The sequence below is a fragment of the Triturus cristatus genome, chromosome 12 (genome assembly GCF_964204655.1).
Source record: "Triturus cristatus chromosome 12, aTriCri1.1, whole genome shotgun sequence".
Lineage (NCBI taxonomy): Eukaryota > Metazoa > Chordata > Amphibia > Caudata > Salamandridae > Triturus > Triturus cristatus.
This window is the reverse complement of record NC_140595.1, coordinates 771851932-771974443: the sequence shown is the minus strand read 5'-3', so window position 1 is coordinate 771974443 and position 122512 is coordinate 771851932. Positions and strand designations below refer to the sequence as shown.

At 47.8% G+C, this 122512-nt stretch overlaps 1 protein-coding gene across 1 annotated transcript; it reads left to right on the top strand.

Annotated features, from left to right (window-relative positions):
• The first annotated feature begins 16314 nt into the window (after positions 1-16314).
• Positions 16315-110460, top strand: TMEM88 (transmembrane protein 88). Its single transcript, XM_085639158.1, has 2 exons — positions 16315-17030; positions 109932-110460. The coding sequence occupies exons 1-2, from the start codon at positions 16737-16739 to the stop codon at positions 110196-110198; spliced, it is 561 nt and encodes a 186-aa protein (XP_085495284.1). The 5' UTR covers positions 16315-16736; the 3' UTR covers positions 110199-110460.
• The last annotated feature ends 12052 nt before the right edge of the window (positions 110461-122512 follow it).

Genomic DNA, 122512 nt, shown 5'->3' with positions numbered 1-122512 from the left:
TGATCGTGCCAAGTCTAACTTGTCTGAGTCACTTTAGCTGCTCCTGTTGCTGAGGTTGCTGGTATATTCCAGCTGACGTGAAGTCTTGGGTTGTGTAACTGGTTATTGTGCTAATCATTGGAGCATGCTCTGCTCTCACATGAAGAAGGTCCTCAGACTCCAATCAACATTTTCAAGATTGTCTCTATGGACATTTTCTTGACATTGGTACGGCTTTTGGTTGATTGATCTTCAAGATTGTGATGAGATGTTCTCGGAGTCTGGTGTGTCTTCAGGTGGTTTCCTGTGAGTTGACTGTGGCGCAACTGGTAATATTGCGGTTTCAACAGATTCTTGTTGAGTCTTTCGGTGGCTTTCTAGCTCTCACCTATCAGCTGTCTGCAGAAACTTTTCGACTTGATTGTGCGTCTTGGAGCTAAGGACTATCACTCAGATCTCACAGACTCACCTTCTCCCCCGTCCCAGTTTAACTACTGATGTTGACATTGGTGATGAGTTTCTTGTTTTGTTTCTCCAGGTAATTTGGATGCCATCTTCATTCCTCCATTGTGAGATGGACTGGTACCTCTTGTTTCTCTCCACTTTATGTTGTTTTTCTCTGGTGCATTTGTGTTCAGATTTTGAAGTTGTGGTTGCACTGGCAGATCTAGCACAGCTTGTGTCATCCCTCGACCTCTCCTCCTGGGTCCACTATTGTCTGTGCTGCTTTCATGGAATGTATCACCACTGAACGTCCCCTCAGGGATGCCTGTGAGGCTAAACTCCCCGGCGCTCCCACCACAACAGCTGCTCTGGTGTCCGAGTCTGAGTCCGGCTCCCAATGTAGAGAACTAGGAGGGTCCGGATCATTGTCCTCGGACTTCTGACATACGGAAAGTAAGTAGGGTGACCAACCATCCTTAAATTTCACGGACTGTCCGTTATTTCCTTGTCTAGTCCATTGTTCATTATAATTCTTTTTACGGACGCCTTTTGTCCGTAATTCTGGGGTTTGCAGGAATCTGCGATGACCCCTTTGAGCAGCCTCAGGGGTTTCACAGCAGTCACTGTTGGGGGCCAGCTCACATTTCTTTCAAGTGAAGAGGCTTCCACAGTTCCCCCCAGTCATGACAATTAGCCCCATTGTCATCCTGTCTGTGTCGATTCTCTCATACAGAATGACAATGGGCCATGCTGCAGTTACAGCATGTGGTGTCGGTGCCTGCATCAGCCTAGGGCACCACAGCAGGAATACCGTACCTTTGGGAGACACACAGACCATAAACTTTAAAAAGGAGTGCATACAAAATAACTAGCCTGTATTTCAAATTAATAAAAAAAATAATTTGAAAAAGTACACTTTTAACCAACTTTGCAGTTTAGGGGAAAGGAACTATTTTGGGGCAAATATGAACAGTGGCTGGGACTTTGTGCCGCTCACTCTGAAGCGATACCAAAGGGGGGATGAACGGAGCGTTTGAGCAAATCAAACACTCACCCCCAGTCAACTGATCAGGGTTTAATCCATCATCATTCTTTAGCTCACTCCACCAACCCAGTTCAGACAGGCCATATGCAAATCAGTCTGGCCCTGTGCCTCATGGGAACAGTCCAGCCCGAACTGCCCAGCCATGTCTTCCCTGGACCGGAAACAAGCATCCTGGGACCGGTTTCGGGTTCATAACCCTCATCAGCCAGGCTAGCTTGAATCCAGTGGCAAAGTTAGCAAGGGACCCACGTCTGGGCATACCCTGCCAACTTAGGGCTCACACTGAAGGGCGCAGTGGTAAAGTGAACTATATAGCCCCTTGCTGTATGCCCTGGTGGGCTGAAGCAAAGTGTACATTTAACAATTTAACAGGCCAATGAATGAATAATTAATGCTGGCTCACCAAGGCTTGTTTATGCATTTATGTTAGGTATGCTCTTTTTGTTGGCAAAAATAGTATGTTGGCATTTTGCTTCAATTTCAAAAGAAATGTTCTGCATGTTAAAGACAGTGCCTCCTTCTGACTTACAATAATGCCTCAACACGTTTACAGTTTCTAGTCTGTAGCACACTTCTGTGCATCAAAGAGAATCTTCAGTTTACAGCTCACAGAAATGAAACAGCCCAATCAGTATGCTATTTCCCATATACTGGTAAAATAAGGAGGGCTGATCTATGGCAAGCCACAAGCCAGGGCATGATATAGTAACGTCAACTCCTATCTAACAGTTCTGGTCCACCATAATACCATAACACTCAGCAGTGTGCAGCTAATTATAGCTCATGCAGGCTGGTCAATAACTCCTGTTTCCTGCTTAATGCTCCTACCCTCACACAAGACCTGTCTGCTTGGGGTCATATCCATCACTCAGTACTGTACCAGCCCCTAAATTTCCTAAACCAGTCCTCACCAGCAGAACAGACATGGGATACGTGAAGCGATCTGATACATAAAGCTGGCCACTCGGAGGACTGCACTCTAGTCCAGCACTGCAGGTCCCAATTAGCTCCATTCTATGTGTGATGCTTTACATCTCACAGTGGCACTTAGATATGAGATGCTAGTAACAAAGTCCATCCGAGCAGATCTTCCCGACCCCTTCTCTTACCAAACATTCCTGCTCCGGACCATGAACTATAATCAAAATATCAGACTAGATAACGAGTGCAGTAACCATATAAATAGATTATGATCATAGGAAATACCCCAAAAAGACCTGCACAGTTACTCAAAGTTGCGCGCATACCGAAAAATGTGAAGTGCATGAACTTCTCACCCTAATATAAACCTTTTTTTGACTTGTTCTTATGCTGTTTGCCTATTTACTTACTTATATACTGTCACGTGACTTCCTCTGATGTGCCTGTAAAATGTAGCTTTTGTCCCAAATTTTTGTCCTGAATTTTGACCTTCTGTCCTGTATTTTTCTCTTGAATTTTGACCTTCTGTCCTGAATTTTTGCCTGAATTTTGACCCTTTGTCCTGAATTTTTACACTCACCGTGCTGAATTTGCACCCATGCCAGGTGGTCACCCGAGGAGTAAGCTGCCGAAACAATCTGCCTGCACCTTGACTGACACCACACAGACGCTCAGTTAAGTGGCCGGTGCATCAGGGACTGATGACCACGGCCATATTGGCAGTGAATCCTGAGCCTTTGGTAAAGCAGTGCCTAGCTGACCAGTAGTCTGGAGACTTTCACTTCTCACCCGGTGTTTCCAGCTGATGGACTCCCATAGCAAGGAGACTACTGCCTCTCGGCTCCCAGGTCCACCACCCATGCTCCACCAGGCCCAGCAGTCCGGCAGTCTGGAGACCACTGCACCCGACACGGTGACCTCAATTCGGGTCAAAGGATGAGTCGTGCCCAGTGAACTGGCAGTCCGGAGACTGCTGCTGCTGTCAACAGACCACATCCCGGGTCTAATGGTGAGTCTGCTGACCCCTCCTGACTTAGGCATCCCCACAGATAACCTCTCCTACTCAGCCCCCCAACCTCAACCACTATTCAATGCAGTGGTGCAAGCAACGCTCAGGGAACTCCTGGGCACCAACTGCTACCCCACATGCAGCCGGGAACCCCTGCTGCTGCCAACGTAGGTATCCTGGTGCAAGAGGGGACCACGATATCACTCCCACGTTGAGCTTGCCTGAGCTCTATGGCGCCTCGTGTGACTTGATGCCCCCCAGCTACGACACCTTCCCATGTTTCAGGATAGTGCCGATATAGGCAACCCTCCCCACGCATGATGAACATCGCATGCACTGCAATAAATAATCACACAAAATCAGGTTTGTTGGAAAAACAGTTTGCTGCAGGTTTATTTCATGCAAGAAGTATGCCAACGTGGTGGGTGGGACAGAGTGGGAGGCCAGTGGGCAGGGGCAGGTATAAATGCGTCCCCCCAACCCCTGGGGCTGGACTCAGGGGGACTCTTTTTTCGGCGAGTAGCAGGCTACGCCGGAACCCATAAAGGATTAGTGGTGAATTAGTATAGTGAAATATGAATGTAATTTGAGTGGAGGATAGATTAGTCAGTTATTTGGATTCAGAAGGATACTGGAGGGATAGAAGAGGGGAAAAGGTTTGCATTTATATAGCGCATGTTACGACTGATGGTGTGTTGGAGCACTTTCTTGGCGAGTAGCACGCTATTCAGGAACCCATAAGGATTAGTGGTGAATTAGTATATTTGGATTGAGAAGGATAGCGGAGGGATAGAAGAGGGAAAAAGGTTTGCCTTTGTATTGCCTTTGTATAGCACTTGTTACCCCCGATGGGGTGTTGAAGCACTTTTTTGGCAAGTAGCACGCTACTCCGGAACCCATTAAAGGATTAGTGGTGAATTAGGAGTGAAATATGAAAGTAATTTGAGTGGTGGATATGTTAGTCAGTTATTTGGATTGAGAAGGGTAGCAGAGGGATAGAAGAGGGATAAAGATTTGCATATATATAGCGCTTGTTACCCCTGATGGAGTGTTGAAGCGCTTTTTCGGCGAATAGCATGCTACTCCGGAACCCATAAAAGATTAGTGGTGAATTAGTATAGATAAATACATGAAAGTAATTTGAGTGGTGGATATTAGTCATTTATTTGCATTGAGAAGGATAGCTGAGGGATAGAAGAGGGAAAAATGGTTTGCATTTATATAGTGCTTGCTACCCCTGGTGAGGTGTTGAAGCGCTTTTTTCATCGAGTAGCACGCTACTCTGGAACCCATAAAGGATTAGTGGTGAATTTTATAGTGAATTATAAAATATGAGAAGTGGACATGTTAGTCTGTTATTTTGATTGAAAGGGGTAGTGGAGGGATAGAAGAGTGAAGGATTTAGACTTTTTGGGGGGGAGGTCATAGCAGTAGTGGGATGAGTAAAAAGAGATGTGGCGGGGAAGAGTCAGAGGGAAGAGTTTAGAAAGGCTTGTTTTGGGGGATCAGTACAATAAAAGAGGTTTCAGATGGTGCAAGGAGGGGTAGGGTAGGAGAGAGTCTAGAAAGGGTTATTTTGGGGACCATAGTAGTGGTATGGGGTTTGAGATGAATGAGAGAGTGGCTGTAAAAGATATATTGAGAGAGGTATAGGGTGAGCAAACGGGTAGTGCATTGGATATGCTGAATTAAATGAAAGTAATAAATATATAGATCCATAAGTGCATGGAAAGTTTATAGATGCATAAAGGAAGTACGTATATGTAGATTAAAGATATTGATAGAGGTATAGGGTGAGAAATAGGGTAGTGCATTCAATATGCCTTTTTTTGGGAGGAAAGTAATAAAAATATAGATCCAAGTACATGAGTCACTCACCTCCCACCCTCCTAGTGGACAAACCAATGACCACTCACGCCCTTGTAGGCAAACCACTAACCACTGACCTCTCGCCCTCCCAACAATGTCCTGGTAGAGCAGCACAGAGCATTCAGACACACTCTTTGCAACATGTGCTGAGCATTTCACAGTATCGACATTGACAATAAGTAAATGACACAACTCTTTGGTGTTCCAGACTCCAATTTATAAAAATAGGCTATATACATGATTTTTTTCCGATAGTAATTTGGTTACCAACACAAGCTTTGTATCTTGAAAAACGTTCGGTAACTACTGGTTGCTAAGAAGTTGGAATCTGGTTGGGCTACTTCTTGCATTACTGAGGCCTGCTTGCCCTCCCACACCCTTTACTGTTCCCACAGTGGCCTGCACAACCTGAGGGTCCCGTTTATTCACTCTGACCTATCTAGCAGTGTCACAAACCCCAATAAAGTAGGGCGCCAATGTCAGCCGAAAGGGCATAGGGCATAGAACCCCAAATGGGGTCCAGTACCTTCTATTGCGAGTCGTGTATGGGTCGTTCAGAACAGGAAGGCCATCCTCAATGGAAGAGGATGCCTCACACACATAATAGTGTCATGCTTCATCATCGTCATCCTCTCCCCAGCCCGGTGAGATGGTACTACCAAGGCGGACTCAACCTCCGCGAAGACTTGGCAGTAGTAACGAGTTCTTAAAACTACTGGACAATAACGGGATCCAGATGAATTTTTTAAAAAACTCGGTTTCCTCAGTTATCACTTTAATTTGTGAGGACCCGAGGAATATTAAAACCAACCTAATGACAGGTATCACAGAGTACAATGACTCATGCCTCCCCTATATTTGACAACACGTTTCTGCCCTCAAAAACTTAGCCTAAAAGGGCGGGGGGAATATATGATGTTACAACGCATGCAATTACAACGCATGCTTTTACAACGCAGTCTTTACATCGCAGCTACCATTACATTGCATGATTTTACAACGCATGTCATTACAACGCATTTTTAAAAAATACCATTACAGCGCATTCCATTACAACGCATACCATTACAATGCATACCATTACAACACATAATAATTTTAGGGCAACAGTAGGGTAAGTGTTGGATAGTGAAAGACTCAGCCCTCTTCTGGAAGATAATTAATCACCCATATTTTAAAGATAACAATGCAGTAAGGATTGATACCGTAGTACCACCAGAAGATTGGGTGTTACATTTTAAGAGCATTTTTAACCCAGAAGATATAAATAGTATAGATTGGAAGAAAGAAAAATGTATAAAGGTAAATCAAGTTAAAACATCACCAATCACCCCAGAGGAAATAAAACTTGCACTCCAAAAAAGTGTAAGTGGGAAAGCTGCAGGCTCAGACGGGGTGCCGATAGATGTTTTTAAGTATGATTTGGATTTTTGGACACCAATATTAGTGACAGTTTTTAATGGTGCTTTGGGAGGAGTATTACCAGTCACATGGGCCGAAAGCATTATTGTACCCATTTTTTAAAAAGGGGACAGGGAAAAGGCAAACTACTACCGCCCAATATCCCTTCTTGATTCCTCTTCCAAGATTATGGGACGAATTATGCTGGAAAGGCTTGAAGCCTGGGCCAGCGAAAAAAACATATTAATAGAGGTACAGTATGGTTTCAGAAGGGGTATTGGGATGGTGGAGCAATGTTTAAATCCAGAGTTGTTAATTGGGAAGTATACATTAGCTAAGGAGGGTACGCTTCATTTATGTTTCGTAGACCTCACCAGTGCCTTCGATTTAGTTAATCATCAAAAACTATGGCAAACTTTAAGAGGGCTTTGTGCTCCCATAGAAATAATTCTATTTTTATCGCAAATTCACGCTTATTTAATTTCAAGGGTACGGTATGGAAAATTAGGGGAATGCACGCCTGATTTTGCGGTAAAGCGAGGTATCAGACAGGAATGCGTATTGGCTCCCCTTTTATTCTCTTTGTACATAAATAATGTGGATTCGTTTTTACAAAAATTGGTCGTAGATGCCCCAAAAGTTGGAATACGCACCACCCCTGTTTTTTTCAACGCAGATGATGCTGTCCTAATGTCCAGCAGTGCAAACGGCCTGCAATGCCTACTGGACAATTTTGCCCAATATATGACTGATATAGATCTACAGCTGAATTTTAAAAAAACATTTGTAATGTCATGTGGAGGCAAGAGACAAAAGTGTAGACAGCATCATGTGGGTGGGGTTTTTATAAACAGAGTACGGACATTCTCATATTTGGGGTTGCTATTTTGCAACAACGGCACATGGAATTCACACATTGAATTATGCAAAATGATTTTTTTTTAAACGCCTGAGGGAATTTTTAGATTTGCGGCAAAACTAGGGAACAAACCGTTACGAGAAATTTTAATCTTGTATAGGAGTGAGTGTGTCCCAGCAGTTAACTATGGAGCCGCAACATGGGGGAGAGCAAATATGACAATCCTACAAACTAATGAAAATAAGTTCTTAGAAAGATTATTGGCAGTTCCTAGTGCAACTGCAAATATTATTGTACATAAAGAACTGTTCGCCCCATATTTAAGCGATACCATCACTATAGATGCCCGTTGGCATGGTTTATGGACAAAGGAAGAAACACCATTTTCTAAGGACTTAATTACAGATTGCCTAGCTTAAGACCATGGTATGAGTTGTTCTATCTTCACCCAATCTGTCTCTTTAGGAGGGATTTTCGATTTCAGAAAAGTAATTACTTGGTGATACTTCTTCATCACCTCTTCTGATGGTGCTCCTGTTTTCGAGTCTCTAGCATACTCCTCAGTTGGCCAATCAACTGTGAACTTACACTCTGTCCATAAGTCAGCAGGTACCACAATATCAAACAGACCATCCAGATCCTTCAACAGAAACTTCAAAACTTTCACAAATCTTTCAACCTGTTTGTACCATTTAACGGGTTTCTCTTTTAACCTAGGGAAATTGTTTGTAAATGACAAAATATCCTGTCTGCTCCACGTAATATGAACATATCCACCACCAGGAACCTCTCTCATGGGACACAATCTCTCTGCCTTTTCTGATTCTTTTAGTAAGAATGCCGATGATGCTTCCTTTGCTTGTGCTTCCTCTTCCTTCCTTATCCACCTAGTCCTCCACTTGTCAATGTCTCCCCACTTCTGCAAAATGTTCATTAACTCTTTTATCTGTAGTCTTTTACCAGACACATTCATATTCTCCAAATCCTTGTCAGTAAACTCCACTCGATATGGTTTCTGTAATAATTTTGATCTCCCTATATCCATTCCAATCTCTGAAGCAACCTCTGTCAATCTCTCATGAAACAATCTTGCATTTCTGGTTAGGCTCCTACATATAAACAACAACTCCTCATCATTGTAAAGGTTCAACCTTTCTATTCCCACATTTCCAGCTATCATCTCTTCCAACTCCACTTTCAATCTGTAAATATCTAAGATCTTTGGTGTTTTTGAGCTTCGTTTTTCTATTCCCTGTGCCCATCTTTCCAAATCTTCTGGAGTGACCGCTGATGAACTCCTAGTTGCTAAAGGTACCATAGACCCTCTTTCTTTCAAATTTCCGGAGTGATTCTTTTTGGAGTTTCAATTATAGGTTCCCTTATGGGAAGGTCCATTAATGAAATGACTGATTTGCACTGGCCTGATCATCAGATATTACTACCTCTTTTCTGGGATTACTCAAGGGAATTGTTACAGCTTGAGGTTTTGGGCTACTCGTTTTCTCTCCATATAATGGGATAACAGGACCTATAATCACTGGTACTGTCAAAGCTTCAGTATTTAAATTCAATTGACTTATTTTCTGTACTACTTCCTCCCTAGTTCTATTCAAGGCTTCTCTTTCTTTATCTTGAAGCTCCATATTAACTGATGTATCATGTACAATTTGAGGAATTAAGGGTGTTCCCATTACCGGTGCACTTGGGGTAACTCTACTGCAGTGGTTCCCAAACTTTTTCCACCTGCGGCTCCCTTGACCTACTGGTCGTTGACCGCGGCTCCCCAATATGTTACTTTTTTTGGCGGATGGGGGAATGTAAGCCCGGCCTCTGGAGTACTTCCATTTTATTCCCTGAAAATAATTGGCATGAAGCTGATGAAGGTATTATAATCATAGATGTAACAAAATAAAAGTATAACAGTTGTTTAATAAAAATTTTGGTTAAGTCAGAAAGAGTACTCTCCAGCACTGTGGTTTGCATGTAGAATATATATATTTTTTAATTGTTTTTAAAAATTTCGCACTAGCGTTGGGTGCTCTCCTACAAATCATTTTAGTTGTTAAGGAGCCACTTTTGATATATACGAATGCTGCTCCACTAATCCTATTAGCCATTCGTCCACAATAGTAAAGTTTTGGTGTTCTACATATATTTATCATTTCGCTCATATAACTTCTTGTGTTGATGTCAAGTATGTTAATTAGTTCTCACTTTCAATGTGTCTTACAATTTGAAAACTCTGCACATTTTGCAATACCAAATCAAAAGTTGCAGACTGGATCTATAAACCCGCCCAAGGGTTAAACTAGACAGAGTGACAAGGAGCGGTGGGTTTCTTTAGTGAAAGAACGAAGGCTACAATTATGCAGTTTACATAAGCAGCAGCTCTTGAGATTGCGAATATACACAGGAAATGCACAAGACTGCTGTTAAAGTAAAACCTAAACTACAGACTTTAGAGGTTGGGGAGAAATATGATTGATTTCTAAGTTTTTTGGAGAACAATCAAAAAGCATACACTTTTACCAACTTCCGGGTTTCAAGAATGGAGGTGTAGATTGCTGGAGAATGACAAGTGGAAGTACAGAGGCATCTGTACAATGCTTAAGTCCCAATCTTTGTATGAGTTGGTGATGGTAAAACAAATCATACAAGCAACATTAAAAAATATAATGAAGCAAGACAGCTATCCCATAACAGCGCTATCAGCTACTGTTGGCTTTAGTAGTTTTAAACTCACCTGTGAGCCTGTGGTGGCTGCAAGCTTGAAGGCAGTCTTTTCGACCAGGTCAGCAGCAGGTAGAGGCTGATCAGGAATTACATCAGAACCCAAGCAAGACAGCTTACAAGCTAAAACTAGAGACTTAACAGGGTCTGCACCCTGATTAGCCTCACCTTAAGTACAGCTTGAGAGGCAGGTACCACTGCCACACCCTCCTTGAATCTCCACTGGAGTGCCTTTTACCAAATCTATTTCATTCTATGTATGAGCCAGGTAGTTGGGAATTGTGTTACTGAGCGATCTTCATACAGAAGAAAAAGTGGGACTGGTAAGAAGACCCATTAGATATGACCTGGGCTGCTCGTTGCAGGTCACACTTTCTTTAAATAAAAGTTTGGGTTACTATATGAAGGAATAATTAGAAATTTGCGTGTCCTTAAAGTGCAGAAATGTCAGGAACTCTGACAAAGCAAAGGGCAAATATTTCTAGTTGCTGCAATTTTTGAAGATTTCCAGGAAGCACTTGGAGGCCAAGTTTCAAGTGAACTCCTGCTGAGGATATTGTCAAGCTTGAATCACTTTTAACCACAGACCAGGATGCAATCCAGCCTTGTAAATTAATTCTCAAATGCACACGTAGCTTTCTTTTAGCTAATGATCTCATGAGTCATTCATGATGAGGAGACGACTAAGAATAAGATATTTCCTCATCAATTTCATACGTTCGTAACTTCAATAAACTCACCTAATTGCTCAGTTACTTGTTATATGATTTAAACTGCCTTCCCTTTGTGCAAATGTTTATATTTCCTCATCGCTCATAGTTTGTGTAAACTGGGTCAATATATGACATAAAAGAGCACTTAATGTGCTATTTTACATGTCACACTGCAATCTAGTGGTACAAGAGGGAGTTTCATCTACCTTTAACAAAACATATTTTAGATAGCGAGCTTACAAAATGCAAGTAATTGCACAACCTGGGATATTGACGTATTGTGTCGCGGCGCCCCTGGCTATTTTTGGGGGCGCACCAGGGCGCCGCGGCGCACAGATTGGGAACCACCGCTCTACTGCGTCCTTCCTGATACGGTGGAGGACTTTTAGTTAGAATTTCCACTAACAATTCGTCATCTGATTCACCATATCCATTCATGTGTTTTGTTTTCTCCTTACACTTGCTTCTGTTACTCAGCCATTAACACTGGGTATAAACCTTCTGATACCATAGCTCTTCTCCATTGCTTCATCTGACCTTCGCGTGACTCATGCAAATATCTGGGAAAAAATCCTCTATACCTCTTACCGCCTCTGCATTTCTCTCGTTCACATGACTCAGTCTCCCATTCTTCCAGAGCCTCATACTGAGTTAACCTAGGTCTTGGTTCCAAATCATTCATTCTAGTTCTCAAATTCGGAAGAATTCTCCCATTAAACGTACCATGTTCTGGTAAAGCAAGAACTCCATCACCTTTTGTATATTCCATCCAATTCTCCAACCATACACAAGTATGATATCCTCTTTCCATCAGCATAAAGGAAGCAGGTGTTTTTGGTGGCGGAATAGGAATTCCCTTTCTAGTCAACACAGGCTTATCTTTCTTAAAGAAATTCTTAATTTTCTTTATTAACAACATTTTTCTCTTTTCTCCATACATTCTAGATGAACGATATATGAAAGAATATTCCGCAAACCCTTGAACTCTGCTATCGGTGCGACTCACACCAGCAGTCAAATCAGAATCCAACATACAATTTCTTCTTAACCAATGCTAACAAAGCTTCTATCTAATAACCAATTAAAGCTCAGGCTTGCGCTGTTTGTTTAAGCAATACTAGCGCTGCCTTTTGTGACGTCAGTATTGCTCCTCACTACTGACCCCTCCTTTGCAATCTGCTTCTGTCTCACGCCCACTGTTTCAACCAATCCTAGCACGGCTCTCTGTGACGTCAGCACAACTCCAGCGACTGACCCTTGCTTTATACGGTAATACGAAAACGTATTTCTTTTCCTTTTCTTAAAATAAAATCTGTTAGTAACAGCATAAAAACATTCACTACTCTGCCTCTTCCACTAAACAAAGGATAGACTTTAGACTTATTCTGGAGTCTCAGAATTGCTCCTCTTCTGCTGCGAGAAAAACCCCTGTTTACTATTCATTCAAGCTCGGGAGAACCTGTTACTCCTTTAGTGTTACCCCTACGGGGAAATAAGCCCAAAGTTTCACCAGCGAACCCTCTGCTACCACTCACACTCTGCTTTTATACAAAGTAGTCCCTAGTTTACCACTGCCCGCCCTACGTAGCTTCTCAGTATTATTCCAACAGACGAGTAACCTCACCCCAGTGTGGCTTCTGTCACCACCCGCTATTTATTTTCCCGGGATTTCCAGACAACATAAAACAAGACGCTAACTCTTTTGTTAGACAAAAATCAATAATCAATATTTATCACCAAACTAGTCAATAATAACAATAACTCTCCTACCAGAAAAACTGATCCAGTGGCGTACCAATAACAGATACTCCACTACCATATACTCACCTGGGCCCATATACACAAACAATTGAGTAAACCGCTGGAGTCAAAGTTTATATATATTTTCTATAATTTCCACAATAATCAGGATTAGATATTTGGTACCTCTGTTCATCTCAAACTAACCCTTCAACTGATCAAATAGTTCTTTCCTCTGGTCGATGGACCATTAGTTGAACTAGTTGATGGTGATAATGTACATAACTCTAACTTTTCTATATTTAAAGTAAAATAATCACAGACTCAGGAAAGTTTAAAATCTTTATCTAAATTAAATGCATGTGAACCACTTCAAAAATACAGTACAGTCACCATCATTCATAGGAGAGAAATTTCAATTGATTAAACATCAAACACGTACTTCGGACTCATACAATGATCAATGCTCAGTAAGGGAGAGGACAGAGAGAAAAGAACATCTGCAAATAACGTGAAATTATAGTTACCAAGAATGGTGTGAAGACCAACCCCCTGGCCAAAGAGCTGGTAATGGTCCTCGGGAAAGGTCAGGAGACAAAGACTTCAGAACAGGATTCAGGACAGGATAGTTGGCCTCTCTAGAATACCGACGCTTGCGCCGCACCACTTTCTGACACTCTCTTCCTTCTCGAGATTCTTCCGCGATCTTCTTATCTAACCCAATAAAATTAGGATTGAAGGTTCTGCATTTGATTCTTCATCAGCATCTCACAGCATCTCTCCCAGCATCAGCATCCCCCGTTCCAAGCTCACAGCATCTGGACTAACCAACTAACTAAAGCTATCTCCATTATACCTTTCGTTCTTCATATTCCACCCACTAAAGTTTTAATATCGTAAAAATAGGAGATCTAATTGGTCAGGCAAGGGAGAAAGATTATCACACCATGCTTACATGTCATCTAAATCAGTTTGACCATTGTTCACAAACCCATCACCTAATTTTTATTCAAAATTTTAGTTCACACATGCATTCACGTTTTATTTGCAACATTTTTATTAACAGCCTGAATGTGAGTCCACATCGTTGAACTTTTCACCATCCGTTCCCAGGGATAATACTTTGCGACCTTGGCTCCCGTTCAACATCCAAGTCATCATTCCGGGTAAATTTTCAGTCGATATGCGCAGTCGTCACGTGACTCAGCTTCATTCAGTTATACATGAGAGGCCCAAATGCGTACTAGTGATAAAGTCAGAAAGACAAATATTAGTTTCACAAACAAAATGGTTTCGCTGTATACCACCCATCTCTACTCCATTCCCCTTTATTTATTAATACGTTCCCTGCATTAGCATTAGTAAAATAGCTCGTTTTTGTTTCAGCTAAGCAGATGCCATGCACGCGAGTCTTCAAGACTCCATTTTAGTGTCTTCTGCTCATGCGCAGGAATTTTCCTCCAAGCAATAGTTTGTCATGCTGCGTAGATACAGTTGACGCATGCGCAGTAAAGATTTCCCGTTTAAAGCGGTTTTAGTCCTTAGTTCATGTTATCCACGTTAGTAAACACACAAGCAAGCTTCACTAACCTGCGTATTCATGTTGTGCGCATTAGTTTTACACAAAATAATTTTAATAACATGTTAGTGAGTTAAAGGAGCGAATTGCTTTCGAGCAAGTCTCTTTTCTACGAGTCCTTGCTCCATCAGAAGCGCTGGTTCCGAAATCGTGCAATCCTGCATACCGTGACTACATGGCTATAAAATCAGACTAAACAGATACACTTTTAATAGAAGTCCAGGGAACGAATTTTAAATTACAAGCTGGAATGAAAATGATTAAATTACAAGCTGGAATGAAAATGAACAATTACTTATTTTTATTAAATTCCTTTATTCATTTTAGTATTATATTACTTTTACAAAAATGTATTGGTGTGCTTTGATGCAATGGTTTACGTAACTATGCAAAATAAATCAACGTAGCTAGTGCAGCAGGTGCAGTGGCACCGGGACCTTGGGGTGTGATAGTACCACAGCACCCAAATAATAGCTGTTGTTTACTACTGAACCCAGGGACGAAGAGCCCAATTTCTTTGCTTGTCTTAAGGCCGACGGCGCCTTTGCTACACCTCTGACGTTCACCCAGATCTCACATTCAACATGCTCTTTAGAGGCTCCAATTAACATTATCCTGCCTCGTGCTCGGGTTCCCGCCCCCCTGGTTCTCTAAAAGCGTGACTAGGGGTCCCACAAATTTATGAAAAAAGGAGTTTGCCCAAGATTACAACCTACGCCGCAGGCAGTGAGTGAAGGAATTGGGCTCAAGTTCGGGCCAGCTTTTCCTAAATACTGCAGTCTCCCCCCCACCCCACCCCCCCCCCCCCCCCCCTTGATTTTAAGATGCGCTCTTGTTTTATGGAGGAGAAATAACATCCAGAGGGCGGGGCTAGTGGCCCCACATTTTAACTCATATTTAATCATCTTAACTGGAATTCTTCTGCGACTCCCTCTCCGCCCATAGATCCTGCCTTATTGGAATGCTTGCAGCGCTCTCCCTGGTTACTGCCTGTAATGTACCTATTTATATTGCTGTGCTCTTATAGTGCCTCGAAGTGGACGAAATGTGTCCTCTTGGCGCTCAATAATAATTATACCCAAAAAAGCGATACGTACAATCGTACGTCTGTTTGTTGAAAATGACTCTATTTTCTGAATGCCACCATTGCGTTTGTCATTTTGCGCTTCACGGGACCTTAAAGCACCACGAAGCAGCCAGGCAGCATTTAGGCGCTGTGTAAATACTTCAGTGAGTAATTGGCCGCCACTTGGTGCCCCCTGGGGAACCTCTCAGATTCCCCAGGGAGAGTAGAGTGCAAGCATGCCTGGACGGGGAGGGGGGGGGATAGAGGGGGTGGAGGGGGCAGGGCAGGGGGAGAGAGGTGGACCGCAGAGGGTAGGTGGGTGGGCACAAAAACACAAGCCGGCCTGAAATCCTCCCAGAGCTGTCCCTGGTTCTAGGGAAGAGAGGAGCTTTATTTGGGAAAGAAAACATCTGCCATTTGGAGGAAAACCAGAGAGCTTGTTTGCTGATAGCTCGCGGGAAGGCGAAGCGGACGGCGGCAGCAGAGGGACAGAAAACTCCCTGTGGCTCGGAGCCTCCGGTCTAGCGGGTCCGCGCGCCCAGGGGTGCACGAGGAGTGACATCTCCAGGTCCCCTTCGCAGAAGCTAAGACCTCTTGAAAAGAGGGACGAGATCCGCAGCACTAAGAGATCCAAGCAAGCAAGGCTCCTCTCACACAGGTGTGACATCTCCAAGCCCCTTCACGCCAGGAGTGATATCGCTAGTACTAACAGATCGAAGTGCCAAGACCACCTTGATAGCAGGAGCGACATCTTCTGGGCTAACAGATCCAAGCGTTCAGGCCAGCTTTGCTTCGGGAGGGGGAACACCTTCCAAAATTGAACTTCAAGCACCCAAGGCTCTCTTCGCCCAGGGAACATCTTCTATACTTTTGACACAAGCATCCGACATCTTTGCGACAATCTCCACACCAGGAGTATCCAAGCACACATGGTCTTCTTGACTCAAGAAGCAACATCTGGTCACCCAAGGCTCCCCTCACCTCAAGAGCGACATTCACTAGACTTTAGATCCAAGCATCCAACAGCTGCTTGACAACAGGTGTGACATCCTCAGACAGGCGTGATCCAACCACCCACCGTCTTCTGAACACCAAGATCTGCATCCCCTGGGCCTTATAGATCTGACGACCAATACGCACCTCACATCTGGCGTGAGGTCTTCCAGACCTGGGAGGTCTGACCAACTAACGCCATCGTCACATCTACTGAACCTGGAAGACCGGCGTGCGCAACCTCCCATTTACCATCCAAACACCCAGCACTGTCCTGCCATCAGAAGTGACAGCCTGTGAGCTGGGCACGCAACGTGCCATCTGCGTCCCGACCACCTACAGCCACCACCCGGCCCCACACCAGGGTGTCTGACAATTGTGGGTGGGAATGTCTAACACGATGGAGCACGAGAGCGGGGCTGATACCGGCTCAGCACACCGCGAGTCTGTGCTGCTTGAGGACGGAGCCATGGCCCTCTCTCCGGTGCCACCGCCGTACTGCGCCGAGCCCGTAGTGCTCGAGCTGCGGGAGTCTCTGGACTGCTGGGCCTGCGCGGTGCTCATCACGGCCCAGAACCTGCTCATTGGTGCCATCAATGTCGTCCTGGTGGGACTGGTCTTCGGGGTCATCCTGATGCCGGCGGCGGCCATGTTGTTCTTCGGCTTCCTGTGCCACAGCAAGGTATGTACTTCCGGTATTGCTGACCCCTCTCCCCTATACAGGCCAACACACCTGATTCAGGTGGACGTGGGAGACTTCTGAAAATGGCTTTTTTTTAGCTGCCTTCCGCCTAAAATCACCTCTGCTACAATGTACATGAATGGAAATAATGCATTGCCCCGATTTTATTTGCAAAACACCCCATTTTCCTGTTGTAAAATGTTGGCATGTATGCTTCCCTCCCGCCAAAAGTGGGGTCAAACTAGGCCTCTAGCACGTGGCAGGCGCTCGAGAGAGCAGCCCGGCCATTCATGAATCAAGATTTGGCTGGGTCAGACGGTAGTCAGGAGGACAGGTGCTGACTGTGCACATCGATGCAAACACACACACACACACACACAGCCTTGGCTTACCCAGACGTAGTACTGTGGTCTCTTGTGGTGTCAGTGGATTGCGTCAGGCTGCACCTTCACAGCTTCAGATTACAGTACCACCCTGACACACCACCATACTACTAATGTATATTCTGCATGGGTGCCCTTTCAATTTCAAATACCTCTGCAAACAGTGGCATGCATGCATACCATTAGCTGCAAGTTCATGCCAACATCACCAGAACATGTGAAATACTCTCACACAGGTCTACAACCACACAGTCTGCTACAAACACACACAGGTGTACAACCACACACAGGTCTGCTACAACCACATACAGGTCTACAACCACACACAGGTCTCTACAACCACACACAGGTCTACAGCCACACACAGGTCTACAGCCACACACAGTTCTGCTACAACCACGCACAAGTCTCTACAACCACACACAGGTCTACAACCACACACAGTTCTGCTACAACCACACACAAGTCTATACAACCACACACAGGTCTACAACCACACAGAGTTCTACAACCACACACAGTTCTGCTACAACCACACACAAGTCTCTACAACCACACACAGGTCTCTACAACCACACACAGGTCTGCTACAACCACACACAGGTCTACAACCACACACAGTTCTGTTCCAACCACACACGTCTGTACAACCAGACACAGGTCTACAACCACATACAGTTCTACAATCACACACAGGTCTACAACCACATACAGGTCTACAACCACACACAGTTCTGCTGCAACCACTCACAAGTCTCTACAACCACACACAGGTCTGCTACAACCACACACAGGTCTGCTACAACCACACACAGGTCTACAACCACACACAGTTCTGCTACAACCACACATGTCTCTACAACCACACACAGGTCTACAACCACATACAGGTCTACAACCACACACGTCTCTACAACCACATACAGGCCTACAACCACACACAGGTCTACAATCACACACAGGTCTACAACCACATACAGGTCTACAACCACACACAGGTCTACAACCACATACAGGTCTACAACCACACACGTCTGCAACAACCACACACATGTCTGCTACAACCACACGAAGGTCTGCTACAACCACACACACGGATCAGCTACAACCACACTCAGGTCTGCTACAACCACACATAGGTCTACAATCACACACATGTCTGCAACAACCACACACATGTCTGCTACAACCACACATAGGTCTACAACACACAACGGTCTCCTACAACCACACACAGGTCTGCTACAACCACACACAGGTCTGATACGACCACACACAGGTCTCTACAACCACACACAGGTCTCTACAACCACACACATCTCTACAACCACACAAAGGTCTCTACAACCGCAAACCGGTCTGCTACAACCACACACAGGCTTACACCCACACACAGGTCTACAACCACACACAGGTGTGCTACAACCACACATAGGTCTACTACAACCACACACAGGTCTGCTACAACCACACACAGGTCTGCTACAACCACACACAGTTCTGCTACACCCACACACAGGCCTACAACCACACACAGGTCTACAACCACACACAGGTGTGCTACAACCGCACACAGGTCTGCTACAACCACACACAGTTCTGCTACACCCACACACAGGCCTACAACCACACACAGGTCTACAACCACACACAGGTGTGCTACAACCGCACACAGGTCTGCTACAACCACACACAGTTCTGCTACAACCACATACAGGTCTGCTTCGACCACACATAGGTCTACAACACACTACGGTCTACTACAACCACACACAGGTCGCTACAACCACACACAGGTCTACAACACACAACGGTCTACTACAACCACACACAGGTCTGCAGCTGCTACAACCACACACAGGTCTGCTACGACCACACACCACTCAACCAAACGTACAGGGCAGCCTGCACCCAGAGAGTGCTCCGATGTCACACTAGAATCAGTTCCGTGCCTTCCGAATATCGGGTAAAACATACCTCCTGCACACATCCATTTTTTTTTCTTTTTGCAGATTTATATAGCGCGAACTCGACCCGAAGGTATTGGAGCGCTTTACATGAGCACCAGTTACGTTACAGAAGAACACATTTTTTTAAATGATTGTTGTGAGCAATACTCATTGTTACATAAACACCAGTAGTTGTGTATTAATCTATAGCTGAGTGTGACTAAAACTTGCGCTGGCGCGGATACGTGTGTAGCCGTAGATTCTGGTCAATGAACCAATACGCAGCTGTACTTCACATCAGTGCTTATCTCAGCATCAATGGTTGCGATGAAAGTAACAATTTCCACGCATAATACTTTTGCACTCACAGGTTTTTTTGTATAAATCGGTGCTTGCACAGACATAGATAGACACTTGTGAATAAATGAATGCGTGTGTGCAGAGTACATCCTTATTTCTGTATGCACTGGTACTCGTGCACCAACACTCTGCATAGACATAACATGCATGCATAGCTACTTCTGTTCAGATCGATGCGTGTGAGTGCATCGGTACTTCGGCAGTGCAGACCAGTACTAGAGTAAGCACTGACGTGTGTGTATGCATTCATACTTGCAGACACATCAACATCTTGCGTGCAGAGAATCAATACTCACCTATGTACTACCTGAGCTGAAATCAATACTTCTAAGGAATCCGTTCCGGTGCTACGTTCAGTGCTTGGCCACAGATCAATGTCTGCTTCAATTACTGTCCAACGCCTGCCATGCGGCGCGTGCAGTGGGAATATCGAAGGGCGGGTATTCATTGTCATGAAGTATCGACTTGGTAGTGAGAAGTGCCGGTACTCTCCCATTAAAGGTATTAGAGCCTTACTGAGAAGTGCAGGCACTCTCCCTTTAAAAGTATTACACACCCGCTGAGAAGTGCCACTACTCAACCGTTAAAAGTATTACAGCCTTATTGGGAAGTGCAGGCAGTCTCCTTGTAAAAGTATTACACCCTCGCTGAGAATTGCCACTACTCACCCGTTAAAAGTATTACACCCTCGCTGAGAATTGCCACTACTCACCCGTTAAAAGTATTACATCCTCGCTGAGAATTGCCTCTACTCACCCGTTAAAAGTATTACACTCTTACTGAGAACTGCCACTACTATCCCTTTCAAATTAAATACGTGCAGGAGCTCAGTACCTCTCTAATTAAAGCACTGCTGCTATGTAAGCCAGAGGGTATGTTCGCTACTGAGAAGTGCCACTACTCTCCTGTTAAAAGTATTACAACCTTACTGAGAAGTGCTGTGCTACGCAAACAAACGAAGGACGGAATGCTGAATAAATCATACATTCAGTCCCAGGTGAGAGATCTTGGTTAAATCAATCGTTCTTTTGCTCACCACGCCACCCCAGTTCAGACATGGCCATATGCAAATCAGTCTTGACTCTGTGCCTCATGGGAACAGTCCAGCCCAAACTGCCAAGCCATGTCTTCACTGGACCGGAATCAAGCATCCTGGGACCGGTTTCTGGCTATCAGCCGTCATCAGCCAGGATAGCTTGACTCCAGTGGCGTAGTGAGCACGGGTCCCACGTCTGGGAATACCCATCCCACTTAGGGCGAAAAGCGTTACAACAAACAAATGATGGACGGAATGCTGACAATGCAGACATTCTCCCCCAGTCAAGAGATCTGGGTTAAATCCATCGTTCTTTTGCCCACTACACCACCCCAGTTCAGACATGGCCATATGCAAATCAGTCTTGACCCTGTGTCTCATGGGAACAGTCCAGCCCGAACTGCCAAGCCAGGTCTTCCCTGGACTGGAAACAAGCATCCTGGGGCTGGCTTCTGGGTATTACCCTTCATCAGCCAGGCTAGCATGAATCCACGTCTGGGCATACCCATCCCACTTAGGGTGAAAAGTGTAACTGCAACAAATAATGGATGGCATGCTGAATAAATCATACATTCACCACCGGCACTCTCCCATAAACGTATTACACCCCCGCTGAGAAGTGCCACTACTTTCCCGTTAAAAGTATTACAGCCTTACTGAGAAGTGCTGGCACTCTCCCATTAAAAGTATTACACACCCGCTGAGAAGTGCCACTACTCAACCGTTAAAAGTATTACAGCCTTATTGGGAAGTGCAGGCAGTCTCCTTGTAAAAGTATTACACCCTCGCTGAGAATTGCCACTACTCACCCGTTAAAAGTATTACACCCTCGCTGAGAATTGCCACTACTCACCCGTTAAAAGTATTACATCCTCGCTGAGAATTGCCTCTACTCACCCGTTAAAAGTATTACACTCTTACTGAGAACTGCCACTACTATCCCTTTCAAATTAAATACGTGCAGGAGCTCAGTACCTCTCTAATTAAAGCACTGCTGCTATGTAAGCCAGAGGGTATGTTCGCTACTGAGAAGTGCCACTACTCTCCTGTTAAAAGTATTACAACCTTACTGAGAAGTGCTGTGCTACGCGAAGGACGGAATGCTGAATAAATCATACATTCAGTCCCAGGTGAGAGATCTTGGTTAAATCAATCGTTCTTTTGCTCACCACGCCACCCCAGTTCAGACATGGCCATATGCAAATCAGTCTTGACTCTGTGCCTCATGGGAACAGTCCAGCCCAAACTGCCAAGCCATGTCTTCACTGGACCGGAATCAAGCATCCTGGGACCGGTTTCTGGCTATCAGCCGTCATCAGCCAGGATAGCTTGACTCCAGTGGCGTAGTGAGCACGGGTCCCACGTCTGGGAATACCCATCCCACTTAGGGCGAAAAGCGTTACAACAAACAAATGATGGACGGAATGCTGACAATGCAGACATTCTCCCCCAGTCAAGAGATCTGGGTTAAATCCATCGTTCTTTTGCCCACTACACCACCCCAGTTCAGACATGGCCATATGCAAATCAGTCTTGACCCTGTGTCTCATGGGAACAGTCCAGCCCGAACTGCCAAGCCAGGTCTTCCCTGGACTGGAAACAAGCATCCTGGGGCTGGCTTCTGGGTATTACCCTTCATCAGCCAGGCTAGCATGAATCCACGTCTGGGCATACCCATCCCACTTAGGGTGAAAAGTGTAACTGCAACAAATAATGGATGGCATGCTGAATAAATCATACATTCACCACCGGCACTCTCCCATAAACGTATTACACCCCCGCTGAGAAGTGCCACTACTTTCCCGTTAAAAGTATTACAGCCTTACTGAGAAGTGCTGGCACTCTCCCATTAAAAGTATTACACCCCCGCTGAATAGTGCCACTACTTTCCCGTTAAAAGTATTACAGCCATAGTGAGAAGTGCTGGCACTCTCCCATTAAATGTATTACACCCCTGCGGAGAAGTGCCACTGCTCTTCTGTTAAAATTATTACTGCCCTGCTGAGAAGTGCGGATACTCTCCCTTTCAAAGTATTACATCCCCGCTGAAAAGTGCCACTACTCTCCCATTAAAAATATTACAGCCTTACTGAGAAGTGCTGGCACTCTCCCATTAAAAGTATTACACTCCCGCTGAGAAGTGCCACTACTCTTCCGTTAAAATTATTACTGCCCTGCTGAGAAGTGCGGATACTCTCCCTTTCAAAGTATTACATCCCCGCTGAAAGGTGCCATTACTCTCCTATTAAAAATATTACAGCCTTACTGAGAAGTGCTGCAACTCTCCAATTAAACGTATTACACCCCCACTTAGAAGTGCTGCTACTTTCCCATTAAACGTATTACACCCCCGCTGAGAAGTGCTAGTACTCTCCCATTAAACGTATTCAACCCCCGCTAATAAGTGCTAGTACTCTCCCATTAAACGAATTACACCCCCGCTGAGAAGTGCTGGTACTCTCCCTTTCAATGAAAGACTTGCCGGTACTCAGTACCTGACAGCCCCTGCCCATTTAAAGCACCGCTGCTGTGCATGCTTTGGCAAGAGCGATGGGGACTTTACATAGCTTAAAATAATCGTGAATGTGTTTACAACCTGCATTCCTTGTCTCCAAACTTTAGAAAGAAAAGTAAAGTTAGCGCCTCACTTCCATTCGTGCCTTACTCACTTGGCAGCCTTGTTGGTGGCCCTGTTCCCTGGGACCCGTGAACAGTCTGCACGAGCTCTGTGGGCGGGGCCAGGGCCACCAGTAGTGGCAGCATTGTCTGCCTACCTCTACTCTGACTCACAGTGGTACCTATCAGCCGGGGCATCCGTGGTCTCTACATGTACCTCTGGGTGTAGTATTATGTCATCACACGCTGCTATTTTGGCAAATGATGGCACGGACCTTATGTCCAAGGTCACACAATTTGTTCAAAAAGGGTGGCCAAGAAAAACAATCAAGGCTTCTTGTTTTCACAGCTGCCAATTCAGCCAGAATCCCAGAAGGACATACCATTGCACTGCCCACTTCTCAGCCTCTTTACCATACGGATGAGATGCATTACCCAGACTTTTCATTTATTAATATTTTGTCGGAGCTCGGATCGGAGAAGGCATAGGGTGCACGAGGGGCTGCAGAAGAAGACACGCGTGTAGTAAGGTTGGGGTGTCGAATCCCACCTCTGCTAGGCAGTGGTGTAGTCAGTGTGTCATGGGCCACTGCTCAAGGAAGGAAGTCCCCCCCCCCCCGCCCCCCGGCTGCTGTCTGAACTGTGAAAGTCAGCGAAAATCAGGGTTCGGTGGTGATCTCAGGCCTCTGGGCCCCGGTGCCACTGCACCTGCTGCACCAGTGGAAGCTACGCCTCTGCTTCCAGGCTGACCGTGCCACCCCTGACAAGGCCCCTCCTCTTCCTGTCCACAGCAGGGGCCAGAGAAGGGCCGTCTCCACCCCCCTTTCCCCATCTCGGCCATTATCACTTCTAACCCGACTGAAGTGAATATCTAGGCTTCTCCGATTGCACCGAAGAGACGTCTCCACCAGGGACTTGCAACAAATGTCTGCGGCTGATGGGGCCGCACATTCCTGAGAAGGGGGAGGGCGCTGATGCCATGTTATGTGTTGCTGCTGTTTGCTCGAGTGTCATTTATCTCAGCTCCCCCAGCACACACTGTGAGCACAGCAGCTTGGGCACCATATGGCTAGGGGTGCTGGACAGTGACATGCGCCCTGCCTGTGCAGCCGCCACCTTCTTTGTAACTTTGTAAGAGTGGGAGCCCAGGAGACCTGTCATCACTCCGTACTGGCTTCTAAGGGTCTGCTGGGGCGAGCTAGAGACTAAGCCTGGGGTCCGAGGGTGCTTCAGCATCTGGGGCTATGGGTGCCTCTGCTGGGGCGAGCTAGAGACTAAGCCTGGGGTCTGAGGGTGCCTCTGCTAGGGCGAGCTGGAGACTGAGCCTGGGGTCTAAGGGTGCTTCTGCTGGGGCGAGCTAGAGACGAAGCCTGGGGTCCGATGGTGCCTCTGCTGGGGCGAGCTAGAGACTACATCTGGGGTCTGAGGGTGCTTCAGCATCTGGGGTCTAAGGGTGCCTCTGCTGGGGCGAGCTAGAGACCAAGTCTGGGGTCTGAGGGTGCTTCAGCATCTGGGGTCTAAGAATGCCTCTGCTGGGCGAGCTAGAGACTAAGTCTGGGGTCTGCGGGTGCCTCTGCTGGGGCGAGCTAGAGACTAAGTCTGGGGTCTAAGGGGGCCTCTGCTGGGGCGAGCTGGAGACTAAGTCTGGGGTCTAAGGGGGCCTCTGCTGGGGCGAGCTAGAGACTAAGCCTGGGGGCTGAGGGTGCTTCTGCTGGGCGAGCTAGAGACTAAGTCTGGGGCCTGAGGGTGCCTCTGCTGGGGCGAGCTAGAGACTAAGCCTGGGGTCCGAGGGTGCCTCTGCTGGGGCGAGCTAGAGACTAAGTCTGGGGTCTAAGGGGGCCTCTGCTGGGGCGAGCTAGAGACTAAGCCTGGGGGCTGAGGGTGCTTCTGCTGGGGCGAGCTAGAGACTAAGTCTGGGGTCTAAGGGGGCCTCTGCTGGGGCGAGCTAGAGACTAAGTCTGAGGTCTGAGGGTGCTTCTGCTGGAGCGAGCTAGAGACTAAGTCTGAGGTCTGAGGGTGCTTCTGCTGGGACGAGCTAGAGACTAAGTTTGGGGTCCAAGGGTGCCTCTGCTGGGACGAGCTAGAGACTAAGTTTGGGGTCTAAGGGTGCCTCTGCTGGGGCGAGCTAGAGACTAAGTCTGAGGTCTGAGGGTGCTTCTGCTGGGGCGATCTAGAGACTAAGCCTGGGGTCTGAGGGTACTTCTGCTGGGGCGAGCTAGAGACTAAGCCTGTGGTCCAAGGGTGCTTCTGCTGGGGCGATCTAGAGACTAAACCTGGGGTCTGAGGCTGCTTCTGCGTCTGGGGGCTGAGGGTGCCTCTGCTGGGGCAAGCAAGAGACTAAGCCTGGGGGCTGAGGGTGCCTCTGCTGGGGCGAGCTAGAGACTAAGCCTGGGGGCTGAGGGTGTTTCTGCTGGGGTGAGCTAGAGACTAAGCCTGGGGTCCGAGGGTGCTTCTGCTGGGGTGAGCTAGAGACGAAGTCTGGGGTTTGAGGGTGCTTCAGCATCTGGGGTCTAAGGATGCCTCTGCTGGGGCGAGCTAGAGACTAAGTCTGGGGTTTGAGGGTGCTTCAGCATCTGGGGTCTAAGGGTGCCTCTGCTGGGGCGAGCTAGAGACTAAGCCTGGGGTCCAAGGGTGCTTCAGCATCTGGGGTCTAAGGGTGCCTCTGCTGGGGCGAGCTAGAGACTAAGCTTGGGGTCCGAGGGTGCTTCAGTATCTGGAGTCTAAGGGTGCCTCTGCTGGGGCGAGCTAGAGACTAAGTCTGGGGTCCGCGGGTGTTTCAGCATCTGGGGTCTAAGGGTGTCTCTGCTGGGGCGAGCTAGAGGCTAAGTCTGGGGTTTGAGGGTCCTTCAGCATCTGGGGTCCGATGGTGCCTCTGCTGGGGCGAGCTAGAGACTACATCTGGGGTCCAAGGGTGCTTCAGCATCTGGGGTCTAAGGATGCCTCTGCTGGGGCGAGCTAGAGACCAAGTCTGGGGTCTGAGGGTGCTTTAGCATCTTGGGTCTAAAGGTGCCTCTGCTGGGGCGAGCTAGAGACTAAGTCTGGGGTCTGCGGGAGCCTCTGCTGGGGCGAGCTAGAGACTAAGTCTGGGGTTTAAGGGGGCCTCTGCTGGGGCGAGCTAGAGACTAAGCCTGGGGTCTAAGGGTGCTTCAGCATCTGGGGTCTAAGGGTGCCTCTGCTGGAGCGAGCTAGAGACTAAGCCTGGGGTCTGAGGGTGCCTCTGTTGGGGCGAGCTAGAGACTAAGCCTGGGGGCTGAGGATGCTTCTGCTGGGCGAGCTAGAGACTAAGTGTGGGGCCTGAGGGTGCCTCTGCTGGGGCGAGCTAGAGACTAAGCCTGGGGTCCGAGGGTGCCTCTGCTGGGGCAAGCTAGAGACTAAGTCTGGGGTCTAAGGGGGCCAATGCTGGGGCGAGCTAGAGACTAAGTCTGAGGTCTGAGGGTGCTTCTGCTGGCGCGAGCCAGAGAGTAAGTCTGAGGTCTGAGGGTGCTTCTGCTGGGGCGAGCTAGAGACTAAGTTTGGGGTCTAAGGGTGCCTCTGCTGGGACGAGCTAGAGACTAAGTTTGGGGTCGAAGGGTGCCTCTGCTGGGGCGAGCTAGAGACTAAGTTTGGGGTCTAAGGGTGCCTCTGCTGGGACGAGCTAGAGACGAAGTCTGAGGTCTGAGGGTGCTTCTGCTGGGGCGATCTAGAGACTAAACCTGGGGTCTGAGGCTGCTTCTGCGTCTGGGGGCTGAGGGTGCCTCTGCTGGGGCAAGCAAGAGACTAAGCCTGGGATCTGAGGGTGCTTCTGCTGGGGCGAGCTAGAGACTAAGCCTGGGGTCTGAGGCTGCTTCTGCGTCTGGGGGCTGAGGGTGCCTCTGCTGGGGCAAGTGAGAGACTAAGCCTGGGAGCTGAGGGTGCCTCTGCTGGGGTGAGCTAGAGACTAAGCCTGGGGTCCGAGGGTGCTTCTGCTGGGGTGAGCTAGAGACTAAGTCTGGGGTTTGAGGGTGCTTCAGCATCTGGGGTCTAAGGATGCCTCTGCTGGGGCGAGCTAGAGACTAAGTCTGGGGTTTGAGGGTGCTTCAACATCTGGGGTCTAAGGGTGCCTCTGCTGGGGCGAGCTAGAGACTAAGTCTGGGGTCTGAGGGTGCTTCAGCATCTGGAGGTCTAAGGGTGCCTCTGCTGGGGCGAGCTAGAGACTAAGTCTGGGGTCTGAGGGTGCTTCAGCATCTGGGGTCTAAGGGTGCCTCTGCTGGGGCGAGCTAGTGACTAAGCCTGGGGTCCAAGGGTGCTTCAGCATCTGGGGTCTAAGGGTGCCTCTGCTGGGGCGAGCTAGAGGCTAAGTCTGGGGTTTGAGGGAGCTTCAGCATCTGGGGTCTAAGGGTGCCTCTGCTGGGGCGAGCTAGAGACTAAGTCTGGGGTCCGCGGGTGCTTCAGCATCTGGGGTCTAAGGGTGCCTCTGCTGGGGTGAGCTAGAGGCTAAGTCTGGGGTTTGAGGGTGCTTCAGTATCTGGGGTCTAAGGGTGCCTCTGCTGGGGCGAGCTAGAGACTAAGTCTGGGGTCTGCGGGTGCTTCAGCATCTGGGGTCTAAGGGTGCCTCTGCTGGGGTGAGCTAGAGACTAAGTCTGGGGTCCGAGGGTGCTTCAGCATCTGGGGTCTAAGGGTGCCTCTGCTGGGGCGAGCTAGAGACTAAGCCTGGGGTCCGAGGGTGCCTCTGCTGGGGCGAGCTAGAGACTAACTCTGGGGTCTAAGGAGACCTCTGCTGGGGTGAGCTAGAGACTAAGCCTGGGGTCCGAGGGTGCTTCTGCTGGGGCGAGCTAGAGACTAAGTCTGGGGTTTGAGGGCGCTTCAGCATCTAGGGTCTAAGGGTGCCTCTGCTGGGGCGAGCTAGAGACTAAGTCTGAGGTCTGAGGGTGCTTCAGCATCTGGGGTCTAAGGGTGCCTCTGCTGGGGTGAGCTAGAGACTAAGTCTGGAGTCTGAGGGTGCTTCAGCATCTGGGGTCTAAATGTGCCTCTGCTGGGGTGAGCTAGAGACTAAGTCTGGGGTATGAGGGTGCTTCAGCATCTGGGGTCTAAGAGTGCCTCTGCTGGGGCGAGCTAGAGACTAAGCCTGGGTTCCGAGGGTGCCTCTGCTGGTGCGAACTAGAGACTAAGTTTGGGTTCTAAGGGTGCTTCTGCTGGGGCGAGCTGGAGACTAAGCCTGGGATCCGAGGGTGCCTCTGCTGGGGCGAGCTAGAGACTGAGCCTGGGGTCTGAGAGTGCCTCTGCTAGAGCGAGCTAGAGACTGAGCCTGGGGTCCTAGGGTGCTTTTGCTGGTGCTAGCTAGAGACTGAGCCTGGGTTCCAAGGGTGCTTCTGCCAGAGCGAGCTAGAGACTAAGCCTGGGGTCTGAGGGTGCCTCTGCTGGGGCGAGCTAAAGACTAAGTTTGGGGTTTAAGGCTGCTTCTGATGGGGCGAGCTAGAGGGTAAGTCTGGGGTCTGAGGGTGCCTCTGTTAGGGTGAGCTAGAGACTAAGCCTGGGGTCTGAGGGTGCCTCTGCTGGGGCGAGCTAGAGACTAAGCCTGGGGGCTGAGGGTGCTTCTGCATCTGGGGTCTGAGGGTGACTCTGCTGGGGCAAACTAGAGACTGAGCCTGGGGTCTGAGGGTGCTTCAGCATCTGGGGTCTAAGGATGCCTCTGCTGGGGCGAGCGAGCTAGAGACTAAGTCTGGGTTCTGAGGGTGCTTCAGCATCTGGGGTCTAAGGGTGCCTCTGCTGGGGCGAGCTAAAGACTAAGTCTGGGGTCTGCGGGTGCTTCAGCATCTGGGTTCTAAGGGTGCCTCTGCTGGGGCGAGCTAGAGACTAAGTCTGGGGTCTGAGGGTGCGTCAGCATCTGGGGTCTAAAGGTGCCTCTGCTGGGACGAGGTAGAGACTAAGTCTGGGGTATGAGGGTGCTTCAGCATCAGGGGTCTAAGAGTGCCTCTGCTGGGGCGAGCTAGAGACTAAGCCTGGGCTCCGAGGGTGTCTCTGCTGGGGCGAGCTAGAGAATAAGCCTGGGGGCTGAGGGTGCCTCTGCTGGGGCGAGCTAGAGACTAAGTCTGGGGTCTGAGTGTGCCTCTGCTGGGGCGAGCTAGAGACAAAGCCTGGGGTCTGAGGGTGCCTCTGCTGGGCCGAGCTAGAGACTAAGCCTGGGTTCTGAGGATGCCTCTGGATGCCACTGTTGGAGAGAGCTAGAGGCTAAGCCTGGGGTTCGAGGGTGCCTCTGCTGGGGCGAACTAGAGACTAAGTTTGGGGTCTAAGGGTGCTTCTGCTGGGGCGAGCTGGAGACTAAGCCTGGGGTCCGAGGGTGCCTCTGCTGGGGCGAGCTGGAGACTAAGCCTGGGGTCCGAGGGTGCCTCTGCTGGGGCGAGCTAGAGACTAAGCCTGGGGTCTGAGAGTGCCTCTGCTAGGGCGAGCTAGAGACTGAGCCTGGGGTCCTAGGGTGCTTTTGCTGGAGCGAGCTAGAGACTAAGCCTGGGGTCTGAGGGTGCTTCTGCTGGAACGAGCTAGAGACTAAGCCTGGGGTCTGCGGGTGCCTCTGCTGGGGCGAGCTAAAGACTACGTTTGGGGTTTAAGGGTGCTTCTGATGGGGCGAGCTAGAGGGTAAGTCTGGGGTCTGAGGGTGCCTCTGTTGGGGTGAGCTAGAGACTAACCCTGGGGTCTGAGGATGCTTCTGCTGGGGCGAGCTAGAGACTAAGCCTGGGGTCTGAGGGTGCTTCTGCGTCTGGGGTCTGAGGGTGACTCTGCTGGGACAAACTAGAGACTGAGCCTGGGGTCTGAGGGTGCCTCTGATAGGGCGTGCTAGAGACTGAGCCTGGGGTCTAAGGGTGCTTCTGCTGGGCCGAGCTAGAGACTAAGTTTGGGGTCAAAGGGTGCCTCTGCTGGGGCGAGCTAGAGACTAAGCCTGGGGTCTGAGGGTGCCTCTGCTGGGGCGAGCTAGAGACTAAGCCTGGGGTCCAAGGGTGCCTCTGCTGGGGCGAGCTAGAGACTAAGTTTGGGGTCTAAGGGTGCTTCTGCTGGGGTGAGTTAGAGACTAAGTTGGCAGATCTGTATTTTTGGCACAGCGATGGCACTGGTCAGACTGCCCCGAGGACAGAGAAAGTCACCTGCAGGGTCAGACCTTTCAGTGTCAGAGCAGGTTGATACAATGCAGCCGCCGCTAGCTAGACATGGTCATCTAGTAAGATAAAACTAGAGACACGTTATTAGGTCTGGTTTGAATATTACTATTTCTTTAAAATATACATATGGAGTGCTTTTGTCTCCAGTCATAGGAGTTAAACTGTAACACTTCGTGTTACTGGCTCTTTGATGTATCATTCCACCTTCCTGGTAGTGGCCCCATTGGAATGCACGAGGGGCTATTTTTTTTAACTAAAAAGTGCACTCGGTCATCATGCTGTTTGTCACATTCAATTCTTTATCTCCTGTATGAACTCTACAATTCTCCCCAACGAAAACACGCCAATATAAGGCTGCCTTTAAGAGATAAAAAGCATTTGTGCATGCAATGCAAGTGAGCAGCATTTGTGAATGCAATGCAGGTGAGCAGCATTTATGCATGCAATGCAAGCAAGAAGCATTTGTGCATGAGATGCAAGCGAACAGCATTTGTCAATGCAATGCAAGCGAGCAGCATTTGTGAATGCAATGCAGGTGAGCAGCATTTGTGCATTAAATGAAAACAAGCAGCATTTGTGCATTTAATGCAGACGAGCAGCCTTTGTGCTTGTAATGTAGGCGAGCAGCTTGTGTGCATATAATGCAAGCCAACAGCATTTGTGCATGTAATGCAGGCGAGCAGCATTTGTGCATGCAATGCAGACGAGCAGCATTTATGCATGTAATGCAAGCGAGCAGCATTTGTGAATGCAATGCAAGTGAGCAGCATTAGACCATGAAATGCAAATTAGCAGCATTTGTGCCTTTAATACAAACGAGCAGCATTTGTGCATGTAATGCAGGTGAACAGCATTTGTGCATATAATGCAGGCAAGCAGCATTTTTGCGTGCAATGCAGGCGAGCAGCATTTGTGCATGCAATGCAAGTGAGCAGCATTGGACCATGTAATGCAAACTAGCAGCATTGTGCCTTTAATGCAAATGAGCAGCATTTGTGCATTTAATGCAGAACAAGCAGCATTTGTGCATGTTGTGCCGGCGAGCACCTTTTGTGTATGCAATGCAGGCGAACAGCCTTTGTGCATGCAATGCAGACGAGCAGCATTTATTCATGTAATGCAAGCGAGCAGCATTTGTGAATGCAATGCAAGTGAGTAGCATTAGACCATGTAATGCAAACTAGCAGCATTTGTGCCTTTAATGCAAACGAGCAGGATTTGTGCATGTAATGCAGGGGATCAGCATTTTTGCATGCAATGGAGGTGAGCAGCATTTGTGCATGCACTGCAGGCGATCACCATTTGTGCATGTAATGCAGGCGAGCAGCATTTTTGCATGCAATGCAGGTGAGCAGCATTTGTGCATGCACTGCAGGCGAGCACCATTTGTGCATGCACTGCAGGCGAGCACCATTTGTGCATGCACTGCAGGCGAGCACCATTTGTGCATGTAATGCAAGCAAGTAGCCTTTTTGCATGTTAATGGCATTTATAGAGCACACACTGCTCCCCAGAACGGTGTCCTGATGCTGATTGTGAGTGTGGGAATGCTGAGGCCATCACCTAGTAGAATATGCACGTTCTGAGCAACTTCCTAAAACTGAGTTGTTTTGGAGTTGTATCTCAGGTGAAGAGGAAGTGGATTCCAGTGTGTCTTTGCGGGGACTCTAAAAGAGTGAGCCCGACGCTTGTAGAGTGGGATATTTAACATGGTAGTGAAGGCTGAATCTACTGTTTGTTCGGCTGGTATCTGGAGATTTTGCTTCAGGGTTACTCCAGCCCTATCTGATAAAACACCCAATGGGTGATGCAAAGAGCCTCAAGGAAGACTCCAGTCTTGACCGAGAGGCAGTGTGTGTGAGCTCTGGACAGGGCCCTTCTGGGTAAGCCTAGAATACCCCCCACAGTCCAATTCTAAATAACCTGTAACGCGTGGCAATTCCTTAGGCAAACCAAGGTATCAGCCCTTAGAGCTGTCACATTCTGACATAAATGTGGCCATATAGACCACTTCGCCAGAGTCCAGTGCCAGTAGGGAGGACATTTTGTTGAGCACTTCTTAAAAGAAAAACTAGGAACCATAACCTTTTAGACCGGTGGATGTAGCAGGAGGGAATTATCCAGGCAGACCCCAAGGCTCTTAACACAGGTTTCTGGAGCTGGGTGTGGGCCCAGCTTCTCAGACCACCAGCCATCAGACCAGACTTCCCTTGAGCATTCCAAGGCGAGGACTTCCGCCTTGCAGTATTTCATTTTAGGGCGTTGTTGCTCAGCCAAGAAGCTACTTCAGGAGGGCAGACCTTAAACTTGTTCTTGGCAAGGGCACACGGACCATCCTTTCAGATGACCAGCTGAGGGGCACCCACGCAGGCCATGGAGGTGGGCCTGTGCTTAGACAGGGCCACGTGCATCAATCCTGGGTACCAGTGCTGGGGGCCACTGCTACAGATGCACAACTGTCTTCTCCAGCATCAGGCCTTCCAAGCAAGGAAGACGGGCCGATGAGCACTGAGGCAGATAGCTGATGCCAGAGCTGCCTGACTTGGCTCTTTGGTTAGTAGGTTTTAGAGTCAGTGTTAACCCAGTGGTGTTCACAGAACCTGGGGCCTGGCCGGTTTCAAATGTATGGTACAACTCATGCATTCCTATTTATTTGTGGATTCTTATATAACGCTTCTCAACCCCGTGTAAGGTGCCCGCGTGCTTTACAATATTGGAGTGAGTACAAAAATGAGGTAAACTGTTTTATGATATAGATACAGCAACTGAGTACATCATATCCAGCCAAGTACAGGTACTATATCATATATTACTCAAAAGCCATACATGCAGAACAGAGCTACATTTAAATGCGCTTTTCACGGACTGGGCCGGGTCAAATCAAGTTTTAGGGTAGTTTCCATGTTTTAGTGGGAGTTGTAAATCAATATGGGTATTCTGCGGATCCATTTATTTTGAGTTTGTGGTGTTTTGTAAAGAGTTGATACTTTGCATTGTTGAAGGTTCAAAGCACCTGGTCACAAATAAATGCACTTTGGTGGTTATTAGTTTCGAAATGGATGCAGCTGCGGAATGGTGAAGGTTGTGAGAGGTGAAAAATGCACTCCCCAAGACATGGGGTGTGTCCCTCGGGCACAGATATGGTCCTCTCAAGGAGGTTTCAATTGTTATTCAAATGAGTAAAGTTCAGCTTTCATCGAGTTGAAAAAAGCTTTATTCGTCTTTTTTGGCGTTCAATTCAAACACGTCACAATGAACATTGATTTAGGTCACATATTCCCAATGCATTTCGGCTTGAGCCTTCATCAGGGGTGATCTACAAATGGTAAAGAGGATGGGTAAATATAGGGTACAAAAGTAACGTTGCATTTATCTAAACTCAATTACAGCAGAAGCAGATCAGCACGCGGCAGCCTTCTACCGCTCGCAACCAATTCTTGGGTACCCCTTGGGGAATCATATTCACTAACAGCACTAGATACCTTATTTGAGATTGAGCAATACACTCCGCTTGAGACTAAGCCATACACATACAAGGATTCGCTCTTCGTATACGATCTCTTTATCGTTCTGACTAACCCGCCTTTTTTTACCTTCACCTTCCTGTTTGTTCTTTTAACCAATAACATGCAATGTAATTAAATGCTACGTTACTTTTGTACCCTATATTTACCCATCCTCTTTACCATTTGTAGATCACCCCTGATGAAGGCTCAAGCCGAAATGCATTGGGAATATGTGACCTAAATCAATGTTCATTGTGACGTGTTTGAATTGAACGCCAAAAAAGACGAATAAAGCTTTTTTCAACTCGATGAAAGCTGAACTTTACTCATTTGAATAACAATTGAAACCTCCTTGAGAGGACCATATCTGTGCCCGAGGGACACACCCCATGTCTTGGGGAGTGCATTTTTCACGTATCTACTCACTCTTTTTCGGAAAGCGAGACCTTGGAGCACGAAACAACTCATCAACACCAAATCACCATTACGCAGTGCGTGTGCTATATACCCAGTTTTGGAAGGTTGTGAGAGGGTCACTTTTGTTCAGGTGAAGGCACGAGGGTAGGTAGGGCTTCAGTAACAGTTTCAGGGTAGTGACAGCCTTGTCCAGGACAGGGTGGATCTTCTCTCTGTCCTCCTCTGATACCTGTGCGCTCCATAACTAGACCTGGGGTCCTCTTATGCCACAAGGTTTGCTCCAAGTCAGGTGTGATTTTACTTTGCTGTGCTCTGTGCCACATTATGTGTCACTGCCAGTGCTTAATTTGCAAAAAGTATAAGTGCCAGAGCTCTCGTCAGGAGGTCACTGCCAGGGGGGGATTGGGAGTAGAAATCGGCCCGGGTACGCTAAAAAAAAGTGACCCACATTTGCATATTGCCTTTCCGCAAACCACTGCTTTGGCGAAATTTTCTAAGAAAAGGGGGGTTGGGCGGTAAAAAAAAGCACGGATTAGTTTACACTGGTGAAACACACCCGAAAACAAGTGAGGCCACTTTTGCTCAGGACCCCTGCCCCCGCTCATATGCATATATGAATGGGCCGGCCCAGCAAGAGAAAGGCAGTGACGCCTCTGCCGTTGATAAAGAGGTATTGGACGCCCATCTACCTCCAGCAAGGCCACTCAGGCACCCACTGGGCCGTTGGCGGCATCAAACAATGTAGAAATCACCCAAATCGGCCCCCTAGGCTGCCCAAAAATGCAGCCCACAGCAGGAATTCGGATACCGGCCCCAGCAAGCCTGGCTGAAGACGGCTGAAATGCCAGAAACCGGTCCTAGGAAGCTTGTTTCCGGTCCAAGGAAGGCATGGCTTGGCAGTTCGGGCTGGACTGTTCCCATGAGGCACAGGGTCAGACTGATTTGCATATGGCCATGTCTCAACTGGGGTGGCAGAGTGGGCTAAAGAACGGTGATGGATCAAACCCAGATCTGTTGACTGAATGTGAGTGTTTGATTGGTTCTGATGCTCCGTCCATCACCACCCCTTTTGTACCGCTTTGTTCGCCATAAGTTGGCAGGGTATGCTCAGACGTGAGTCCCTTGCTCACTTTGCCACTGGATTCAAACAAGCCTGGCTGAAGACGGCTGAAATGCCAGCTGAAATGCCAGAAACCGGTCCTAGGAAGCTTGTTTCCGGTCCAGGGTAGGCATGGCTTGGCAGTTCGGGCTGGACTGTTCCCATGAGGCACAGGGTCAGACTGATTTGCATATGGCCATGTCTGAACTGGGGTGCCAGAGTGGGCTAAAGAACGGTGATGGATCAAACCCAGATCTGTTGACTGGGTGTGAGTGTTTGATTGGTTCTGATGCTCCGTCCATCACCACCCCCTTTTGTACCGCTTTGTTCACCATAAGTTGGCAGGGTATGCTCAGACGTGAGTCCCTTGCTCACTTTGCCACTGGATTCAAGCAAGCCTGGCTGAAGACGGCTGAAATGCCAGAAACCGGTCCTAGGAAGCTTGTTTCTGGTCCAGCGAAGGCATGGCTTGGCAGTTCGGGCTGGACTGTTCCCATGAGGCACAGGGTCAGACTGATTTGCATATGGCCATGTTTGAACTGGGGTGGCAGAGTGGGCTAAAGAACGGTGATGGATCAAACCCAGATCTGTTGATTGGGTGTGAGTGTTTGATTGGTTCTGATGCTCCGTCCATCACCACCCTTTTTGTACCGCTTTGTTCGCCATAAGTTGGCAGGGTATGCTCAGACGTGAGTCCCTTGCTCACTTTGCCACTGGATTCAAGCAAGCCTGGCTGAAGACGGCTGAAATGCCAGAAACCGGTCCTAGGAAGCTTTTTTCCGGTCCAGGGAAGGCATGGCTTGGCAGTTCGGGCTGGACTGTTCCCATGAGGCACAGGGTCAGACTGATTTGCATATGGCCATGTCTGAACTGGGGTGGCAGAGTGGGCTAAAGAACGGTGATGGATCAAACCCAGATCTGTTGACTGGGTGTGAGTGTTTGATTGGGTCTGATGCTCTGTCGATCACCACCCCTTTTGTACCGCTTTGTTCGCCATAAATTGGCAGGGTATGCTCAGACGTGAATCCCTTGCTCACTTTGCCACTGGATTCAAGCAAGCCTGGCTGAAGACGGCTGAAATGCCAGAAACCGGTCCTAGGAAGCTTGTTTCCGGTCCAGTGAAGGCATGGCTTGGCAGTTCGGGCTGGACTGTTCCCATGAGGCACAGGGTCAGACTGATTTGCATATGGCCATGTCTGAACTGGGGTGGCAGAGTGGGCTAAAGAACGGTGATGGATCAAACCCAGATCTGTTGACTGGGTGTGCTCCGTCCATCACCACCCCTTTTGTACCGCGTTACCAGTCCGGTGCTGGTCACTGCACCTTGTACCACACATTGCCCCGCTGGCGCCGCCAGTAATAGTAACAATAGAAACACACTCCTACAAGTGTGACAATTTGGACTATTTCATGCCCCCAAGTTACTAAATTAGCCAGACAGCGCCACCTTGTGGCAGACTGCCACAAGCACTGGTGTTGTCAATTAAGTGCCGGTGCTGAGCACCGGAAACCACCAGCTCAAATTAAGCACTCATGAGTGTGTTTTGGGCAACACTTAGACTGCCGAGCGGGTTGTATCTGGCCTGGCAGCGTCCCTCTGCTCAAAGTGAGCAAACCCATTTGACAGCTTGTATGAACACCTCTGCTTCTGAAGAGTAGGGGGTTGTGATGGGGAGGGTTTGAGAGCGTCCCAGAGATGCGGCCCTTTACAGTAGTTTCTGAAAACATAAACTGCACAATCATCCTTTGCAAAATCTAAGACTCCAAACCACTGACTCTCAGAATCTCCACCTTGCATCAATATCTCCCTGCATAAATTTCAATTTACAACAAATTCCACTCTGAACCACTGACCCCCAAATATACTTAGGCTGCAGTTATAAAAGAAAATTAGTACATTTCAAATGTAGACTGGCGTTAGAACAGGGAATGAATCCAGTTGTAAAAGATGTGGGACGTGAGTTTGGCTTGAGTTAGAAATTAAATGCAAGTTGAGACGATTGTTGGAAGATAGGCTTGTCAGGTCTGTATTTTGCCTTCCATGTTTTCACATGGAACCCCTCGCTCAGATCTGCGCGTGACTTCAGTGTGACCGGTGAGTGCTGTGTGAGTAGGGTGACCAGAGGCACATAGTATTAAGGGAGTCCTGCAGGCACCCTGGATGTGGCATAAGATCTCTCTTTGGGACTGGCAGCCAGCGAGATATCCTTGAACGCTCAGTCGACTATAGAAAAAAAACAAGAGTAGGTCAGGGGTGTAACGCTGGCCCCTGAAGCGCAGGGGGTCCCAACCCTTCAGGGGCCCCACTCTGCCCTATGCCAATGAATATATGAGAGCTATGGAAGACTCAGGGGCCCCCTCTTTACATTCTGCAAGGGCCCCCATCATTTTCACCAAGCACTCATCATAAGCTGACTTGACTACAGAAACAAACTGTACATCAGAACTTCCAAGCAACTCCTGAACAGACTCCAGACCATCCAGAATGCGGCCAAAAGACTCATACTCAATGTCCCTCACCACAGTCACATCTCACCTCAGCCCGGGAGCTACGCTGGCTCCCCATTCACAAACGCAGCCAATCCAAGCTCATCATACACACCTACAGGGCTCTGCATAGCACGTGGCCCGCTTACTTCAACAGCCGCATACACTTTCACAATCCACCTAGAAACCTACGCTGAGCCTCGCGCTCACTCGCGCACCCTGCCCGTATTCACAAATGCGGAAGCGGAGGTCGCTCGTTTTCTTGCATAGCACCAGTACATTTTTGACATGGTCTGCAAAAGGCATTTGCTGACATGCAGCTAAAAGCTGTCTAGTAGTTGAGACCGAAATACAATAATTCTAGTATGCAAGGGCAATGACTACAAACAACAACTCTAACGTGGAGCATTGGTTGCAGGCGGAATAACCGTTGTATAGCAATGATTGGAGGCACAGTAACTCTGCAGCACATACTGTAGGTACCGTAACTCTGCAGCACTTACCGAGGGTACAGTAACTCTGCAGCACTTGCTGTGGGTACAGTAACTCTGCAACACTTACTGCAGGCACGGTAACTCTTCAGCACTTACAGCGGGTACAGTAGCTCTGCAGCACTTACTGCGGGTACAATAATTCTGCAGCACTTACTGTGGGTACAGTAACTCTGCAGCACTTACTGTGGATACAGTAACTCTGCAGCAGTTACTGCAGGTAGAGTAACTCTGCAGCACTTACTGCGGGTACAGTAACTCTGCAGCACTTACTGCGGGTACAGAAACTCTGCAGTACTTACTGTGGGTACAGTAACTCTGCAACACTTACTGCGGGTACAATAATTCTGCAGCACTTACTGTAGGCACAGTAACTCTGCAGCACTTACTGCAGGTACAGTAACTGCAGCTCTTACTGCGGGTAAAGTAACTCTGCAGCACTTACTGCGGGTACAGTAACTCTGCAGCACTTACTGCGGGTACAGTAACTCTGCAGTACTTACTGTGGGTACAGTAACTCTGCAACACTTACTGCGGGTACAATAATTCTGCAGCACTTAATGCAGGCACAGTAACTCTGCAGCACTTACTGCAGGTACAGTAACTGCAGCACTTACTGCGGGTAGAGTAACTCTGCAGCACTTACTGCGGGTTGAGTAACTCTGCAACACTTACTGTGAGTATAGTAACTCTGCAGCACTTACTGCGGGTAGAGTAACTCCACAGCACTTACTGTTGGTACAATAAGTGCAGCACCTACTGGGGGTAGAGTAACTCTGCAGCACTTACTGCGGGTACAGTAACTCTGCAGCACTTACTGTGGGTAGAGTAACTCCGCAGCACTTACTGCGGGTAGAGTAACTCTGCAGCACTTACTGCGGGTAGAGTAACTCTGCAGCACTTACTGTGGGTAGAGTAACTCTGCAGCACTTACTGCAGGTACAGTAACTCTGCAGCAATTTCTGTGGGTACAGTAACTGCAGTACTCACTGAAGGTACAATAACTGCAGCACATGCTGTGGGTAGAGTAACTCTGCAGCACTTAAATGCAGGTACATTAACACAGCAGTACTTACTGCAGGTACAATAATTCTGCAGCACTTACTGTGGGTAGAGTAACTGTGCAGAACTCACTGTGGGTAAAGTAACTTTGCAGCACATACTGCAGGTACAGTGACTCTGCAGCACTTACTGCAGGTACAGTAACTCTGCAGCACTTATTGTGGGTACAGGAATTTTGAAGCACTTACTGCGGGTAGAGTAACTGCTGTAGAACAATGTGTTATGTTTTATAACTCTGATGTGGGGCACTGGTTGCAGGCACAGTAACTCTGATGTGGGGCACTGATTTCAGGTGAAGTAACTCTGCTGTGATGCACTGATTTCAGTTACAGTAACCATACTGTGTGCACTGATTGCAGGTACAGTATTCTGATGTGGGTCACTGATTACAGGTACAGGCACCCTACTGCGTGCACTGATTGCATGTACAGTGACTCTGCTGTAATGGACTGATTACAGGTATAGTAACCCTACTGCGTGCATTGGTTGTGGGTACAGTAACTGCACCAAGATGCCCTGACACCCTGATGATACATCTTCGTGATCCACTGGGTTGCCTAAACTATCTTTGCTTGCTTTGACTGCGTAAACTGACAAATTGTCAACCTACGCCATCCAGACACTGCCAGGCGCCTTCTGAGCGAGACCATTGGGGTGAAGGGGCAGCACGTTTCTCTAGGGCTGATGGATGGCACTGCTAATGCCTGGATGCAACCCCTTTATCAACTGGGACTTTCCTGGAGGCTATGTGCGCAAAGCAGGGTGCCACATCCCACCTCTTTTGCTGGTCCATACCCTGAATTATACCAGCAAATATCTACTCGCAAAGCAGACCTTAGACAGAGCTGACTACCATTAGAATCTCAAAAGGCAGCCCGCTCTTAGGAAAAATACACAAATCCAGACCCTACCATGGTAACAGATTCACCTCCAGAACCTAACACTGATGAGGGGATGGAGACATTACTACTAGCGATTAGGCCTGGGCGAAGCACTACGCTACGCTCGCGTAGTTTGCGAAGTTCGCGCTACTTCGCACTACGCGAACTGCACGTAGCACAGTGCGAACACGCGTAGCGTAGTGTTGCGTAGTGCTGCGGTCATTTTTTGCTTGCTCGCGGTCCTCAACGTCAAGTTGGCGACCGCGAGCAAGCAAAATGACATCCCGGCGAGACTTTTTCCTTGTTCGCGATCAGCAACTGCAAGTTGGCAATCGCGAGCATGGAAAATAAACCTCCCAACGCGAGGAGGTCAGGTTTCTCATTGCGAGTGGTCGCGTATGCTCGCGACCGCTCGCGATGAGAAACTACCAGTTCGCGTTGAGAAAGCTGAAGCTCGAGTAAAAATCTACTCGAGCAGCAGAAAACTACAGCTCGCACTGTGCAAGATGCCATTTTCAATGATTGCACAGTGCCGGTTGCTTGTCCGCACTGTGCAATCATTGAAAACAACATCTTGCACAGTGCGAACATGTTACTACGCAGTTCGCGAAGTGCTACGCGTAGCTCGCGTAGTGCGAACTTCACTTTGCGTAGCTTCGCGAAGTGCTACTTCGCGAACTACGCCCATCCTTACTAGCGATGCAAGGGAGTTTGTACAAGATCGATGGGAAGATTGATGCTCTTACGCTCTGCTTGGACTCTATAAAGGAAAACTGGGGGGGGGGGGCACAGTCAACTGCTAACGGCAGCTGAGCACTGGATTTCTGACACCAAAGACACCCTACAGTAACAGAGGACTGTAAGTACATGGTGATTGAACTGAAAGCGGTTACAAAGAAAAGTGAGGATCTGGAGACGAGGTTGCGGAGGTGCAACATCCGCATTCTGGTTCTCTTGGAGATGATGGCACTGAGGAAACTGGAAGAGTATTTAGAACATTTACTTGTGACTATCTTTGCCCGAGATAAATTATCCACCCAATTTGTGGTGGAAAGAACCCACTGCACCCTGGGACCGCAAGCGGTCCCGGTAGCGCCACCATGCGCAATCTTGACTAAGTTGCCTAACTACAAAGACCAAGACACCATACTTGCTTTAGCCAGAAAACAAACTGGAATCACACACGAAGGTAACTAACTATCCTTCTACCTGGATTACACCCAGGCGGTGCAGGACGCTCATTGGAAATTTGTGCCTGTGAAGAAGAAGCTGCAGAAACTGAATATTAAGTATGCGATGTTACACCCCACGTCTACAAATTCACTACAATGGCAAACCTCATGCCTCCGCGGATCACTGAGCTGCGATCCAATTCCTGAAAATGCAAGAGAAACAGAGACATAATCATCAACACACTAGTTGACCTGCCTCGAATCGAGGCCTCAGTGATATTGAATAATACACTTACTGTTGACCATGACATGCTTGTATTCTGTTGCATGGTGGACAGGGGAATCTGCCAGAGCAGACTGGTTGCACTTCAGGGCATGCTAACGTGCTTATCACGGCTTCATCCCCCTGAGTGGGCACTACATAGCCCAATGGGAAGGCCACATCACACCCGAATCTGTGCTTTTTCCTGCTATGCCTCTATAACTACAAAAAAGGACATTCACCCACTTGCCTTTTGCTTTTTCCATATAATAGTTAATATAGTTCATACGGTTTTCTACTAGCCACCCCAGGAGCAAGTTGCCTGAAATATGGGAATGTTTCTGAGAGGAATGGGGATGGTTGTGTTGGGTGAGAGGGGGGAATGTTGCTGACCAGATAGGATGCAGCGTTTGGAGAGATACCCACTTCTATAAGTGACTGCTATGTGTACGCTACAACCCTACATAGAACTCAGCCTAATGCATATCGCTACCACCATAGAGACCGACTGTAGACCCCCTCTACTGACATGTATGACGTGGAATGTACGAGGCTTAAACAATCCTAGAAAAATACGCCAAGTACTAGCTTTTGTATCTAGTCATTCGATTGAAATCCTCCTATTACAGCAAACCCATCGCTTGCCCCACAGAAGTCAACATGGGGCTAAACAATGGAGCTTCCATAGAATTTTTGCTTCTTATTCAAACTAATCCAGAGGGGTTGCCACACTTATTAAGCGTAATCACTGTTTCCGACCCCTTCATGTGGCGTCTGACCTAGAGGGGCGATAACTGATAGTTCAGGGGATACTACAGCAAACACAACTCACTAACATCAAAACATATGGTTCCAACAATGACGACCCCAGCTTTTATCGTACAGTGGAGGCGTGTTGACTCCACCTTCGACCGAGCTCAATACTATTATAGGGAGGGTACTTTCACATGACACTACATAACACTCTGTATAGCTGGAATATTAGACCTTGACAACATGGTGGGGCTTGATATAAGGTAGACTCACAAATTAGTTGACATCTGGAGAATACGTTCTGGTACTAAGCGAGAATACATGTTTTGCTCAGTGGTCCACAGTTTGGCCTGTGGGCTAGACTTCTGGTTGGGGACCAAGGATGTCCTGGGGTGGACACATGACATCACGCATATGCCCCATACACTTTCAGACCATTCCCCTATAGTAATTACACTACACATGTCGGAGGCGGACAGGGTGCGACAACTGTGTCACCTACAATGACCATGCTCTTTGACATTATTTTTAGGGAGGAAATTAAACAGGCGTTAGTGACGTCATTTGACATGAATTAGAACTCAGTGCAGGGAAGCAGACAGTGTGGGAGGCATTTAAAGCTACAATAAGAGGAGAGTGCATATTGAAGGTGAACGGCATTCTCAAATTGATTAGAGGCACTCTTACTCAACTAGAAGATAAACTGAAACAACTAGAGATCCGATACAGCGCGGATCCCAATCCTAACACGCTTAAACAGAAACAAATAAAACTACGCGAGTTCCATGAGAAGGCAGATAGAGAGTTAAAATACTTGGGGAAATACTCCGCTGCGCAGCAGTACGGGGAAGACAAGTGACCTGGGAATACATTGGCTAAACTACTGAAACCCAAATGGGTTGTAGATCTTATAGACCTAATAACGAGTCCCAGAGGCAAGGAGAAAACCCGATCGTTAGATATTCATGCAGATTTCATGTCACACTATCATACGCTTGACATCACTGCACACCAGGCAGATGATGAGGAGGTTACAGGATATTTAGATCAGGTCAAACTACCATGGGAGGAGCGGCAGAGCGGGAATTGCTGCGCTCCCTATTACCATAGAGGATATTCTCTGCGCTATGAAGGGCTTCACTAATGGTAAGGCGGCGGGTCGTGGTGGATTGCTGGGTGAGTTCAATTAAGAGTATGGCAAACGTCTGGCCCATACCTCCTTGACATGTATAATGAAGCCCTTCAGAAGGGTGAACTCCCGCCTACAGTGCGAGAGGCGATGGTTATTACACTCCGGAAGTCCGAAAGCCTGCGCAGTAATGTGGCTCATATAGACCGTTATCCTTAATAAACACTTATAAAAAATTTTGGCAAAAATCTTAGCAGCCCGACTAGTACCACTATTACATGGCCTCTTCTTGCCGCAACAATCAGGGTCTTACTGCGGCGATTTACTGCTGACAAATCTACACATATTTTTCGCTGTTCTCTATCAAATTGACAAGAGGTTGACGGCTGCAACAGTATTTCTTGATACCACCAACGTGTTTGATTCCATAGAATGCAAACGCAATAGGATGATGGGCTTAGCGCTGAAACTTTCCAGACACTCACCCAAGTCACTATTCGATCTGGGTTAAATCCATCATCGTTCTTTAGTTCACTTCACCACCGCAGTTCAGACCCAGCCATATGCAAATCAGTCTTGATCCTGTTACTCATGGGAACAGTCCAGCCCGAACTGCCAGGATGTGCTGTACCACATTTAGGAATACACTACTACATAGCTGAAGCGCAGTTTGCCACACATTGGCTCCATAGCTACAAACAAGTGCCACACCGAAACTTCGAACTGGGCATACAAAACCCCACAAGCTTAACACTGCTATCATGCAACCTCCGAGGAGACCGGGGCCTGATATTCTGGTGGTGCACTGCACGACATGGGTATGGGGCTCCCTGGCTTTGACATTGTATACTCATAAAACCCCTGCACATTACACTGGCCCATAACTCCAAGCAGCCAATTACTAATGAACCATAGATGTTACAACACCTGCAAGATGAACAAATACTGACACTGGGAGATTTATAAGTGGGCACAGGGGGAGAGTCCTCACTCTTGGGCAATATCTATCAAAAAGCCGCTCTACACCACTTGCAACATTTGTCTATGTCAGGCTCCATGTGGCGGTAAGAAAGGCATTTCCTACTGGCCCTCGGGAACCCGCAGATGGGAGGTGGTTGAGCCTTGCAGCAACCAGCGCATTGACTACAAAAGCAATCACCGCAATGTACACTACAACCCTGAGAGACAGGCCCAAGGTGGGGCATCGATCCAGGGCCAACTGGCCGACAGCTCTGGGTACGCAATTGACGGACGCACAATGGTAACACTGTTGTCGGAGCACATATGTGTTTTCCATGAACGGTAGACATAGACTACCACATTACACCTTTCTCCACCAGGTCTACTACACTCCGGCCAGACTGTATAAATATGGGGGGAGGGACAGCGGCGCATGTGAAAGATGTCACAACGCTGCGGCTGAAGTTTAGCATCTGGCGATGGGACTGCACGGGGGTCAGTGAATACTGAAGCCGACTGATCCAAACCTTAAAGCACATGGTGGGCCTGACTCTGCAGCCTGAGGCCCTGACAGCATTACTGGACTATGTCAAACTAGTACCTAAGCACAGTTGGACATTTGTTGGATTGGTCCTGCTCTTGGGAGTAGCTGTGGTGGCTAAGTCTACAGTGCACTATTACCTGTGGGGTCACTCCCTAGGGACATATGGGACCCGCTGAGGACCCATCTCGCTGGGAGGAAAAGAAATGACAATGATGAAAGAAGAGACCTATAATAACACCGGAAAGTGGGGTCGGGTCACAAGAGGGCTAAAGCTAGAATATTGGTGGCTAGTTTGTAAATCAGGACGGAACAGGTGGTATACACACTGATAGAGGTGACTATTTGCAGTAGCGGCCGGTGACTCGATGGAGTGGTAGGACGGTGGGAAAGGGTGGGACGAAAGGATGACTAGACAAAAAAAATACCACAAAAAGAAAACACTGCAGGCACCGGCTCCCATAGTTTATTTCAGCCAATCCTGATGCTGCTTTCAGCAGCATGAAAGCACCGTCAGGATTGGCCTGAGCACCCTCAATGTGCACTCCCAGTTAGACTTGGAACCTGTGCCTACTCTCTCCAACCCGGCAACGCAGCTCGGGTTAGATAGAGCTTCAGAGTGCATGACGGTTTGGCCGTCCTGAGACAGCTGGCCAAACCGTCATGCGCACTTATAGCAGTGCAAAACATTCCCCCTAGTGCCTGTCATCTCCCTGGCCCCACCATCAAGCCTCGGCTCCGAGAGCCGTCACTGACTATTTGCCAACTGTTAACCACTTTATTTTTATTTTAAAGCATACATAGTACACAATGCTATATTTTGTTTCGACACATTGCTTCTAGTGCCTCTTATAGCGGTCGATATTTGGTATTGCACTAATATTACTAAATAAAGATTTTTAATATGGCCACAGATTTACACAGCAGCAACCTGAACTCCTCCTGTCCTGTGGCTTTGTATCCAACTGCTGCAAACCTTCCCTGGTATCTAAACTCTGCAGTACTAAGTACTTTACTGCTGGCATGGCAAGTCTGATAAGTATGGTTGAACTATATGCTTGCAGAAAATTGTAGCCCCGTTGGCTGGGGAGTCTCTTCCTCACCCACCAACTCGAGATTGGCATACGAGTGGCACTCCTGGCTTCCAGCCTCACAAGACTGCTGGCCTCGGAAGCAACAGAAGAAAGACTGCATCTGCTGAATCTGTGGACCTCAGAACCGAAGGCTGCACCACGAAGAACTGCGCCTGCAGAACCAAGACAGGACTTCAAAAAAGAAAATGGCGGCTCCTGCTTCTAAAACCGTGGAGAGACACCAAGTGCTGGACCTGCTCCCAATTGTGCCAAGGACCAATGAGTGGACTACAAGGGTGAGGAGACTACAAGGGCTAGTTGGCTTGCCTCCTGTAAAGCTTCAGGGACACAAATGTTAAAGAAGCCCTGCACAGCGGAGAGCTGGCCAGTTGCCACTGTACTTGCCCTGGAATTCGCTGGTGTAGCCCCTGAGATTGAGTCCTAGCCCCCAAGAAGTGCCTCCCAGGCCCCTGACTCTTAGCTGGTGATAGAGTGTACTCTTTCTCCCACCCCCACCTCCAGAAATGCAACTTGTGAGACTAAAGCAAAAGTAAATAGTTTTTGGACACCAAGTCTGAGGCTCAAAATTACGGTTACTTTCCGGCTTGTAGGTAGTTCCAAACGCCGCATGAACCTTCGGCTCGTCACTGGACCACTGGACTTCCCCTGTCTGTCAACATCAAACCCATGCCAGACCCTTGTTACAGAGAACTCCACCAACCTGACTGTCAACGAGAAAAATGGTAAAATCCCAACGAGGACCAACTCAGTGCCTGCATCCAAGCCCAAGTGCCATCACGTTTGACCTGAAACTTTGACTTTGCCCCGATCCTCACGTTCAAGGCTCAAAGACTACTGCTCAGAGTGAAAAGCAGAGATTTACCAAAGTTATTAAATAAGCTTTTTTTTTAATTTCAAAGTATTTTATTAATCTTATGAACAAGTACATTAGCATTTCTGTTACGAGGTTAGCCAAACTTAGTTTGTGTTGCAGTAATCACAGGTACTTTGAGATATATTTTTAGCTAATCCCCTCTACATTGACTTGCTGGGAGATTAGGCAAAGGATGATAGAAAGAGAGAAACAGGAAAGGGGTGAAAAGAGGATACGGGAGGTTCTATAGCAGTGAGCCTAATTTGGCTTTATAGCCATGTGACAAAGCCAACACCCCACTAGTTAGTCTGTGGCACGATTACCAGTCCTGTGAGGCCCCTCGAAGCCTTTTCGGCCCATGGTGGTAACCTTCTAGCTCGCTCGCCCCCCGCCCCCGTGGGGGAGGGGAGGAGGGAATCGGAGTGGCCTCACGGGGGTTCGTAGGAGTCTAGATACGTGTCGCGTGACATCCACATCCCCCTGGTTGCTGGCCTCCAGGGTGAGTTTTGTAGGGCAATGTTATCCACGCCTCTGAGGTACATCACCCCGTTGACCCAGCCTTTGTATGAGGTCTTAGTTGTGTCCTTCCACTTGGACAGGACCATTTTTACTGCCGCAGTCAGAAGGCGGTCTTGTAGGTCTTTGTCATGCACTGATCTTAGTCCTGTGGTCATGAATGTGGTGGCGAGGGAGGAAAATTCAGGTGTTAGTGTGCACCCCAGTGCTTTATTTATGAAATCAAAGATTTTCTCCGAGAACGTTTTGAGTGATGGGCAGTAATAGATAAGATGTGCTAGATTCCCCTTTACCTTGCTACAGTTCCAGCATAGATCATCTTCCCTGAGGCCTAGTGAGAATAATCAGGCAGGGTCCAGAAAACCTTGTGGAGTAGCCAGAATTTTGTTTGTGATAGTACCGGGGAGATTTTATTACATGAGGGAGAGGTCCAAAACATAGTCAGTTCTTGCTCATTAAGTGAGATATTGCCTTGTTTTACCCAATAGTTAGATGTCTTATCGTTAAGTTTGGTGGAGTTTGGGCGTAAAAGTTTGTAGAGGTGTAATACCCGATGACCTTGTCTGTTGATTTTCGCCATATATTAAATAAGCTTTTTGGCGTGAATCTTAGAGGTTTATGAAAAACTTGCAAAAATCTTAACTCCACTTCCCTTCATCTGAGTTTTGTTGTTTTGGTGTCTATTTCTAGATAAAAAATATATATATCATTTTATGGAGTGTTTTTTGTGTTATCTCTCTTACATATTAACTCTTTTGGAACCCGTAAATGCTTTATATTTGTTTCCTGTGATTTAAGTCTGATTGCTTTGTGCCAAATATGCCCAGGATTGAAATCAGGTTTGCTTTAAAAACTGGACCTGATACAGAATCATGACATTATTCATCGGTGAGGTCTCACAACCGCCCCAAATAAGGATCCACTTTTCTCACAGCGTTTTTTTTATAGCGTAGACCAGACCCAAAAGGGTAAGAAAGCCCTTTACATTGGAAATAGTTACAAACATAAGCACTTGGGTTTTGTTGCATCACAGTTCTTGAACGCGGGTTTCAGGTTACATTCAAAGTCAGTATAGGTTCTGGTTCCACAACCATCTTTAGCACACAATTGAAGGATGTGGGCATACAGACATGTTTGCATATTAGCCCTTTTGCTAGTCAGGAACTGCCCGTCACCATACAACCGTGTTTCAGTATGTCAATCATGACATCACCTGGGCCATTTTGCTTTTTAGGTCTCACCAAGAACCTACGATGAGCTTACAGCTCACCCATTGCTTACCATTGGTTGGCTTTATTGTCACACTTATTTCATTGCTTCTTATTCAGTGGCTTTTCCTTGTTCCATTTTGTCCATCTTGTGTTTGTCCTTTTCCTGGAGCATTGTCTGTTTGTCATCCTTTTGTTTGTCTGACTTGTATCAGTTGGTTCCCCCATTCTACACCCCGTCACCCTGTGCTCTGTGTTTATCTCTCTCCCTCGTGTGCTTCCCATGTTCCTTGCATTCTATACTGCTCACTCCATTGAGTGCTGTCACCCTGAAAAACACCCCCACGCTTCATGTTGCTCTCTCCTTCATGTGCTTCTCCGCCATGTGTTTCTCTCTTCCTCTGAAAACCACCCAGCCCTGTTCTCTTTGCTGCTCTCTCCCTCATGCACTTTGCCTGCTCTGTGTTGCTCTCTTCCTCTTGTGCTTTCCCTTTGCAAACGCCTGTGTGCCTATTGCTCTGTCTGTCATGTGCTTTCCCCCTGAAAACCACCAGCCCTGTGCTCTTTGCTGCTCTCTCCCTCATGCACTTTGCCTGCTCTGTGTTGCTCTCTTCTTCAAATGCTTCCCCTGCAAACCCACCCATGCTCAGTACTGCTCTCTCCCACGTGTACCTCTCCCTCCTGCATAATCCCCTTCCGCGTGCCTTGTGCTCTTTCCCTCGTGTGCTCTCCTTCTGGAAAACACCCAGCCATGTCCTCTGTGTTGCTGTCTCCCTCACATGCCTACTCACCTGCAAACTCCCTCTGTATCCGTGTTGCTTTGTCCCTCATGTGCTGCTCCATCCTGAGCACACCCCCATGCCCCTGCGCTTCACGTTGCTCTCGCCCTCTTGTGCTTTTGTTTTTCCCCCATGCTCCGTGTTGCTCTCTTCCTTGTGTGCTCCCCCATGCAATACCCTCCTGCCCTTAAACAGCATCAGTAACAACAATAGGTTCAAAAGGTAAGACCTACATATAGGCTTTGCCAATGCTTGCTTTTTTGTTTCTAAAACTGTGTCTTTAGAGTCCCTCGTGCTTAATGGCTTTTGTTTTTTTTACTTGTCATTGGGCGTTGACTGTTTTCTTGTGATTGTCTTTTCTCTTGCACCACACACCTCCCACCCACACTGCGAGCTGCAGTCTAACACACACAGGAGCAGTCAGCACCTGCCTGCCTTCAAGCAATAATGAGCTTTTACTAACCTGTGCTTCACAGATGTATGTACTTCAGGAACAGGCGAGAGTGATTACACATAATCTACTCCCACACAATCACCCCTCTAGAATTACAAGTGGTACGAGCTGAATCTCCCGCTCTGCTGACTGCAAACACGCCTGGAATCGTATTTTGTTTGCGTTTGTTTACGAGTGTAAACCAACCCTTCAACATCAGAAATTTCCAAAGAGGAAAAACAAACAAGCATTTGCAATGCAATAGGTCTTGCATTAGGAAAGTTTGAGCTATTGGTATTGTAAATGCCAAATTTTGTATTTGTGTTGGTTTTGAAAATAGCTAAATTAATAGCTTTGTCATTTACAATTCCAATAGTTTTAACTTTCGCAAATGTGACATTTGTAAGGCAATATGTGTTGTATTTACGTGACTTAGATGTATTGAAATTACAAATAACAATGGCTTTTAATTTTTTAAAATAATTAATACTTAAATAAAAGTTATTGTAATTTATAATGGCAATAGCTTAAACTTTTGTAAATAACTTTTGTGAAGATTATGTTTAGTGTATTTTATTGTGACGAAAATCCAAGAACAGAAGTGAAATATTAACATCTTTTTGTGACATTTGTAATAAAGCTTGAAACATTGAGAGAACATATTTGAACCAGTTGTTGTTGAATGGTTGCACAGATTGATGTTGTGGTGGCGACGAGTGATGCTGTGGCGGCGACGAGTGATGCTGTGGTGGCGACGAGTGATGCTGTGGCATTCAGTGATGCTGTGGTAGCGCATAGTGATGTTGTTGTGCCCCTGAGTGATGCTGTGGTGGTGCTGAGTGATGCTGTGGTGATGCGATAGATAGATTGAGTGCAATAGATAGAGGGAGGGCGATAGATAGATAGAGGGAGGGCGATAGATAGATAGATAGAGGGAGGGCGATAGATAGATAGAGGGAGGGCGATAGAGAGAGGGCGATAGATAGATAGAGGGAGGGCGATAGAGTGAGGGCGAAAGATAGAGGAAGGGCGATTGATAGATAGAGAGAGGGACGGCGATAGATAGATAGAGGGAGGGCGATAGAGTGAGGGAGGGCGATAGAGTGAGGGAGGGCGATAGATAGATAGATAGATAGATAGTGAGGGCGATGGAGGGCGATAGATAGCTAGAGGGCGATAGATAGAGTGAGGGCGATAGATAGATCGATATCTATATAGATAGATAGATAGAGTGAGGGACGGCGATGGATAGATAGAGGGAGGGCGATAGAGTGAGGGAGGGCGATAGAGTGAGGGAGGGCGATAGATAGATAGTGAGGGCGATGGAGGGCGATAGATAGCTAGAGGGCGATAGATAGAGTGAGGGCGATAGATAGATCGATATCTATATAGATAGATAGATAGAGTGAGGTTGATATCTAGATAGAGTGAGTGTGATAGAGTGATGGCGATAGATAGAGTGAGTGCGATAGATAGAGTGAGTCCGATAGCTAGATAGAGTGATAGATAGAGAGTGAGGGCGATAGATAGATAGATCGCGTGAGTGCGATAGATAGATAGTGTGAGGGTGATAGATAGATAGATTTTGTGTGATAGATAACTATTTAGAGTGATGGTGATAGATAGATAGCTAGAGGGCGATCGATAGAGTGCTATAGATAGATAGCTAGAGGGCGATAGATAGAGCGTTGGCGATAAATAGAGTGTGGGCGATAAGATAGATAGTTAGATAGATAGATAGTTATGGCAATAGATAGATAGATGGAGTGAGGGCGGTAGATAGAGTGAGGGCGATAGAAAGATAGATAGCAGTGTGGTGGCTAATGTGTGTAGGGCAGTGTGTGAGGTGGCATTTTCTGGGGTCTAATGTGTGTAGGGTCAGTGTGAGTGGTGTATGTGGAGGGGTAAGTGTGAGTGGTCTTTGTGGAGGGGTAAGTGTGAGTGGTATGTGTGAGGGGGCAGTGTTTGGTCTGTGTGAGAGGGGGCAGTGTTTGGTCTGTGTGAGAGGGGGCAGTGTGTGTGGTCTGTGTGAGAGGGGGCAGTTGGTTGTTTATTGACTTGTCAGTAAACTGTATTTCTATTTTCTGTAAAGGCTGTATTAGATTGTGTATTTTTTTTCAATACTGACACTGGCTCACGTAAATGACTGCAGTGCCTTTGAAGTAAACTCTATTCTTATATATTTGAGGGTGAGGGGGTGCAGAGTTTGAGGGGGCTAATGTTTGCTAGGGCAGTGTGTGAGTTGGCATTTTGTGGGGTCTAATATGTGTAGTGCAGTGTGTAAGGGTGGGAGCTGTGTGTGTGTGCGTGGTGTGAGTGTGCAGTCTGTGTTTTGAAAGTATTTTTCATTCACGTTTCATGTGAGGTTTGTGACTTGTAAGTAAAGTGTATTTGTATCGTAAACTCTTTTTTCTTTTGAGAAAAAAACGCACAGTGTGACACTGGGTCACGTAAATCACTGCAGTGACTTAGAAGTAAACTAACTGTATTCGTATTTATTTAAAGTACTGTCTTTTTAATTGTACGCAAAAAAAACGCACGGGCTCATGTAAATCACTCCAGTGCCTTCAGGGCTGTGAATACTCACGCAAAAAGTAAAAACAAAAGGGGAGATGAAAGGAAGGGTGGGAGGGACTTTGTCGACAGAGCATATGGGGGTGAGGGAGTGTGCAGGACGGTGAGCTGAATGTGTGTGCCAGAGAAGGAGAGTGCGGCGCGTACGCGCCACAGCATTTCCAGGCCGCAACCTCCACGTGAATTTTGTTGATTTGTTAAATAAAATTACACAAAATTAACCACCAAATGCATAGCACCGACAAACATTGTCCGAAAACAAAAAAATGCTTAAAATGCGTTTTGAAAACGTTTTGTTCCTGTAACGTTTGTGACTTTTTTAAAAAAGTGAAAATGCACCTACTGACATCGTACAAAATAGGGGGCAGAGTGTGTGGGGGGGGTGCAGAGTGTGGGGGGGGTGCAGAGTGTGAGGGGGCAGTGTGTGTGGTCTGTGTGAGAGTGGGGCAGTGTGTGTGGTCTGTGTGAGAGGGTGGCGTGTGAGAGGGTGGCAGTGTGTGTGGTTTGTGTGAGAGGGGGGCAGTGTGTGTGGTGTGTGTGAGAGGGGGGCAGTGTGTGTGGTCTGTGTGAGAGGGGGCAGTGTGTGTAGTGTTTGTGAGAGGGAGCAGTGTGTGGGCTGTGTGCGAGGGGGGCAGTGTGTGGTGTGTGTGTGCGAGGGGACTAATATGTGTAGTGCAGTGTGTAAGGGTGGGAGCTGTGTGTGTGTGCGTGGTGTGAGTGTGCAGTCTGTGTGTTTTGAAAGTATTTTTCATTCACGTTTCATGTGAGGTTTGTGACTTGTAAGTAATGTGTATTTGTATTGTAAACTCTTTTTTCTTTTGAGAAAAAAACGCACAGTGTGACACTGGGTCACGTAAATCACTGCAGTGACTTAGAAGTAAACTGTATTCGTATTTATTTAAAGTACTGTCTTTTTAATTGTACGCAAAAAAAAATGCATAGGCTCATGTAAATCACTCCAGTGCCTTCAGGGCTGTGAATACTCATGCAAAAAGTACAAGCAAAAGGGGAGATAAAAGGAAGGGTGGGAGGGACTTTGTCGACAGAGCATATGGGGGTGAGGGGGTGTGCAGGACGGTGAGCTGAATGTGTGTGCCAGTAGAAGGAGAGTGCGGCGCGTGCGCGCCACAGCATTTCCAGGCCGCAACCTCCACGTGACTTTTGTTGATTTGTTAAATAAAATGACACAAAATTAAGCACCAAATGCATAGCACCGACAAACATTGTCCGAAAACAAAAAAAAATGCTTAAAATGCGTTTTGAAAACGTTTTGTTCCTGTAACGTTTGTGACTTTTTAAAACAAGTACCGTTTCTCCAAGACAGTTTAGTTACACGATGGTAAATGAGCCGGTTTATGTTTCTAGTGTCACTGTGCCTGTGGTGAGTGGACATGTTGGCGAGGGTTCCCCTCACTCCCGCACGTCAGCTGTGGGTGTCCTGGCACGAAGGATCACGTAGCTCGGTGATCGCCTGCCTTACAAGATGTCTCGTGCCAGACTTCATGAAATGTCTTAACGTAGGACGGCCATGTATCCTCCTCTACAAAGCATCATTTGATATCCCGACTTTAATTACGCGCCTCTACTGACGGGCCCCGCCGTTGCCACAGCAACGGCAAGCCGCTAATTAAGTTGTAGCCTTATTCCTCCCTGAGACTTTAAATGCAGGACTTTAACAAATAGCGCTGGGGAAGGCGCGCACCTTGCCACGGCGCCATTGTCCTGCAGCTTATTTTTAATTACAATGAATCCTGAGATACGCGATCCCAGAAATACTTTGTGGGAATAGCGGTGAATGCGCTCGTCATGCGAATGGCGCCTAGAGTCGGCTGCGGGGTGAGGAGGGGGTGCTACGGCTTCAGCAGTCACTGTGAGCTGTCTGGAGCAGAGATGGGGCCACGGGGAGCGAGGGGTGCATATGACGGAGGGACAAGGGAGAGACAGGCGAACAGGACAGATTATGGGGTAGCAAAAAACAAGGGGGCGAGAGAAGGGGCGCCAGAAGAGAGCGGTGCTCAGCCTGGGTACAAACAGAAAGCGAAGGGGACCAGGGATAGGAAGGGACAGGCAGGCGCCAATGGGGGCGGGGGAGCGGCAGTAACAAAACGGGGCACAACACTCAGAATAGAGGCGTTCTCGAGGGTGGATAAAAGTAGCAGAAAGAAATAGGAACAAGCATTGGACGCGCGAGACGCGATGGTGGGGGGGTGGGGGAGAGAAGCGCGAGTTCTGGTGTTTGTTAGTGCAAGGTGGGGGGAGAGGGGGGTGTAATTGGGTTGGGTTTTTGGCGTGTATTTTAAGTATTAGTGCACTCGTGTGGGTATGCCTGCGATATTTCTTAGAATATGGATCTGCCTGAGGGAAAGGCAAGAAAGAGGGTGGTGGTGCGTGTGGGGGCAGGAGGTCGAGGGCAGTTGTGGATTAGCAGCTAAGGGTCCCTTCTTAATCTGACGGGCTGCAGGAGCCCAGCCTGCAAGAATCGCAATAAAAAACAAGCAGGAAGTGGGATAAGGGAGGGGGTAGGGGAGAGAGGCAATGCAGGCTGGCAAATGGTGAGCACTTTTCCCGGGCGGCCGTGCGGCCGCGAAAGTGAAAGAAAACGAATGCTTTCAGGCTGTCAAATGGTGCGCGCGCCCGGAGCACATGCACTGTAGTTGGCGGCCTGAAATGCACTCGTTTCCACTTCCAAAAGTCGCTTACTATAAGTCTCGCCAGAGCAGCGCTAAAGCGCTGTCTCAGGCGAGACCTAAAAAAACGCACTTTTAAAATGGAATAGACATTTAAAAGAAAGCTTATAAGAGGATTACCCAGTTAGAACTAATTGTGTTCTACCCAGTGCACTCGTGTCATTACGGTGTGTGTGACACTCCAGCATTACACCACGTGCAGAACTTGTGCTCAGAATTCAGACGATTCTGAAATGATTTGAAGGCCACGTACATAAGTGACCCAGAAGACATAGGCTCATCTTGAAAAGGATTTAGACATCGCTTTCATGATTGCGACGTTCTTTTAATTGTAAGGGAGCATTTGTAATTCGAAAACTTTTGACTTTTGAGTAGTAAAGTCTGGGTTTGCCCTAGCGATGCCTCACTTTGGACCTGTGGGCCCTTCCCAGACAGGGCAAGAGTCGCTGGGACACTGGCCCCTCCACCTGCCCAGGATGGGAGGGAGCCCTGGTAACAGAGCATGGGCCTAGCTGTCATTCGTGCAGCTGGTGCAGTGGCACCTGGGCCTGGAGTGTGGGGGACACAGTGCATTTCAAATATGTGCGTCTTTGCTAGCAACTCGGGGGCAGGGGGCTCGTTTAACCTGCTGGCATTAGGGCCCACTGCACCTCTGCTACACCACAGCTGTCTGGACATGTATTTAGTACTAGAGGGGTTACGTTTGAAAGTAAAATGTGCATATATTGAGGTCGAATCCAAAATAGGACAACGGTGTCACAATATGTCTTAAGCCCCGAGCAGACATCACACAGCAAAGGAACATTCTAGAACGCGGATTAGAGCTGCAGGCCTGGGCATAGAGACCTGTTCTTCACTGGGTGGCCCCTTTAAACGAGGGTGGCCAGAGGCTGTGAATGAAGGGCATGTTGGCAGTGCCCACTTCCCTTCTAAGAGAGGCTCCCTTGCAAAGGCCCAATGGCATAAGCCGAGGGTTGTGCCAGGGACTGTGCTGCCCAATCACTTCAGCCCTCCCCGTTCTACTTCTCTGACTGGTAAACTGCACTTCCGGCAGCCCCGAGACCAGCGGAAGGCGAAAGGCGGCAGGGCACGAGGAACAACCAGGAGAGAAGAAAAGAGAAGGGGACGGCAGAGCCGAAAGGATAAAAGGAAAGGGAGGAGGAGGGGGCGAAACCGACATCGAGCCATGTGCAAGGAAAGGGAAGGGAAGACAATGTTATAGGAAGAGAAATGCGGAAACAGAAGAGGAAGAGAGGACAGAGTGAGGGGAGACCAGAAAAGTAGAGGTGAGAAGGTTGATGTTAAGAACGACTACTCTTTTATTACGCCTCTGGTTGCACCACTTTACTATGATGTGTAATACTTATTACGCTGCACTGCACCTACCATCAAGCATTCACCTCCTGCGAGGACTACCCCCACACGCCACATTAACAGAGTACTGGAAATGTATCTATCGAATGGAATAGAGCCCAGAGATATTGGGCTCTAATACTCAAACAAGGTGCTTACTGTTAATTCCTGGATAATTGGCTATTTAGGTACTATTACCATTGCAGTCAAACCCTCTGGTTCGTTTCCCCTTCTGCTCCACCCACCCTCTCACTATTCTTAAGAGGCTTTGTAAGTTACTAGAGAATAAATGCTGCTGTAATTATCCGCCTGAAGCTAAAGCTGTCTATCCCTCTGCCCTCAAAGGTGTGTAAGTAGAGATCCAGAAGTCACCTGCTCAACACTGTTCTAGAGGATTGTGATGAGCTCAAAATCCTAGTAGAAATCTTTTCAAGCCCTTGAGGAGTTTTCCAAACCTGCAAGGCAGCTGAGCTATCCGCCCGCGGCAGGGTTTGCGTCATAACCTTACCTCCTACTTTATAGGACAAGCATTGGCATAGCCAATAGGTCTCGCGTTTGGGACCTTATAAGTATTTAGTTATGAAGCATAATATCCTTGGTGCAACAACATCATCTGTTGCATGGCTAAACACTTATAAGGTCCCAAAGGCGAGACCTATTGGCTATGCCAATGCTTGTCTACCTATGCCTTTGTGAAATACTTCATCTACATATCTCGCACGTAATTTCCTTCCTTGCCGTCACTGTCTATCCACTGTCCATATATTAACAAATGTATACCTCTTCACATACTTTACCATAAATTGGCAATCACAGTTGCCACACATGTTACCCCTGCTCTGTGCATTCTGCAGAGAGGCCAATGACTGGATGAGCATGTAGTCTTTTAGCCCACTTAAATGCACTATGAGAAACTTGCACTGTCTCCAGCCTCAACTCCAGAGCTCTTGATCACGCAACGTCATGGACACACGTTATCAAACTGAACTCACCCAGACAACTAGATGTGACTGCGGTCATAGTATGCAATAAACAAGAGTCATTTGTTGCATGAAAAGAAACTACAGAAATGAAGCAGCTGGAAAAAGCAAATACTGTTAGGGAATGCAAGAAGAAGTAAAATGTGAAACTAATCCGGGATTGCATCTTTTTTATTGATTACCGCAAAGATTTTTATTGGCATTGTTAAGAAATCGATCAGTGTTTGTTTGTAAAGTTAAGGCATGCATAAAGTGCCAGTTAACCAGATTGTAAGTACTGCCTGCTTTGGGCACTAGCAAGACGCGCCCCACTTAAAGCGCTGTCTGGAAGATCACCACAGCCTTATGGATGCTGCAAAGGCACTCCTGGTGGGTGGAGTTTGGAATGCTCTACGGCGTAAGTGGAATGTTGAGCAACAAAGGACTGTTTTGTAGCTGTGTTTCCTGTCAGACACATTGGATGATCCTGTTCTGCTTGGGTTTTCGGATCAGATAGAACCCGCTCATCAGAGCCTCACTAACCCAGCCAGAACGTTACCCCCTCCCTAGGGCCTATTTACAATAGTGCAACCACATATATCTACCACCTAAGGACAGGGAATTCCTACTATACATACCAAGACCTCTTATAATCGGCGGCCTCGTGATCCCATACGGATCCAGACCTCTCTACCCAGACGGCAGTCTCAGCACAATCGGCGGCCTCGCGATCCCATACGAATCCAGACCTCTCTGCCCATACGACAGTATCACAAGTGGCGGCCTCGCGATCCCATACGAATCCAGACCTCTCTACCCAGACGGCAGTCTCAGCACAATCGGCGGCCTCGCGATCCCATACGAATCCAGACCTCTCTGCCCATACGACAGTATCACAAGTGGCGGCCTCGCGATCCCATACGAACCCAGACCTCTCTACCCCGACGGCAGTCTCATACAACAGTTCATCCTATGATCATCATAACATACAAAAAGGGAATCAGTCTCACTATTCATCAGATCACACAAGGACTGCCAGTTCGAGCATAGCCTGTTCTCTGGTTCGAGGGGCTCCTCTTTCCCTTATTCAGTTACCACTTACCTGATCAGGGTTAACATCTGTTCATGTAGCCGCAGCTGACTAGAAGAATAGGCTACCCTCTCATACAAGAACACGCAGCACATGTTGGTTCACTACAAACTGGGTACTTTATTACTCATTACATACGCAATCACATAACATTACAATATAACACATAACCTGCAAAGAAAAGTGAAAGATTAAGTTGTACACTCTAATAAGAAAGGGTCGACATCACCTTAGTAGTGTGTAGCCTGCACTTAGTGGTCATCTAGGTTCCCTTCTCGTCTGTGCCTCGGCTCGCCTGGAAGTCACACCTCCGCAGTCACGGATATATGTCTGCACCACTATGCGCTGTTCTCTTCACCCTTCTCCGAATCACTGGGACCTCTTCCTCATCGGCTACTCTCTCCTCTCTGGCTATTCTGCTAGGAGAGTATCTGTCTCTCGGTTCTTCTCCGCCTTCAAGATGGCGTCTGTCTTCCCTGGAATAAGTAGTAGCTTTACTGCTAACGGCTAGATGCCGCCTACGGACTGAACATGTAACTGCCTCAGACTTTCACTAATATAGAGGTGCGTTTCCTCATGGAAAATTCCGGCCCGTAACCTGCCGCCCACCAAATTCTTGTACCTCCCCGTACCAAGGACACGTTCCCAGCCGGCCGGCCTGATGTAGTGTCTTCGGCATGAAGAAAAATACAATCCTTCGATAAGGGCCGGCCTGAACCGGTTCTCTCCATGCGAATAACACCTCATAACTAAAACATTACATTTGACCTAGAAGCATCCCAAGCTGCCGGAGCAGAAAGAAAGATGGAGTCTCTCCCGTTTGAGGCCTACCAGGCCTGAATTCAGCACGGCTCCATGAAATACCCTCACTACAGGACAGGTTATCCCTAATACTAACGAATCTATCCCCTAGGCTATGTGTGCAAGCCCTGATCTATGGGGAAGAGCACAGGATCATGTCGAAGTGCCTAGTAAATAGGCTCCGTTCACTACTCTAACCCTTAGACTTGAATGGTAAGAGACTGAAGTCACATTTAATCATTTTTCCTCACAAGAAGGCCGGGAAAATCGAGCAGAACAGATCCTTACCGCCGGAACACAGCGGCAGGGGGCAGGGGTCTCAGGACAGTACATCAAACACAGCACATGGTTGTTACTGTTCGCCAGTGCTGACATGAGGCCTTCAGAGGCTGTGACCAAAGGCTTCTGTCCCAGGGCTATGATGAATCCTCTGAAGAGTCTATGCACCCAATTAAAAGCATCCTATACCGGAACAAAATCAAGCGTGCGCAAGCCTTGCAGGTACATAGCAAACAACCGCAACACAAACATGCCATTCAAAATGACCTTGAGTTATACATATTTTGTTAAACAATTAAATGTAGGTTCTAGACCGTGGATCCAGAGTGCTGGAGAGCTCCGAAACAGAACGGCAATATTTCTTAAAGAGGTCAGACTCAAAATATACAAATACGTTGTATTATTATCAATTTATTGCATTAAAATTTGTCCATGGTGGTTAAAGCAGGAATTATGTATATGAAGGGTATTGTTGGGTGAAAGTAGCGCCTTCGGCACTTTAGACACACTTGGGGGGTGGGGGGTGGAATAACGCACAAACGGAAATATGTTTTCCTGTTTGCCTACGTACCCCAGCGCAGCTCCGATTAGTCACTTTTTTCACGAGTTTGGTATGTCATACAAGCAAGGCCGGCGCTGATCAGTCATTTCAGATTTTTGTTATGTACCTTCTGGGGCTTGTACTGCAACACGGTGTGTCCCCTGGTTCCTTTTATCCAAGTATTATACGCCTGCTAAGTCCGCAGCCGCCCCGTAAAACACAAAGATGTGGCGGCGCACAGCTCTGATGTGACGAGCACTGCTGAATAAACCTCTAACTGAACTGCTACAAAGCAAGAGGTCAGCAAGCTGGCGATGAGCTAAGAAACCTGAGCAGTAAAAACAGAGCAGTGGCGACCCGGAAAACAGCAATCGCGTGTGTGTGTGCGCATGCAGCCGACGCAGCCGCGAAAGTAAAAGCGATCGTGCGTGTGTGCGTGCGCATTCAGCTCTTTTTCAAAGCACATACTCGTGCTTGTGGCACGTCGCTGCGCACTCCCGCAAGGCGTATGCCGCCACAAGCACGAGTATGTGCTTTGAAAAAGAGCCTCACGACGGCTAAAGGTCTCCTATGCAGTGCATGCGCACTGCGTAGGCGAGACCTAAAAAAGAGAAGGAAGTTGAAAAGGATTTACCAAAGTGCTGACACCGGAGTTCCGTGATGCAATGCTTCATAAAAGACAAGATGTCATCACCAGCTCCAATGTTGCTGCCAACATAGCACGAAATGACGCTAATGTCCGGGTGCCTCTGCTTGAATGACTTTGTCCAGTTTGCCACCAGAGTTGATTTGCCGCAGCCGCGCTCTCCGCTTAACAGCAAGATGTCTGGGTTTGATACCACAGACTGTGACCTAAAATAGAACAGTTGAGCGTTTTATCTTGGGCACAAAAAGTTAAGTTATCGCTGCGCATTAATACCGTATCTGTATCACTGATGTTAAATGGTGCGTGCTGCCAAAACCTCTGAAAGCTGGCACTATCACAGACCGGATGGGCAGCAAGAAACAGGACGTGAAATGCCGAGTCACAACTCATTAACAATAATCACCACCCTCTTTTCCAGGCCTAGTACACGATTACAAAGAATGAGGCCGAGACCGAGAGGCCGGCACAGAAGCCGATGTGACCCTGGTTCTGCTCACACTTGAATGCTTGGTTGAGGTTCCACGCATGGAGAGTTAACGGCAGTACTGAACATCACACAGAGGGAACAAACTCAGAGAAGCTGAGAGCGTGGATACCAGCCAGGGTGCACATGCAACAACGTAAGGAAATTGTCAAAGGGAGGTGAACTGGACAAGGGTTCAAGTCTGCTGCCAAAGTTCAACACAATGTTCAGGACTATGTTATTTAAGGTTACTGACGCCTCTGGCTACTGAACAGGGCAGGATACCTTTGCCATAATTCACCACCTACATTTGACTCATTCTGCGGAACGTACAGTATTTCAGTGGTTACCTTGGTAGAGACGTGCAGAACATGCTCTTCTTGTCTGAGGAAGACATTTCTCGCTGAATGTTGTTCGTAAAGTTAAAGCGACCGAGCTGCAAATAAAACAAGCCCGGGAGTTGTGTGCGCGCGCGCTAAAAGAAAATGAAAAAAAAGAGAGTGGTGCCAGATGGCGCCTGATCGCGTGCTGTAAGGGTGCCGCGAAAGAAAGTGAGGCGGAGCGAGGCGCGCGCGCTTTGGAGAGCGAGAGGAAAGCCAGATGACGCCTCTGCTCATGCATGTGCGCGTAACTGCACGCAGTATGCCACCCAAAAAGTTGTGGTAGCATTTTCTGAAGCCCGATTACTAAAAGTCTCGCCAGAGTAGCGCATGCGCTCGCTCAGGCGAGACCTAAAAAACTGCTATAATCAAAAATCCTGGTCATCCAGACCACCATTGCGAGTTCATTCCTCAGGGACCCTACCCTACCCACCTCTCAGGCCAGATGCTCCTACAATTCACTATACTCTCTTTGGAGTCTGTGCCAAAATTTGCCCTCTTAGTTAAGTCAGCAATACCCCTTGAGCCTGTCCTGCAGTCTAAATGCACCTTGCGGCAAACATTAGTTATTAACCAATCTTTCTCAGCAGCCATAGTACCTTCTGCTTGGAAGCAAACTACCATGAAACCCTCAGCTGATTTCTGTACTCTAACCCAGGCCTTTAAGTGGGATGAAAACAGTGCGCAGTCTCTGATAAGGGCGTGGTCTATGACATAAAGGGCGTGACTTAAACACATAACTAGATTTCTGTGGTTCCCATTCCATCCGCATTTTGAATACTCACTGAAATTTCTGTTATTGCATCCAGATGTATAACACAACTGACATACACCTAAAAACAGCCATGACTATTGGCTTTGTCAATGGTTATTAACTGTTTAAGAATAATGAGTACCCATCGTGATTTTGTTGTAAATAACTAACTTTGAAAATGTTGTACTTTTTAAATTGTGAGACTGTGAACTAAACACCACTGAGGCCTGTGGAAGGGGCAGTGGTCTTCAGAGTGTCTCAAACTCTCCCGTTATGTTCACTCTTTGACACGCACACCCTTTTTTTGAGGTCGAGCCTAGCGCAGCACTCATGGGCTGTCTATGGGTAGCCTTCTTGTGATCACTCTAAAACTTATTCATGTGGGTCTGACTCCACCCACATGTTGGATTGGCCTTTGCATGTGGCTTTCAATAATGAAAGCACGCAAATGGCAAAAGGCGGGTACATGTCCCACCTCCTTTCCAAATGTTCACTCCGACGGCGTTTTGATGTTGGGAGCAAACAGCGGCGCACAGGCTGGCAGCTGCATTCCTCGTTCTGTTTCTGACGTGTTTTACAATTGTCGGCGTCTTTGATGTTTCTCTCCTCGCAAGTTCCCTCTTCCTCCCTCCAGCTACAAGGCTATCTATCAATATCAGCTGATTTCCTTTGTACAGATTTTAATTGATGTTTAGTGGAGTGTATAGACTTTTTTGTTGCCATTGAAAAGGCGCTCTAGCCACCTAGCTCCAGTGGCATTTGACTTCTCACTATCGATGATGCTGCGCTCGGGATGGCCGCCAGTCTGGGGTGAGCATCTGGACTCTCTGGGAATTCTCTTTCCAGGTTCCCATCGAACCCCTTTGCTGCAGGGACCTGTGTTTTCCACAGGAATTCGTTAAGGCTAAGTCAGAGAAACAGAGGATGAAGGAAAACCTGGGTTGAATTAAATACTTTAAACAGTCGCCGAGATGGAAAACAAGAAGTGAGTGTCATACTTTTCATACCGAGACTCCTTCGAGGCTCCCTGTACAGTTTCATATGAAGTGTCGGTTAACTCTCGATAAGGCCCAGTCTGGAAAGGTGCAGCCATCTGGCTGTCTAGTGCGACCATTGTCACGTTTGGGATGCACTTACTCTACTGCGAGGTTCCAGGACTGTTCCATTCAGACTTTTGACGTTCTCCTGAAAAGTGCCTTTCGTCAGGGGCGTCACTAGGGTTGGTGTCACCCAGTGCGGGTAACTCATGGTGTCACCCCTCTCACGACTTACCCCATGGACCTCCTCTGTGACAGAGCCAAGGTCACCTCGTCCGGCACCCCTTCCCGGTGGTCATCCTGGCTCCTGCAAACCACCCCCTTCATCCACGTCCTTGGTCAGGGTGTCCCTTCTGGATTTGCCGGCCTCTGGTCGCGCTGGTTGCTCTCCCACCGCTTTCTCCTCCGTAGCGTCCGCTACCGTGTCCTCCGTGTTGTCCTCCTCTGCACTATTGCTTACAGCCGAGTTCCACTCCGCAGTTCCGCGCCATCGGAATTTAAAGTCCCTCCTCCCCCTTGCACCGGAAGTATTACACCGGCAACAGAGGAAGAGACCAGGAAGCAGGACTCCTTGGTGCCCCAGGGGCTCCCGCCACAAGCCCCCAAGGCCTTTTTCTGGCTTACAGTACTCCCCTACCAGGCCAAGAGTCCACCGGAGCGTGAGAGAGGAGGTCCACATTGGAGCGACCCAGAAGGTGATATTGAAAGGACTGGAGGCAGAGGCGAGGCTGCAAAGTTTGGCCAGCAGCAAACACAGCGTAACGAGGTTGGTGTCACCCCCGTGTGCTGGTGTCACCCGGTGCAGTCCGCACCCCCCGCACCCCCCTAGTGACGCCACTGCCTTTCGTGCCTTCAAGTGGAGGTTCCATGTGCTTGATGGCGTTCGCTTTATAAGTCCTTTCTGCAAATTTTGACCTTGAACATGAAGTCACACCTGTGAAACAGTTCGTTTTTGTTTACAAGATTTTAGAGAGCAATTAATCTTTCCTCTGGAAACATTTGCAATTAGGCAAGGCATGCACACCTGTGTCCCCCCCCCCCCACTAAGAAAACTACTAACAATATAAGTGAGTGATGGGAAATATTGTTGCGATTAACTGGTTTTTTAGGTCTCGGCTCGAAGGCTGCACATGCGCAGTCTCGATCCCAGATTTAATGACGTGGAGAAGAGGGGCTTGAACCCGCCCCTCTTCTCCCCTGTTCTCCATTGGCTGGCCTCTTGAATGCTGGCCAGCCATTGGAGAAGAGGTCCATCATTCCGATTAGGCCCCGTCCTTTTCGGATTCGGGGGCGTGTTTTTTTCAAGAAGTCTAATTATCTCCTCCAGCCAATGGCAAGAGGAGAGTAAAGGAAAACACGCCCCCGAATTCGAAACCGCCACTGCGTTTCTCCAAGGCATTTCTGCTTGACCTTCACGAAAGGCAGTGGTTTGCTTGTTCAGGGAATGAGCCTGTGGATGCAGACCGCAAGGAGACAGACTTACGTGGTCGGTTTTTCATGGCAGATTCCAGCCTCCTACGGAGCCTGCACTTCTTGGCCGGGGAATCATGGCTCTGAGGGTGGTGCTGAGAGTCTCCCGGTCCCCCGGAGCTCCGCCTAAGGCGCTGCTGCTGCACTGGTTCGGTCGGGGCGTAGAAGCCGTTCTGCAACTACTGTCCATTAAAGCAGGAGGAGGTTGGCACCAAACTTCGGCCCGGGGGCTCCTCTGCACCGTCCCCCATTGCAGCAGCAACTGTCACAGGTGGGGTGCGAGTGACGGGGCTTCCGGCAGACATCTTAGAAAGGAAATTTTCCGATGCATTTTAACGGAATTATTTATTTGAAAGAAGGGCATTTGCCGCTATTGATGTTACTGCATGATGCGTGTCTACGTTCAGAAGCGTAAATTGGACATACATTTCCTACTTTGTTTGTCGAGGTAGGCTTACTATATATTACAAAATTTGCAAGTGGAATGTATTTTTGTATTAAGATGTTCCACAGACGGACTTTATTTTCGAATTTGATTCCCGTGATTTTGCTTACATTTAGTTACAATACAGGCAGGGAGGGATCCAAAGAACCATAGTTCACTCGTTCGCTTGTAGATGTATTCACCACGTCTTTCGTTTGTTTCCATGTCCATGCCTTCCTTTAGTTGTTCAAATGACGGGCAGAAGATGACATAAGATCTCGGTTCGTATTCAATTGTCATACATGCCAACATTTCAGAAAAGCAAAGTGGGAGATTTAAAAAAAAAAAAAATCGGGAGAAGGGGCCTTCAATCGGGTTTCTGTCATGTATGGACTTTGGAAGTGTGCTGCTGCAGGATCGGACATTTGAAAGCAAATTCACGTGTTTTTTTATCACCTTTCAGAAGCATGGAGCGCAATGGCAGGCAGAGAAAGAGGGGGATGCAAGAGTTTGCACTGGCCTGGCAGGTTGTGGTCAGAGCATACACCCCCCCTCCTCCCCCGTCAGCCCGGGCGGAAACAGCTTCGGGCACACACACAGCCGCCGCCCACCCCCCTCCCAGTACTTCACAGAACATTTGCTTGTTAATGAGGCTTTGTTGGTTTTTCACCTCTTCTAGACCTCCTGCATCGCAATTCTGACTATTGCTGGAAGAATTAGCACGTTACACAATACCGAGCCCTGTCTGCTGAAACCCCGAGGAATCGGGTTTTTGCTTGCAGGAATCGGGAGGCGGGAGACAAGCCTTGAAATCGGTAGTCTCCCGCCTGAATCGGGAGTGTTGGCATGTCTGAATTGTTTAAGGGGCAAGGATGATGCAGCGCACATTCCCAAATCATATTGGTGAGGGTGTGGTGTATTTTAGAGCAATACCGATTGGATTCTTAACGATAGTCCTTGTAGTGCAGCTGTGCAGGTGCAATCTCCACGCATACCATAAAATAATTTTTCCAGTACAAATATTTTTATTCCCACGGTTGTACTACTACTGTAATTCAGAGCAGTGCAGACACATTTATACCATTCCATATTACAGAAAGGCTTTGGTTTAAGGGTACAAATGTGAAAATAGATTGTAGAAGCGTTGCTGAACATAGATAACACTTTTATTTGCTGATAAATCAATTTACGTTTGTCATTAGGATTTGAACATACAAACCATTTTCCTTGAACACCCTTTATCAAATAAGCATTGGCAAAACCACCAGGTCTCGACTGCCAGAGAGCTATTGGCTGTTTCAACGTCTTTGTGAGAGAGCTATTGGCTTTTTCAGTGTCTTTAAGCCATGTTGTCACAGTGTCGTCTGTTATTATGGTAAACATTGGGAGCGGCAGATGAGCGTTCTTATATTTGGGGGTATGTTCCGGGCGGGGCGGTGGAGAGGTACATTGGATTGGATCCGGGGCTTTAAGTGGGCCGGGTCCAGTCGGTGCTAACAGCAGGTGCTTAGACGGGTCGCTATCGGGCTGTCCGTTTGTGCCCATATCCTCAGGTTGAAAAAAATAAATATTAACTCTGCAGCAGTACGACCCTAAGCTGCCTTAGATGTAACCTCTTATAGTTCTTTTACAGTCTCATTTTTTCAGAACGGACGCATTTTCAATATGCTCTACAACGTAGCCATGGTTGTTGCTTATTTATCTTATCTATGTATCAAACAACCATTTGCAAAACCAATAGTCATGGCTTGTTACTTGTATTGTATATTTGGGTGCGATAACAGAAGCATCAAAATACCAGTCGGGCTGCACACTGTGCTAAGCACAGATTTTCAGTTTACTTATTTCTAAGCCACGTCCTTAATTACATCGGCCATGCCCCTGTGAGAGACCCGCCCCCCTTTGTGTTTTTCACCCCACTTAAAGCCCTGAACTGGTTCAAACATAGTAGAACCACGCATATCACGCAACTGACCCCCGCCCCTCTCAGCCGATGTCATCCTCAATTGACTTTTTTGCATCCTCCACATAAGCTACTTGCTTCCCTTACACTTAGCTGGGTACCTTTAGTTAGTTACACATTTTCCTTCCTCTGTGTGGGTGGCTCTGTGTGTGTGGGTGGCTTTGTGTGTGGCTCTGTGTGTGGGTGCAAATGCAATAGGTCTCGCATTTGAGAGAGATTAAGCTATTGACATTGTAAATAACAATGCCGTTTCTTTAAATGTTTTAAAAACAAAAACATAAACAAAAATAATGTCATGAGCAATGCCAATAGCTCTAACTTTAACAATGCCGAGACCATTGCATTGTAAATGCTTGTTTTATATGCATGTCTGCCTTTGGGAAACGGTAGAAGGAAATGTGAGGAAGGATGGCCTATTTGTATATTTATGAAAAGTGGTAAATTCATTTTGATCATCGAACCAACCCAAGTTTGTACTCAGCAAACAAGCTTAGTTAGGGCCTAGAGTGCTGACGGACTGACTCTCTCACTGACTGACTGACTGACTCTCTCTCTCACTGACTACCTGACTGACTCTCTCACTGACTGACTCTCTCAATCTCTCTCTCACTGACTAACTGACTCTCTCACTCTCTCACTGACTGACTGACTCTCTCACTGACTGACTTACTCTCTCATTGACTGACTGACTGACTCTCTCACTGACTGACTGACACTCTCTCTCTGACTGACTGACTGACTAACACTCTCTCTCTCTCTCTCACTGACTGACTCATTCTCTCACTGACTGACTGACTCTCTCACTGACTGACTGACTCTCACTGACTAACTGACTGACTCTCTCACTCTCTCTCACTGACTGACTGACTGACTCTCTCACTGACTGACTCTCTCACTGACTGACTGACTCTCACTCTCTCACTGACTCTCACTGACTGACTAACTGACTGACTCTCACTCTCTCTCTCTCACTGACTGACTGGCTCTCTCACTGACTGACTCACTACTCTCTCTCACTGACTGACTGGCTGACTGACTGGCTGGCTGACTGACTCTCACTGACTGACTGACTCTCTCACTCTCTCTCTCTCACTGACTGACTGATTCTCTCACTCTCTCTCTCACTGACTGACTCTCTCACTCTCTCTCTCTCTCACTGACTGACTGATTCTCTCACTCTCTCTCTCACTGACTGACTCTCTCACTGACTGACTGACTCTCTGACTGACTGACTGACTCTCTCACTCTCTCTCTCACTGACTGACTAACTAACTGACTCTCTCAGTGACTGACTGGCTGACTAACTGACTGACTCTCTCACTGACTGTTATACAGAAACTATTTCCCAACCTACACCCTCCTGTTATTCCCCCCCCCCCCGATAACAAAAATAACCATAACAAGCAACCATTGGGACAGGCAGATAGAAGTTGCCAGATTTGAAAGGACAAAAAACAAGCATTTGCAATGCAATAGGTCTCGCATTTACACGAGTTTGACCTATTGGCATTGTAAATTACAATGGCTTTTATTTATGTTTCAAAAACCAAAACATAAATAAAAGGCAGTGTCATTTACAATAAAAAATAGCTCAAACTCTCGCAAATGCGAGACCTATTGCACTGCGTCTGCTATCACACCCCAATCCTGGCCTGCCGCAACTGCTGTCAGCGACGAAGAGTTTGCGCACCACCCCACAAGAATTGTGACGTGTGAACCTCTATCTGCTTCCCTTTCCCGGAGGAGATATAGACAGTCTTGACTTCAATGCATTTTTCACACACACACACACACAGCAATGACAATTTATGAATGTAATCAACTCAAACACGCTGGGGCAGAGAGAGACGCACACATACGCCATCACACTGCACACGTGATGATGCACAGGGGCCCATCAGACAGCGTGACATGCACCCGACACCAGGCACACACACCCTGCGCTGTACCCTGCCCTACACTCAAGATTCACGGGTCTTTACTCCTTCACCAGACCAGACGGGCCATAATCTGCCAGTCTTCAATAATTTGAGGAGACGGGCCATTCAGCTGCCGAGGATCAAAGCAGCTTTCTGTGTGTGCCTCGCCTGCGCCCCCTCTTCTCGCTCCCGCTCATTCCCTTCACCTTCCGTGGATACCCGCAACCCTTTCCAAACACACCCTATCAGCTGACCCAGCTCCCACTGAGTATGTAAATTATACATAACTCCCAGATGGCCCTGCCTTAGGAGTAGCACCCACCCGTTCTGAGTTTTCAGCCAAAGCCATTTCGAGCGCTGGGTCATTCAAGCCTATATGTGTAATCAGTAAAGTAAAAGCTACAAACACCACAATGCATGCTAAAAGCGGTTAGCATAAAAAAAAACAGGAGTGACTGAACGTGTCACACACGACATGGGGGTCTTTTGACATCTACACCCATGGTGAGAAAGAGTCTGCTACTAAGTGACCCAGGTTCGAATTAGCACCACCTTCATTAAACTGTGAAGTACTGCGCATACCTCTTTATCCGTCTGCCGAGCAGGTTTCTTATTTGCAAAATCGACTTTGCAAAATCGACAGTGCTTAAAGCGCCACTGCAACCAACTGTTAAGCCTCGGACCATTACAAACTGCATTGTGGGAGATGTAGTATTAGTTTATTTTCATTTAACCAATAGGAGTAAAACACCACATAAAGATACTTTTTATCAGGACATAAGCTCGGTAGTTTAGTGAGACTGAGTGCTAAACACATATTTTACAACCAGTGGTGCGCGCGCACCACAGAGGAGCGGGGGGAGGGAGCGCGGCAGCGACAGCGATGCGAACGCGCGCTGCTGCGCGTGCTAGACACGGTCGGGAATGGGCGTTGCAAAGGCGGGACATGCGCCCGCCTTTGCCCAATCGCTTGCCTTTTTAAAAAAAAAAAATCACGTGAAAGCCAATGCCTGCCGGCGAAAGCCTGATCACATGCACGAGCGTGTGGTCAGCTTTCAAAACCCCGTACAAAAGGGCTCTCGCTGCACGAGCCTTAATAACTCAAGACATTATTTATTGTTAATATTTTTTAGGTCTCGGCTAGCGTGGCTGCGCACTTGCGCAGCTCGCTCAGCGAGATTGAATGATTTTGAGGAGTTATAGTAAAGGGCTTTAAGCCCCGCCCCTCTTTTCCATTGGCTGGCGTCACCGCTTATGCTAAACGGTGGCCAGCCATTGGAAAAGAGCTTTCCATGTTGCCTCCCTTTGGCTTTTTCAGACGGCCCACTTGGACGGGCTCGCCTCCTTTCCTCCCGTCGCAAACGTTTTCTTATCTTTATGGGGCCATGTGTTTAAACACATGGCCCCATAAAGACAAGAGATCGAGGCTTGTTTTGTTCTCCCTCTGTTCTCTTTTCCCAGATCCTTCACCCCACTCTCTCTGCTGTCCCTCCCCCCTCCCTTCCAATCAATCATGGGGCTCTCTCAGGAAGATCCAATCGAATGCAGGTGGCTGCTAAGCAGTTTTGTCATGTGGCTTTTGTGCCCGATGTCACACTTCAAATATAATTTACATAAAGAAGACCGCCCAATACATTCAGCAACTACATCACATGCTTTTTGTAGAACAGGTCATATTTCAAGAACACTTTTCAAGCAGATAACTATCGAGTACATATAACTTGCATTTCGCGAGACTTTCATACGTGAGACAATAATTCTCACGCAGACAACCTTCAAAGTATAATACACCAATTATGCAAAATATCCTTGACAAGTTCGCATTTTATGCGTTGAAATAAGACAGTATTTCTGAAAAGACTCTTTGCATAGATGAAAGCAACATCTTATGCGCAGTTTTGGAGGGCTGCGAGAAAATGGACGAACTTGTAAATTATGAACTAGCCCTGTCCGTGTAGTTGTAGTACATATCCTGGCCATGGCGCCAAGACCCCATGGGTAGGGCTCAGCATGGGCCTCTATCGGTGCTGCCTTCAACATATGCCACCAGTCCCGGCATCCCTTCTCTGAACCCTGCACTCTGCGCACAGCACGGGTGACTGTCTTCGGTTTGGGGGGGCTCTCCCGGGGCCGCGAGCTGCATTGTGATGTCATTAAGTACTGTGAAATTTCACTGACCCCATGAAAGTTGCAGCAGTTCCATCAGCTGGGAAAATTAGGTAAGGACGCTCTGGCCCAGAGTCCCTCGTTGTCCCCGCCTGAGCCCAATGGCTCAGAGCTTGATTTATCGGGGTCTGGCACCAGAGCCCGCAGAACCCCTCACGGAATGGTGAGAAATATCTGAGAACAGAGCATTCAAGGGTCCGGGGCTTTGCTGTGGAATTGCTTTCAGTGGGTGGCTTGCCCGGTGTTCGGGTGAGAGGGGGCCGCGCTATCAGTAGAAAACAGATCTATCTGTCTGTCTGTCTGGCACTGTCTGTCTGACACTGTCTGTCTGTCTGTCTGTCTATCTGACTGACTGACTGACTGACTCTGTCTGTCTGTCTGTCTGACACTGTCTGTCTGTCTGACTGACTCTGTCTGTCTGTCTTTCTGACTCTGTCTGTCTGACTGACTCTGTCTGTCTGGCTGACACTGTCTGTCTGACTGACTATGGCTGTCTGTCTGACTCTGTCTGTCTGACTCTGTCTGCGCAGACCCTTTATTGTTATAACCGTTTGCTTTACTCGCATTTAAAGCATGAACTGTTGCTACAATGATCGCGAGGTGCACAGTTTAACGACACTCAATGTGCCAAGCTGGGAAGGATGAAAGTGGGAGGGCCCCCGTCAGCAGTCCACTTTGTCACCTCAGGTTTCCCGCCCATCTCTCTCTGCAATGGCGCATGGTAATGCGGAGGGGCAGTGCTTCAGATGGAAACATTACACGTTTAGTCCGGTGGTCACCATCCCGGCCGCACACCTGCCTTCAAGTGTGGTGGATTACTTAAACATGGGAGGTAGAGGAGCTGCGAGTAAGTGGCTAACAAGAAGTATCTACATAGAACAACATGGGGACATGGCTGACACGGAGGCATGGCATGCCTGACATGAGGACATGGCATGGCTGACACGAGGGCATGGCATGCCTGACATGAGGACATGGCATGGCTGACACGAGGGCATGGCATGGCTGACACGAAGGCATGGCATGCCTGACATGAGGACATGGCATGGCTGACACGAGGGCATGGCATGCCTGACATGAGGACATGGCATGGCTGACACGAGGGCATGGCATGGCTGACACGAAGGCATGGCATGCCTGACATGAGGACATGGCATGGCTGACACGAGGGCATGGCTGACACCATGGCATGGGTGACACGAGGGCATGGCTGACACGAGGGCATGGCATGGCTGACACGAAGGCATGGCATGCCTGACATGAGGACATGGCATGGCTGACACGAGGGCATGGCATGCCTGACATGAGGACATGGCATGGCTGACACGAGGGCATGGCTGACACGAGGGCATGGGTGACACGAGGGCATGGCTGACACGAGGGCATGGCATGGCTGACACGAAGGCATGGCATGCCTGACATGAGGACATGGCATGGCTGACACGAGGGCATGGCTGACACGAGGGCATGGCATGCCTGACATGAGGACATGGCATGGCTGACACGAGGGCATGGCATGGCTGACACGAGGGCATGGCATGCCTGACATGAGGACATGGCATGGCTGACACGAGGGCATGGCATGGCTGACACGAGGGCATGGCTGACACCATGGCATGGGTGACACGAGGGCATGGCTGACACGAGGGCATGACATGGCTGACATGAGGGCATGACATGGCTGACACAAGGGCATGGCATGGCTGACACAGGGACATGGTCACACGAGGACATGGAAGACACGAGGGACATGAATGACACGAGGGTCATGAATGACACAAGGGCATGGCTGACATGAGGGCATGGCTGACACGAGGGCATGGCTGAGTGACCAGGGACGATCACAAATGGGGTGATGAAGGGCCAGTCAATATTTCCTTCTTGTTTGGACACGTTTCTAGAGTCATCTTAACATATAGCTCACTAGACAGCCTCTTATCAATGGTAATAGTCCCAAGTCTGCATCCCAAACACCATTCTGAAAAAAACGTTCTCAATATTGGGCATCTCAGCAAATATTTGTTGAATGCTATTTCAGGTCATATAACATATTGGTTAAGACGTATTTACACAAGTAATCTGTCTAAATTATTTATTTCTGTTTGATGAACTGCAGTTGGAACGCTGCGCGAAGCAAGCCACACAAACGTAAGCTTGAAAATGTAATTGAAAAAGAAAAAAAACAACATTCACCACCCCCCTGGATATGTCATACAATTTTATGTTGTAAACCTGTATCTCGAAATCGTTTACTTTCGACATATATATCAGACTTGTATTTCCTATGGAGGTTTAAAAATATATGTTTAAACTACAAATGCATATTTATTCAAACTCCACTCTCTTAAACTGCACGAGGATTCACAGGCCCAAGCTTTAGATGTACACAGGCAGGCGTGAAACGTACGTTCCTATTTAGAATCAGGGCTTTAAGTGAGCTGGGTCCTGCCGGTGCTCAGCACTGGTAGTTCCAATAAGCAGGTGCTGAGACGGGTCCCTATCGGGCTCTCCATGTTTGTCCTTGGCCGCAGGGTGAGAAAAAACACAAATCTTAACTCTGCAGCAGTACCATATTTCACTGCCTTTGATGGAACTTCCAAAATAGAATCGTGAAAGTTCTTTCAGTCTCATTATTTCAGAACTGAAGCATTTTCGACATTATATGCAACAAAGACGTTTCTACATACCTGGACAAAATGCTGGAAGTAATCGGAGCTTCTCCGTTGTAACTCATTTCTATGTGGCGTGCCTGCCCCAAGAGGATGTTTGTGGAATGCGCCGAATGTGATAAGACACTAACAGAAACCCAGGGCTCCGACTACTTCCTTCAACACAATCGTTCGCCAGGCAGCCGCTGTTTATTTTCCATCGCGCTTTCACTTTAAGTGAAAGCGCGATGGAAAATAAACACGCGGCTGCCTTTGCCAAAGCCGAATGTGGGGATACCGCAAAGGCAGCCGCATGTTTATTTTCCCATCGCGCTTTCACTTTAAGTGAAAGCGCGATGGGAAAATAAACACGCGGTGGATTACCTCTTTTCTCGGGAGCAGAATGTATCTCTTTTCTTGGGAGCAGAATGGATGGTGAGCAAACAAGCGCGATGCCGCATAGGCAGACGCCAGTTTATTTTCCCATTGCGCTTTCACTTTAAGCGAAAGAGCGATGGGAAAATAAACATGCGGCTGCCTTTGCCAAAGCCAAATCTGGGCAAAAAGTGCGTCCCACCTAATGAGGGAGAGAGTGTCACGCCGCCGGTAAAAGATCAAATCCCGGTGGGCGTGGCCAAAAGGAGACAAGGCGGCAACAAAGAAGCCTTGTTTACAATCAGAAGCCAGCGTTTTGCATTTAGGATGACGCTGGCCAATTAAAAAGATGGGCGGGGCTTCAACTCCGCGTCCGAGAGCTTCAGAATCTGTATTGATTCCAAGAAGCACGCGAATGCCGAGAGCAGCGCATGCGCTGCTTTCGACAGTCGAGACCTAAAAACGATTCCGCAAACTTTACGGCCATCTAACTTTTTCATTCAGACTTGTTTTGCATGGTACATTTTTTCCCTAAGTATATTTTATAGGTTTAATTGAAAAAACAAAACGATAAGCTGATCCTTTAAAAATTGCAACATTTTAGCATTTACTAGGCAGGCATTGCCGCTGTGCTACCTTCTGCACGGAGAAGTGGAGGTGAGCTTTTCTTGAAATCTTTCATTTTGATCATTCCATATTAACGTCACCTGATGCCACAGCCATGTGGGGTTTGCTGCTGGAAATAACAGGTGACGCTAAACTCATCTCGCAGGTTCTCATTTGATCGTAACACGTGGATCCGGCCTTTAATTCTGAGATTCTCCTGCAGGCTGCATGAGTTTGTTCCGCAGGTGCACTGACCTGCTGAGCTTTCTTGCAGCAGTGTGGCGACGAGGCGCTCGTGGTAAACGACGGGCCATGCTGTGAACCTGGTGGTCACAGTACCACAGGAGTATACATTGGCCCTTAGTTTGGAAGTTTGGGGTTGTTAGCGATCCTAAAAGAGACTTTCTTTTAGAGCTCACACTCCAGCCCTGACTAGAGAGGCGTGAAGCCACAGTCCGTCGGGTGGATATAACTGTGTCTAAATTCTGGATTCTGTCAAATACTGAGTGAAAGATAAGCACCAAGGAATGCAGGATGCAGGATTGCCCTCTCCGTGCCCTCATTCCTCCGCCCCCTCCTCAGGGAGGGCAACACGGAGGAGTGATGGTGAATGCACCTTTAACATCAATGTGAGGGAGAGACGCGGGAGGGGGGTGGGGCTGGAGCACCACTGGGTGGGCGAGGTTCATCTGGAGTTTTTATTTATTCTGAGTTTTTCTTTAGCGCTGGAAACCATGGGCCCGGGGCCTCCGGGCGCTTTGAAGGAGGAATGAAGTCCCAGTGCTGAAGCTGGGTGCAGTACTAGTGAAGTGACCCGCAGCGATGGACGGTACCGGAGAAAGTTCAGCAACACATCCGGTCCCGAGGAAGTGTTCAGCCCCGAGGGAGGCCGAGTCCAAGGGCCCGGCTCAGGCGGGTCCCTGGGGTCTGAGCGGCGGGAGATAGGATGCACCTGACAGGGGCTTTGAAGAACAAACCTGTGCCATATACACTTACAGAACAAGGCCCTGTATCTAAAGCCGAATTACTAGCTCTGATTGGTGCGAGAATGTACACCGCTCATCCCTGAACATGACTGAAAAGTAGTACCAGGTTCTCGCTAGTATCAGCTATCGCTACTCTGCCCTTACAGCTCACATCCACGCAATACATATTTCTCCCCTAAAGAATGCCCTACAGCACATCTCACTCCGCGATAGAGTGCCCTACAGCACATCTCACTCTACGCGAGGCTGTTCTACAGCACATCTCAATCCACTGGAGACTGCCCTACTACACATCTCACTCACCTGAAGACGGCCCTACTACACATCTCACTCTACTGAGGATTGCTCTACAGCACATCTCACTCTACTGGAGACTGCCCTACAGCACATCTCACTCACCTGAAGACTGAAACTACTACGCAGCTCACTCCTCTAAAGACTGCTCTACAACACATCTCCTCACCTGAAGACTGCCCTACTGCACATCTCACTCACCTGAAGACTGCCCTACAGCACATCTCACTCCACTGAAGAGTGCCCTACTGCACATCTCACTCTACTGGAGGCTGCCCGACTGCACATCTCACTCACCTGAAAATGGCCCTACTACACATCTCATTCTACTGAAGACTGCCCTACAGCACATCTCACTCACCTGCAGACTGCCCTACAGCACATCTCACTTGCCTGAAGACTAAAACTACTACGCATCTCACTCTACTGGAGACTGCCCTACTGCACATCTCACTCTGTGAAGAATGCATTACAACACATCTCACTCCACTGAAGAGTGCCCTACTGCACATCTCACTCTACTGGAGGCTGCCCGACTGCACATCTCACTCACCTGAAAATGGCCCTACTACACATCTCATTCTACTGAAGACTGCCCTACAGCACATCTCACTCACCTGCAGACTGCCCTACAGCACATCTCACTTGCCTGAAGACTAAAACTACTACGCATCTCACTCTACTGGAGACTGCCCTCCTGCACATCTCACTCTGTGAAGAATGCATTACAACACATGTCACTCCACTGAAGAGTGCCCTACTTCACATCTCACTCTACTGGAGGCTGCCCGACTGCACATCTCCTCACCTGAAGACTGCCCTACTTCACATCTCACTCTGTGAAGAATGCATTACACCACATCTCATTTCATGAAGACTGCTCTACAGCACATTTCCTCGCCTGAAGACTGCCCTACTACGCATCTCACTCCTCTGAAGATTGCCTACAGCACATGTCACTCCACTAAAGATTGTTCATCTGCACATCTCACTCACCTGAAGACTGCTCTACTACACATCTCACTCTGTGAACACTCCCCTTCAACATGTCTCACTCACCTGAAGACTACCTTTCAAGACATCTCACCCACCTGAAGACTGCCTTTCAACACATCTCACCCACCTGAAGACTGCTTTTCAACACATCTCACTCCACTGAAGACTGCCTTTCAACACATCTCACTCCACTGAAGACTGCCTTTCAACACATCTCACCCACCTGAAGACTGCCTTTCAACACATCTCACTCACCTGAAGACTGTCTTTCAACACATCTCACTCCACTGAAGACTGCTTTTCAACACATCTCACCTACCTGAAGACTGCCTTTCAACACATCTCACCCACCTGAAGACTGCCTTTCAACACATCTCACCCACCTGAAGACTGCCTTTCAACACATCTCACTCCACTGAAGACTGCCTTTCAACACATCTCACTCACCTGAAGACTGCTTTTCAACACATCTCACTCCACTGAAGACTGCCTTTCAACACATCTCGCTCACCTGAAGACTGCCTTTCAAAACATCTCACTCACCTGAAGACTGCCTTTCAACACATCTCACTCACCTGCAGACTGCCCTGCATGTATTTCATTCCCCTGAAGACTGCTTTACAGCACATCTCAGGGGCGGACTGGGACAGACATTAGACCCGGCACAGCCCCATAAGTGAAATCAATAGCTAAATGTGTACAAATTGGGGCAGTGATGAACTTGTAAATACGCACTGTAGAATTGTTTTGCGAGGTATGGAAGACCTGGATCTGAGCTTGCTGCAGACAATGTTTGTTTTAATATCGGGGAAATCAACAGAAAAAAACGACCCAGCAGATCACAAAAGAGGGCCACAGACAGCCAAAGTCTCAGGCGCTGATGTTAGACCAGCCCCTCCGGCACTGCCTGAATGCCCTATTGGGGCAGCCCCGCCCTGCACTTCTCACTCCCCTCATGACCGTTCGACAGTACCTCTCACTCCCTCCTACTGCCCAGCATGCAGTTGTTTCTTATGGTCTGGCTTGACAGCACATCTGGGGCCACACAATTGTCTGAGCATCACCAGAGTGGGGCTTTGGCTCCGCCCACATGATGGGAGTCAGGAGTACATTTTGATTGCCCGGAAGTTGTTTACTTCCACACAAAAAAGGGCGTGCCCTCCAGCAGCTGTGATCCTTTTGTTTATTTATCCAGCTGTGTCGGCCTGGCCTTTCAGGGGCTCACACTTGACACTGGAATGCTATTAAAGTGTCTTAGATAACTAGATCATGTATGCACAGCCCAGATGGGAGGAGGGCAGTCATTAATCTGCATGGGATTTTAGGTCCGGCTTGACACTGCAGCTGTCACCTGACCTTACCTTTTAACCTACACAAGTATTATTCTACCAGTCCTCGCTCCTACACAAATACATATCTATTCGCATGTTATTTACTTGTAAAGCTTCTCATTGACATATAACACTTCTTTAAAGCCAGACTTATTGGCATTGCCAGTGCTTATCTTGTGTTAGCAAGCATTTGATCCAGGTGCGTCACACGCATGTTCTTCTCGCTTGATTGGCTCCGGTTCGAAGCGAGGTTCTTTTACAAGATAACCAGCCTGGTGAACACAATTCTCCAGTTCTCTTCCCTTCATTATGTCTTTCACAAACCTTACATCTTTTGGGGCCTTCACATTGTCGCAGCTCCGGAACCGCCTGGAAGCCCGTTGAAAAAACAAAGCACTATGTCTCATTAATATTCTAACTGCACTCCCAAAAAGTTCTGCTTAATACCCTTCTCCTAAGTGCAAGCATTATTCCATGCTGTTTTCAGATCTGAGCTTCACCTCCGGTTCAACAGGTTTCCGCAGGTCCCTTCCCACCAAATCATATTTCTCCTCTTTCTGGTTCTTTGCGGTGCCTTCAGCCTCCCTAGTCCACCATTCGCTATCCATGGCGTCGCTTCCAATAAAAACTGCTATCGAGAAGATGTTTATAGCACTCTGAATATAGAGTAGATATTGTCTATGGCCGGCCCAAGGGGGAACATCTGTGGAGGAGTAAACTTTTCTTATTGGCATTGCTCAGCAACATCTGCAGCTCCTTCAAGCCTCTCAGTGGGTGGGCCTTGCTTCAGAAAATGTGGACAGGTTATTCTGGGGTGCCCCCTGATCAGGAACCATCACCCAGGATCAAGAGGCTTCGAGCCTCATCCTGAGGTGACGTCTTCACCCCAACATCAGCTACAAGGGACGTGCCTGGATCACTTCATCCTGATCAATTTTCCATTTTTAATCCCAGCCATTCAAAGGAAGCTACATAAAGTTAGAATGTCGATTTGTATATAACGCCTACTAAAGGTGGGTGCGCCACTGAAAGCTCGAGCCCGGCTCTGGCTCGGCTTGAGGTCCTATTGGGACCTCGAGCCAATAACGGGCCGAGCTTCCGTGTGGCATCTGTCATCCATTCTCCCTCTCTACACAGGGTGGTGTTACGGCCAGAGCTGCCGACCTTGGAGCTGGGGAACCAGGTTCGTGTCTCGACGCTGACGCAACCTCCTGTGATTCTGGGCAAATCACTAAGGGGCACATGCATCAAGCCCGCATTTTGGGATTCCCAAATAGAGAATTTTACCGATTCGCTATTTGGGGAATCGCATTGCAAAAAAAAGTGCGATTCCTTAACATTACCTAATAGTGATTCGGCAAATAGTGAATCGCTATTAGGTAATGTGACTCCATTCATTCCTATGGGCCTACAGGCCAAAATGGTAATTGCAAATAGCGAATGGAAATCCAAGGGTGCCCGGGGGTCTAAGGCCCCCCTGAAGCACCCCACAAAAAAGGTAAGTGTGCACATGTAAAGTACACACATGCCCCATGTGTGCGCTACATTGCACTTTTGAAAAATTCAGTTTTGTACATTTTTCAAAGCATGCGCAAATTACCATGAAGTTGAAATTGATGGTAATTAGCATTTCCTAAATGCACAGTTCGCATTTTGGAAACGCTACATGCATCGGCATTAGGGAATAGCAAATTGCGATTCCCTAAATGCATTTACAATTTAGGTAATCGCAAAAACATGCGATTACCTAAATTGGAAATGCCAAAACCTACATGCATGGGAAAAGGCCTTTTTCCATTCGCAAACGGGCCGAATCGGCCCATTTGCGAACAGGAAAAGGCTTGATGCATGCACCCTTAATCTCCCCATGCCTAAAAAATGAATGTGACCATGTGTAATGTAACTGGTGTTATTTAAAGCGCTTCTATACCTTCCGGTTCCGCTCACACTATAAACAAATTGCAGAAAAATGTACATATCCTTAACATAAGAAAAGACAAATAGAGTCCCCTTTAGTGGCTGATTTGTATAAAGTGAAAACAGAAAACCTGGATAAATCACCGCTTCCCCACTTAAATTTGGTGACCTTAAGCAAATATCTTATTTCACCAAAACTCATTTTATTTCATAATCGCACACAAAAGCCCTTTTAAATATGTGAGCTCCGAATACCAGCTGTACAAAAACCTATTCTGTTTTGCTGAACAGGCTATACATTTGCTGTATAATAGTCTGGGCACATAAAGTGTTTATATGGCAACTGGTTTACCGCTTAGTTCACTAATGGTCCATGTTTTTAAACGATCACTTTTAAAAAGTACTTCTCGGTGCTACAATGCGGAGGATTAATATCAATGCTTCCATGTGCTAAAGAAATACACTTTTCTTGATTTTGAAGAGACTATAAAATTGTACATGATGTTTGTTGTATGATTTACATAGCATCTCTCCCTCTCTCTCTCACACACACACACACTCACACAACTGTGGTCAAGTGGACTGGCTTACGGATTTAAGTTGCCTTTCCACTAGGCCCATGTCCTCCTCTGATGAAAGGACCGGAACAATATTTTGCTGTTTTAATACGTGTGACGTGCTGAGGTTCACATTTTTAAAATACATAGGCCGAATTCTCCTTTTGATGGATGATTCCCCTGTGTGCACTGCGACCCCCCCACCCCCCACACCCACACACACCCCATCCTCTGCTCAGTGAGTGCCAGAGCCCCTGGTATCTCTCACTTATCACCCAAGGAGAGAGGCCACATTCCACAGAAGGAATCTGGTCTGTGTCTGCGCCCACCCTCCACCGTCTCCCTGGTGCACCAGCCCCTCCCCCAGGGCACGTGCATTTCATCCCTTCGCAAGCTCCCTGGTGGACCGTCTCCCTGGTGCACAACCCCTCCCCCAGGGCACGTGCATTTCATCCCTTCGCAGGCTCCCTGGTGGACCGTCTCCCTGGTGCACCAGCCCCTCCCCCAGGGCACGTGCATTTCATCCCTTCGCAGGCTCCCTGGTGGACCGTCTCCCTGGTGCACCAGCCCCCCCCCCCAGGGCACGTGCATTTCATCCCTTCGCAGGCTCCCTGGTGGACCCTCGCGCCGTGACGGAAAGAGAGCTGGGACTAGGAGCCTGTGGTTCCGGCAGTGCTTTAATGGAAAAATAGAAGTGCCGGTACCTTCTTGCTTCTGAGAAGTGCTGGTACTCTCCAATTAAAAGTATTACGTTTTTCTTCAGAAGTGCAGGTACTCTCCCTCTCAAAATAAAAAAGTGCCGGTTTTCAGTTCCGTACAGTACCGGCCCATTTAAAGCACTGGGTTCCAGCTATGGGCAGGCTGGCAGAATCCAGGGCATGCTCTGTGCCCGCCCCAGGGGCTCACCCTGTACTTGTCAAGAGTCTGTGTATCCTGCCTTTTGATTTGCTTTCATGTTACCTTATATTATGACCAGGGCCACTGGAAATATGTGATTCTGCGTTTGCAGAATTTTCCACTTAATTCGGAATTTACCCTCTGCTGCATGATTTGCGGATTTTAAGAAAAACAAGAATTTTGTTTCTAGAAAGGGAGCAAAAATAACTGAAACCAGAGCTCACACGCGCTGCAGCGCAGTGGAAGGCCCTTCATTGACTGGCCACCTTTCAGTTGCTTAGTTCTGTATTTAGGGATTAAACTGCTATTAATGATTCAAAACCTTTTGCCAAGACAGTGTTAGAATGTAAAAATGACAAAACAATGAAATATTGCTGTCATACACTAAGCTGCATTATGTAGCACAATTTGCCTTTTCCTGCTGCATAATTTAGTCAACCCTGCCGCATAATTTAGTCCTGTGCTATTGCCTAATTGGAGTAGCCCGGTTATGGTCGGGGTAACTACAGTCCATCCATCTGCAATTGGGATGAGGTCCCATAGGTGGGTAGGTAGGGGCAAACACAAGGAGAGGATGGACGGAGCGCTGAAGCTTTTCAGACACTCACCCACCCCCAGTCACAGATGTGGGTTTAATCATCCATGAATTTATCATCGTTCTTTAGCTCACCACCCCAGTTCAGACACAGCTACATGCAAATCAGTCTGACCCTGTGCCTGAACCGTCCAGCCTGAACTGCCAAGCCTGGTCTTCCCTGGGCCGGAAACCAGCATCCTGGGACTGGTTTCGAGGTAATACCCTTCATCAGCCAGGCTAGCTTGAATCCAGTGCAAAGTGAGCAAGGGACCCACGTCTGGGCATACCCTGCCAACTTGGGGCGAACAAAGCAAACACAAGGAGAGATTGGATGGAGCGCTGAACTTTTTCAGACACTCACCCCCAGTCGCAGATCTGGGTTGAATCCATCATCATTCTTTAGCTCTCTTCACCACCCCAGTTCAGACATGGCCATTTGCAAATCAGTCTTCTCCCTGTTCCTCACTAGAACAGTCCAGCCCGAACTGCCAAGCCTGGGTATGTAGGGGCACCATAAATCCAGTTGAAATTGGCACCTCTGTATGTTCAGCCGGCTTTGTGCCCTCTTTTCCCCCATGTTATTACTGAGCCAGTTAAAGGTCACTGAAAATATGTGAATCTGCAGCTGCAGCATTTCCGCATAATTATACGGTTTGCCGCATTTGACACATAAATCAGCCATCTGCTGCATAATCTGCAGATTTTAACAAAAGACATTTTTCTAGCTTAAATGGATTAAAATTACTAAAAAACATGAGGTGACGTGTTTCCGCGCAGTGTAAGATCCTTCTCAATTGCTGATTGGCCATCTTTCGGTTGCTTATTGCTTGATTTGGTTGTTGAAATTGTCCTAGTGAGGTGGAATCTCTGCTCAGACAGATGTACTATGTGTAAAGTACTAATACATCAGGTTGCATAATGTGCCTTGTCTTGACGCATAAATGAGTCTACCCTGCCGCATTCTTTGGTCCTTACCTGCTGCATAATTACAGTGACCCTGGTCAAGGGGCACATTGCAAGAATTCAACCTCCTACCCACAAGGCACCGTGTTTATTTGCATTAGAGGTGGTCAGGCCGCCAGGGTCAGAGGCAGGGGGGTGAGGCCTGGGTCAGGAGCCAAGGAAAGAATGGTCACGTAATTGGTGCAACGAGGGCTCTTACAATTAAGATAACACTTTTAAATTCAAAATGGTTTCTTTTTGTAACAATGCTATTTTCAACTTGGTATCTTAGAATATGTAGAAGATATGGGGGTTAAATACAAGTGGACATTGTGGCCACACCCCTCTTTTCAAGGCTGGGAGGATAGAGGCCAGCACCTGGAGTTATGCGGGAAGCAAGCCTCGGGAGCTGCCAGCAGCTGGGTACCCTCCTCTTGCAGTAGATCGGTCCTGTGTTGCACATTTGTCGGGGTCGATCCAGCATTTATTGGCCCGGAATGAGCCGGCTGATGTTCACGAGCCCACGCCCCTCCTCTGAGTCAGAGCTGTCATTCGGAGAGGATCTCTGCCCAGCTCTTCCAAGTCTCAAACGCAACTCAAACATTGACAACACCCTAGAATGGAGCCCTTCCATGGACGCCTGGAACCCGGAAGTACTCATTCATAGCACCTGACGGCTTCAGGCCTAACCATTGGCTTAAGTGAAACATGACAGTCGAGGACCAACCATATGCAAATCAGTCTTCATTTCCCTCCAAAAAAGGGCAGCTCAGATCGAACTGATTGGCCAGGGCCAAAGGAACCCAAGTAACACGCAGGAGTGGTTAAGGTTTTTGGGCCTCATTGGCTCGAGGCAGCAGAACCCCCTCCAGCAGAGACGCCCCCGCGTCCTAGTGTGGACGCCCAAGCTAGAGACAAGTGATGGGTGGACATGCTTGTCTGACTCGGAAGCACTGCTCGTGGCTCCGGGAAGCATTCCATTCCATCGCCTCTGAGCCTCCGAGTGGCACAAAAAGAGAACCCGCTGCATTTCACCCTCTTGGGCCTCACTGTTGGGGTGCAGCTACAGTCAGCAATGAAGAGCGAGACCAGGACCCCTGTGCCGCATGCCTGTGCCGCATACCTGTGCCGCCAAGGGTGACTCACCCGAATTAAAAAATATTAACCAATGGAAATGCTTGGCTCAATCTTCACAACAAGGAGTTACTCCAGGCCCCATTCCATGTTTTTTCTTGCCCAGAACCGAGGATATGTAAACTGGTCCTGGCCGCCCTATAAGAGGCTGTCTAGCTCGCAGGGCTCGGATACACCCTTTGGAAGAGCAGCGCAAGCAAGTCAGACTTCAGCAGGCAGAAGAGACGGATGCGACCACGTGGTTCAATGCAGCCTCACCTCAGAGGCCACATTCATCTCCTTACACTGGAAGCTGCGCCGGGGGTTGCAGCGATGTGTGATTCTGCGCGACACTCACCCGCGGATCCTGCCCCGTGCTCCAGCGAGCGCCGTTGTGCAATAGTGAGCACACACGGGGGCAGATTTACAAGCCCCTTGCGCCACTTCTGCCTCACTTTTAACATGGGAAAAGTGACGCAAAAGTGGCGCAAGGGGCTTGTAAATCTGCCCCATAGCCTCTAAGGGAACCTTGTTCAACGAAGCACAAGACTAGTGTAAGTCACACCTAGACCAGGAAGAGGCTCAAGACCCGGCTTTTCGACTGAACCCAGCAACAATAGCGCCTGGATACCCTTGTCGTGAATAGCGGCGCGCTACAAATACATATTGATCGATTCATTGAGATGTTGGCCAGGCCTGCCCTCAGGTATGCAGTACACTAACTGTGAAGTTCCGGGCAAGGCTGTGTATGGCACTCTCACTCTCGGGTGGGCAACCAATGGGTTTGAGGGGTTGTATGACTTCCCCCCTCTCTTTCCCTCTTTATGCTTTTGATGTATGCGCCTCACGACTCCCCCACCGGGAGTATGTCTCGCACCTGGACGCACGGTCTCACTCGTGCCCGCCTCGGCAGTCTCATTGGACATCTAAACCTTCCCGATAAAGGGTGAGTTTATCGTCTTTCACACCGCGCTCCCGGGCAGCCTTGGACCGCGCAGCCCAGGGCCCCGTTTTTGGAAAACAGAGAACTGCCCTTTCTGGTATCACGTTTATAATTTAACAAATGAGCGTTCACCTCCCTGGTCGATATAAGAGAGCTTTGCTGCCGGAAAGGGTCAGCAGGGAACCCACGGACCATGCATCAGCCGTTCACGCCTCTCTGATGTCTCTGCCTGACAAGCTGCACATGGCATGCCCCGCTGGTCTGGGCGAGGAATGCGGGGCTTAGCTCTGCTAAGACCACCACAGGCCTTTGTGCTTGTGGGCATCCGAGGGGCAGGTCAAAGGTGAGGTGAAACTGAGCTGCCCTCACCCCGCAGAGGAGATCACAAGTGCCGGAATGCCAAGGATCACATGGCTGGGAAAGGCTGCGCCCCCAACACCCCGCTCTCCCAGGGGGAGATAATTAAGGCAGAACTGTCCTGTAGGTCTTAGAAGCACCCCCACCCCGCCATACACCCCCACCACAACTGGCCCCATGTCACGTGAGTCGTCTTCAACTGATCCCCTTGCTTTTTTAGCCAATTGCATTTGGGCGTCTTGGATTGTAAGTATGAGCCTTGAAGCCCAACATGGCACGTGATGTTGCCAGAATGGTAACAAAAGACCGACTAAAGGTAAGCCTGGTGACCATGCGGCCCTTTCGGAGCTCAGCACTCCTGAAAGAGGCCAACATTTGCCTGGGCAACGGCTGTTTACTTCTAGAGTTGCCAAGGATTGAATGGGCGCAATTGTGGCCTAGTCGGAGAGACGCTGACCTTGGAACCTTTAACAAAAAAAAGAATGTGATTCTGTACTAATCAGTTTATCTCTTTGTGTTTCAAAATATAAAGGCGTGCAATGTAAATATGTAAACAAGCACTGATAAAGCCAATCGGTCTCGGCATTGAAAGGCATTAGCCAGCTCTTTGGCTTTGCCAATGTTTTTTTTAAATACAGTTTAGCACATTTGTCTTAAGTATTGTCCACATCCAGACAGACCATGTTGGTAAACAGACCATGTACGTAAAAGTTAGTTGTGTTAGAATATATAAGATTAATAACAAACATCTGGAAACGAATTATGGACCAGGCGTAGCATATAATGGCCAGGAATATTTTATTAATTGAAAAGGTTTAGGGTAGATGAATCAACTTTCAAACGCATTTAACCGAATCTTGGCAGACTGTACATTTGATGTTTGAATGGCTTTGAGAGATATGTAAACATCAGCTTTAACACACTCCCAAAACAGAATCACAGCTCATGGTGTTTGTCTCATGTTTCATTCGTTTTCCTAAAACAATGGAAGTTTAGGGTGTGAGTGGCCAAAGTGTCTCCCATGAGAATACTTTTTGTTCCCTTTCTGTGCCCCTGAAACGCTCATAATCAGCCAATGCTTAATAACCAAAAGAAACAAGCCTTGGCAAAGCGAACAGGTCTCGCCTATTCGAGAGAGATTGGCATTGCCAAAATGTTTTAGCCATGTTGTACACCAGGTTGGCTGTGTTCAGCATCTTAATAAATCCATACTGATGCCAGTAGTGAATTTATGAAAACATGCACCCATAGAGCACCTTAGAGGTGCCTCGTGGAAACCTACCAGCCTCTTAGTGTGCTGGCTGACTGGTATCATCCAGCCTGCCACCGCAGACATGTTTCTGATCTAGTGAATCTGCATACCAAAGCCAGGGATTCCGAAGCCCCTGTCACCTTTGATATGCGACCCCAGCTTCCCCCAGGCCTGGGAGATGCCACCTCCTGCCATGAGGCCCATTTGGCACCAGGACAAGTGGGAAATTAGCTATGCTAGGAGGTGTGGTAACTACCAGGCCAGTCACACCCCTAAGGTGGGCTGCTTGATGTGCCCCACGAAAGAAGGGTTCCACCATTCTGATTTTGGTGGAACTGGAAATTATGGGACGGGGTTATTCCCACTCACCACAGGAAGTGGTCATATAGGGGGTGGTGTGACCCTAAGGGTAAGTAGCCCATCGGATGCTACTCTTCACTTCCCTTAACACCCCTAAATTGAGTAGGTGACCCCTTGACACCAGGAACTTAAATTTGACTGACTCCAAAAGAAGAAGAACTAAGAAGAGCCAGAGAAGCAAGGACTGTGGACTGGAACGAGATTTAGCACCAAACCCTGCCTGTTGTCCTGGCGATTGCGAGAAGATGACTCGCCCTGCAGCTGTGCACCCTCCAAAACCCTCAGAGAGCTGCCAGCACTTCGTAAATCAAGCCAGCATCTCCCTTGGAATAGAGGAGCTACTCCTCTGCAACCTGCAGGCACTGATCGTAAGCTCTGGTACACCGGACTGCTGATCACTGGTTTCACCAATACAGCAGCCACCCAGGAGAAGGTGTTCCATGCTCCCAGAGGTCCGCCCTGTTCTAGACCCTTCAGGAGTCCTCCGGCACCAATACCCAGGGTAACAGACCCCTTGCAGCAACCAAGACTTGTTGGTGGTCCAATCCGGACACCAACCCTACAGTGACTGACCAGTCAAAGAGGGATGTCAGCACCACAGAAGTCAGCACCGAGAGTGGCACGGCTATCCTGTTGTGTCCCCATCTCTAGGTCATCACCTGAAGCAAGTGCCTCCGATTGCTGCGACCCGCCGGACAAAAAAACATTCCACCCGAACCCCACAGCCCGAGTTTAGCATGAACAACAGTATCTCTAGCACCTAGAGACTCCCAAAACCTGCGCTCACCTGTGAGTTTCATCGGGCTGGTCTCCCAGTCCCCCCTTCATCCTCTTTCTACAAGCTCTCCAAAACGAATGTATGTTGTTATCCTGCAGTCTTTTTCCCCGCAGGGAATCACAACGCGGTCGTTACAACGACCGCGTTGTGACTCCGCATACCATTACTCCGCAAGTCGGAACAACCACTTGCGGAGGGGGGGCGCTGGATGTTGGAATAGTATAATTTACTATTCCAACTCCAGTCTAAGCAGACAATAAGGAAGGTGTTGGATTTTGAATCCAACACCTCTCCCCCCCCCTCCGCAAGTCATTGTTCCGACTTGCGGAGTAATGGTATGCGGAATCACAACGCGGTCGTTGTAACGACCGCGTTGTGATTCCCAGCGGGGAAAAAGATTCGTGGTAAACGTTGTTTACCCTCCAAAATATAGTGCCTCAGACCGCCTTGACCCGCCAAACCAAAGACCACTGCACTCGAGCCTCACAGCCCAGGTATAGTTTGACCGATGGTTTATCCCGGCTCCAGAGACCCTAAAGAACCGACACCCCCTGTGGGTTCTCCCAGACAGGTCCTCCCTTGCAGCTTCTTTATGCAGGTACCATTCCCTATTGACTTCAAAGGGGCTCCAGACACCAAAAAAGCATCTCTGCACCCGGACGCCCCGGAGCTTACTGAGTTGACCTGTTGGTGCTGTCTTGGACCTTGACCCCCTAATTACCTTAAGTCCAGAACGACAGTCCTGTAGGTCGTTGACAAGTAACCGTTTGCAGTATATGTTTTTCTCCATAGGATAACATTACCACATTCTGCCAATCCAAGTATTTTCTTGTATATTTAAAAAAGTGATAACTCCAAATGCACTTACCCAATACCGATGAGACTGGTGTCTAAATTCATATAACAATCTGTGTTATTTTTATAAATTGGTTTCGAGTTTCTTCTTGTGTCTGTGTCTCATTTAGTGACTCTGTGTGCTCAACAAATGCATTAACATTACCTTCCGATAAGCCTAAACCTCTCGCCCAACTACCACAAAAGAGAGCATTTGCGATTATTATTTTAAGCCCTGTAAACCAATAAGGGTTGTCTGGACTTTCTACATAGTACACCTCGTTTAGGTATACTTCATAAAAAAACAGCTTCCTACAACTCCCTAGTGATAATGAGGAAGGGGAATGTGAACAGTCCATCTGTGAATGCATTGAGAAGTTCCTGCTCTGATAAGCGGACTCTGAAACACAGACTTGGTCAAACCATGGGAGGAAGGGTGGGTGGGATTGTAGGCTGGTTGGTCCCTTATGAACTGGAGGGGAAGGAAGGTTTAATAGCATAAACAATAACATAGTACATTTAACAGCTATCTCCGAGTATAAAAAATACAAACTAAAAATGAATAATTATTTATATATGATTAAGAAAACATTTGCTCTTCTGTTTCATTACATTGCTAATTTGATGTAGGTCCCGCATATATTGTAGAGTTGAATCATTTACAGAACCCTTTTCTCCTTCTCCCGTTTTTCCTGATGTACTTCTTTTTCATGGTTCTTAGGTTTTTAGGTCTTGCCTACGCAGCGTGCATGCGCTACTTAGGAAAGAGACCTTTAGTCATCGGCACAGCTTTCCCTGCAAAAACGTTCACGCGTTGCATTGCTTCCAATGGCAACGCGTGCACGTCTGGAGATTCACTTGCGGGAGCGAGCAGCTGGCGCCTTTTATTTTTACTCCTAGCTTCCCGGTGGTCATGACATACGAGCACAGGTTTCCTCCACACAAGCTTAATAGGCTGCTCTGTACATTTAAATGAAAGCAAGTGCTCATGTTTTTGACACTATAACCTATCAACCACAATTCTTTACACGCCTGATCCTCTGGCCTGTTTATGCCACTCCTCTTTTCGGCCTATCTTATGTTGTTAATCTGATTAGGTCTACTTTTAAATTTGCACAAATGGTAAAAGAAGGCAAATTATTTCCTACACTGGACTAGAGAGGCTTAAACTCAATATAGATCTGCGGGCGGGGGGTCCCACTACACGCTATGGAAGGATGCATTTTGTATACTTGTTGTCACACACGCTCGTACAACCAGACGCTTATAACACCCAAATCTGGTACAACAGGTGCAGTGGAGGCACATACTCTGCCACCCCTAAACCGAGATGTGCCTTATTTCCACAACTAATGAACCCTTTTTGGGCAAGGATGGCAGTGACGACTAATAGGTCCAGTCGACACACACTGGTGGTCTGCGGTGACTTTAGTCACCTGAAACCTCGTCCACTGTTTGCAATCTGGCTGTGGGGGGCACAGAACCGTATTCAGGTGACACACTGACAGCGGAGTTATAATCTTCAATTGCGAGATAAAAGTTATCCTGATGAGGCTCATGAACCGAGTGCCACACTACTAGCCATTAAAGATGGTGGCACTGCTTCGTAGCCAACAAAGAACATTCCTAAAAACCTACCCCATCACTAGTCATCCAAACCCAGGAGCACTTAAAGAGTTCCAGCAGGCAGCACCCGAAGTTAACACTGGAGGTGGCGAGGGCACCAGCGTCATCTTTCATTCACACAGTAAACACAGATTTGTGGCATACATTTATACAACACAAAACCAACTAAAGCAAGATTGGCATGCGCTGACTAACTGCTGACTCCCCTCACAGGTCGACAGGTGAAGGTTGAATCTACCTTCACCAGCGGGCGGCACGGGCCGTCTTTGGACAGAGTGTAGGGCTGCGGGTGCACGTAGAGGTGTTTTATCCAGCCCTTGAGAAGGTATGTTCTGCTCTCTACAGAATGAGAGAGGCTGCTGGCAACAACATATTGATCATGGAAAGCCAGAAGCACTTAAGCCGAGGATGGCCTGGCCGCTAGCGTGCTACCTCAGGACTATGAGATCACCAGGTCCCAGGGGGCATGGAGGGGTCCGCCACAAATGAAGAATACAGACGCTGCTCTATCCCGAGACGTCACCAGCAATTGAGAGAAATGATGAAATATACATCAATGCTGAAGAAAGGAACAAACACAGCAGTAGCCCCAGCGCGCCTGAGAATAGCTCCATTCAGCGCCTTGAAACCAACGCGGACACATCCAACGCCCGGACGCCTCCGTGGCATCACCCTGCAGGATGGCGCTTTGAAACCTGGGGTCAAACAGGGTCGGCCGTGCCGGTGGAGAATAGGTCGCAGAGATACGGGAAATAAGGGTCCTCGCCCTGCTCCCACATGCTGCGGGAAGACAGCAAACATCAGAATACAAAAGGAACCCTTGCCGGCCCGGAGAGACGTCCCTGCACTTCTGACAGGGTCGGACTGCCTTTAGAGATTTACAGTCAACAATACAGCACTTAACATTACTAATTCAGCTGGACAAGTCGTGCCACGCGCCGCTTTCAGAAGAAATCACCACTTTTCTTTAGGCCAGCATCATCTGCCAGGGCAGGGCATGGCATGGCTGCCCCAAGCACATGTCACTGCATGAAGGGACACAAGGCTTGAAGATGCACAGCACGAGAAGGCGTGGGTACAAATGACACGGAGGATTTTACACGAGAGGGGCTGAGTGAAGATGAGAAAGCAACCCGATGACACTGAAACCAGCATGGATCGGTACAGCGGGTACACTTCGACCACACACACCGGAGATGCAGCCTAAGAGGCCATGTACTCGTTGAGTGAAGAGGATCTAGGACCACTGAGAACAAGGCCGAGCTCACTACTCATACCACACAAGGGCCCAAAAACACAGCTATCACTGCCCAAAGGCAAAGCTTCTTAAACAAAGTAGCGAAAGTCTCGGCAACTTAGTGTCGAACTCTGTCACAAGGCGGGCCACCAGCCCATCCGTGGGAGCCCTGGCCAGAGTAGAGGCGATTAACAGCTAATGCTTTCCTGGCTGGAGGGATGGCTGCTTCAGTGCAGTAGATAGGACCTGGAGTCAAGCCTGGAAGTTGTTTGTCTAACCTCAAAATCTGAGCACATACAAAGGCGGGAGGAGGGAGAGGGAGAGGGCAACGACCCTGGTGAAAGCCAAGCATGTAAGTTAACCGGTAGCCCTGGGTAGAACTTTAATTACGCTGGCAACATTCTGCATTAGGTGATTTTGTCTAACTCTACCCAATTATGCACCTAGTGTACAAGGGTGCAAATACCAAAGAGAGAATTGTTTGCCCCCCTCAAGAAAAATTCTCTGCTCGATTTGTTTCTGAGATTTTGCAAGAAAATTATACACAATTCTTATACACCCATGTTCAGATGCATGTTAAGAAAGTGTGCAAAGTGTTTAATAAATCACACTCCATATAAAGCAAAAGTCTTACATAAACAAGCATTGGCATAGCCAATAGGTCTCGCCTTTGGGACCTTACAAGTGTTTAGTTATCCAGCACAATATCCTTGGTGCAACAACATCAACTGTTGCATGGCTAAAAGCTAAACACTTATAAGGTCTCAAAGGCAAGACCTATTGGCTATGCCAATGCTTGTTCAATCTTTTTTTGACTGGCCTTTGACTTTCATGTTATAGGCATGTAGTGTATTGCATTTTCATCATATGTGCTAATTACATGCTATCTAATTTCTAACCTCAGTTGGATGCCCATTATAGTTATGTGTGTGGCATATTGTATTATATTCCTGATAAAATAAAAGTAATTTACAAAATTAATAAGTAAACCAGAGCACATTGGTGCAGGTTAAAAAATAAGCAATGCGATGCAAAATGTCAAGAAAGATGGATGTCAAAAACTCTTAAATTCTGCTTTGAAGAGTCTGAGCCCATCTGTGATGGAGGAAAGCGTGCAGCTCAGGGTGGAACTGCAGAGCTTCAGTTCGGATATTCTATATTTCATTGATGTGGTTCAGTATCACAATGGCATCAAGCAGCTGTAAAAAGTGTTTTAATTGAATGTATGATGTTACAATGCATACATTTACAATGCATGCATTTATAATGCAGTTTTTACATCGCAATATCCTTTACAATGCATTCTTTTACATCGCATGCCATTACATTGCATTTTCAGAAACTACCTTTACAACGCATTCCATTACATCGCATCATACCTTTACAACGCATACCATTACAATGCATACCATTACATCGCATTTAAGGTAAGTGTTGGATAGCATAGGGGTAATAATTACTATTCTAACTCCAGTGAGTGCAACAGTAGGGTGTTGGATAGTGTAAGGGTACTATGATGTAATGCCTGCGTTGTAGTGATATGCATTGTAATGACATGCGTTGTAGTGATATGCATTGTAATGACATGCGTTGTAGTGACATGTGATGTAATGGCTGCATTGTAATGACATGCGATGTAAAGGATGTTGCGATGTAATGACTGCGTTGTAAAGGTTGTTTCCCGTTTTAATTTACCAAATGTGTTGCAGGATTATTGATGCTCGCCTGTTGGCTCAACAAAGTGTTGTTTGCAGCTGGTTCGGTATTGCAGGACAGCTCTTTGGTGAAAAATACTCCAAAAGATTCTAGATTTGTAAATGTCAAAGTTGCTAGCAATGGAACCTGGAAATAAGGGATCCAAATCCAGGCTGTTTTCACATGACTAAAATAATTCTGTGTCTGTGGCCATAGAGGCCTGGATGATGTGTCCATATGAGATCTTGTTCTCGTTTTATCATTCCAGTAGACCCTGTGTATTTTCTCGAGCAAAGATCCGCGTCACAAGTCTCCTGACCAGGGATCCTCGTGATTCGGTATGATCGTCACCAATCTAGAGTCCAGCGCTCTTTTAGGTGACAGGAGACACACCCAAAATGCTACTCCTTTTAGCATGGGCAGCTGCAGCCCCCATGACCAGGCCATGACACTACTTGGAGCTGGTGGTAGAGGACTCTAGTAGAGGGATACAGGTTTAGTTACATGCACCACATTGCGTTGGCTCCTCCCGGTTCTCCCTGGTAAAGCTGCGCAGTCTGTCGTGACTTGAATTGGATTGCCTCTGGTTCTACTTGGGGGTCATGAGAGTGCAGTGTTACCTGAGATCTGGTGTACCCCTAGCCCAGCCCCCATCTGTTGCATTTAGCCCCTCAACATGTAGAGTACTCCATAGGGTCTAGTGGTCAATGCTGCTGTACCAACGTCCCCGTGCATTTTTCTGTGCACTGCTTCCCTGAATGTCCCCTCCCTGCAAAATGTTTGTAAAGCCAAATGTATCTGTCTGGCTTGACATCAGATTCTGGTGAGTGGAGCAGAAAGAACCTTTGGTGTTCACTGAATCTGGAACAAACCATTTCCAGCAGGCCAGACCATGACCCTAGAAAAGCAACCTCAAAACCATGGCTTTCGTCAAATGTGAGCGAGTCGACTGCTGGCCTTAAACAAAGAGATGGGCTTCTGGCCCTTCCCCTCATCCTGTGTCCTGCTCTGGTAGGAAGAAGATCGCATACCCTGATTGGCCAGCAAGCAGCCTGGCAGGCAACAGGAAACTGACAGTGACAGTTCCCTTACATGGGCAGCCAGGGAGCTGGGCCCACTGAAAGGAAATGCATTGTGACATGGCTTGCTCCCCCAAAATGTTGGGACAAATTTGAATCTGAGGGGAGAGTGGGTTGCAAGGCTAGTGCCATGGTCCAGGTTGTAAGAGGACCTCTGTGGATTATCCCGTATTCAAGGAACTCCGCACACCTGCGTAGAGTATTGGGATTACTGGAGGTGGAACTCCTGGCTTGATCCCGTTGAGGGATAAGGGCTATAGATACCCCAAGACTGAGAAGGCTTCATTCTTACTGTATCTGAGGGAGATGAGGAGCGATGCTGCCCTGGGAGGAGGGAGCCTAACTTTATTTATCCAGTGCTGGCCTTTGCCGTCGGAACGATCCACCCAGCCGAGATCTCAAGCCTGTGGGCACTGCCCAGTTTGATTCAAGATTTTCAACTGTGAGTAACCCAATGCCAACATGGGCGACGCATGCTTTAACATAGTCATTGTCCAAGCGACATCTGTATCGAGTGTGCTGTCATGTATTTTGCAGCCCTTGCACTGCAGTGTGCAACTTTTCAGCTACACTGATGTCCATTTCAGAACTGGGTGCCTACACTCCTGCATTGCTACGCACTCTGTCTACATCTATTTCGATGTCCCTGTCTTGTCTTTTTATTGTTACAGTTTTATATAGCGAGAACCCGTCTCGAAGGTATGGGAGCCCTTTGCATGAGCACCAGTTACATTACACAAGGACACATTCGTAATTATTGCAGGCACAAGGAGATTAACTCATTTGTTCAGAATCATAGGATGTTGAAGAAAAGCTGAGACTCAAACCTGGTTCCCCATCTCCAAAGTTGGCAGCTCTGTGCACTGTCTACTGCCGCAGTGAGGTCATGTGAAGCCCAGGCCACGCATGCTTCATACTACTGCAGCGAGATAAATGTGGCGACCAGGTCATGCATGCTGCATACTGCTACAGCAATGTCCTTGTGCAGTCCAGGTCATGCATGCTGCATACTGCTACAGTGATGTCCAGGTGAAGCCCAGGCCATGCATGCTGCATACTACTACATCGAGGTCCAGGTGAAGGCCAGGCCATGCGTGCTGCATACTGCTACAGTGATGTCCACGTGAAGCCCATGCCATGCATGCTGCTTACTGCTACAGCGAGGTCCATGTGAAGCCCATGCCATGCATGCTGCATACTGCTACAGCAATGTCCATGTGCAGTCCAGGTCATGCATGCTGCATACTGCTACAGCGAGGTCAATGTGGCAATCAGGTCATGCATGCTGCATACTGCTACAGCGAGGTGCATGCGGCGGACAGGCCATGCATGCTGCATACTGCTACAGCAAGGTCCAGGTGAAGCCCAGGCCATGAATGCTGCATACTGCTACAGCGATGTCCTTGTGCAGCTCAGGCCATGCATGCTGCATGCTGCTACAGCGAGGTCCATGTGAAGCGCAGGCCATGCATGTTGCAAACTGCTACAGCGAGGTCCATGTGAAGCGCAGGTTATGCATGCTGCATACTGCTGCAGCAAGGTCCAGGTGAAGCCCAGGTCATGCATGCTGCATACTGCTACAGTGAGGTCCATGTGGCGGCCAGGCCATGCATGCTGCTTACTGCTACAGCGAGGTCCATGTGAAGCGCAGGTCATGCATGCTGCATACTGCTACAGTGATGTCCAGGTGAAGCCCAGGCCATGCATGCTGTATACTGCTACATCGATGTCCAGGTGAAGCGCAGCCCATGCATGCTGCATACTGCTACAGCGAGGTCCATGTGAAGCGCAGGTTATGCATGCTGCATACTGCTGCAGCAAGGTCCAGGTGAAGCCCAGGTCATGCATGCTACATACTGCTGCAGCGAGGTCCATGTGAAGCCCAGGCCATGCATGCTGCATACTGCTACAGCGAGGTCCATGTGGCAGCCAGGTCATGCATGCTGCATACTGCTACAGTGATGTCCAGGTGAAGCCCAGGCCATGCATGCTGCATACTGCTACAGTGATGTCCAGGTGAAGCCCAGGCCATGCATGCTGCATACTGCTACATCGAGGTCCAGGTGAAGGCCAGGCCATGCGTGCTGCATACTGCTACAGTGATGTCCACGTGAAGCCCATGCCATGCATGCTGCTTACTGCTACAGCGAGGTCCATGTGAAGCACAGGTCATGTATGCTGCATACTGCTACAGCGAGGTCCATGTGGCAGCCAGGTCATGCATGCTGCATACTGCTTCAGCGAGGGCCAAGTGAAGCCCAGGCCATGCATGCTGCATACTGCTGCAGCGAGGGCCAGTTAAGCCCAGGCTATGCATGCTGCATAATGGTACAGCGACGTCCATGTGGCGGCCAGGCCATGTATACTGCATACTGCTACAGCGAGGTCCATGTGAAGCGCAGGCCATGCATGCTGCATACTGCTACAGCGAGGTCCATGTGCAGCCCAGGCCATGCATGCTGCATACTGCTACAGCGAGGTCCATGTAAAGCCAAGGCCATGCATGCTGCATACTGCTACAGCGAGGTCCATGTGAAGCCCAGGCCATGCATGCTACATACTTCTACAGCGAGGTCCATGTAAAGCCAAGGCCATGCATGCTGCATACTGCTACAGTGAGCTCCATGTGGCGACCAGGCCATGCATGCTGCATACTGCTACAACGAGGTCCGTGTGGCGACCAGGCCAGGCATGCTACATACTGCTACAGTGAGGGCTATGTGAAGCCCAGGCCATGCATGCTGCATACTGCTACAGCGAGGTCCATGTAGCGACCAGGCCATGCATGCTGTATACTGCTACAGCGAGGTCCATGTGGCGACCAGGCCATGCATGCAGCAACTGCTACAGCGAGGTCCATGTGAAGCCCAGGCCATGTATGCTGCATACTGCTAAAGACGAGGACCGGGTGAAGCCCAGACCATGCAACCCGCATACTGCTACAGCGAGGTCCATGTGGCGTACAGGCCATGCATGCTGCATACTGCTACAGCGATGTCCATTTGAAGCCCTCCCCATGCATGCTGCACACTGCTACAGCGAGGTCCATGTGAAGCCCAGGGCATGCATGCTGCATACTGCTGCAGGGAGGTCAATGTGAAGCCCAGGTCATACATGGTGTATACTGCTACAGCGAGGTCCATGTGGCAGCCAGGTCATGCATGCTGCAACTGCTACAGCGAGGTCCATGTGCAGCCCAGGCCATTCATGCTGCATACTGCTACAGCGAGGTCCATGTGGCTGCCAGGCAATGAATGTTGCAACTGCTACAGCGAGGTCCATGTGAAGCCCAGGCCATGCATGCTGCATACTGCCACAGCGAGGTCCATGTGCAGCCCAGGCCATGAATGCTGCACACTGCTACAGCGAGGTCCATGTGAAGCCCAGGTCATTCATGCTGCATACTGCTACAGCGAGGTCCACGTGAAGGCCAGGCCATGCATGCTGCAAACTGCTACAGCGAGTTCCATGTGCAGCCCAGGCCATGCATGCTGCATACTGCTACAGCGAGGTCCACGTGAAGCCCAGGCCATGCATGCTGCATACTGCTGCACGGAGGTTCGTGTGGCGGCCAGGCCATGCATACTGCAACTGCACCAGAGATGTCCATTTGAAGCCCTCGCCATGCATGCTGCACACTGCTTCAGCGAGGTCCATGTGAAGCCCAGGCCATGCATGCTGCACACTGCTACAGCAAGGTCCATGTGAAGCCCAAACCATGCATGCTGCTTACTGCTACAGCGAGGTAAATGTGGCGACCAGGTCATGCATGCTGCATACTGCTACAGCGAAGTCAATGTGGCAATCGGGTCATGCATGCTGCAAACTGCTACAGCGAGGTCCATGTGGCGGCCAGGCCATGCATGCTGCATACTGCCACAGCGAGGTCCATGTGAAGCCCAGGCCATGCATGCTGCAACTGCTACAGCGAGGTCCATGTGCAGCTCAGGCCATGCATGCTGCAACTGCTACAGCGAGGTCCATTTGAAGCCCTCCCCATGCATGCTGCATACTGCTACAGCAAGGTCCATGTGAAGTGTAGATCAAGCACGCCGTATACTGCTGCAGCAAGGTCTACGTGAAGCCCAGGCCATGCGGGCTGCATATTGCTGCAACAAGTTCCATGTGATGCCCAGGCCATGCATGCTGCATTCTGATACAGCGAGGTCCACGTAAAGCCCAGGCCATGTGGGCTGCATACTGCTACAGCGAGGTTAAGCGCCTTGATACCCTTGTGTCATTGTTCGCGCTCTATAATTCGCCATTTCATTTCCTTTCATTTCATTTCAAGGTGAAGCCCAGGCCATGCATGCTGCATAATGTTGCAGCAAGGTCCATGTGGCAGCCAGGACATGCATGCAGCATACTGCTACAGCGAGGTCCACGTGAAGCCCAGGCCATGTGTGCTGCATACTGCTACAATGAGGTGCATGTGAGGAGTAGGCCAAGCATGCCGTCTACTGCTACAGCGAGGTCTACGTGAAGCCCGGGCCAAGAAGTCTGCATACTACTGCAGCAAGGTCCATGTGATGCCCAGGTCATTTATTCTGTATAATGCTAAAGACGAGGTCCAGGTGAAGTACAGGCCATGCATGCTGCATGCTGCATGCTGCATACTGCTACAGTGAGGTCCAGGTGAAGCCCAGGCCATGCGTGCTGCATATTGCTACAGCGATGTCTATGTGAAGCCCAGGCCATGCATGCTGCATACTGCTACTGCGAGGTCCATGTGGTGGCCAGGCCATGCATACTGCTACATCGATGTCCATGTGCAGCTCAGGCCATGCATGCCGCATACTGCTACAGCGAGGTCCAGGGGAAGCCCAGGCCATGCATGCTGCATACTGCTACAGCGAGGTCAATGTGGCGACCTGGCCGTGCATGCTGCATAATGCTACTGCGAGGTCCATGTGAAGCCCAGGCCATGCATGCTGCATACTGCTACTGCGAGGTCCATGTGGTGGCCAGGCCATGCATACTGCTACATCGATGTCCATGTGCAGCTCAGGCCATGCATGCCACATACTGCTACAGCGAGGTCCAGGGGAAGCCCAGGCCATGCATGCTGCATACTGCTACAGCGAGGTCAATGTGGCGACCTGGCCGTGCATGCTGCATAATGCTACTGCGAGGTCCATGTGGTGGCCAGGCCATGCATACTGCTACATCGATGTCCATGTGCAGCTCAGGCCATGCATGCTGCATACTGCTACAGCGAGGTCCATGTGAAGCGCAGGCTATGCATGCTGCATACTGCTACAGCGAGGTCCATGTGAAGCCCAGGCCATGCATGCTGTACACTGCTGCAGCGAGGTTCAGGTGAAGCCCAGGGTATGCATGATGCAAACTGCTGCAGCGAGGGCTAAGTGAAGCCCAGGCTATGCATACTGCTGCAGCAAGGTCCATGTGCAGCCCAGGCCATGCATGCTGCATACTGCTACAGTGAGGTCCATGTGGCGGCCAGGCCATGCATGCTGCATGCTGCATAATGCTACAGCGAGGTCCATGTGGCGGCCATGCCATGCATGCTGCATAGTGCTACAGTGAGGTCCATGTGGTGGCCAGGCCATGCATGCTGCATGCTGCATAATGCTACAGTGAGGTCCATGTGGCGGCCAGGCCATGCATGCTGCATAGTGCTACAGCGAGGTCCATGTGAAGCGCAGGCCATGGGAAACAGCCATTACAATGCAGCCATAACCAAGCAAGACTATTACCACACATCCTTTACAACGAACATGCCTTTATAGGGAGTGGTGAAGTATTTATTTATTTATTTGTCTTGTTAAGTGCCCGAATCGCCCCCGAAGGGGCATCTCCGCGCTACGGATCCAGAGATTGGTGGTGGCCACAGAGACTGATCAGCGGAACATCTAAATGTAGGTATTTTCAGAAATGTCAATCAAATCAGTGACACAGATTGTTAGGTCCATGGCCAGCAAGTTTGCAATGGCACTTGAGAGGGGCTTTAAACATAAGAAGCCTTTCTACAGGCAACCAATGCAGCTTGCAGTAGTGTTCGATACAGCGGAGCGTGTGGGACGTCCAAGAATGACTCTGGAATGCATGTTTTCAGAGGCTGAGGTTTGTTAAGCAGATGCTGTTGCGGCTCGATATACAGAGAGGTGCCACGATGAAGATATGATGCTGTACGCCGTCATTCTGCGACATTTAAGATGAAGGCGAGGAGGAACTTCTAAAGATTGTGAAGAGCAGGAAGCAGGTGGACCTCGCATGGTTAATCTGTGGCACCAGGAACAATTCACCATCCATGAAAAAAGAGGATTATGACCTGTGGTCAGTTACAGAAGGAAGAAGGCCACCACTCCTGAGTCCAGGTGGTGGCAGGAGCCCCAAAGAGCATTACTACAGCCTGACCCTCATTGGGTGTAAGGGAGGCGTCTCGCATCCAATCAGCCGCCACAGTCAGACAAGGGTGGACATGGGAAACAGCATCCTCGTCGTCAGACTCTAGAATGAGCCGGATCTCGGTGTCGTCTGCAAATCAATATAGTGTATGTTCAAACTAATATATTGGGAGGTCAAGGGGGGCATCTACAAATTAACCGTGATGGGATTCAATGCAGGCAAGGCGACCATCTGAGGTCTTCCTGTGGCAGAGGGGCTTCTGACCGGCACCATCTCAGCTTTGTGACTTTCAGCCGCTTCTAGAGTGTCAGCAAAAACACTAGGCATTCTGGCCCTTGTAGTTTCATGCTTCCTGTCCTAAGTATTGGCCTACAAATTCTACCATGCTTTGTGGTTGAATATCCGGGGCATGCTAAATGTCACCCTCATAAAATAAGGCCGTTTGACAAATATGGGCCTTTCTTAAATAAAAAAATATGTAATGTTCTCTATAAAGCACTCCCCCGTTCATAGCAGGTAGTTCGGCGATATGTAAAATACTTAAATAAATAAAACATGCATGTTGTTTCTTACCCTTTAAGTGACCTGCGTCAACCGCAGGCCCAATGCATTTGTTTATTTCGGATGTTCTGTCCAGCCGTGAAGCTGCTTCTGGGCGCTGCAGAATGCCAATCAGTTAAATGTAATATGATCAAGTAATTTATCTTCAAAGTGCTCGGGTACCATTTGCACTATTTAAAGAAGTAAACAAAGTCAAACAAATGAAGTCCCCTGATAACAGTGGCCTGGTAACAGACGGAGGGGGGGCGGGGGCGGGGGTCAGTTGCGGGCCCTTAACGCATACAGTAGAAGACTTCCTTGATTAAAACAATATTTCCGCTGTTTCTGAAGTTAAGGGGACAGACACTCAAGATCTGACGGTGGGGTCTAGAACATGCCAGGGTTCTTGAAAGTCTGTTTAATTCCTAGAGCACAGTGTCCTTTGTTCAGGGTGTAGCAGCAGGGAGGGCCAGTCCAAGGCAAGACAATAATATGTGGTTGTTAAAGATGGCAACCATTCTGTGGCTTAAAATCAATAAAAATATGTTTATCAAAAAGAAAGATGCCAACCATAGGCGGGCATCAAATTATTTCTTGGGACATCAAATAGTGCATCACTTTCATGCCAGAGAGGCAGCAACATGTCTGTTTGACTAAGGCGATGGTACCTGATTTTCAAAACAAAAAACTAGGATAGGTCTTAGATATAAAAGTAGGACTACACATTGAAAGTGATTATGAAAAAAAGGCCTACAATGACATCACCTACTGACTAGAAACCTGGCATGACATAAGAAGACGAGAATGGCTGGCGTGTTTCAGATGCTGTGCATTTTGTTTCATTTTGAGGAAATTTCGATTCTTTCAGATTGCCCCATTTTTTTGCTAAGCATTGTGGTACTTGTAGTACTGTATGCCGATTTATAAATTAAGGATTCATTGTAGTAGAACCTAAATTAAACAGCATTTGCAATGCAATAGGTCGCACATTTGCGAGAGCTTAGGCTATTGGCTTTGAAAATGACAATGCCTTTTATTTATCTGATTTGCCAATTAACACATAAATAAAAGGCACTCTCATGTACAATGCCAACAGCTCAAACTCTTGTAAATGCGAGACCTATTCAAAGAAGCGGCTGCCATTGTCCCGGACTGCTTGGAAAGTGAAAGCAGGCATGGTGCGCTGAATGTAAGGAAAGTATGTCCTGTCTGCAGTTCAAGAAACTCATTCAAGAAAATAGTGCTTACAGACTGAAAAAGACATACCGCATAACAACTGAAGTAAAGGGGCCAGTTGCCATGGGTGGGTACAAATGAAGAAAAGGCGGGACTAAGGCGGGACTAACAAGCCTATTAACGAATCAGAAGCCAGCATTTACGAAGGGCAATGATACAAGCCAATGAAAGACCTCTCCGAGCAGTGCATGCGCTGCCCAGGCTCGACCTAAAAATGAAAACTGAAGGAGCTACACACCCCGGCGTAGAGCAGCTTGACAGCTCTGCTGGCCCAAGGTAAATATAATATTCTTTGAGATTTTAATTGCGTCGGCATTCCTAGAGAGAGCTCATGCAGTTGGCACCATGTGACAGAACACTGATGGAGACCATGGGCGTAACACAGGCCCCTGCAGCCTCCTCGGTGGGGGGGGGCCCAAGCTCCAAGCGGCCCCCTCGGCACTGCACACTGGCGGGAGAGCTTCTGATTGATCCCGGAGGGGGCCCCTCTACGTACCGTGCAGGGAGGTCCCTCGCTTTTTGTTACGCCAGTGATGGAGGCCGGCCTCTCCACATTTTAACATGCCCCGGCCCCTCAAAGGCAATATTGCTCCAAATGCATGTGTTGCAGAAGCAGCTGGAATGTGGGGCGGAAGGCCAGTTTTTATCACTAAAGGTGGAGGGATGCCCGTGCGCGCGCCTGGGAGGGAGACACTTATCTGTAATGCGGATTATTCCCATTCCATTCCCACAGAATTACAAACAGGTCCCAGGGATCCGTGCTCCAGACTCGGTGCAGCTGTGATGACCATGAAACCTCTGCTAGGAGCCGTCACACTGAACGCTGATCAACATATACTTATCTAGGAAAGTGTTTTTTTTAAACTATTTGGCATAGAAATTGAAAGCTGTACATTAAACAGGTGGCAAAAATAATGTTTCAGATGTTGTAAAAACAACCTGCAGGCCTTGGACTGGGATTTGGAGCCGTGTCTACGTCGGCAGGGGGGAGGACCGGCTATCAAGTGTCACGAGCAGAGATGACACAAAGCGGCCATTTGTCAAATTTTTGCGGGTAAATAAAACGTACAAAAAATGTGTGGAATCAGATCAGACCAATGCTAAAATTGTATGAAAAGCACACCAAACTCTACTCACTGAATTTATGTTCAACATTTCCGGTTGTTTTAAAAAACAAGTTAATTGAAACATGCCGGGTACCCTCCGCACACACCTGCCTTCGGCGAGTCCTGGCATCGAGGTCCTTCTCTCCCTCACAGATGTCCCCATTTCAAACATCTCATCTGAGTCTGTCCCCTCACACGCCTTCCTCGGGCCGCCTTGACATTATATAACCTAACAGTGCCCATGTGACCGCTGCATTCCGCGAGGAGACATTTCCCAGTAAGGCGCAATATGAGAACTGGGGCTGTATTACATATTGGCATTGTTTGCACCCCATTATGGTGACTGCGTCGCCCTGGGGGTAGCCGCAAACTCGCGCTGCCCCGGGGGCTGCGCATTCATGTGAAAACGTGGAGCAGCCGCTCCGTGTCTTCACAGTGCAGGCTGCAATCCGCCTGCACTTTTAGAGGGAATTTGATACCCCCTTGCTGGCGGGTGCAATCAGTAACTGCACTCGCCTGCAAAGGGATGTCTGGGGGTCCATGGGACCCCCTTTATCCCCTGCAGAGGGCTACTCATTTACAGTGCGCCACCTTTTGAAATGGCGTACTGTCAGTGCACCTCCTGAGGGCTTCTTTGACTCTGCGCCCGCGTCTGTAATATGGCGCGGGCGCAGATTTAAAGGAATTGCCCCATTTTCATAGGGCACGCCCCTATGCAAATGAGGGAACACCCTCTGTTGATAGTGCTGGTGCTTTAAGTGCGCCAGCGCTATCGGTATTATAGAAGGGGACGCACAAGCGTCTGCGCCCCCTTCTATAACACCAAAGTGCCCCAGGGGCACGCAAAGCGGGTGCAAACGCCCTTTGCACCCCCGGGGCACCTTATGTAATACGGTCACTGGAGTCCTTGATCCAGAAAGCAGGAATGGCAACAGAGAGTTTCTACCAAGATTAGGACGGTGAGGCTGGTCAGAGGTTTAGGGAGGAGAAGGTGAGATAACCAAGGTTCGGGATGGACTGTTTCCATGAGGGATAGGGTCAGTACTGGTTTGCATGAAGTGGGCCTCTGGCTAGAGCGGCACCGAGGCCGAGAAACGATGGGTTAGAATGTATGTTACCCCAGTGATTGCCCCTGGTTACACTATGTGCAAGCATGCGCCCCATCACCCGGGTGTGTTTGATTGGTCAGAGAGTTTAAAAGTTTTGACGTTGGTTGTACTGAAGAGGACACATTCCATACTCTGAGCTAAGAGGCGTGTGTGTGTGTGTGCGCGTACATGCGCGTGTGCGCGCGTGTATGAGTGTGTGTACTTCCGGTGACAGCCCTGTGTCTGGTGACTGACCCAGACATACCCAGGGATGGTCCAACCTTCGTTCTCTGCAGATTTGTTCGTTCCCATCCACATTGTGCAAATGTTCTGCATAACTTCCACATCTCTTCCTCTGCCGGGATTTCCCGGCGCAGAAACTGTTTGAAGAAACATCAGAAGGGGAGGGGGTGCAGCTTGAGCCGAGGGGCAGAGGGGCGGCTGCTAACACTGACTTCCAATGCTGCGGGCACTGACTGAGCTACTCGTGCCTTGTAATACCGGATGAGATGGGCAGCAGGCACTGCAGAGTGAGTGAGTGCGTGACGTCACTGCCCAGTGATGCCAAAACCAGGGCTTTCCTATCCAATCCGGGAGGCTTGGTCAGGGCGCCTGGTCCCCCTCCCTGGAGCCCCAGTATTCCAGGCACCAGGCCTGGCAAGAGGCAGTTCTTCGCAAGTATAGGGTCATTGAAAACACAGAGCGACACCATAGAAGTGCAGTGGGTTACGCAGGAATTGAAATCCAGGGGACAGTCCGCTGGAAGGTAGAATGGGAACTGCAAGTATTTCTTGGCCAAATGCTCCACAGGGAGCTCAGAATCAATAGTTCTCAGAGTTCCAGGAAAAATGACACTTTGCCGTTCAAGTCCCCCCTCTCCTCCGACAACACAGCCTTTTTGAGGCCACTTGTTGCTATCTGGCGCCCCTGTGTGGCCACTGGAAGTAGCTTACTAAGGCAGCTGCCTATAGTGACCTTGATGCAGCACCATCCAAGACCCCAGTACTGATACAGAATGAATATGAGCAGCCCTTCCATCCTGCTATCCAGTGGCCTGTGAGAGTTCAGTGCTGGACACCCCACTGACCTCAGTGGGCAGTGCCCATGAGTTATGGACCCTGCAAGCGGTGTACTCCAGTCCTACAGAGCATACCTCAGTTGGACGAGCCGCCTCCAGCTAGGAAACCTTCGACTTACTAGGTTTAGAATCTATTGCCAATCCCTGAAAACACTGAAGAGTGAGGTTACATTTATCAGGTAAATAAATGTGGAAAAGCAATAGTTGCAACTTGATCTTTTCAATATAACATCAGGAATCTTCTAATCAAAACAGATGATTGTACCCACCGAATAAAGGAGGCTGCGCTGGGGGGGCGTTAAGGGGCCTAGTCACAAAGGAATGTTGGAGTACATGAAAACGTACTCCTGTAGTATCCTTTTACATATTCTTGTATGAATCCACCCAGGTATGTCCCATTCCATACTAGTAAAAGTGCAAACTAGGCACAGGCCTTTGCAGATGTATTCATTGCATATGAATCTTCCTTGAAAATAATATTGTTCATTCCCATTTTAGATGCACTGGGGCTAATTCAAAAAGGCATGTACAAATATTTAAAACGAGTACTACGGGAGTTTGCTTGTACGCCCACCAAGATGCCTGTAGGTCTGTAGTGGAATTCAGTCTAAGGGGTTCAGTATAAACTGGGTACTGTTTGTTGCATGTGTACAAGAGTAAGTTTTAAGCAAGAAAATCGAAATCATAATTACATGGGTTCTCTACTCATATCAACGCATCAGTGAAGGAGTGGGAGTAAGGGGTGATGGGGAACAAAAATAAATACAACTTTATCTTCTGTTAAGCCTTTGATTATGGAGAATGCAGGGAGACATTTGAATCACAAACCCAGCAATGCTATTTCTTTTTTCAATCCAAAGCTGCCATCTAGTGTCCATTTGAGGGATTGTTCTCAGCTTTTCAACAGATATCCATGCTTCAATATTGTTTTTAAATCAGATTTCCATCTTGAAAAATTGTAGTCTGTGGCTACTAGAAGGATCCCACGCTTTCAGGAAAAATAGTCCCTGATGAACCGAGTGTGTACATGCACACAAAAAAACAGCTACCAGAAACAAAGAGCAAACAAGACTACTAAGGCTTCCAGGCGGAGAAGGAGCAAAACACCAACACAGTATTTTAAGTGGGGTGAAAAAAGTTTGGGAGGGGGCGCTTGACGGGGGCGTGGTCTATGTGATTAAGGGTGTGGCTTAAATATGTAAAGTACATTTCTGTGATTTCCATAGTGTGCCACCTGACTGGCATTTTGGCGCCTCTATGGCCTTTCGCTTATTGCATGCAGATATATAACACTGCAGCTGACACACATCAAAAGCCAGCCAGGACTATTAGCTTTGTTAATGAATGAATGAATGACTGAATGAATGAATGAATGAATGAATGAATGAATGACTGACTGACTGACTGAATGAATGAATGAATGAATGAATGAATGAATGGTGGGATTTGTAAAGTGCACAGTTACTTCTAGAGTGTCCCGGCGCTAGACATAAAGCAGAAGGGAGGAGAAATCAGCACAATGTTTGAACTGGTGGGTTTTCAATTGTTTGCGGAAGTTCTTTTGTCCGGAATGCATCTAAGGGCCAAAGGGAGTTGGTTCCAGTGTTTGGCTGCCAGTACTGAGCAAGCCGAGCTGCACCATTTCTTTCGGCTAGTAAATGGAATAAACAACAGATGGGCTGACTGGATCTTTTACGGCAGAAAGGGGCAGTTTGTCCCGTAAGCATTTAGGACCTGCCCTGTGGAAGGATGCGTGTGCCACCATCAGTCCTTTGATAATGACTCTCTTCTTCACTGGGAGCCAGTGCAGCTGTCTTCGATACTGAGCTATCGAAGCATATTTAGAAAGGTTAAGCTGGAGGCGGACGGACATGTTTTGAATCTTTTGTAATTTCTGGATGAGATAGTCTGGGATTCCTAAGTATAAGACGTTAGCGTAGTCAAGTCTAGGTAGGATCAAAACCTGCACTGCAGTTTTCTGGGCTTCCGAAGGCAGGAGTTTAATGATTTTTTTTTAGCATCCTGAGAACCCAGCATGATGTTTTAACCACAGCTGAGATCTGTGGTTGAGGTCTGAGGGACAGGTTTGTGTCAATAAGAACACTTAAGTTTCTTGCTGCTTCAGGTGGGGGAGGTGTTTAGCAGTTGGCAGGCCAAGCCCCAGACCAATCAGTCTTGCAAAAACGAAAATTCCCCCAATTTTTTTTAACGGACAACTATGGCGAGCAAAATATTACTTTGGCAGCAGATGGTCATTTAATGGGCAGTAAACTATGCTACGATTAATCGTTTGATGTTTCGTTCCATCAGGATCTGAAACACAAATTGCATCCCCTGCTTTCAACAAATATTTCAGGTATAAATACCTTCTGTCATCATTGAGAACTGTTTTATGCTATGGATTGGGAAGATCGGTGCAACCCATGGACTGGGCAGATCATTGCAGCCCACGGACTGGAAATATCAGCGGAACCCACGGACTGGACAGATCTGTGTAACCCTTGCACTGGGCAGATCAGAGGAACCCACGGACTGGGCAGATCAGGGGAACTCACGGACTGGGCAGATCAGTGCAACCCATGGATTGGGCAGATCAGTGAAACCCACGGACTGGGCAGATCAGTGCATGAAATTAATGGTCAAAATTAGATGTATCGATGATGTGTACATCCATTTACAAAAACACAGAAGTTGCACAAAAAGCCAGTGACAACCCAAATCTCATTAAACAATCCTCCTGGTGGTGCTTTAAACCGAGGCCCAACTCAACACATGGAAAGAGCTTTGACACACATCACACAGGAGTAATCAGACCCACAACTGCCAGGCAACAACATAAGCATGCAACCTGCAACCAGGTTATGGAGGGGCCCTTAACAGGATGATTTTACAGAAAGCCTTAATCCTTCACCTACTCCCAGATTGATAGTCGCCACCCCTCTGTTTCCTCCCAGCAGACTCTGCACCCTCATGGAGTCAAGAGAGAGTGCGAGCGCTCTTATGAAAAACTAGTATAAAATCCTTAAAAAGTCCTCTTACTCTGTGTATCTTATGAACTGGACACTCAGAATGTCAAATATTTATACACATTGTAGCTTAGAGAGAGGGAAAATGAAAAAATACAGAAATAGATTCACAAAAAGACAATCCATTCTCACACATAGGGATAATTGAAAAGCAACTCCTACACTTTCTTCCCCAATAATCATCCTTTTAAACCCCCTTTAATTATTCTAAGTGTGATATTCCAGTCGTGTTGCTTAATATTTTGGAGTGATTAATAATGCAACATGTGATGGTTTGTAGGATGTCATCACTAACACCAGGGTGCCGCGTACGAGCCCTGGAGTGATTTCACTTTTGAGTTCCAAGTTCTTGTAGTTTTAATTTTTCAACGATGGTTTGTAATTGAATGATGCACATAATGGCAGTTCTCGATCCGCACTCTGTCTCATCCTTCCATCTCCTTTATTCCTCCACAGTTCCTGAAATCCACTGGATCCTACTGCACAGACTTCCTGAACGACGCCAGCTCCACCGCCCTGCTGGTGGTGGGCTTCACCCTGGTGATCCCACTGCTGGTGCTGTCCCTGGCTGCCTACTGCCGCCTGGCGCGCCACCTCCAGCTTGGCTTCTGTTTCCTGCCCTACAGCAAGGCCGTGTACAAGAACCTGCCCGCCTCGCAGTACTACAGCCTGGACTGCTGCGGCGGCTACAGCGGCACTGTCGCCGACAAGGTCTGGGTCTGAGCTTGCCGACAGGAAGAGAGAGAACAGGAGCCACGCCCATCACACTTACTCAGGACTCATGTACTCACACTGAGGCATGACTGCAGAAAAGGACTGCAAGACCCATCTACTGGACTCATATCTAGGACCACCACAAAGTGGCGGACTCTTCCGGTGTCCCTAGGTTTGCTTCTTCCAAACAGGATGAAGGGACAGGGCATTGCAGGCGATGAAAAATAACTACAAGGGGGCAGGAAATGAATAAAAACTATCAGGTTCAATGAAGCTACATGTTCCATCTCTATCTTTGCGCCACTTATGTTTGAGGTTATAACAACGAGTCGCAAAGGCAGCAGAAAAATGCAGGTGGAGAGATGGTGGTGTTGAGAGAAAGTTCAATGGCGTAGGAAGTAATATTTTCTCCTCATAGTGTACTGAGTGAAGGCCAACAATCTGCTAATAACCGGTTTGTAAATGCATGTAGAATTTGGGGGGATATAGGATTAGACGCAGATTGTGGGTATACGACGATCAATATGCACAATAAAAAAGATGAATATAAAAGTATCAGGTCAGACTCTTTTACCATTCTGCACCCCTACTTTATAGACGTTAGAACCCAAAGGTTTCCCTGAGTCAGGGCATAGTGATGATGTTTTTTTAAAATTACTTCTTCGATAACTTAAGCAAAACTCTCTGAGCTCCTTTATTTCCCAATGAATTAAACTATGACAAGGAGTAGAAACTCTTCTGTGGCTTTCAATAATGAAACATTAGGAACCACTTCCGCACTTGCCAGTCTTAGACCCGCTGCACATTCACTGTATTCATCACCTAAGCCTATCCGATCTAAGGCGATGCAGCATCAATTAGAATCTACGTTATACATCACCTAAGCCTATACGATCCAGGGCGCTACGTCATTAAGTAGGATCTACGTTATACACCCCCTAAGCCTATCAGATCTAGGGCGCTGCGGCATCAGGTAAGATCTACATTATACATCACCTAAGCCTAACCGGTCTAGGGCACCACAGCATCAGTTAGGATCTATGTTCAACATAACCTAAACCTATCCGATCCAGGGTGCTGTGGCATCAGTTAGAATCTACGTTATACATCACCTAAGCCTATCCGATCTGGGGCACTTCGGTCTCAGTTAGGATCTACGTTATACATCACCTAAGTCTATCCGATCTAGGACACTTCGGCATCAGTTAGAATCTAAGATATACATCACCTATACATCACCTAAGCCTATCTGATCTAGGGTGCCGCTGCATCAGTTAGGATCTACGTTATACATCACCTAAGCCTATCCGATCTGGGGCACTTCGGTATCAGTTAGGATCTACATTATACATCACCTAAGTCTATCCGATCTAGGACACTTCGGCATCAGTTAGAATCTAAGATATACATCACCTATACATCACCTAAGCCTATCTGATCTAGGGTGCCGCTGCATCAGTTAGGATCTACGTTATCTGTAGAGTCCTGTAGACTGATTTAGAAATTTGCAGGAGGAACTCACCAGTCGGATGGATCAAGGTTGTGCACCGCACTAGTCCTGGAAATCCACAGCATTTAGAGTTCTCATCTATGATAATGGAGGTTTCTCAAGTAAATTAGCTGACTTTACTCTCAGAGGATCAATTTTGGGGGCAGAGGGACTCTCGTGTAGGAAGTCCTCCAACAATGATTGTAATGGTTGGTAGAATTTTCTGCTACCTAATGTGGGCTCTGAAAATTAAGTCAAGTGGGGGTACATAATCACTGCTTCCGTATTCCGCCTAACATGTGAGCGGTGCGGGTCCCTACATGTTAGAGACATCGTACTTAACCACTTTGTGAAAGTTCTGCATCCTTTGTATGGCAGACTTCTATGGCACTATCTCCACCTAACACTGTGGTTGACTTATCACTGCTTGTGTCACATGACTGATGGTTTAACAGGTCTCGAGAGGTAGTCACAGGACATGTGAAGTCACAAACACCATCTGGCCTCCAGCACACTGATCATGTACTCAGAAATATTTAATTTCATTTAAGTGAAGGTGACACAAGATGTTTATTCTCATTACCAGGGACATGCTCTAATACTCTCACCCATGACTGGTAATCTTAACCTGTTACAATCAATCAATCAATCAATCAGGGAATTGAAAGCGCGCTGAGGGTCTCAAGGTGCGCCGGGGGGGGGAGGGTCTTGAGAGTCGTCCTGAAGGTGTTCAGGGAGGGGACGCATCTGATGTCAGCCGGGAGCTCGTTCCAGGTCTTGGTTGCGATGTAAGAGAAGGATCTTCTGTCTGCTTGGGCTCTGTGGATGCGCAGGGGTTTCGGTGAGTACAAAGTTGGCTGATCGGAGGTTTCTTTGGGGTACATGGAGGGTGATTCTGTCATTGAGGTATATGGGTCCGGTGTTGTGTAGGGATTTGTAGGCGTGGGTGAGGATTTTGAAAGTGACTCTCTTCTCCATGGGGAGAGACAAAGATTCACTACAAACAAAAAATGCCTGGCGCCCTGTAAAAGATGCCACCCTGAACACAACATAGAATAATGCTCCAAAAAAAGAATGATCTAGCAAACTGAAGTCCTCTGCACCCCAGTATACCCAAGGACATAGCTACAAATAAACAGACAACCATTGGCAAAATCAATAGGCCTGAGAAATCCGCATTTTTTTTCATACACATGCAATAGACATTAGAAGTGTAAAGGTAATAAAAAGTAAAGAAGAAGACAGTTAAATGTGACATCAGATGTTTGAAATAAAAACAAGCATAAGTGTATACATTGCAAAAATAAATCAATGATATGAAAGCAGAGATTGGTCTGTCAGGCCTGGCACTGGGATGAACTACTTTCTAGTCGGATGTGTACATGTGTAAGAGAAGAATGCCGCTACTCACGGTGAAGGGGGCTGATGGAAGGAGTGGGCTGTCCCACTGTCCTATGCAGTAGGTTGTGGTAGAAGCAACATCTGAATGACCCTGGAACAGAACTATGGATAAAGGGAGCTGACTGAAAGCCTTTCTAGCTATTTATATCTGGGCATGCATTTCTATTAAGATTTTTAAATAAAATAAGGATTGCGTGACAGCTAATGCTGTCTCTAGGTCAGTCCTGAGAAGAAATGAAGGAAAAGACCTTGCCACACAACTAAATACTCCAGGCTCCTTTTCTTATACATTTTTAGAACCTATTAGATATCAACCGTGGCAGAAACGACTGAACGCAAACAAAGTCATCTTCAGAGTAGTCACAAATTCATCTCTCCTCTCTCCAACACACCCATGACCCATTGACAAACGCAGCACAAACAACTATCTCTTCTCAGAGGAAAGTTACAAGATCAGACTTCACATTCAGCATCAAATGCCACCACCCTGCCTCATATCACATGCTCCTACGCAGACCATGTTCAAATTACTCTCAATCTAAGACCTCAGCACCATCCTTACAGAACTTAAAGACAACATCATCTGCTCGAGCACCATGAACTGCTCAGGAGGATCACGCACACGCGTCTTAAAATGAAGACTCTTCTCACGAAGCATTTTTCCCCCCTCTAGTCAAAATAGACAGACCCTTCCACTCCGAAATAGTAACACTGGATCATAATGAACCTGCCCGCAATAAATGTATCACACACCTGCCATTCTTTGGAAAAAAGAAGGAGCGCCCATCCAGCTGCATGACCAAACCACAAGGAAAATCGTGACCTACATGAGCTCTAGGCCTACCCAAGGTCATGCTCAGCACTGAAACAGCAACCATCCCAGTTATGGATGATATGCGCCTGAGACGCGCAAATTATGCGACTGCCTCCACTGAGGCCAGGGGTCGCAACAGAAGTGCCAGGAGTTGCAGGGAGCAAGCTGGAGGTCACAGGTGCGACCCCTGACTACTTCCAAATGACGTTCATGCACCATGTCTCTTGAACCTGCTCAACCCCTTGTCATCCTTCATTACCTCAAGCATCAAACCACAACATACACCCTGGAAGCCTGCAGAAGATCTTGGGAGCAAATACCACTGTGGATCACCACTTATATCTCTCATGGATATTAACTCATCCGTATGGGCACCTCAGGTTCTCAGCAGTTACCTACGGAGATTCACCTGCAGCTTTATAATCCAAGTCGCATCAAGAGCCACACGCATCATAATGATGCAACGCTCTCTCTGAAGATCTCCTTCCTCATCAATATCACTCAAATTAAGACCTCACACACAACTGGCTGTCACTGAGATACCTAGAACTGACCCTGCCCACTACTGTGGCCCCTTCACCCTAAATAACAGAAGATGTATTCCAATCTCGAAAGAGCCACCCGACCTTAAGCTGCACAGATTCACGCTGTAGTGCCCCATAAATGCCAGATTGGTCGGATTCACTCTGTACAACTGCTTTCCATAAAAACACATATTGCAGAAAAACCCGAGAGAGCATCGAACCAGCTTTAAGTACTGCAGACAGTGTGGCACTCCCTCCACCTAACCAGCATCTCTGTATGCACATTAGCCACTCTGGAGGAGATTCTGCATGCCTCAACTCCTTAAAACACTGAAAAGATGTGATCAGATCTTAGCCACCCACATGGGTCTCCACTGGCTGCTCGTCCAAGCCTGGATCATCTTCAAAGCCATCTGTATCACTTAAAAAGTAACTACAGGCAAGCACCAGCATATCTAACCAATAAATGACCAACTGACAACATAGCTGAGGAAGACTTCTTCCTCTGTGTACCAAGGATCAAGAATAAAATCCCTCTACACATCAGAGTGGGACCTTCACTCCTTCAGGACTTCAAGAGGTACGTTACTGAGTGGGAAGGGTATGCCCAGACGTGGGTCCCGTGCTCTCCATGCCACTGGAATCAAGCTATCCTAGCTGTAGAGGGGTGAAACCCCGAAACCGGTCCTAGGATGCTTGTTTCCGGTCCAGGGAGGACCTGGCCTGGCAGTTCGGGCTGGACTGTTCCCATGAGGCACAGGGTCAAAACTGATTTGCATATGGCCAGGGCTAAACTGGGGTGGCATGGTGTGCAAAAGAATGATGGATTTAACCCAGATCTCTTGACTGGGGGTGAATGTTTTGATTTGTTCTGCATTCCGTCCATCAATTGTGTGTCTTTTGCCAGGATGTTTACAATGTCCGTCGGGGTCAGTGCCTAGTACTACACAAACATGCTGTGCAAAGTTTCCATAAGAGGAATGACTTGCAAGCAACGCATCCATTGATGTGTACATCAACTCTATGTGCGTAATTACAGGACTTGAAAGAATGCTGTGGTGAAGCCAAGAAATAAATAATTTATATAACAAACAAATACATTAAACATACGTGGCTCAGTGCAGAGCTCACAGTGGATGCCGTACAGTCACAAGCGTTGTTAGGCGGCCGCGTGCTCTCTGTCCGTGCCCCACGGGTGGTGCAAGCTTCCTGCCTGTGACGCTGGTGTCATCGCTGTGCCGTACTTTTTAATTGTTTTGTGCCATGGCTCAGTGCGGAGCTCACAGTGGATGCCGTACAGTCACAAGCGTTGAGTTAGGCGGCCACGCACTACATAAGAAAAGACACGCGACCGCCATTGATAGAGCTAAAGCTTGACATTTAAAAAAAAACACTGTGTTGGGCGAGCCCACAATGAACTAAAAGAGGCTACTCTATAGCTAGAGAGCTGGTGCTTATATAAAGTACTGCATTTTGGCAGCACGCGCGATAATAAAGTTGCGTGGCCACCATATGCACTTTATAAAAAAAGCTGTCGCCATTGCCAAAGCAGAATGAAAAAAACATAGGGGCATAATAGCAAGACTGGCGATAAAATTATCGCCGTTTTAGCTGCAGGAAACTGCTGCTAAAACGGTGATAATGGGCTTGCTAATATGCGTTATAGAATTCCAATAGCAGCCCAGGTTAGATGTGCAGGACATCTAACCTATCTAACCTATCTATTGTCGATAATTTTATTTTTTTAATTTAATTTAATTTTATTGTTTTGCTAATATGCTCCATAGTGCTTACTGGCTAATAAAGGAGACCGTGTAACGCTGCAAGTAAATGATCGAGTCCGGATGGGCAGTCGCAGAAGGAGACAGGGCGGTAACAAAGAAGCCTAATTTACAATCAAGAGCCAGCATTTAGCATGAATGAGGACGCCAGCCAATGAAAATCATGGGCGGGGCTTTAACTCCACTTCTGAAATCTTATCAATTACTACACGCCTCGCAGAGCGAGTAGCGCATGCGCGCTACAACGCTAGGTGAGGCCTAAAAAGGACACAAACGAGATGAGCTACGGAAGCCAAACACCCCTTATTTTCTGGATCCTCCAACCCAAATTACCTAGCCTGCATCGCCGAACTTCCCCCAACAAGTACACGATCTCCCCCCAGGAAATGGTGAGACCGGATACTGCTTTTGATAAAAGCCACCAAACATGAAGATTGTCTGATGACTTTGGAGGGAGTACTAGGTTTGGAGACAACTTTTTGTAAAAGTCTCAGTCATGACCTGAGGCACCTCCTGAGTACTGTCACCCACAAGACATAGTAAGCAAAAGAAAACACACGTAGCAAAGTATTCTGTCTGCAACAAACGTCTGTAGAGCTAAACAAATTACCTGTAGATTTTTTATCTGAAGCCTTTGCTCCCCAACCAGATCCAGCTAGATGGCTCCTATTGAAGTAGGACCAGTTCGGACCTGCCTACGGCTGATCCCTGGAGTGGCAAGGCAGCCAAAAAAATAAATGATAGACTTGAATAGGACCAAGTAAAATATCAGTGGATGAGATTAATTCAAGCATTCCCTAAGTTGTTCCCCATCATATTTAGTTTCAACTATTGAAGTGAAAGCGATCCTCCGCAGAGGAGCAAGCTGTGATTCCTCAGGAGAAGAACCATAACTATTGAAGTGAAAGCGATCCTCCACAGAGGAACAAGCTGTGATTCCTCAGGGGAAGAACTATAACTATTGAAGTGAAAGCGATCCTCCGCAGAGGAACAAGTAGTGATTCCTCAGGGGAAGAACTATAACTATTGAAGTGAAAGCGAACCTCCGCAGAGGAACAAGCTGTGATTCCTCGGGAGAAGAACAATAACTATTGAAGTGAAAGCGATCCTCCGCAGAGGAACAAGCTGCTATTCCTCAGGAGAAGAACCATAACTATTGAAGTGAAGGCGATCCTCCGCAGAGGAACAAGCTGTGATTCCTCAGGGGCAGAACTATAACTATTGAAGTGAAAGTGATCCTCCGCAGAGGAACAAGCTGTGATTCCTCAGGGGAAGAACCATAACTATTGAAGTGAAAGCGAACCTCCGCAGAGGAACAAGCTGTGATTCCTCAGGGGAAGAACCAGAACTACTGAAGTGAAAATGATCCTACAGAGCGGAACAAGCTGTGATTCCTCAGGGATAGAACCATAACTATTGAAGTGAAAGCGATCCTCTGCAGAGGAACAAGCTGTGATTCCTCAGGTGAAGAACCATAACTATTGAAGTGAAAGCAATCCTTTGCAAAGGAACAAGCTCCTGACAGCCAAGTGAATGTACTCTTTCAGTTCCTATTTAGACGCTTCATTAACCCATTTATGTGGGGTGGTGTATTCAGGGTGGTATACCTAAAAAAACCAACCTATCCTTTCACCACCTTTTACCCTCAATAAGAACTGCATTTTTCTTAATGGCTTTCATCAAGCTAAATGGGTAAAACTTTCAGTAAAATGTTTGTATCATACCCAGTTGAACTACTCACACCTTCTCTCAAAATGCTAACTAGATCTGCTGTAAACAAAGTCCTTTTCAATAGCCTTTTGGTTTGTTGTGACTGCTTATCCTGTCTTATGGATTACCCGTCTTGACGTTGCCAGCAAAAATGGCAATGCTTGTCGAACCCCAGACCCTGGACTACTCTGTGGGAGAAACCATGACCACCAGATCTGCACATCCAGTGCCATTAGGCACTCCAACAGGCACTTCAACCCAAAGATATACTGTGCCACATAAAAAAACTCTGCACCTCATCTCAAAATGTCCTCATGTTCTCTCACTTCCTGGAATGATCTTCTCCTGACCCCTCCTTTGCACCCTATGAACATTCGTCATCCTCTTTACACCCATTAATGACCATTATGCAGCGCTATGCCCAGCTGCCTCCTAAACATGTGCAAGAAATCCGAGGGTGACCATGCACTCTCCTCTCCCACTTATCCCAAAGTGAATCATGCCACAGGAAGCGCTTTCCACAATATGCAAGTTCTCTGGCTCACCTTCCAAAAAATCTACATACTACCATTGCCCTTGTCCTGTCTCACATAGACAATGCAAAGAGCATCTAATAAGGGGCTCCTCTCTCTCTACTCTAAAGACTTCAAACAATGCAAACTACGGCCGCAAGACACCTCCTATGTGTAAGCTTCGGTGGCCACATCCCACCAACCCCCAATCACTTCACTGCCTGTCCGTGGTGAGAATGTCTCCTACCAGGCACTCTACTTTGCCTCCAATGCCATCACCAAGAAAACCCAAAAGGTGTCAGTGTGCTATATCAATTTCGAGATCAAATCTATAGCAAGGATCCAATTTTCATTCAAGAAACATTTCAAAGAAACCTTAATTCAAATAAAATTTAAAAGAAGCTTGCACAACAGAACCCTTCACTCTAGAATTTCACACCTGTTGTTCATCCCATTATAGAAGAAGGACCTCATTGGTAGAACCTCCTTATCCATATTGGCATCAGAATTATGTAAGATTTCAGTTAAGAGAATCAATGGATTTTAGCCATTCTTTAATCTGGGGGGGGGAGGGGGGTGGGGGGGGTCTGTTCATTATTGGATATGAGGAGGATTTCTGTCTTATCTTGGTTGAGTAAAGGTGGTTGTGTGATAGCCAGTGCTGGACTTCTCTGAGAATGTAATTTAGTCTATGTATGTCACCTACTGAGGATCTTTCCAGGTAGAGCTGGGTATTGTCCGCATAGAGGTGCAAGGGGGTGTTGGCTTTTTTGGATACGACAGTGAGGGGTTCCATGTAGATGTTGAACAGTGAGGGGGAGAGAACTGACCCTTGTGGGACTCCCCGGGTTATAGGAAATATGTCAGAAGTAGTATTGTTTATTTTTATTTGTTGAAAGCGGTTTTGTAGGAAGGATGTGAATCATTGTAGAACCACACCGTCCACTCCGATTCTTTCTCTGAGAGAGTTTATGAGAAGTTTTAGGTCAACTGTGTCAAAGGCTGCAGATAGGTCAAGGAGTATGAGTAGGCAGCATCGGTCTACAATACATCAAGTGATTTGTATACATCCTCTATGACATTCAGGATCGCTGTCTCCATGATGCCCCCTTTTCTGAAGGCCGATTCTTGAGTGTCCAGTAGGATGTTACTGTCAATGTGTTGGTTGAGTTGGAGGAGAACACATCTTTCAAGGATTTTGACTAAGAAGGGGAGGCTGGAAACAGGCCTGAAGTTATTGAGGTTATTCAAGTCCGTACCCATTTTTTTTAGTGATGGAGTGACTTGGCAAATTTTAAGACAGTCTGGCATAACTCCAGTTCTCAAGGAGCTATTTACAATGTTGGTTCAAAGAGGGCATAGGGCATGGTTCAGCTTTTTTGCCAGGTAGGGAAGGATTAGGGTCAGCTAAGCGGGAGGAGGACTTGGAGATATTAATCTTTTCAGCGATGTCTGCTTCCGAGAGGGGGCTGAACGTCTTCCAGCTCCTGGGCAACATTGGGGGCTCTTGGAGTTGGTTGCCTTTGGTTATGTCCAGTAGAGAGACTGATGTTTGTGAGTCCAGGCAGGAGATCCATGCTTATGAGTCCAGGGGGTGCGTGGGGGAGTTGTTGCCTTCATTACTGGAGGGCGGTCTTTCGTTCGATGACGGGGTATGGTGATAAATGGAGAGCTCAATCTTGGTGATTTTATCATTAAAGAAATTGGCAAAATTGTCAAAGAGTTCTTTGGAGGCCTGCACAGCTTTTGTGGGTGGCTAGGAGGTTTATTATTTAATGATATTGAAGAGCTCTTTGGGACGGTTTTTAGCATTGTCTAATGCGCTGCGGAAGAAGGTGGCTTTTTCATTCCTAATGTGTTTTTTATATTTCCTTTGTTCTGTTTTAAACTGGTCAAGGTAGGTTACGGATGGGTTAGTCCGCCAAAGTCTTTCAGCAGCTCTGAGTTGTCTTCTTTCAGAATTTAGGTCTATATTAAACCAGAGTCTCGATGGGGTGTTTGTGACCTTTTCTGTTTCAGAGGGGCTACTTGGTTTAGGATGGCTTTCATCGTTGCGTTGTAGTGTATTGTATGTCTGGTTGTGGAGAGGTTATTGGCAGTGGGGTGGAAGTAGTGTCATCACCCTTTCTTCAAGGTCAGCTAGGAGAATCAGTCTAATTCGTCTCGCCCAATTAAGGGATTTCTATGTACGGGGGTAGGTGAGGAATTGTTTGGTTACTGTGAAATAGAATGATGTGGTGGTCCGAACAGTCAACAGGAAGGTTGTGGTCAATAGTAACTGTATCTTTATGAGCTATAATGACGTCAAGGATTGAGCCTTTGTTGCGAGTTTGTTTTTTGCAGTACTGGATAAGATTATTATTGAGTAAAAGTTTGTTTAAGGATTGGATTAGAGTTTTGTTCTCATTGTTCCAACGAAGGTTGAGGTCACCTAAGATTATCTAATTGGAGTCCCAGAGTATGCAGTGAGTAATCACGTCAGATAGGTGTGTTGCCTGGAGGGTGGTAGAGGAGGTGACAGTACAGAGTTTTGTTGTCCTTCATCGTTAGGGTGGAGGTTAGATATTCAAATGTGTTGTAATTGAAGGGGTCAGTTTCAGGAATTGATAATACTGTTCTTGTGGATGATTGCAATGCCACCACCACAATGGTTTTGTTCTGTCTTTCTTGATGATTGAAAACCTGGGGGGCACTAGCATGTCAATGATTGGGTAGGAGGATTCATTCTCCTACCCAATCATTGGGTGATGAACGTGATATCAATGTCATGGTCCAGGATCGTTTCTGCCAATTCTGTTGCGTGTTTGGTTGCAGATCTGCAGTTTATAAGAATGCAGTGGGTCATTCCCTTGTTGTTGAGCTTCTATGGGGAGGTGCCATGGGTATATTGATGTGGTTAGCTGGTGGCCTCGTCATTCTTGGTGGGACGTGGTCTCTCCCAAATCCAGTGATAACCTGGATATTGGAAATGGGGTTGTCACTGGTTGATTGAGTCATAAGAATTGGCAAGATCCATCGCCTCCCTCAGAGACATAGTGGCACTTGTTCTTTTTGTTCTATGAAATTGTTTCTTAAAAGGTGTTGAGTTCCAGCTGTGGGGCTGTGTCTTGGGAAGGTTAGGGTGGGTATTGTAGGTGCTGGTGAGTGGTAGGTATGAGCATTGGGGAGGCTCTGGATGTGTGTTTAGGTTCATTAAGATTTTGTTTATACCTTGTATTACTATCTCTAATTGGCTTTCCATCAAGGAAAGTCTCTGATTAATATTCAGTGAGGAGGCGGTAAGGGTATTCAGTTTCAAGCTGCCCAGTATGAGGCAGTCCAGAAAAGGAGAGTGTCTGTCAGTAAGAGTGTGACTCATGGTGTCATTGGTTACTATATTGTTCATGATGGGTATTGTGGACAAATGGTGTGGGCACTCGTCTTGTTTCAGACATCAGATTGGTGAGTGCTGATGGTAGGTTATGAGTCGGGTGCATTTGTTAGTAGGTCACCCTCACGAACGGCCTGTGGGAAAGAGGATTGTGGGATAGGAAGGGTGGAGGGAGGGTCAACGGGGGTTGGGGAGTCAAATTAGTGACGTTCCTCAGAACTGGTCTGGTTAACACGGCTTTAGTGTGCAAGTGAGGGGTAGTACTATGGTACAGTAGGATAGATGTATCGTGGCCACGTAGGGGGAGGCAGAGAAAGTGGTGGAGGAGGGGGTAAAGTTAAAGTTGTTGGAGTGAGTCGTGAGATTATTTTGTGTGGTCACTAGTGGGGGAGGTTGGTTAGGAGAGGGTGGGTTGTGCGAGTAAGTAAAGTGCGAATGAGTAATGGCGTTCCGTAGAATAGGGAATAGGGATTCAAATGAATCTAGGTTGGCGTTGTTGGCTTGAATCAAGACTATTCCGTTTCTGTAGATGGTAGCAGAGGTGTTGCCTTTGAATGTAGGAGAGTTAGAGATTGTCAGTTTGCAGATATGTGGTGTGCTGGTTGGTTTGGATATATGAAAGTAGTTCCTTAGTATATTGTTCCATTTCGCAGGTCGTTGGGTGTGGATAATAAGATCCGTTTTCTGATTGCCTTTGGAGGTATTGGAATATATATCAGCGA

Bases quoted from the DNA above. Each gene is read 5' to 3' on its own strand.
- TMEM88 (XM_085639158.1), top strand. From the start codon at position 16,737: ATGTCTAACACGATGGAGCACGAGAGCGGGGCTGATACCGGCTCAGCA. The intron at 17,031-109,931 runs GTATGTACTTCC...ATTCCTCCACAG, and splicing joins GCTTCCTGTGCCACAGCAAG to TTCCTGAAATCCACTGGATC.